The sequence below is a fragment of the Pinus tabuliformis genome, chromosome X (genome assembly GCF_031772625.1).
Source record: "Pinus tabuliformis cultivar Carrire ecotype Pingquan chromosome X, CPIR1, whole genome shotgun sequence".
Lineage (NCBI taxonomy): Eukaryota > Viridiplantae > Streptophyta > Pinopsida > Pinales > Pinaceae > Pinus > Pinus tabuliformis.
Window position 1 is genome coordinate 875,217,251 of NC_142308.1, and position 144,179 is coordinate 875,361,429.

General features: G+C 38.5%; 1 protein-coding gene and 2 pseudogenes across 1 annotated transcript; 2 read left to right on the top strand and 1 right to left on the bottom strand.

The window, feature by feature from the left end:
- The first annotated feature begins 14,770 nt into the window (after window positions 1-14,770).
- On the top strand, window positions 14,771-15,884 carry LOC149142497 (putative hexosyltransferase MUCI70). Its single transcript, XM_089449224.1, has 2 exons — window positions 14,771-15,208; window positions 15,325-15,884. Exons 1-2 carry the CDS (start codon window positions 15,169-15,171, stop codon window positions 15,816-15,818), a joined length of 534 nt encoding a protein of 177 aa, XP_089305350.1. The 5' UTR covers window positions 14,771-15,168; the 3' UTR covers window positions 15,819-15,884.
- Window positions 15,885-17,048: 1,164 nt separating this feature from the next.
- LOC149142498 (ABC transporter G family member 42-like) lies at window positions 17,049-84,939 on the bottom strand (annotated as a pseudogene).
- A 6,641-nt stretch (window positions 84,940-91,580) lies between these two features.
- LOC149142499 (uncharacterized) lies at window positions 91,581-111,724 on the top strand (annotated as a pseudogene).
- The last annotated feature ends 32,455 nt before the right edge of the window (window positions 111,725-144,179 follow it).

Here is a 144,179-nt window from a genome sequence, read left to right on the forward strand (position 1 = left end):
AAATAACTCATGTATTATTCACATATGATACTACAGTATAACATATTTTGCCATATACCATGCATGTCTTTTGACTTTCATTTAAAATGTATTCACTTCCTGACTTCTATTCCATTGATTATATTGACATATAAAAATAAAATAGATTTATAATATCTTAATTTCTATCAGAAGTAAAATCATTTAACTGCTTTAAACTTTACTTTGACAATTATAATTTAGTAAAATCAATAACATATATCGTTTTGGTATCCATGTACCAGCAGAGGTTAAACATATATATTATGTCACAAAATTTCACGTTTATCTATAATCATTCAAAATGTTTCTGAGTCTCTGATTGCAGTGAAGTAAATATATACTAAACATAGTTTAAAGTTCTTCAAAATTGACATAGATTAGGGTATCTTTGACATATGTCCTCTATATTTTCCAAAGTGGCTGATCCAGGACTATACTTGTCCCATTGGACCTTAACTTGGTCCACCAGACGGTTCCTCAACTATCGAACCCTATGTTCCAGTATACGTAATGGTTCAACCATTACGATTCCCTTGTCCCATACCCGAAGATCCTGCTATAATGGGTTGATATGCTGCTTGGTCGTTGCTGATTACTGCATGAATTTTATGATTACCTTGATTGTTTGATATTGGTCCCTCTCCAGTCCTATGCAATATATTCGACGAAGCTTCTGGGCAATCACGTTGAAAATGCGGTCCCCCACATCCCCAACAATTAAGCTGCATTGATCCTCTTGAATCAGGACGTGAATTTCTAGAGAACGAGCTTCATCTTCTCATGTTGATTCCTCTTGAATTTCTTCCTCTACTGGCAGTCCCTCAAGATGTCCATGGACTGGTGTTTGACGATTCCGTGGCTATAGTGTTTACTGCCATGGGAGCTCTTGTTCCTATATTTCTCGGGGTAAACCTGTTACCGTAAGGTGGCCTCGAGCTACCTCCGCTGAAGAAGTTTCGGGGAGTCTTTCCTGGAAATCCAGATTGTAAAGGTTCTGCTGGCCCTATATCTTTTTTGATTCCTAGGTGCTCTTCTGCATAACGACCACATTCAACCGCCTCAGCTATTGATGATGGTTTCCACATGCTTACCAAGGCTCTGATGTGAGGATTTAACCCAAATATAAAGCGTTCAACTTGACGTTCATCAGAATCTAAGTAGTGAATGTATTTTACAAGCTCCATAAACCTTATCTCGTACTCTTCCACCGTTTTATTTCCTTGAATTAATGTATGAAAGGCTCTGGCTTGTTATTTTTGAAAGTATGGAGGTAAATACTTTGTGTGGAACCTTTCCTCAAACAGTTCTCAAGGGACATTATCTGATGTAAGGTGCAGTTGCTTTTCCAGATTTCCCCACCAAATCAAGGCACTCTGCTTTAATTGAAACACAACAATTTTTGTTTTTGCCGAAAAAGAATAATCTCTTAACCTAAAGCATCTGTTCATTCCTTCTAACCATGCTTCAGCGCGTTCACCTGCTCGACCTCCTGAGAATTCTGGGAGTTTAATTTTCTGAAACTCCTTAGAAATGTCTTCTTTTGATCCTTTGGGCTCAAAATTCTTTGGTTCCGCTGAACTAGTAGCTAAAGGTTGAAATTCTTCTTTGGTCTACGCCTTAGTTGATTTTTTCAATGTCTCTAATAAGGCTTCCAATGAGTTCATTATCACGGTCAACTCTGGCGCTGGGGCGATGGATGTTGATAATGGTCTTGGTGGTGACAATGGTGATGGTGGTGGCGATGGGAATGATGATGGCGACGGTGGCAGAATTAATGGTGGTGATGTTGCCTAATCACGTCGTCGTCGCTCATAATTCCTTACCATTGTAATGGTTCCTAAACACATAATAAAATTCTATAAAAGTTTTGAGGTAGACAACCGAATTTAACACATAATTTTTTTTTGCAATTTCACATTCATAAACGGGTATAGTTTTGCTATTTTTATCCGCTAGGCAGATCTTACTGGTACCGAGGTCAAGGAGGGTGGTCTCGCGACCTCCTTGTCCTAATGCAGGGTATTCTATCCTAATATGAATAATGCAGAAGTGTATGGTCATTAGCTCCTAGGGTAAAACATCTAAATTTTATTTACTAAATAACATCCACAAAATGAAAATGTTAAAGGTATCGTTACAATGTACATCGGTAACATACCCGTCATACCTCAATCTAGCTATTACATTTAAAGAAGGTCATACATATTTATATTTTTTCAATATATCACTTAGATATGGATTAAACCTATAATAAAATGAAGGGTTGTTCTGGTTCCATATCAGTTTGACCTTTAGCCGGAAAATTTACTATAGACATGTCATGATTAAAATCTAGAAGAGATACAGTTCAGCAGTATACCATAAATGTAGATTGGGGTCAAACGGAGGAAATAAATTAGGATAAAATGTGATTATGATTGTTAGAACCAGTTTTGTTTAAGAATGACTCTATCGAAGGATACAATTAGTACAATTTTGTTCTCTGAAGGATGCTTTGAAAAGTAGTTTTTATAAATTGCACATAACACTTTAATGGTTGATGCAAATTGGCTACAATTGGATTCATAGAAAATTTTGTGCTATCATAAGTTCAAATTTCACAATATTTGGCAGAAAACTTGCATAGATATTATCTGAGAAAGTTCAGTGTGTAGACTGGCCCCAAAGAAGGATAAGAAAACATGAGTCAACTTAAATCTGGCATAAAATTTGACTGGTATCCAAATAAGGTGATTAAATATTTTTAGAAGAGGGCATAAACAAGAATAATCTATGAGAAATTTGGACCATTTCATTTGGTGGTTGAAGAAATATCTAGTTTTGATGTTAAAGGTCTTGGAAAATACTAGTTCGCTGAGTTTAATCATTATTGTATAACCTTCATAAATTTCAACATGGAACTTAGTTTTGAAGAATTATTGAAGTAGTATCAATGATAACAAGTATGGATTAAACTTTTTACTAGTCACTTCTAAAGATTGCACAAATGTTGCAAAAATTCATGATGATGGAGCAACTAATTCAAGAAAATGGTTGACCTCTTTCCAAATCTTTGCACTATTTTAAACTGATAACGCTGCCTTTTTCTCGATTCCTAATTAAAGGAATTGGTGCAATAGCAAGGTCTTGATGATTTCCTTATGGTTACAAAAGTGCCCATTGCAATAAATTACTATTGTTTTTATATTTATAGAAACAAGCAAAAATGGTCTCTTAGTTGCTTGCTTCTTGCAGACAACAACAATGGAAGGTGGGAAGAGTAGCCTTTAGACCGACCATATTTTCAAGGCAAATGAATTTGGAGGCAAACCTAGCTGTAATTCAAAGCTTTAATAAATATTATAGGTAGCAGATGAAACGCTAAAATTCATTGTTGTACAATCCTTGTGTCTAAACAGATGCTAGGCTTAGATGTTTGCGGAGATAGAATAGTTGGCAATGACATGTTGGGGAAATCTCTGGTGGGCAAAAGAAACGTGTCACAACCGGTATGGTCGATAATCATATTGACAATTCCTCTTCTCAAACTAGAGAGGTGTTATGTATTGGGTATGGTTGATTATTTATTTAATTAAATAAGAGAAATATTTTTCAATTTAAGAAAATGTCATTTAAAAAAAAATATTATTTTTTACAATTTATTTTATTAGCATTTATTTTTCATAGGATTAATTGTCAATTTAAACATGTTATTGCACAATGCTTCAAATAATTAGCCAAAAGTACATTAATCATATCATATTTTGTTTTTATTTTTATTGCATTCCATAATTGAGTGAGAGATCTCATAATTAAGTAATTGATACATTTCTTTATTCACAAGTGGCAAAATAATTTTATATTAATTAAAAATGCACGAGTACATGGGTCATATCATTTTTTGTTTTTGTTTTTATTGTATTCCATAATTGGGTGAGACATTTCATAATTAAGTAATTGATACATTTTTTTATTCAAATGTGGCAAATTCTATTTATATTAATTAAAAATCCAAGAGTACATAGGTCACATCAGATTTTGAATGAGATATCTCATTAATAAGTAATTGATACATTTCATTCAAAGGTGGCCAACTAATTTTTATATTAGTTAAAAAATTAATATTAGAATTAACATGAAAAATGTTCAATAATTTTGTGATTTCCATAATAAATAAATAAATTTAAAATTAACATTTTTATATTTTTATATTTATATACTTATAGTCATTAAATATGTTTACAATTCTATATTTATTTAATATAGTTATAATATTTAATATTTCAAGTAACTATTAATAAATAATACATTGTATTATTTTTTAATTTTTAAATTAAAAAATATATTAAAGAATATTTTTTAATATTTTGAAACAAATACTACCTTAAAAAACATTTTACAACCATGTTGCACAACATAATTACTAATTTTTTTAATATATCACAATAATGATCAAATAATTTCCCTATTATTTAAGAAAAAACAGCTATTACTAAATTTCATTTACTATTAAAAATTAAATATTAACCGGGAAGAAGTGATGGCACTTTGTTTGCAACAATATGAAATGATCCTCACTTCTCACTTCTCATTAACAAGCAAATTTTTTATTTCAATAACTTTGTTGGGAGAAATAGTTTAAATCAAAGGGATAAAGGGATCTTGAAGGGCAATAAAGGCTTCAAATGTGATCCTGCAGTCTTTACAAAAAAAAATGATGCTGTGCTAATTTCACCAAATTAGCAAAAATATCTCAACTAAAATCGGGTATGCAATCAGACTGACATAGGTGCGGTTAATTATTTGACTGTGCCATGTCTATAAAATTCCAGAATATTTAGAGAATCTACCATCCATATAAATTCAGGAGCTAAAATCAAGCCGGGGTATATGTAAGATGGGAAACTAGCCGATTTGAATTTATCTGTCTGGGTCATTTAAAAAAAAAAAAAAGTGGCAATTTTACCAAATTGGCAAAAACACCTCAGCCAAAATCAGGGCAGGGGAAAAGTAAGATGTGAAACTAGCCGATTTGAAGTTATCTGTCTTGCCCAGTTCATCACACCTATTTTCTTAACAGATGGATCTAGCAAAAGAAACGCTCAGGATTCAATTGGTTTTCAATAAAAATGGAGTTTTGTGAGAATTCACCAGTGGAATGCAATCAATCAGTCATGGATACCTTTTCCTACCAGGATCCCCTGCCCAATCTATAGCTACTTCTCATAAACGCTTTCCACCAGAAAAATGCGAGAATTGATGAACTAAAATGGAATGAAATGTAATAGCTTGTAATTACAGATTGAAAATGGAATGAAATGTAATACCTTGTAATTACAGATTGAAAATGGAATGAAATGTAATACCTTGTAATTACAGATTGAGTCGCTCGGTAGAGTAGTTGCTTTGGAATCCAGGGTCCAGTGCGCAACAACAAAATGATAGGCAATTATATACTACCGCTTACCTTCCATCTATCTTGATGGGACGATTAACGCTGTAAAGTCAAAAGAGGATGAAGATGGAACCATTTCCAGGCGTTTTAAGTAAAATGATATTTCACATTAAGAAATGCAAGGATGAAACTCGCAGAAATTCACGGCTATCATTTTTCATAACAGCTTTTTCATGATCTAACGCCGGAAACCACTGAGCCATTTACCTGAGTTTGTTATGCCGTTAGTTTTGGATAATCTCTATCTCTAGAATCTGTCTTTTAAAGATAATCTCTTTAGTAAGTATTCCCCTTTTCCTGGTCCATTATTTATTTATTTACAAATAATTTATAGTTTTTATGAAGGGAGATCAAATTTTCTTGGAGATAGGAATTCAATTAACAACCAGATTGAATACTTAATATTATAGCAAGAATTAGAATTAGCATTCAACAAAAAAAAATACAATCATTTGATAGTCTTCCACGACTGAATGATTATAATAAACTAAGTAAACAAAAAAAATAAAAAAGTTCCATACAAACTTTAACCCCAATCCTGCCTAGAATTAAACTTCTCTTTCAAAATTTTGAGAAAAATGAGCTATTTGATATAAAACGAAATCTCAATACGGTAGCTGATTTCTTAGCCAGAATTAAACTTCTCTTGGAAAATTTTGAGAATATTGAGCTGTTTCATATAAAGCGAAATCTCAATATAGTAGCTGATTCCTTAGCCAGTGAAGGAGTCCTCCTGAAACAAGGAGTATTGAAAGTGGACAATGAAGAATATATAAACAAACTAATTCCATAAAAGGCAAATTTAATGTCCATGACATCAAGGTGTTAAACAAAGGACAATATAGAAAATGGGGCAGAAGCAATTAATCTGTATTGACAATGCAATAGAAAATGGGGCAGAAGCAATTAATCTGTATTGACAATGCAATTACCATGCTGGTAATTTGCACGTGAGTGCATGATGTGTTGGTTGGGGCAGTTGGCTTTCGCACCTCCCAGCTATGTTCGATTCCTGCGGGAGCTGCGTGTTGCTGCAGCAGCGTTTGTTTTGATGGTGACGTATGTGATGACATATTGTGCTCGCTTAGGCCATAAATATTGTATGATGAAATCTGCTCGCTTCGGAGATATATGATGTATTATGATTCTTCAGCAAAGATTCTCTCCCAAAAAAACAAAACATCACCATTAAACCACCTTGAGGCAGACTCTTTCCACTAAAGGACACGACAACGTCAGCATTCAAAATATGGTCATCATGCAACTCTAGAGATTGGAGGACTGAGTACAATTTCAAGGGGGAATGCAAGGTGAGCAAATCATGCAATTTTTAGCTCTATCCAAGAAGTTGGCACCAAGCGTGTGCCCTTCACCATCTCCTTATTCTGTCATAGTAAATGTCCTTTGCAGCACTCCAACCACCAAGGGTTGAGACACCGGTCAACGAGCGTGACTCGAGCAAGCGTCGAACCTATCGGTTTCTTTAAAAAAAAATCGATCTTTATAAACCATATAGTAATTAAAAGCTAAATAGCATAATAACTACAATTTAATTAATTAATTAAATTATTAAAAATTGTGTCTACTAGGAAGAAGTCCAAAATGGGAACCGACGATAACAGTGACGAATAAAAAAAATTCAAGAGGACATCAATAAGTTAAACAAGCGCCTTGATAACGTAGAGAAGTCAATTAGTAGAGAGGATCAAGTGGCCGATGATATTTCATATTTAAAAAACGTGATAAGTCAGCATTTTGGGAACACTAATCCACCCTCAGCCACACAGAGTACCATTCTCCAGATCATGAGTTCCTAATATACGAAAAGCGCAAATACGCCAACTACTCTTCGAAGGAAGCCAATACTATACAAAGTCCACCGAAAAAACCACCTTAAACTTAAAAACGATTTGCCTAAGTATGATGGTAAGGAACATAAGGGCGTCATTGTACAGGTAAATAAAATGGACGCCATCTTTGGAGCAAATCCACCACTAAGTGAGCAAGAAAGTGTCATGACCGCATCCAACTACCTAAAAGCAAAAGCATATGATTGGTTCTTGTGTTGGTCTACTAAATGTGCAGCTCACTCGTTCAATTGGCAAAAGCTAAAAAATGCTTTACTAAAATGGTTTCATGACGAGGAAGAAGATGTTTATGAAAGATTCGTTCACCTTAGGCAGAAGGGATCAGTGAGTGAATATACACATGAATGGGAGGTGTTAGCAATAAGACAAGGGATTTTTAGACAAAAAACTATTAAAATTATATCATTGTGGCCTTAAAGATTACATTTGGGAAGAGTTCAAACTATATAAACCCAAACCATTGAAGAGGCCAGACACACAACCATAATTATTGAACGGAAATATAAACTCTATAGAGCACCATATGGCAATAATGAAAAATAAAACAGCTACTCCAAGGGAAAGAAAGGTAAACCATCGTCAGAGAACATTAGTAAGTACGTTTCACCACTAATGTGCAATGGAGGAAAACAACAATCTTGTGTTGAAAGAAAAAAGGATGGCAAGTGCTGGACATGCGAAGACAAGTATTTCGCAGGACACAAATGCATAACGCAAAAAATTTACAACTGCGAAGCAAAACAAGAAGAAGAATCTTCAGAGGACAACTTCGACGAAGAAAACAATGAATAAAATGAAAACCCTAATCCAAAATCAGAAGAGGATATGCCATGAATTTCTTTGGCAACCATCACAGGGATAACTCATCCACATACACTAAAGCTTAAAGGCCACATCAAGAAGCAAAACATTATCGTTCTAATAGACTCAAGGAGTACGCAAAACTTCGTAGATGCAATGTTGCAAAAAGATTGAACATTTTTTTTTATCCTATAGCAGATTTAAAAGTAATGGTAGCAGATGGGAAACGAATAGATCGCAATGGATCACAATGTTTGATCACTATATGGGGATCATTGCAGCATTAAAGGAGTGGTTACAATCCATAAATGGAGGAGAGTGGGCATCGGAATATATATAGAGACGAACAACGACCTTGTGAAACCAAAATCAGCGAACTGTGGCATATACTCTCAGAGCAAGGGGAAGGAATTATGCAGGGCAATCACCATGGATAACAGTGATAATATCAGTGAGGTGAACAATGTAGTAGAGCAACAGGAAAGTGCACTGGGATACACTACAAATTTGTCAATAATACGACTGACAAGAATGATTCTTGCAGAGATGTGTGCGCACAGTGAGTTAACAACCCAAAAACTGGGACTTCTGGAAACCAAAATGGACAAGCTCCAACTGGTGGTATACAGGTTGACATTTCGAATGGACGAGATGGCTCCAGAAGTGGAATTTGACCGGCAAATTTCACCTCGGTGATTTTCTCGTCGTGGAGTGGTGATTTGATTGTCATGGAGTGATTTGTTAGTGAAATACAATTTAAAAAATTACAAAAATTTCAAGATTCTGATTGAAATTATGAAAACAAATTAAATTACAAAATTTTCTAGATTTTGGCTTGAAATTATGAAAACAGATTAAAAACTGTGAAAAAAATCACGGACTGGTTTTTTTTGAAATTCCAACCCTGAATGACTCTAGTAGCGAATAGTCTGGTAGTTGAGGAACGCATCAATACTCCAGAAGACATGGTGCAGAGGCAGAATAACTTAGAAGTGCAGGATGGTGAGGTGCTAGGACCAGCATGGGTCATGTCACGCCCCTACACCTGCGGTAGTCTTCCAACCGCTTGTAGCAAGGTGCGGCACCACCGAACGCTTTCTTTTCACCAATACTAACATTCGTGGACTACGCCTACTTTCACATTAACATACTTAGCTTGTGTTTTGCAACTAAGTAAAAAGCAATTATCCTTTATACTTAATGAAACCCATACTCATTCATTATCATCATGCAATTATACCAAGAACAACCAATTGCAACAAGTATAAAGGGGAGGGGCAACTCCCCGTAATGTGAGTCTGCCCGACAATATATTAAGAATATCAGTTTTACAATGTACAAGTGTGCCTTGCCAAACCAAGTCTACACTTAGCCAAATATTACAACCGAGAGGCAACCCTGCCTTTTACAATACATGTGCACCCTTGCACAAAGAGAAGTGCTCACTCGAGCCACTTAATTCCTCTCCACCAAGTCCTGCACAATCAGCACATATACCAACTCCTCGGCACGCTTGCCTACACCTCAACCCAGCACAAGATACTCCAAAAACCGCACCTAGATAGTGCGCATGAGCTATGCGCAGCTCCTATCTTCCCTTGCGCAGTTTTACCCTTCTCCTTATGCGTAGAGATGATGTGTTGTTGAGTTGATGAAATGAGCTCTCAAAGCTCTCACATATATACCCATTCTTGTGTGGGTTTACAAGGGGTGTGCAACCCCTTGGCCGACCCCCAAAACCACCATACATGCGCCCAAAACCTTATTCACAAGTCGGCTTTACAAGTGTTTACACCATCGCATATATACATGCTCAACATTTAGTCGTATTTTAAGTGTTTTCCTTTCGTCGCATATTTTGTCACATTTCTTCCGCAGCTCGTCGCACGCCCGTGTCGCCACGCCCGCCCGTCGTGCAGCCCTCGCCCGCCCGTGTCGCCGCGCCCGCCCGTCGTGCAGCCCTCGCCCGCCCGTCGTGCAGCCCGCGCCCACTTGTGCGCCCGCGCCCACTTGTGCGCCCGCGCCCGCCCGTGCGCCCGTCGACCGCCCGTGCACCCGCGCGCCCGTCGACTTGCCCGGCGCCCAAACGCGCCCGCGCTCGGGTAGAACTCGAGGACCTTACATCTTCCTCCACCTGAAATCGTTGTCGTCCTCGACAACATACCATCCCGGTATCCATCCACCAAGATCATCATCGTCCATGATGTTGACTCCTCCACACAAAGCAAACATCCTTGCAACATATGTAGAGCCTCATCTCCATCATGCCTCGACTTAGTGACCAATTGCCACCAAGCTCACCATACCAAGGTATGCACCTCAACGGTATGCTCTCCATCAGATATCATCTCGATCCATGACCATCGACCCCTCTGCCACAATCTCCACTGCAACATCTCGTGTCGACCTCATCATGTGTCTCCATGTGAACCTCTGCCATGATACTCCAGCACGATGCCAACATATCCCTGCACACTTCCGGGCCTCATGTCTGAACTAGTTGGGTAGCTAATCCAACCATCACGCTCAATCCATGAGAGTGAACATCCTCATGCCATCATCAGTTGTTCCTCAAACATCTGCCACATCCTTGACTCCTCAAGAATCCATCTCCATAATCCATGCTCAGGTCCATGGAAACTCCATCCATCTCATCTGCAACATGTCATGATGCTTGATTCCAAGCCATCCCTGCACCATCAGTCATACTTGCTCAAACATGTTTAAGGACTCACTGCCATGAGCAACTAACAATGAGCCCCATCTTCTTCATCCATCTAAGAAGATGTAGAGGGAGTAGAGCCCGAAGGCTCTCCCTCACTAATCAATTCGATCCACCTATCAGGATCCTCAATCTCCATCCTTTGTAGATAAGCAACCCGGTCTTCCTTCTGGACATCTGGCCTCACATATACCTCCTCCTCATCATCATCATCCTCCACCAACTCTAGTCTTCTTGTCAAATCCAAGATGTTATCTGAAAGTGTCTTGATGACCAATGACTGCTCCACAAGCTTTGTCTCAACACTAGACAACCGCTTGTTCATCTTCTCCTTATCCTCCATTTGCATCACTCCCAATTTACAATCAAGCCTTGTCACACCAATGGTTGGCACACCAATGGGTACATCTTCCCTTCCATCATAAATGTAGAGCTTCTTCAAATGTGGAACGATCATAGCATCAAATTGTTTCATGAACTCCATCCCCAATACAGCTTCATAGTCATCAATCCGCACTATAGTGAAGTCCACCTTCCCGGTCCATTCACCAAGTGTAGTGTCCATCCTCTCAGCTATACCAAGAATCTCAATAGGAGGAGAATTCACTGTCTTCATTTGTGCCTTTGTCGGTACAAATTTCAGCCCAATTCTTCTCGCAGTATCTTCGCCCATGAAGTTGTGAGAAGCCCCACTATCCACCATAGTGAGCACATCAACACCTCCAACCTTCATTCGAACATACTCCAACTTGTTCCTTTCAGGATCCCTCCTAGAGGCCACCTCCGTAGTAGCAGAAGCACCAAGTATCTGCATCATCCCCACAGAAGCATCTTCATTCTTTCCATCAGACTCAACCTTCCTCTTCAAGGCTAAGAGATACCTCACTTCAAGAGCTAGGCAATCCCACTTCCTCTGATTCAATTTCTGTCTCATCTCAAGCTCCTTGAGTTCTGCTTCAATCAAGTCTGCTTCCTCTGCAAGTTGAAGGGCTTCTTCTCTATTCTCATCAGAAATCCCCTCCTTGACCAAGGCACGAAGAGCATCCCTTGTTTCAAACAACCTTTTGCCACATTCTGCAAATCCTTGTTTTACTTCCTCTGACTCTTCAAGTAGACTTCCTTCAAATTCTTCAAAGGTTGCATAACCCAATTTCTGCAAGATAGACATCTTTACCAAGTCCCCTGCAACCTGAACCAACCCTTGTTCCATTTCGTGTGAAACAGTTTCCTTCACCTGCAAGTACCTGTCACGAGCAACCTTGCTCAACAGCTTCAACACCAGCTTCTTGCAAGACTTCTCCAAGTCTTCAGACCTGCTCTGATACCACCTGTCACGCCCCTACACCTACGGTAGTCTTCCAACCGCTTGTAGCAAGGTGCGGCACCACCGAACGTTTTCTTTTCACCAATACTAACATTCGTCGACTACACCTACTTTCACATTAACATACTTAGCTTGTGTTTCGCAACTAAGTAAAAAGCAATTATCCTTTATACTTAATGAAGCCCATACTCATTCATTATCATCATGCAATTATACCAAGAACAACAACAATTGCAACAAGTATAAAGGGGAGGGGCAACTCCCTGTAATGTGAGTCTGCCCGACAATATATTAAGAATATCAGTTTTAAAATGTACAAGTGTGCCTTGCCAAACCAAGTCTACACTTAGCCAAATATTACAACCGAGAGGCAACCCTGCCTTTTACAATACATGTGCACCCTTGCACAAAGAGAAGTGCTCACCCGAGCCACTTAATTCCTCTCCACCAAGTCCTGCACAATCCGCACATATACCAACTCCTCGGCACGCTTGCCTACACCTCAACCCAGCACAAGATACTCCAAAAACCGCACCTAGATAGTGCGCATGAGCTATGTGCAGCTCCTATCTTCCCTTGCGCAGTTTTACCCTTCTCCTTATGCGTAGAGATGATGTGTTTTTGAGTTGATGAAATGAGCTCTCAAAGCTCTCACATATATACGCATTCTTGCGTGGCTTTACAAGGGGTGTGCAGCCCCTTGGCCGACCCCCAAAACCACCATACATGCGCCCAAAGCCTTATTCACAAGTCGGCTTTACAAGTGTTTACACCATCGCATATATACATGCTCAACACTTAGTCGTATTTTAAGTGTTTTCCTTTCGTCGCATATTTTGTCACATTTCTTCTGCACGTTTTGTCACATTTCTTGCGCAGCTCGTCGCACGCCCGTGTCGCCGCGCCCGCTCGTCGTGCAGCCCGCACCCACTTGTGCGCCCGTGCCTGCCCGTGCGCCCGTGCGCCCGCCCGCGCGCCCGTCGACCGCCCGTGCACCCGCGCACACCGTCGACTTGCCCGGCGCCCAACCGCGCCCGCGCTCTGGTAGAACTCGAGGACCTTACAGGTCGGGCCTCACCACCTCAGCCTAAGAGGAAGATGACGAATCCATGTCAATTCTGCAAATAGGAACGTGTAGCAAGGTCCAAGTCTAAAGTAGTTTTATATGCTTTGCAAGTATGTAGTGATCATAGGGTTTTTTTTTTAAGTTGTATAAAATAATATGTTTAGAATAGACAAATCTAAAGCAGTGTAATATGTAACAGATATTAGTGGAGTTTTTTGAAGATTGAAAAAAAATCACAAGTCCAATATGTAACAAGTTTTGGCTTGTATACCAGTAAATTTTAATAGCAATATATACTTGTTTTAAATAATAAATTATAGTTTTTTTAACCATTTAAAATAAACCCAATTGCTATATATATACGCATTTTATTTAAAAAATAATTCATATATTATATTTTTATTTCAACCATTTAAAATAAACCTATTGCTATAAACATAAACACATTTTTTTTAAATAACTCATATATTATATTATATTATTATTATTATTTCACATGTATACCATTATTTTAAAAACACCTAATAACAACAACAACGTTATGCTTTTAAAATATAATTTTATTTAAAATAGTTCTTCAGATATGGCATTATTGTTTGTTATAAAGATGTATATTTTGTAAAATATTTTATATTGTAGGTGTTGCGTTAAAGATATACATTATTTAATGAAATATGTCTTGTATATTGTATTATTCTTTTAAAAATATAAATTTATTTAGAAAATGTTTTATTATGCCGTAAGACGTTCTTACCCCTTAAGGTGTTCCATTATGAAAAGAACTCTCTAAACTTCCACGTACACCCTCTTGCGCCCTCCGATCACTTGTTAGACGATTAAAAAACTTTGTGCCATCTGATGATTCCCTTGCTGTTATGGTGTTCCCCTATGAAAAGAACTCTCTAAACTTCTAGATGTACCCTCCTGCACCCTCCGATCACTTGTTTGACGATTAAAAAACTCCGTGTCGTCGGATTATTCCCTTGGTGGTTAGGGTAACGAGGTAACCACTTACCTGTTACGGTTTCTTGCCCCGATCTCATAGCTGAGGCACAACCTTCATTTCTGCAATGCTTAACACAGAACTGCTCCATTTCTGCAACTTTCTCAACACTGAGCTAGATTTCCCAACTAGTGGTATCAAACTGGCAGTGAAATTTAATGCACAAGGAATGAATCTCCACACCCCAATCTCTCAGACCTGCAGCTCCACTTCAATATTATTCATTGATTATTGATATGGTGGTTTTCTCCTCACCTGGGATGCTCGTTTTTTCATTATTCCTTTTCAAAGTGCACTTTCTATAAATTGGTTATACGTGCATACTTTTCATAGATTAAATGCCCTGTTTTCTATGACTGGTATGACAATTCTCCTTCAGTGCCAGAACACACAAGACCTTTATTGCTTTGGCCAGGTAATTGGTTACATTTGGTATTCTTTATCGTTTCCCTGTGATTATACGTTTATGTTTTTTTAGAAACCCTCGGTTTCATTGACAGAGCCTTCGTATGCTTTGTTTTGTTCAGGTAAATCATCAGTGATGGGTGTCAAATCATCAGTGACTCGTCACAACTTTTTTCATAACCTCTGCCACATACAACTACTCAGTCATGTAATTTCTTTCTAGGTTCCTCTTTCTCCTTTGAACTGCTCGAAGAATTTAATGGGTTTACTCAGCATCGAAGAATTTAATGGGTTTACTCAACATCTGGGTTATCATTTGCTCTGCTTAATTGTATTCATGGTTGAATGGAGTTCCCCTAGGGTTATAGATTACGGCACTGTCCAAGTCTTAATTTTAAGCTTTGTATAATAGAAAATGGAGGGTAATCCTTTAGAGGGAAGGTATTTGATTTCAACTTCATTTCTGCAATGCTTACCCTTCAAATTATGGAGCGGAGAAGTATTTGCTCAGGAAAGCTACAGCCATGGCGAATCGGTCTTGCCACTTATATTCTCAGTTTTCAGGTAATCAGAGATCCTCATATTTAACAATTTGAGAGATCTATCAAGAAACATTACCTTATGGCATGCATGTTTGTAAAAGTAATCAGGCTAAAACTATGTTTCGTTGTTGATGGCAGTCTCGGCTATTGTTCATCATATTCAGAAAGAAGAGTTAATTGATAAATCTCAGCTATTGTACATGAAAGGACCTGAAAACCCCAATTCAGCAGTAGGTCCAGTGACCTTCGGTGGAAATCTGGATGTGAAGGAAAGAAAAAGGTATTTCAATTATTTTGAAGGGACCGATTTTCCTTGTGGTTTTGCCAATTACCGTACCCCATGGTTTTACCAATTAGCTTACCCTGGGTTCCTTGTGTCTGAAGAAGACAGGAAGGCCATGGAACAGTGCAAGGGGGTTGTGGTAATTTTAGCAATATTTGGAGCCTATGACAAGATTAAGCAACCCAAGAATGTTAGGAAAATCGCAACAGAAAATGTTTGTTTCTTCATGTTTATGGACAATGCAACTTTTACAGTTCTTGCCAAATACCAGATCAAGCCCCTGAGTCTCATAGAATTGGAATTTGGCACATTGTTTTGCTCAGGGAGTTTCCATACAAGGAATCTGTAATGAATGGCCTCATACCCAACTATCTTCCCCACAAGATTTTCTCAAATTGTTTTTGCAAGATTTGGATGGATGCCAAGCTACAACTTGTTGTTGATCCTTTGTTAATTTTGGAAAATCTCCTTATAACTCACAACATTGATATTGTTGTCTCAAATCATCCTTACAATACTCATACCATGGAGGAAGTCATTTTTACAGTCAGATGGAGAAAGTGGAGCAAAGAAGCTGTGAGATATCAAATGGACAGTTACTGTGTCGATGGCTTGCAACCTTGGAGCTCTGAAAAGCTTCCCTACAACAGTGGTATGAGAACTCAGCTTTGCTCGCATGTGCACCATCGTGACAGAGCTTTTATTAAAGGAGGTGCGACGTGGGGACAATATGTTGATTGAGACGGTACAAATATATGAGTCTAGCCACTAGCTTAGATGAACAAAGATGCTAATATTCCCTATTCTACATTTGTCATTTTTTTGGTTGTATTTGATTCATACAGAAATTTTGCTTGTCTACTCTTATTGTGTAATGGTTTATGTTGCCAATTTCAGTCTCCCTTCCCTACAACAGTGGTATGAGAACTCAGCTTTGCTCAATTATGGTGAAGTTTTAGTGTGATAGCATCTGAGAATTGTTTTGAGGTTGGTTCTCTCTTTAACTGATATTATGATTTTGTGTGTTGTTGTTGGCATTACAAATGTGCCTGATACTCACTGACATTGAGAAAGCAAACCCTTCTAACGAAGCTATTTTCTTGCTTGTTATTCAATGAATTAGAAATCTTCAATCCTTGGGATCAGTTTCCATTTGCATATGTAAGAGACATGATGACACCCAAATTGAGGATTGACATGTTCGAATCAGCCATTTTTAATACAATAACAAATGAATATCGACACTCTTACAAAGTCAATCGAAGCATTTTCCAAGAGCCTCCTTCGGACCTGCAAATTTCTTTGGGTTATGAATCTAGAGCCTGCAACTCATATTTGGACAATGTGGGCTGCATATTATGTTTGATTGTATTAATTCATTTCATTTTTTAATAATATATATTAATTACCACCTTACCATAACAATTTATGTTCCCTTCAACCCCAATCCTTCAAAACATAATACAGGCCACAATTGATGATATTTGACATGTGCCTTCCTCTACAAATTACTCGGACTCTTTCACATTCATGAAATGAAAATCGATCTTGAAGAGTCTAATTCTACACTCTGTACCATAACGAAAGGCATTATTACACATTGTATGATATCATAAAAGCCACGCAGTAAATGAAGACGCTTCAACTTTCCACAACCAAGCCACTACTACTTCACAATGTCGATAGGAGATACCATAGGGAGCTTGCCCTCAAGATAGTCAGGTTTCTCATGAATCCAATGAGAGGCAAACAACTCAAAACTCAAATGGCCCAATCCCAGGGTTCTGGATTTTGTAATGCCTCTGCCTTGCCTTTCACCTTCGTTGGAAGTTTAATACCTTGATGCCCAACACAAATATAAATGCAAAGAAAACTGAGAATCCGACCAGGGCTCCAGCTACTGCACCCAAGAAATCATGCCTGTATCCAAAGTAATCCTCCACGAACTTATTCAGTGGTTTCGTTCCCTCACCCAATACTTCCAGAGGGTCTGTAACGTCTCCATACTACGATACAATGAGACCATAGATGCTCCAGGAAAACGGGCATATCCAGTAGTACCAGATCCACCATTTTGGGATTCTCTGCATACATCCAGAAACCCATTATGACAAGATGATTACTAAGATGAACCAGTGATAGTAAGTTGTTCTATTAGCTTCACTTGCTCAAAATGAAAATAGATATATGTGATGTTCTTGCCTAGTTATATGGGATAATAAGGTTTAGTTGAAAGAAACAGGTTGCATACTGGTTTAGGAATGAAGAATCCTGAAAACAGATTGAAAACAGAGTAGAAAGCTGTAGCTACTATTGAAGCCACTTGTTGGTTTGGAGTTATGGAGACTGTCATCATCCCATAATAGGTGAAATAGAGAAATGTGAAGTAGTTCAGGAAGAAGAACCACGCAAACTTCTTAGTTGTCCAGTCGAAATGGACCATACTGTAGACAATAAGAGTGTACATAACTGTCTGGCCAAGTATGTATGGAAGCTCGATCACCACCTGTTAAAGTTTGTTTTTAATCAAAGAGTACATATGTAAATAGGAATCTGATCTGACTATGTGACTGCAAAAATGTGACAAATTCATAGGAATAGGAGAATTGAATAGTTGCCAGAATGCAGCTTGACGGTGTTAACACAGTGGACAACTCCAAACCTGGAATTGGCTCATACCCAAATCCAAAGGGTACCCTAAAATGTAGAAGCACCATGCCATCCTAATACGAGCTAGTGGAAAGATGTTGGCACATTGATCCCAAATCTTGCTCTTGAATTGGAAATGCCAGAGGCCCATATTGTGCTTTATGGGCAATCTTCAGAACATAAAGAGTTTGAATGTGGACAGTATGATAGAGAATAAAATGAAACAATGAAATATGACTAACCTGAGCCAGAGCATAAGGCAATGCAGAGTACATTCCTGTAGCCTTTTCTCTGTAGAACACAGTTCTCTCTACTGCAACGACAGGCTGCACAATTGAATAGTTGTTAACTCCCAAGAATAAAACTGCTCCATACAAGGTCCCCGCCACGATAAAAATATCATTGTTGTTGTCCCTGATATGCAGTCAAAGCTATTTATTAGTTTCGGAGAAGAGCAAGAGTATAACATACAAAATAAGAGCAGTAAACATTTTTGTGCTTTTTCAATCCAAACAACTTGATACTTTGGCCAGTAATCTATCTTGCGGAGTTAAATCTCAGGTACATATTGTTTTGTGCTGACCTTCCAGAAGATTGTTCCAAGGAGCAGAGCACAGACAAGTGTAAAGGAGTATCTAACATCATTATAGTCAGGGCTTCGCCAGTAAGTCCACCATTGCTTCCACAAACAACAATTGAATTGTCCAAAGAATGCTTGTGAATACTGGGTTGCAAAGTAAAGATCCATTGCTTCTGGAGACAGAGACTTCAGCTCTGTTACCAATGCTTTGTTCCGCCTTTATTGCCAAAAAGAGGAGAAAATGTTAGAAAGTGAGTAAGAAGCTGATAACCTTGTGTCCTGTAGACTTCTTGTAATGCTAGGTATCATATGCATAGAGAATCTGGGGGGTATATTAATAACTATAATGCTTACTTATAGAGGGAAGATTTCTTGTAATGCTCTGCAAAGTCTATCCCCAAACCATGTTCGGTAGCAACAGAGCTAACTTCCAACTTCCATGTGGCTGGGTTGTATTTATCTTTTATCTTTGGTACCCCTGGATTAGCCTGCAGTTTTTCGGGATGAAAATAAGAATATCAACTCACATTTGAGTTGTATAGAAGTAGTGCTCTATTCAAAAGTATTCCTTTACTAAGGACTACAACAATCTCCCAAGTTGTTATGTTAGGCCCCTATACTACTAGTGTAACCCCTTATTGTTATTAGTACAACCCACTTATTATATTGATGTACCCATGTAGTGCCCATATTGTTACTATTGTGCCCCATAGAAGCCCACTATTGTTATTATTGTGCCCTTACATTATTATTGTTATGTCGGCTCTGATTATGTTATGACCCCTTAGACTCCTATATATAGAAAGGAGGTCTTTTCATTTGTATCATGGAAGAATTGTTCATTTGTGTAATGTAAAGGAGTTTTCCCCCTTGAAGAGGCTAAATTCTAAGGCGTTGATCTCTCTTTTCTATCTTTTTGTGAGCTAGTTTCATAACATTTGGTATCAGAGCTTTGGATTCTAGGGTTTCGCTGCTCCAAACAGGTCATCGTGGCATTTTTGCTATAACCTTTTTTCTGTGATGTTTCAGAAGCTAAAAAAAACCCATTTGAGAAGAAATCGCGCTGAATCTCGGGTTCGAATTTCAGAGCTTTTCGCACTATATTTGAAGAGATATGATTTGCAGAAGTTGGTCTTTTTGCAGACTCCTGAATTACATTCCAAAGAGGTGACCTGGGGAAAATCGTCATAACTTTCTCTCTGAGAATCCGATTGAAATTTCGTAAGAAGGTATAGAAAGAGGACGAACTATAGTTTCTTTTATATATTTTTCAAATCCAAAGGTTGAAACAGTGACTCATGGCACGTCGTACAAGTTCGCTCTACTGAACTAGTCTATAATCAGGTCATCTTGGGATATTGTGCATAACTCTTCCTTGGAGAATCCAATTTGGATCAGACTAGTGGCATTGGAAAGAGGACACAGAGGGCTACTACAGGGCACAATTTCAGAACTTAAAGATCTGAAAGGACAGAGTTACAGTCATTTCAAGATCGAGCTCCTAAAATCAAGAAAAATCAAGATGAGGAAGTTTGATGGCAAGGATCCGGTAAATTGGATACTTTAGATGGAACAATATTTTGATCTACATGGGGTACCACTATTACAAAAGGTATGTATTGCATCTTCATATTTAGAACCGGATCAATTTTTATGGTATGAAGGGCTTTGTTCTCGTAAACAACTTGTTACGTGGTCAATTTTCACGGAGGAAATGATAGCACATTATGAGGATACAAAGAGAAACACCTTCTTTAGAACAACACCACAACAATTGGAAAGAGTAAAAGGGATTTGTGACATAGTGGAAAGAAAAATTCTGGAAACCAAGCAGCATACCCCTCACAACTATAAAGATGGAAGTGTTGTTTCTCCCAGCCTTCCACAACCTACAAGGGTTACACCACAGCAATTGGAAGAAAAAAGAGAAAAAGGGCTTTGTTACAATTGTGATAGCAAATGCACTAAAGGTCATAAGTGTGCTGAGAAGAAATTATTTTACATAGAATATGAAGAGGAGGAAGAAAAGGATCAAGAAACATCAAAAGAAGAGGATATACGCCAGGACCCCACCCCAGAGAAAGAAGAAATGAATTAGACCATATCTTGTAAAGCATTGACAAGAATTACCACTCCTCAAACTCTCATGATAGAAGGACATATCAAGAAGAAAAAGGTGCAAGAAGTGAAATATCACATTGAGAAAGAAGAAATGAATCCAACCATATCTTGTAATTCATTGGTCGAAATTACCACTCCTCAAACTATCAAGATAGAAGGACATATCAAGAAGAAAAATGTTCAAGAAGTGAAAGATCACATCGAGCATTGAGAAATGAATCCAACCATATCTTGTAAAGGATTGGAAGAAATTACCACTCCTCAAACGCTAGAGATAGAAGGACATATCAAGCAAAAAAAGGTTCAAGCATAGAAATATCACATCGAGCATCAACAACAAGTTCTCCAACTTTTAAAGGATAACGCCACTTTGGTGCAAAATCAAACGAAACAACAGGTAGATCAACATCGTAGTGAAAAATGTTTTGATGTAGGTGATTGGGTATTTTTACTGCTACATCTCAAGCAAGCTATTTATGAGAAGGAAATGTTGGCAATACTACATGCACTTAAAAAATGGCGACCTTACCGAATGGGAAGATTCTTCAAGGATGAGGATGTGGAAGCATTGTTTTGTGCTATTTCTATTATCCAATTAGATTGGATAAATGAAGCAAGGGATGAATGGAAGAAGGATGAAGAAGTATGGCCACTTATTCAAAAGTTTCAAAAGATCCCAATTCAAACAATATTGCCAGAAATTGAAGAGGAAGGAAAAATCATATTGGAACCTGGAGCAGTCACAGAAACAAGAACCGGACATCTACAAAATCGATCAATTTCAGAGTATCTCATCAAGTGGAAGAACTTACCCACTGAAGATTCCATATGGGAGGACAAGAATTATATAGAGAAGCATCAAGAACTACTCAAGCGTTGAGGACAACGCTTTTTGAAGGAGAGGGGCATGTTAGGCCCCTATACTACTAGTGTAACCCCTTATTGTTATTAGTACAACCCACTTATTATATTGATGTACCCATGTAGTGCCCATATTGTTACTATTGTGCCACATAGAAGCCCACTATTGTTATTATTTTGCCCTTACATTATTATTGTTATGTCGGCTCTGATTATGTTATGACCGCTTGGACTCCTATATATAGAAAGGAGGTCTTTTCATTTGTATCATCGAAGAATTATTCATTTGTGTAATGTAAAGGAGGTTTCCCCCTCGAAGAGGCTGAATTCTAAGGCGTTCAACTATCTTTTCTATCTTTTGTGAGCTGGTTTCATAACATGTTACCTCAAAGTATTCAACAACCTTGTGAGAATTCCGGCCTAGTGGCCCAAAGAAAATGACTTTCCCTCCTCTTTTCATCAACAATAGTTGAACCCATCATTGTAAGTCAGAAATCAATACTGAACTTTTAAACAAACGTTATAAGTTATTTAAGCACATAAACCTTGGTTTACCTCATCAAAAGCTTCAAATATGTCAATGCTAGGTTGATGAATGGTACACACAACAGTCCTTCCAGTGTCTACTATATTACGCACAGTTCGCATCACAATTGCAGCTGCTCTAGCATCTAAACCAGAGGTGGGCTCATCCATGAAAATTATAGAAGGATTTGCAACAAGCTCCACAACTATTGTTAACCTTTTCCTTTGTTCAGTTGACAATCCAGATATACCTAGCAAGCCTACCAGTGCATCCCTTAAATTGTCTAATTCCACAAGTTCGATGACCTCATCAACAAAGGCCTACAAATAGGAATTTATTGCAAATCAGTAATATGACAATTTTGCATAATGTCAAAACAAAACACTATTAGACAAGAGAAAATCATAGTTGTAGACTTACAATTCTGGTTTCTTTGTCAACATCCTTTGGAAGACGGAGAAATGTTGAATATAACAAGGATTCTCTAACAGTAATCTGTGGAGAATGTATATCATTCTGTTCACAATAACCAGAAATCCGAGCAAATGTTTCTTGCTTTTTGGGAAATCCAGAGATTCAGATATCACCCTCAATGTATCCTCCAGTCTTTCTTCCAGCTAAGACATCCATGAGAGTTGTCTTCCCAGCACCACTAACACCCATCAATGTTGTAAGAACACCAAGTCTGAATGCCCCTGTAACATCCCGGAGCAATTGAAGCCTATCCTCAATCACTCCTTGATCTTTCATTTCCTGCAGACAAAATCAGAATTTTTCAGCCAAACTTTTCAGGTAAGAGAAGCCACAAAAATTGGCAATAGCTGAATCACATAATAGACCAGTCTCAGGGCTCAAATTCATACAGGGGGCATATCAACAAAGTAATTGACATCTTCAAAAGACATGGCTAGTGCTTTGAATGGAAGAATCATTCCTCGCTTCGGAAGAACTCCTGTTGCAGCCTCCAAACCCAACTGATCATTGCCTTCTAGATTAGTTGATTGGTTGCTCATTCCTCTTATCTGCATATCATCTGCATAACGAAGCAATGAAGACTTTGTTATATAACTCAAAATCATGGAGTTCATGCTCCATCTATTCCCCTTAATCTGTTCATGAAACTCTGAACCAGACTAGGTTAACAGTTGTCTTACAGGCATTATTGTCATCTGCAGAAGATCCTCTCCTTGATCTCGATGACTTTCTATTATGTCCTTGCTTGGTACCATTCTCTTGGGCTTGCATTTTTCCAAGTTCTTCTTCAGATATGACAGCTTTAGGTTTCCCAAGAGCTATGCACAAACAAATTCCACATTATTTCATATATGAAAGAATTTGGTTAAAAAAGGATGAACACATAGAGAACAACATATATTGTTCTAGAGAAGCAACTCACGTTTTAGATATGCAAGAGCCAAAGTAAAAAAGCACATTGAAGAGGACTGAAAATCCCAATAGAGCAGCAACTCCTAGCCAATACCAATATGCTTGTGGAAAGATGTTACGACTCTTCAAGGTAGAAACACCCAAATTTGTGGTATTCTCTGCACTCTGAGAGGCCAACACGGTTCCATGACACTAGTCACTTTCATGAAAGGATTTGAAATACTCTTCATAGTTAAAAATCTTCTTCAAGGAAACTCAAGTTAGATTATTTCCATCTTTTCCACAATCTTTCATGGAATTCTTAAAGCATTAAAAGGTTAAAGCCTTACTATCATCCATCTAGGAGCAAGCATCTCATTCACTGAAATTGCATTTTCTGCATACATCAAAGGGGAACACCAGTAGCCCCATATCCACCATTTCGGGATGTTCTCTGGCATAAAAATCAATTGTCAATCTTACTGTAAACTTATACTTCATTGTTTAAAACTAGAAGCCTAGCATATTGATCCAAAATGGATCCTACAAAACCCTCTAAATCTTCAAAAATAAAAGAATAAAAACTATCGCAAAGGATGAACCCTTAAAAATGGCAGAAAACACTATCGGGAGAGAAAAACATGAAGAAAAAGAGAAAACAGTGTCTATAGAAGGCTTGAACGACTTTGCACAGTAGCTGTCAGATCTGGCCGATCAACGGTCCAGATCCGATCGGCATATTGCAATCGGCGGTGGCAAGCGGAGTCTATCGGGGGTGACCATATGATAACTGCGACAACGATTAGCCCAAGTCGACGAGGACCATCGATCAAGCGCGCAGATCGACGGCCCAGGTTAACTCGCGATATCGCATCAGCAAAATACAAAGGAGCGCTTACCAAGGGTCCGGGAAGTATGCGATATGCGATTGCGATATGTCGCATCGGGATATCGCATCGGAGCGATACAATGAAGCGGGGCCGATACACTTGCGACTTGCGATAGCCGAACCCGATGGGGTTTATAAATAAAAATATGTATATTTTGAGTTCCGTAAAAAGGAGTTTTCTATGTAAAGTCGCATTTTCGTTAAATAAACGAAAAACAAAGGAAATGCGAATGGAGCGATAAACCAAACCCGAAAGGGGTTTATATATGCAACAATATACACTTTGAGTTCTGTAACAAGCGGGATTTCGGGCGGGCCTCTGGCGATAGGTGGTATTGGACAGGCTCTACCCAAGCCCATACACTGGCTGCCACATGGCTCGGTGCCGGAGAAAGAAAACCATCTTTCCGGGTGGGTAATCTCTGTGCGCATAAGCCACCCGAAATCGATAGCAACCATTGGATCATAATCACTTGTGATAACGCCTGAAGACAGATCTGAAAGGATTATAGGGCAGGATTGATAATATTTCAGGTCTGATAAAAGGCCTTTGGGTAGATTTTTGCAGTGTTTTGTGTATTTCTCTGTGTAAACAGAGAACGACTGTTTTGGGATTTCTAATGCGCCGATGGTCCCTTCTGTTACAAAACAGGTGGCCACCATCCCTGAAGAGATTTAACAATGATTGTTTAACGCTCAAAGGAGATTTGAGCGGATAGAGGCTGGGAGCCATAGAGGCCAAATGGGAAACCGAACAAACAAGTGTCGATTGGCTTAAAAGCCACTAAATGACAAAGACAGGGGCAACCAGTGCTAAGACAGAGAGAAGATAGAGACAGAAAGTGAGAGGGAGAGTCTGTGTACTCGAAGAGACTTGAGGGATTCAAGTAAACTCCTACTATTTTGTATCTGTTGTGTTGAGAATCAACTTGATCTCACTTTTGTAAAACTCTGCTCTTGAAAGACATAATAGAGAGGTCACCACTGAAGGCTGGACCAGGAGACGCAACCCAAGAGTTTTGGGTGAACTCCTTGATTATTTGTTGTGTTATGCGTATATCTGTTGTGTTTTTCTAACTGCTTCATTGTCTATATTATTTGCAATCTTATCGATCCATTGCACTAAGTGATATAGGCAAATCCATGCACATGAGTCGGTAATACTTTTATATTAGTCTAAGATCTCATTTTTAGATCAAGTGGTATCAAAGCTTTAGGTTTGCTAAGGTTAGACAAGCTTGTGTTGGATTTTTGTATGTTAACTAGGTCAAAGCTCAAACTGGGAAAAGGAGAACTTCTTGAGGCTAATCCAGAGATTGGGATAGTCTATCCTCAAAAGAGAATGGCAGAAGAAACTCCACGAGAATCAGAAGCCCAATTCATGGAAATCTTTATGGCCATGCGAGCCATGGTGGAAGAGATGTATCAGGAGTTTAAGAAAGGTCGAGGTGAAAGCACTTCAGCACCTCAACCAGATAAAGGAGCAGAGGAACCTCTTCTAGTTGCCCATCCAGAAGGCAAAGGAAAAGAAGAGAGACTTTCTCCACCATCTACTCCATCATCACCATCCTCATCATCTTCTTCACATAAAACTAGCCCTAAAAAGAAAAAGAAGAAAACATCTTTGATTAAATTAGATGTGAAATTTGATTTGCCAATTTATGATGGAGAATTAAATGCAGAAAAACTAGATAACTGGATTAGATAGATTGATGTATATTGTAGGGTGCAGAACATTGATTTAGAAAGGAGAAAGATTCAGTTGGCTAGCCTTCGCCTTGGAGGAACTGCACTAGTGTAGTGGGAAGGCATGACACAAGCTTATCTGAAGAGACATGGTAAAATTCTTTCTACCTGGAATGAATTTGTTCCTTCCATTAAAAAAACAATTCTATCCACTAGCTTATATGCAACAAGTAATGATGAGTTGGCAAACTCTTCGCCAATTAAAGGGCCAAAGTGTACAAAGTTATACCCAGGAATTTAGAAAAAGAGTTTTAACTCTAGGCATTTCTCTAGACTCACCTGAAACGTTGTTGAAGTATATAGGTGGTCTGCATAGCTACTTGAAGCACACCATTCTCATGTTTAACCCCACTAGCCTAGATGATGTATCAGTTCAGGCTAGACATATAGAGGCTAGAGGCAAGAATGTGAACCCAAAGATTGGGGGATCATCAAAACCCTCTGCAAGAAAGAACAAGGAAAAGAAGAAGATGAAATGGAAGGAGAGGAAGACAAATGTTGTATAGAAAGACAAACCTTCATGCACTCACTGCAAGAAGGATGGACACGATGATGAACACTGCTGGTCTTTGCATCCAGAGCTGAAACCTAAGAGGTTCGGTGGTAAGAAGAAGAAGACTACTGCTGCTATTCCGAAATACTTGGGGTCAGACTCAAGTGATGAAACAACAGTCACAGCCACATGTATAAAAGGTAAAAATTCTGAAGCATCTACAAGTAATTCTGCACAATCTATTGATAATGAAGATAATGAGAGGAAAAGACATGAGCTTTTTCATATTAGAGTTATTTCCAAGCATCAAAAGATTGATACTTTATTTGATAGTGGATCACAAGTGAACTTGATTTCTGAAACAATTGTAAAGAATTTGGGATTGCTAACAACACCTCACAAGAAGCCATATCCATTAGGTTGGGTATGTGATAAGGCAAAGCTACAAGTGACAAGACAATGTAAACTTAGGTTTGCTATTGGGTCAACATTTGTAGATGAAGTTGAGTTAGATATAGTTCCCTTGGATATATGTGGTAGTGTTTTAGGAAGTCCTTACTTGTATGATAGAAAAGCCATTTTCTATAGAGATGAAAATAAGTATCAACTCACTAAAGATGGAATAGAATATATTGTAAGAGCTCATAAACTCAAAAATAACTATTCTCTCATAAACTCTGGGCAGATGAAAAGAATTGTAAATTCATGCAAGCAATTTTTACTAATGGTTGTAAAGGAAAAGACCCCTGATAGAACCAATGTATTTGAAGGCTGTGATGCTAAACAGAAATTTGATTTATATAAAGTTGTTTTAGAATATGATATCCTATTTCAAGAACCTAAAGGTATGCCACCCAAAAGGGAAATAGTACATTATATTCATTTGCGGCAAGATGCTCCATTATCTAACATCGGAATTTACAGGTTATCCGCTTTAGAGAATGCAGAGATCAAGAAGCAGGTACAGGAGCTGCTCGATAAAGGGTTCATAAGACCAAGCACATCACCATGTGGATCTCCAATCGTACTGGTGAGAAAGAAAGATGGTTCGTGGAGGATGTGCATTGATTACAGAGAACTGAATAAAATAACGATCAAGAATCGTTATCCTCTTCCTCGCATTGATGATCTATTAGATCAGTTGAAAGAAGCAGTTTACTTTTCCAAGTTAGACTTGCACAATGGCTATTATTAGGTCAGAGTTGCAAGACAAGATGCACGGAAGACTGCTTTCAAGACAAAGCAAGGGCTATATGAATGGCTGGTTATGCCTTTTGGTTTAACTAATGCTCCTGCCACTTTCATGAGAGTTATGAATGATGTACTCAGACCTTTTATTGATGATTTTGTAATTGTATATTTAGATGACATTCTTTTTTTCAGTAAAACATGGGAAGAACATTTGAAGCATGTAAAGCAGACTTTAGATGTTTTGAAAAGATAAAATCTCTATGTGAAGTTATCAAAATGTGATTTTGGCAAAACATCTTTAAATTATTTGGGTCATATTGTAGGGGGTGGTGAATTGAAGATAGATCCCTCTAAGGCCGAAGTCATTGTGAACTGGCCTAAACCCAAATCTGCTACAGAAGTTAGGAGTTTCCTAGGAGTAGCATAATATTAGAGAAAGTTTATTGCTAACTTTTCCTTGATTGCAGCTCCCTTACATGCTTTAACAAGATTGAACAAGGTGTTTCAGTGGGGAGGAAAACAACAGAAAACCTTCAACAACTTAAAGGAAAAAATTAGTACAACACCAGTACTAGCACTGCCAGATCTTCAACGGCCATTTGAGATTGAAACAGATGCCAGTGACTATGCCATGGGAGTAGTGTTGATGCAACATGGTAAACCCATATGCTACCATTCTGAGACATTTAATTCTGCAGTGGTTAATTATCCCACATATGATAAAGAATTGTATGCATTAGTGCAGAGTGTGAAAAAGTGGAAACATTACCTATTGGGCAAAGAAACAATTATACATACAGATCATCAACCACTTCAATATTTGCACTCACAAACTAAATTGTAGCAATCAAGACATTATAGGTGGATGGGTTTCCTACAGTAATTTCATCTTGTCATCATATATAAGAAAGGCATACACAATAAGGTTGCAGATATGATATCAAGACCAATCATAAATGCATCTACTATACTTAAGCATAACCCAGTAATGCATGAAAGCTACATTGAATAATATGCTCAAGATGTAGATTTTAAAGATGTATATGCAACCTTAAGTCATGGCAAACAAGTAGAAGAATTGGATTATTATGTTAAAGACCAAATCTTATATCATTTTCGAAAGTTATGCATTCCACAAACTGAAAGAGTTAACATAATCTGAGAAGCACATACTTCTCTTATATAATGTCATTTTGGTGTAACTAAAACAGTTGCACAATTGCAAAGGTTCTGTTATTAGCAAAGGATGCATGAGACAGTTTCTAGATATATTAAAGGGTGTACCATGTGTGCTAAAAGCAAGCCCAGCAATAGAAAAATAGGCTTTTACACTCCACTTCCAGTTCCTTCTCGTCCTTGGGAAAGTGTTTCCATGGATTTTGTTGGGGGATTGCCAAAATCTAGAAAAGGTCATGATTATTTATATGTTATTATGGATAGGTTCAACAAAATGAGTATTTTGATACCTTGTAACAAGCAGGTTACAACTGAACAAACAACAAAGTTGTTCTTTCAGCATGTATGGGTTCATTTTGGGTTACCCACTTCTATTGTATCTAATTGGGATTCCCTATTTGTTGGGAAGTTTTGGTCAAGTCTATGGGATTTGATGGACACTAGATTGAAGAAGAGCACAACATTTCATCCACAAATAGATGGTCAAACAGAGGTGGTCAACAGGATAGTGATCCAGTTGCTTAGAGGCTATTGCAGCAAGCATCCCAAGCTTTGGGTTGAAAATTTGTGTTATGTGCAACATGCTTACAACTGTGCCAAGCACTCTTCTACTCAGAGATCTCCTTTTGATACTTTTTTGGTTTTACACCAAATTCTCCCTTGGATTTTGTCTTTGGAAAAGACATAGCAGTTGATGGACACAGTGATGTGGACAAAGCAACCAAGTTCATTGAACAGATCCAAGAAATTCACCAGGCAGTGCAGGAACAACTGGAAAGAATCCAGGCCAAGTACAAGGCAAGGCATGACAAGCATCGAATTGAGCATAGCTTCCAAGTTGGTGATCAAGTCTGGTTGTACATCAACGAAGAAAAAATGCAAGGTGAAGGTAAGAAGCTGAAGCCAATACACTACAACAAAACCCTGTGATTAGCATCCCTTTTTTATTCCTTTTTTGCGTCTAGAGCCCATTTTTGGTGCTTTTTGTGTCCATTTATCAAATATGGTGCAAAACTTGATGCAAACTTTGCACCGAGTTTTGCACCAAGTCTTACATCAAGTTTAGCACCAGGTATTGTAATAGGCTTTGCACCAGATTTTACACCAAGTTTTATGCTAGGTTTTATGCCAAGTTTTGTGTCATCCTTTGCACCATGTGTTGCATCAAGTTTGGCACCTAATTTTGTTTCTCCAACTTTTGCATCATCTATTGCATCCACATTTTGCGCCTACAGTTGCATCAAATTTTGCATCATCTCTTGCATCCTCTTTTGCATCATTTTTTAAATCATTTTCTGCATCCATTTTTGCATATTTTTTGCATCCCCTTTGTGCCAAGTTTTGTATCGATCTTTGTGTCTAGTTTTCCATCTAATTTTACATCTACTTTTGTTGCATTGAATTTTACATCTTGTTTTTCATCCATATTTACATCCTCTTTTTCATCTATTATTGTGTCCACTATTGCATCCATTTTTCTTGTTCCATAATTTTCACTTGGTTTGACACCTGCCTTTGCACCCTTTCTTGTTTCTAAATTTGCATCCACGATTGCATCATCATATACATCTAGCTTTTCATCGAATTTTACATCTATTTTTATTCCCTTTTTATATCCACTTTTGCGTCAAGATTTGCATCAGGTTTTGTGTCTCATATTGCATCTACTTTTTCATAGAATTTTGTTGCATCAACTTTTGCATCCTATTTTACATCCATTGTTGCACCCATGTTTACACCCACTTTTGCATCCCTTTTTTCATCTTATTTTTCATCTTCATTTGCTCCTTTTTTTTTTCATCTATCATCACATCCACTTTTGTTCTGACACAATTTGTGCCATGTTTTGTACATTGTGCCATGTTTTGTACATACTGTTGTACTTATGTTTGCTTCCAATTTTGCATCCATCTTCACATCCTCTTTTGCATAAAATATTGTATCTATTTTTGCATCCACTTTTGTGTTGGGTATTGCGTCTCATTTTGTATCTTCTTTTGCATGTACTTCCATTGCATCCATATTTTGCATCCAATTTTGTTTCTCATGTTGCACCCATGTTTCAATCCACTTTTACATCCCTTACAACATCTTGTCTTGCATCTAAGTTTGCATCTTTTTTTGTGTCTATTATTACATCCACTTTTTTTGTGCTATGATTTGTGCCATACCTTATGCCTATCGTTGCAACCCACATTTTCTTCCACTATTGCATCCACATTTGCATTCTTTTTGTGTCCAAGTTTGCATCAAATATTTTTTTATGTTTTTTGCATCCCATTCTGAATCTACTTTTACATCCACTTTTGATTCATCCAATTTTGAAACTAATTTTGTGTCCACTATTGCACCCATGTTTACATCCCTTTTTTCATCCAAGTTTTCCTCCTTTTTGCATTCAAGTTTGTGTCCTTTTTTTTTACATTCATTGTTGTATCCATATTTGTTTCACCACAATTCATGTTAACTTTTATGCCTATTATTGTTCCCATGTTTTCTTGAACTTTTTCATCCATGTTTGAATGCTATTTTGTGTTCAAGTTTGCATCAACTATTGCATCTTCTTTTTCATCCACTTTTGTGTCAATTTTTCTGTCTTGTTTTGCATCTACTTATGTTGTGTCCACTTTTCATCCAAATTTATGTCTATTTTTACCCAACTTTTCTTTGTTCACTTTTGCAGCCCTTTTCCAACACACATCATATTTTTTACATTGATGATATTTCTTATGACATTGAAAATTATGAACAAATGATGACAATGTCAATAATTATAACAAAGATGATAATGAAGATGATGACGATGACATGAATTGCGATTGTTATGATAATGAAAATGATGATAAAGATGATGGGGGTTACAATGACAATGATGATGATGATGCTAATGATGTTGGCCATTCTTCCCAATTCTTAAATGTTGTCATGGTCATAATCATAATAATTATCTTTGGCATCATCTTCCAAGTCATCATCATCAACAACAATAATGGCATGAATGACGATTATGATGTTCATGATGAAGATGACAACAATTATGATAAAAATTATATTAGTTATGATGACGGGGATGACGACAATTATAATGATGATGATGATCATCGATCATCTCTAAAAAATAAAGTTGTTATTTCTCTTGCATATATCATGTGTCCAAACAACCCTTTTCGAGCACTCGTAACATTTTTTAGGTTGATGATATTTCTTATGATACCTATAATTATGAACAATTGACGACAATGTCCATAATCATGATGATGATGATGAAGACTTGAATGGGGATTATGATGATAATGAAATGATGACGATAATGATGATGGTGATGGTGGTGATGATGGCGATAATTAAGATGATGACCCTCCCTCTAAACTAGGGAAGTACTCATAATGAGACAAAAAAGTACTCTCAAATTGAAATATTCATATAAGAAGGGATCTGGATTAATAAGCATAAATGATGATTTACATCATCATAGCCAACATTGTCAAAATAGTAAGGCCTTGACTAACAAGTTTAACTTTCCATTAGATCATAGCACAATGTTGGGAGGCATAAATTTGGACACCATTACCTCTCTAGGAACTTCCCCTACCAGGATGTTCACCAGGTATGTCCTCACATGATCATTTCCTAATCTACTATCATAATATTTGACACCAGAAAATGTCAATCCTCATACTATTCTTATCTTGGATTAATGTACTTGACTTATGGCGATTAGTCCTAGTCAAAGTCCAAATTCTCAAATAATATTGGTCCCAGATGTTTATCCAATCCACCATTCTCCCTACTAGTGCCTTTACTAGGCTTATGATTCTTAGTCTTGGCCATAGTACATGACACATGGATAATATGGTGTCTACCCTCACTCCCTCTCAACCAAAAAGGAGACATCCACAAGCATAATATTTTCTCAAGAATACCCATCATTTTCATAGAGAATAACATCATTAATTTGTTTTCATCGCATGATGCCTTTATGATTAAGCATTCATAGATTTATGGTGAAATATTTCCCCTTTTGTCATTTGTGATGAAATAAAATCAAAAAGTGAAAGCAAAAATCATTAAAGATACACTATACTGATTTATCTAAGTCTAAACTCTAATGTTGAAGTGAAAATTCATGTAAATCTTATATCTATTAGTTGTGATGAACTTATGAAAACCTTATTCCCTAAGTCCTATATATAAGAAAAAGAAAAAGAAAGAAAAATAATGCCCAATGAATGGTAACTCATGTATTCACTTCCTCTTTGGAAAATATATGAATATATACACTCCTAGTCACACTTGATGACATGTTTGTGATGGTTAAATAATGAAGTCCTCTTTTCCCCTTGCATTTTCACTTCATCATTTAAGCACCTAATTAAGGATCTAGGGAATGTTTGTTGCCTAAAGGTTTCATGTCTACTCTTGGTTTACTTATGTCATGGTACTGTGAATTTATGTGGCAGAGTGAAATACATAAGTTTGTGGAGTTATTAGAACAGTGTATTAAGTTAGTCACCACACACACATGTATTACATCTCATTGATCCACATGTGTGGGTTGGAGACTGATTGCTTGAAAACTTTAATGGAGACTACTTTATGGCTTTAATGGTATAACTTACAAAATATCTTGTTAAACATTGTGATTCATCCTTTCTTTTCCTCGAGACACTTGATAATATTGATGTCACTCCCAATAATCCATGGAAATGGGGAGTATAAATTACTTGTGCTAGAAATAGAATTGAGAAATAGAGGTTTTCCATTTGCGATATTGGAGTCATGGACATTGGATACATGGTAGTAGTCCTCGATGTCAATTAACTAAAATTGTATTGTCATAATGCGAAAAGAGGTAAACATATTAGTAACCTTGATGTCTTGATCATTTCAAATAATAACCATTCCACCCAAGTATCTCTACGCATCAATCACTACTACTTGGAAATTCCTCCCCCATTTGATAATTATATGAGGTAGAACCTCACTTAATATTTTTGTTTCTTATATCAACATTATTGATGGGTGCTTTGCGTACCATTTTTCTTTTAGGAGTCTTTGTTTTCATTTACTATTGAGGCCACTCATGTTCCATGAGATTATTTTCATCTAGAATTTACACAAAAAGGAAGTATAATGTGACTAAAAGAAAAACATATCTCAAGATTTAAGTGCTTGGACAATTCCACTTCGTGACTCCTATATTTCCTTAACCTAGGACCAAATGGTGAACTTGATGGCCTCAAGGGAAATTGACCAATGAAAATCTAAAAAAGAGGTGACTTTTGACTTTATCACATACAATTTAATATACTAAAAAAAATATCCATAACAATTTCATCAATCAATGAATCATTAAAAAAAAAATCCAAAACAATTTCATCAAGCAATGAATCATTGCATTATAAAATACAATCTATAAACATTTTGGGAACGTTCTGCTAAACCATGCTAAAAAACCAACATATTTAATATTAATATTTAACAATAATATGGACCATAACACATTTTGATAAATTAAATAACATATTATCAAGCCTAAAAAATGTCACTAACAGAAAACTATAAAGCATGCAACTAATGGAAGTGACAACTCAAGGCCACCATAAGACAATTAATCTATTAATACCAAGATTAATGGGCACAAAGATCTGCAAAGGAAAAAGGCAAACATATTTTAACTTTATTGTTTTATTAGCCTGGTTCAAGATGAACATTTCAAGATATAATGAAGAACATAATTAATTTTATTACATTAAGAAAACTCAAGCACATTCTATAACTTAGCAAGGAAGAGATGTATAAAACCCATCTCAACGACACAACACATGGCATTAAGTTCCTTTTTTATATATAATTTAAACTCCTATCATAAAATCACAAATTTAGCATGAATGGAATGTTTAAAATCCATTTTTATAAAAATAAAATATAATTTTTCTTATAGAAAAGAAAAACACCAAAAACTAAATATATTTTTTTAGAAAATAAAAAAATTACTAAAACTAAATATATATTTAAAAGAAAAAACTAAAGCATAAGCAAACTAGAATTTGAATTTGCACTCTTGTTCATTTTCTAAACTCATATGGTGGAATGTGATCTCTTTATCCTCATCTTTAGCTTTTTCCTAAAAACTAAAAGCATATAAAAGCGGGAAAGAGCCATAAAGCATGGGGAAGATTTTTCCTAAGCACAAAAGCATCTAAAAAGTGGAAAAGACCATTTTTATATGAGGAAACATTATTCACCCAAAAGATTTTGCCCAAATTGAACTAATGATGAATTTGTGAAATCTTCATAGCCTTCACTTTTCTATATATTGGGGGCTTGGCCATTGAAAAAATGATGGGAATTCTTGTAATGTCACGCTGTTGAGATCTATCTTGAGAGGGAGAGTTTTGGAGCTAGGAGTTGGGGGAGGTGTTGTTGCAACTACATCTGATTGTTGTAACTTTCCTCCAACTCCTTTATTAATATAGATCAGTTGTTCTTCCTTCCATATGTTTCTATTCATTCTTTACTTATTCTATTTAACTACTGAATGTATGGGATTTTGGTTTATATTTATTTATTCAATAATATTTATATGTTTCTGATAGTTTCGATTATCAAGATATTATGTTGTGAAGGTTTGTTTATTCTCTATCTTATGTGTATGACCAAGCTTTGGAGCTAGCTAGGAGCGCTTCCTAGCTATACTAAAAACTCCAAGAAGACTTGCATGCAAGGACTCACAAGAATTCCTTCTCTTTTTCTTAATCTATACTCTACATCTTGATCTACTAAGAATCCTGAGCCTTAGAACAACCTTTCTCTTAATTGGTTTGTCCTAGGTTTCCAGGATAAACTGAGAGGGTTTTATGTTCATCTAACTGTGCATTAAATCCTACAGCAAAATGATATTTATAAACTTTAATATATTTCACTATGTAAATGAAATTAGTAAAATGAACCCATAGAGGGGGTCATAAATGCAAATAAAGGTAAAACTCTAAAGAAGAAGCCAAAAGTGGATTTAACCATGGATGCAAAATTGGGAGTAGAATTGGATGTTAAACTAGTCATCAAAACAAGATGAAAATAATTACACAAAAAGGGTTTTAAAGTAAAATTAAAAAAGGGTGCAACACTAGACACAAAGAAGGGAACAAAATAGGGCATATGAAAGGATACCAAATTGGGTGCAAACAAGGATGCAAAAATGGACACCAAAATGAGGATGCAAAGAATGATGTAAAATTAGGATGCAAAAAGGATGTAAGAAAAGACCAAAACAAGATGCAAAATGGGACTAAAAAAGGGTGAAACCAAGAATGTAAAAAATAATGCATAACTAGATGAAAATTCAAACTAAAATCTAGGTGAAAAATGAGATGGAAATGTGGACACAAAATGTGGCAGAAAAAGGATGCAAATTTGGATGCCAAAAAGGATGCAAAATTAGATACAAAAAAGGACGCAAATTTGGACATTAAAAATGGTGCAAGATTCGACACAAAAGAAGAAAAAATGGTGCAAAAATGGGCATAAAAATGGCTCAAATTTGGATGCAAATTGAGATGCAAAATTGGATGTAAAATGAGGTGCAACAAATCATTCAAAACTTGGTGCAAAAACAAATGCAAAAGTAGAAGAAAAAATGGCTCAAAATTGAAAGTAACAATAGACACAAAATGGGATGCAAAGGTGGATGCGACATATGGTTCAACATAGGATGAAAATTTAGATGCTCAAAGGATGCAAAATTGGATGCAAGAAATGGTGTTAAAAATGATGCTAAATTGGATGCAACAAATGATGAAAAATTAAATGAAAAATAAGGTGCAAAATAGGATGCAAAAAAGGGAGAGAAATAAAATGCAAAAGTGGATGCAAAAAATGGTGGAAAAATGCATGTAAAATTTGGCACTAAATCAGATTCAACATATGGTGCAAAATTGGATGGAAAAAATGGTGTAAAAAAGGCAGAAAAACTGGCACAAAAATAGATGTAAAAATAAGTACAAAAATAGAAGCAAAAAATGGCATAAGACCAGATGCAAAAATTGGCACAAACTGGATTTTAAAAAGGCACTAAATCAGATGTGAAAGATGGTGTAAAACTCGATGCAAATTACGACACAACTAGAAGAAAAGAATGCCACAAAAGAGGAAGCAAAAAATGATGCAAAAATAGATGCAAAAAATGGCACAAAACTAGAAGCAAAACCTGTTGTAAAACCAAATGAAAATCTTGGTGCAAAATATGATGCAAAAAATGATGGAAAAATTGGCATAAAAAAGATGCAAAATTTGGTGCAAAAAATGATGGGCAATTTGGCATAAAAAAGATGCAAAATTTGGTGCAAAAAAGGACGCTTTAAAAATTGTACAATAGAGCCAGATTTAGGGCCAGGCTGCTCATCCCAATTGAGAAAAAAATGCACTAAAATCTGGTGCTGGATCTGGTGCAAATTGCATATTTTGTTGTAGTGATAAGGTATGGGCCTTTCAAGATACTTGAGAAAATTGGTGAAAACGCTTTTTGCCTTGATTTTCCAACTTACATGCATATCTATTCAATCGTTAATGCAAAGAACTTGAGACTGTTTGAACCTTCACGGATTAAAGATCCCGAAGAGAAAATTCAGTTGCCTTCTATTGATGATTTGTTTCCTGAATATCTCAATGAGTTACAGGAAGATACAGTTCTGGACAGGAAGGTGAGAACTACGCACAAAGGATATGTTGAGTACCTGAGAATCAGACTCAAAGGTTCAAAACCAAGCAGTGCAAGATGGATAGAGATTGGACAAGTGAGGAAGCTATATCCTCACTTGATCAATGCTTAAAAACCAAATTTTGGTGGTCCAAAAGCTTTTTCAGTGGGAAGGTGTGATCCAAAATGGATCCTAAAAAACTCTCTAAGTCTTCAAAAATAAAATAAAAACTATCGCAAAGGATGAACCCTTAAAAATGGTGAAAAACACTATCAGGAGAAAAAAACATGAAGAAAAAGAGAAAACAGAATCTATCGGAGGCTTGAACGACTTTGCACAGGAGCCGTCGGATCTAGCCGATCAATAGTCCAGATTCGATCGGCATATCGCAATCGATGGTGGCAAGTGGAGTCTATCGGGGGCGACCATATGATAACTGCGACAATGATTAGCACAAGTCGACGAGGACTGTCGATCAAGCGTACAGATCGACAGCCCAGGTTAACTCGCGATATTGCATCGACAAAATACAAAGGAGTGCTTACCAAAGGCCCGGGGGCTATGCGATATGCGATTGCGATATGTCGCATCGCGATATCGCATCAGAGTGATACAATGGAGTAGTGCCGATACACTTGCGACTTGTGATAGCCGGAACCGATGGGGTTTATAAATAAAAATATATTTTTTTTAGTTCCGCAAAAAGGAGTTTTTCTATGTAAAGTCGCATTTTCGTTAAATGAACGAAAAACAAAGGAAATGCGAATGGAGCGATAAACCGGACCTGAAAGGGGTTTATATATGCAGCGATATACATTTTGAGTTCTGTAACGAGCAGTATTTCGGGCGAGACTCCGGCAGTAGGTGGTATTGGATGGGCTTCGCCCGAGACCATACACTGGCTGCCACGTGGCTCGGCGTCGGAGAAATAAAACCACCTTTTCGGGCGGGTAATATTCCTGCGCATAAGCCACCCAAAATCGATAGCAATCATTAGATCACGATCACTTGCGATAGCGCTCGAATATGGATCTGAAAGGATTATAGGGCAAGATTGATAATATTTCAAGTCCGATAAAAGGCGTTTGGGCGGATTTTTGCAATGTTTTTGTATTTCTCTATGTAAACAAAGAACGATTGTTTTGGGATTTCTAATGCGCCGATGGTCCCTTCCGTTACAAAACAGGTGGCCACCATCCCTGAAGACGTTTAATAATGATTGTTTAATGCTCAGAGGGGATTTGAGCGGACAGAGGCCGGGAGCCAGAGAGCCCAAATGGGAAGCCGAACAGACAAGCGCCAATTGGCTTAAAAGCCATTGAATGACAGAGACAGGGGCAAGCAATGCTAAGATAGAGAGAAGACAGAGACAGAAAGTGAGAGGGAGAGTTTGTGTACTCAAAGAGACTTGAGGGATTCGAGTAAACTCCTACTGTTTTGTATCTGTTGTGTTGAGACTCAAATTGAGCTCACTTTTGTAAAACTCTGCTCTTGAAAGACATAATAGAGAGGTCACCACTGAAGGTTGGACCAGGAGATGTAGCCCAGGAGTTTTGGGTGAACTCCTTGATTATTTGTTGTGTTATGCGTATATCTGTTGTGTTTTTCTAACTGCTTCATTGTCTATATTATTCGCAATCTTATCGATTCATTGCACTAAGTGATATAAGAAAATCCATGCACATGAGTCTGTAATACCTTAATATTAGTCTAAGATCTCATTTTTAGATCACATATGGTTATAGTGACAAGTAAAGCCTGTCTTGTTTAACAAGATTTTCTAGATTCCAGTCTTAAATATTTCTTGGAGAGATTAAATGCCCGTGAATTTGAAATAAATAAAAATGCTAACCTCTAGGGAGAATAAATCCTCCAAGCATGAATATAAGTAGAAGAGCTATAAAGCCTCCAGTATTAGCTAAGATCATTGTCCTGAAAATTCCTGCCATAAGACGGAACAGGGACGATGCCATCTGATGAACTAGGAAGATAACAAGAAATTGTCGAAAGAACCTGCCAGGGTAGAAAGATGCATGTCTTTTAAAAGGAGCAAATGCAATGAAAATATTAAGCTTCCATAACTAAAGGAGACAGTTTTGATAAATGATTGATTTGCAGATACTACCTGCTAGCTTCAGGGGCAAACCCAATGGTATAGTAAGTTATCAGCACCCAAACTCCAGCCTCCACCACTGACATTGGAATTCTGAGTAAAAAGGTAGGAATAGTGAAGGCCCATGCAAGATAGAACAGTAAATCTCGTTGCTTGAAGAACACGGGAAGCCTGACAATTGTCATGGCCAATTCTGCAAATCCATTGAACATGTTGGCAAGGAGGCTGAAAATAAGTGCTCCAAGGTATATATTTGCATCGTTTCGGGACTTATGATGCATTTTAGTCTTCAAGAATACAGTTGATGTAATAAAGGCTCCAACTATAATCTGCAAAGTGAAATAATTCTAGACAACAATTTTGCTTGTCTACTCTTATTGTGTAATGGTTTATGTTGCCAATTTCAGTCTCCCTTCCCTACAACAGTGGTATGAGAACTCAACTTTGCTCAATTATGGTGAAGTTTTAGTGTGATAGCATCTAAGATTTGTTTTGAGGTTGGTTCTCTCTTTAACTGATTTTTTGATTTTGTGTGTTGTTGTTGGCATTACAGATGTGCCTGATACTGCACTGATATTGAGAAAGCACACCCTTCCAACGAAGCTATTTTCTTGCCTGTTATTCAATGAATTAGAAATCTTCAATCCTTGGGATCAGTTGCCATTTGCATATGTAAGAGACATGATGACACCCAAAGTGAGGATTGACATGTTCGAATCAGCCATTTTTAATACAATAACAAATGAATATCGACACTCTTACAAAGTCAATCGAAGCATTTTCAAATAGCCTCCTTTGGACCTGCAAATTTAATCGAAGCATTTTCAAAGAGCCTCCTTTGGACCTACAGATTTCTTTGGGTTATGAATCCAGAGCCTGTAAATCATATTTGGATAGAATGTGGGCTGCATATTTTGTTTGATTGTATTAATTCATTTCAAATTTGATTGGCTGCTAAGATTACAGCTTGCAGAAGCTATCAATTTTTTAAACTGTGAAGGGTCATGAAATAACAGAATATGGGAGGATCCATACCTGCAAATTTAACCAATCCATGATGTTGATGGATGCCATGGGTGTTAATTTTGTGCTAGATTGGATTAGATGAGTGATTTACTTCTCAATAATTGAAATCATTTTTACTGCCTCTGCCAACATGAGATGATAGAGACTGTGCACCTATATCTAATATGTGTATTGCATTTAATGGAGTTGATAGAGACTGAATTCCTTTTCCATGTGAATTCCAGTGGTGATTCTGGTTATACCGGAAATGAAGGAAAATACAATGAAACGTGCTCTTCTAGACAGTTGGTATCCAAATTGGGTGTACGCCATGAAAACATTTTTAACTCAAACAGAAACAAAGAATTTTTCCAGGTGGCTCTTAGTTGTCAACGCAATCCTAAACTGAAATTTGGTACAAGTTGTATAGGCTTGCATGTGCACCATCATGATAGAGCTTTTATTAAAGGAGGTGCGACATGGGACAGATGTTGATTGTTACATTTCTCCATCTTATTTAGATTTTCCTATTTCTATGTCGCCATTGCTCCTCAATTTATGCCTTACAGCATTTCCTTTGCAACATTTGATGCAAATGCTAGTATATGTTACTATTACATTAAAAATGTACACATTTTGTTATAAAAATATCTCATAAATTATATATTCAAAGCTTTTAAGATTTATTATTTTATTTTATTTCTTAAACATGACATTGTTTTAAAGATTTTTCTTTTCAAAATTGGCTCATATGACATTTATCATTTTAAATTTAAAGAGAACACATGGTTTGAAAAATGCCTCTTGTATTACATTCTTGCTTTGAACTTTGTATCTACAAACACATTCCTAAAATAAATTGAATTTCTTCCCTTCATGCATTACATTCTTGTTTTAATTTTTGTAGAGAGAGACAAATTTCTAAAAGAAAGTGAATTGCTTCATATATCATTTTAAAAGGTAAAGATATAAATTATTTTTAAAATTTTCTAATACAGAGAAGTTTATTACTCTTTTTCACATACTTTTTACAAAATACTAGTTACCAAGTTCCATACTCCAACATATATTAGCGCTCACAAAAATCCCTTGGATATGCAAGGAAGCAAGGAGGAGAAAGGATATATGTATTGGCCCCAAGTTAAGGCCAATCTAATTTCATGAAAATTACAATCCTAACATATAACTTGATGACCATATCTAACTTACATGTAGACATTGCTTCTTAAAGGATTTTCATTTATCTTGTATGTAATGTAGACTTGTTCTAATTAACCTCCATGGAGTTGATACACCACCATTTTGTTGAGAAATCTAGGGGCAACTACATTAGATGATTTCTCTTACTTTGATAACTGCTTATGATGTATTTTTACTTTACTTGATTATCTTCTTCTTTCACTTGATTATAATTAGTGTTCTCATCATCAAACAACTACCAAAAAATAAAGAACAATGAGAAAAGAGGACATAAGATATAGGCGATCAGCTAGGGCCAAAACATTTCCTCTTGAGAGGAAAAGCCACAAGAATTATTCTCTTCTTATAGAACTTCAAATGATGAATTCCAAGACCTATGACCCTTGACCAAGACCAAGTCAAACTTCTCCGTTGAAGAATTTTCTTCTAGCAAAGTCAACCCAAGTTAAGTTAGTTTCATAGTTGTTGCAACTCTCTTCTTCGACCACAACTTTGGACCTGCAGTTATGACTGCAATTTTGGCTACTACAGAAACGTGTGAGAGAATATGGTGATTTTGCCCTTTCTCTCTCCTTCGCTTGAGATGGCTTCTTCTCCTAAGTAATTTGGCTTGCAAAGGTGTTATAGCTCCAAATCTCACTCTTATGGTTTGTGATGCTGCACTCATGGCCTAGGGCAACCCCTCCTTCCAGACCTGGTCCTAAAATTTAAAAAACAGTGTTTTATCCCTTATATGCGACATTTCCCTGAGTTAAAAGCGTGTATACGTGGGTCTGTGTATACCCAACCTGCGTATATGTATTAAAACACTTAAAAAAATATAAAACTCCTTATTTTCAGGCGGAGATCGCAGGTTTTACCTGCTGATCACCTGTTAGTGCCCGTGGCCCAACTGTTCCCAACCAACTCCCAACTAAAAAGCTACTTTGGGAGAGGTATAAAAAGACCTCAAAGGGAAGGCCTAAAGGAGGAGAGAAGAGATAGAAATGTTATTATGCTGAGATTTTTCACCTGACCAGGTCTGAAGTCCCTTGTGCCTTCTGCACTTCCCCCATTTGTACAGGAAACCCTTGTTTCCTTGTGTGTTGATGTTCATCCACCATTTATGACATCATGGAGTGAGTCATGGAAGGAGTTTGTTAAAGGCTTGAGGCTGGAACGGATCCGGAAGGAAGCTTTGCTTGGAGCCTGCTGAAGGTGACTCAGGTGAAATTATTCCTTTTTATGTACTTTATTTGTCTATAATAAAAGAAACACATGTCTTGGTTCCCGATATAAATCTTCTTTATGTTTATGATATTCATGTTTAGATATCATATGTAAACGCTTGTTTTGATTTCATAACTAACTACCTTTATTTATAACATGAAGATGGTTTCTTTATAAGGTTTTGTCCATATATATTGTGTTCTTTGGAATTGGTTGTTTTGCAGGACAAAAAAGAAGAAGGGAACTCCAAGAAGGGTTTGGACCCTAAGGACCTTCTCAAATGTAGGACCTAAGGTATGTACCCTTTATAATAGAATTTTCTTATAATAGCATAATGGCTGTGTGAATGTGTGTTTCTTTGAATAGACAACTTTCAGTCTGTTAGGGTTTCAACCCAAAAAGCCCTAGGGGAACATTTCCCTCCAACAAAATTGGCGACTCCACTGGGGACAACACTCTTGTTGTTCCTAGTTTGGGTGTTTTCAAGCCAATCAGGGCTCAGCTGCCTTGTCTGCTTGTTGTTACTGTCTGGTCTGTTCTTGAATTTGAAGTTTTGCCAGTTTCTTCAGTTTGTTTTTTATTTTTCTTGAAACCTTTTATATACGTTGTTTTTCTTAGTTACAGAGGCGTATGTACGCATGTTTCTTTAAGTGAACCCGCGTATACGCAATTTTCCTTAGTTACAGTAGCGTATACACGCAATTTGTACATAAGTACAGTCGCGTATATCTTGCAATTTTCAAGATTTGTAAATCTTTTTGTCTCTGAAGGTCTGTCTAGTAGTTTGAGTCAATCTGAAACAGTCATTTTCCAGTATCAGTTGTTCTTTTTACAGCGAGCATCTTGTTCCGAATTCTCTATGATTATAAGGAGTATTGGTCTTGTTTTTTGCTATTGCAAGCGTCGTCTTTTCTTGTTCAAGCACACAAGATTTCTTGTTTGGAATCTTGGCTGCTCTGATTCATCAGGGTAGGGAGATTGATCTCAATCTTCGTGTCAAATCTTGCTTTTGGTGACTTTTTGTTTGCTTGACAAAACCGCTTTTGTGACCATCCGCTTCTTTGTTTCATGAAAGTTGTTGATTGACACTTTCTTGAAATTTGTCTTTTTGATCTTTTTGGTTATTGTTGCCAAAGCTTTCATTGTTGCTTTTGATTGTTAAGAGCATTCTTAAACACATCTCTTTTTGTTGAGTTTTCATCCATTGTGTGGTGTCAATTTGCAAAAGTGTTTGTTGGCTATTCTTCAATCACAAGTTTCAGTGTTGTTGAGAGCATTTTTAAAAGACTTTTTTGTTGTTACTTTTGAAGAAAATCTTTTTGAAAATCTTAGTTTTGCTTTCTTGAACTTGGTTTTCATTTGGTTTCCTTTTAGTGAATGAAAGTGCTTTATGTTTGTCTTAGAACTTGTTTTTAGTGTTTAGACGAAATGAATGGTAGCATCCCATATTCCATCTAGACATTTTAAGTGGCAAGATAAAGATTGATAAGCAAGCAACTTTCATTTTTTGTTTTAGAGTAGTTTCGAATCTTGCATTGGCATATATTTGTTGCATTGGGATAGATTTGCATACCCTTTTAGGCATACATAGCTTTGTTAGCTTTTGTGAGTGTGAAGCGTGAATTAACAAAAAGAAAAGAAAATTTTGTTTTATTAGAAGTTCCTCTGAACCCTATAGAAATTGTTGTTCATCGAAAAACGAAAAAAAGTGCATGTGCATGTAGTTAAGTTTTTATTAATTTCTTTTGCGTTAAAAAACACCACTAGTTTCACTTCCGTTACCTTGTGACTTAAAAAATAGCCTATTTTAAAATCAAGCGCTAACTAAAATTCACTAGAACTTTTTGTTTAAGTCAGTTACACCAACAATTTTAGGATCTTAGGGCCTTGGATTAGGCGAGTGGAGAGTTAACTCTCCAAGGCCATTTAAACATCAAACGTAGGAGTCTGAATAACGAGTGAAAATCCAATAGCGTTAGGAAGACCAGGAAAGCTCCGGATCTGGGAGTTAAGCACGAGGGTCTGTGAAGACAGGGAAGAGAGATACCCCCTCTCCTACTTGTCCGAACTTACCTCATGACTGTTCCGCCTGGCTTCTGTGACGAGTTGGTATCCATAGTTGCTACTCCTAGGGATCTACACAGGTGGCTGCGGAGGGGAATCCCGTGGCACCTGAGGTTGACGTTGCATCACTCTTGACAGTACTACTGGAGGGCACCCTTGCGAAGCTTGGGGGCTTGCACCGGCGCAGGTTGTTGTTAGGAGGTCAGCGTAACTTCCTCTGATACCTTCGCTGATAGGACTGGGCCCTCATCATCCCAGACTATCTTCGGAAGGCCCCTTAATTCACTTTCTTGTATTTTGGTGTCCGGTCCTAATCACCCGGAGCGGAAATACTTGGAAGTTGTTTGACTGGCTGTTATCTTTAGGGACTTTATAGTGTGTGCTTTGTGCTCTTAGTTGGCCTAGCTTTCAATTTTTTGAGTCTTTAGTTAGATCATAACAAAAAATTCAAAGTGGCTGACCGATCTCCCAGACGGTCTCGAAGACTTCGTGGTCTTTCACCACCAAGTTTAGAGCCTTCTCCTAGAAGGCGCAGAGGTAATACTACTGGTGGGTTTCGTCCCATGGCAGTTGACACATCGGGGATTGATCCTCCTCTCGGGGGCATTAGTGTTCAAGCAAGGCCTGGCACTTCCGAACAAGAGAGGGACACTCCAGTCCTTTCTCGAGTTCTCTTTCAAGCGGAGAATAACATAGAGGTAGAAGAACTCTCAGAGTCGTTAGCGGCTCCGAATTCTCCACTACCATCTAGTCATCTAGACGTATTACAATACGTTGGGACTCCGACGCATAGACCGTCAAGTCCAGGTTACGCTACGCGCTTACCATTGATGACCACTACTGGAAGCATGGCTTCTACAAGTGCTACGACTATGCAAACTCCAACATCGGTGCAAGGGGGAGGAACGATTTCCATCTCCTCTGCTTCCTTGTTTGGATATTTTGCTAGCACATCTTTAGTTGGGTCTACCTCCATTCCGTCCACGAGTGGAAATGCCCAAACCAATGCTTTTGGTACTGGATTCTTCCCATTTGGCACCCACTCACAAGGTATTCCATCGGTTTCGTTTAGTGCCGCTACGTCCATGATGGGCGGATCGGCTTCATTCCAGGGTTTTCCTTTCGGAAGTGCTCATATACCACATTCCAACCCGACGATAGGATCCATGCCTTTTTCTTCTGTAGGACAAAGCAGTAATCCTTTCCAAGGTTGGACTAACCCTGGGGTTAGTGGCGCGGGAACTGGGAATCCGTTTATCAGCCAACAAGGGAATAGGCCGTACTCCACGGTTAGTTCGTTTCAAAGTATTCCTCCCTTAGCTTTGGCTTGGAATCCGTATCAGGGGTTATCAACTCCTTATAATCCTTTAGGAGGAAACTTTGCTGGTTATGGAGGCTTTGCGGCCGGAGTTGGTCAAACTCCGAATTTTGCTGGATCACAAGGCTTGCCTTTTGGTTCAACCAGTTCTACTGGTTACTTCGGGCAGCCTGGTGCCTTCCAAAATCCAGGCCAATCTTTTCAGAACTTTGGGAGTTCTGCCCAGTCTGGGTGGAATCCCCAAGGTCCTCCTAGGCTTCCGTTTCTGGCAACGTTGAACTTGCCAGATCTCTCTAAGTTAACAAACGATCCAATCAAGTACAATCCGGCCTGGCCTCCGGTCCCAAAAAAACTCCCTTCGGACATTCCAAAATTCGAAGGGAAGAGTGGTGAGGACCCAGGCGACCATGTAACCACATTCCATTTGTGGTGCTCATCTAACTCCCTTATCGATGACTCGATCAGGTTGAGACTTTTTCAACGCACCTTGACTCGTAATGCGGCCAAATGGTATATAGAGTTTCCAGGGGGCAGCTTTACATCTTTCGCTGACTTAGCCAATATTTTCTTAAATCATTTCCAGTTGCCTATCCGTTATGATGCCGGAACTGAACTTCTGGCCACTTTTCGTCAGGATAAGGCAACTCACATTTCTGACCATATTCAGGAATGGAGACGGAGAAAGAGGTTCATTAAAGTCGAAATCCCTCCGGAGTACTGTCTCGAATGGTTTTTGAAATCTTTACAACCCGAGATCTCCAAGGATGTCTCCATGTCTGGAGTCTATTCTAAGGAGCAAGCCATTTTTAGGGCCCAGCAATTAGAACTGATCTACTCTCAGTCTGGGATCCTACAAAGATACTTGCCAGATGCTCTTGGGTCTAAGGTTGATATAGCTAAGTCGAAGCTAGGTCCCCACACGGATGGTATCGTTGGGTCGGTAGACACAACTACTGTGAACTTGTTGAACCAATTGCAGCAATTGTCCTTACAAACTGCTTCTAACAACCAAGTCACATCGTCTAATCCCCCGGCTTCCCAAAATTCTTCAATTAATGCCGTCCAATCTGATAACCCCAAAGGAAATCAAAATTCCAATGGGAAAAAGAAAGGACGAGGTAAGAAAAAGAACCAGGATGGGAAGCCTGATGCAAATAAATCCGGCAACAATGCTGGTGGTGGTAGAAATGAGTCTAGAAAGAAAGTCAAGTTTCCATGCAAGTTGTGCAGCGGAGACCATTTAACTCATCTCTTCCCTAATATTGAAGACGCTCAGCGCTTGTTAGGACAGCAAGGGACTTCTAGTTCTCAGGCTGTGTTAACAAACCCTTTTCCCCAAGGGCAGCAACTTCTTGCTGGCACGAGTTCAAATCCTGGTACCTCCGCAGGGGGCATCAGGAAGGGGAAAAATCATCGAATGTTTTCATGATGGGTTCTAACATCCATGTGACTACTCGGTCACGTGATTACGGTGAAGCCGAAACTTCCAAGGACAAGACTGTTCCCGGAAGTACCGACCTTCATATTGAGCGACCGCCTGTCAAGACTATACCACGGATACCGAAAGGTTCCACTAAACACGCGACTATTAATCCAAATGCTAGGGCCACCCAGAATTACTCCATTGTGAAGGATTTGGCTCAGAGTCCATGTGCCATGTCCACTTTAGAGGTTCTCCAGTCATGTCCGGCTCAGTGAAGTGCTTTATTTTCCGCGATTGGAGCAGTGGATCCAACTAACTCTTTAGTGCTCACTTTTGACATGTTAAATGTCAAAAAGTGACTCCCTCATCATATGGCTTTCCAAATAAAGTCTACATACCAGAAAATCAACATTTTTCGTACCATTATAGATGAAGGAGCTTCCACGTGCGTCATGTCGATGTCATGCTGGAAGGCTATTGGATCACCTTCGGCTGTTCCTTCACCCACCGTCTTGACTGCATTTGATGGTCATTCTCATAAGCCGCATGGGATTATCCCGGCCTTTCCTATATGTGTTGGGGGGAAGGTCGTCAATATTGAAGTCGAAGTCATAGATGCTAACCTAGACTATAATCTCCTATTAGGAAGGAACTGGGTATACGAAATGGACGTCGTTGTTTCGACTCTGTTTCGTGTCATTTGCTTTCCTCATGAGGGGAAAATCGTTAAGGTTGATCAAATGGATTATTGTCCAGTCGATCCTCAAGCAAGCTCTGACTCTACTGTTCCTTTAGTGGATAACCCTCGCCCGCCTACTGAGAATTTAGGAGTGGGAATGTATTCCTCATTGATGGGTACCTTTGATCTTCCCTCTCCTTTCGCTAAAATCAATGCCATTTCATCATCTAAGGAGTCTCCTCGAGAAGAGTTCTTCCGAACTCGTTATTTTTCAGACCCTTGGACCTTGCCTTCACCTACGACCACATTAGTTGAAGGACAAGTGAATGGAATGGCATTCCCTATATCTGCAGCTGAGCTTAGATATCAGTCTATCGTAGACTCTACAGACAACCACTCTGCTCCTTTTTCCAAAGAGGAGTTAGATGGTGATGTGGCCCCGGTTTGGAGCCTTGATTCTACCTCTGATTTGGACTGCTTAGATTCAATTTTACCTTCTGAAGAAGCAATCCTCGAAGTAATGATGGGTATAGATCGACCTTGGGAAGACTTACACCATCGTTCATACTTTCTTCCTCCATTGCAGGAAGTAGAATCTAGATTCTCCGAGCTCTTAACTAGTGATGTTTGTACGGTGTCAAACCCTTTGGCTCCAACACACGTTCGTGCCGAAGGTAATATGTCGGTGATTTCAAAAACAATACCTATAAACATCTCTAGAGACCCTAACGTGATCGAGAATCTCTTCATCGGAATTGAATGTTCCCCTGAAGAAATTCAAATTTACACCGACCTATTTAAGGAATTTCGAGATGTATTTGCTTGGTCTTATGAGGAAATTCCTGGCATTGATCCTTCTATAGTTCAACATGAGATCAAGACGTATGAGAATGCCAAACCGGTTCGTCAAAGGCTTCGGCCGGTTAACCCTAGGAAAGCAGCAACTATCAAAGCTGAAGTTGAGAAGCTGCTAAAGGCGGGTTTCATATACCCTGTTCCTCTTACTGATTGGGTTTCTAATCCAATCCCTGTGGATAAAAAGCAAGGAACAATCCGAGTATGCATCGATTTTAGGGACTTAAACAAGGCTTGTCCGAAAGATAATTACCCCACGCCATTCATTGATCAGATTATCGACGAGTGTGCGGGTAATGAGATTTTTTCCTTCATGGATGGTTTTTCAGGTTATAATCAAATTTCTATCCATCCTGAAGATCAACATAAGACATCCTTTATATGTCCCTGGGGTACCTTTGCATATAGAAAGATGCCCTTTGGTCTTAAAAATGTTGGAGCCACTTTTCAGTGGGCCATGTCATATGCTTTCCACGACATCAAACATGTCATCGAGGCATACTTGGATGATCTCGCTGCTCGTTCTCGAAAGAGAACTGATCACCCTAGTCATCTTCGATTGGTTTTCGAACGATGTCGTTTTTATAAAATCCGGTTGAATCCCAACAAGTGCGTTTTCGCAGTTACGTTCGGTCGGTTGTTAGGGTTCATCATGTCCAATGAAGGGATTCGGGTTGATCCCTTCAAGGTTGAGGCAATAGTTCAGTTACCTACCCCGTCCTCGATTTGACAACTTCAAAGTCTTCAAGGGAAGGCTAATTTCTTAAGACAGTTTATAGCAAACTATGCCGAGATCACTAAAGGGTTCATGCGTTTGCTACGGAAAGGAGTTCCATTTGTATGGGACGACTTTGCACAGCGATCGTTTGATTCTTTGAAAAAGGTATTAGTCTCTGCCCCGCTTTTGAGTCCACCGGATTATGGTAGAGACTTCCTTTTATATCTCGCTACAGCAGAATCAACCATTGGTATGGTTCTCGTTCAGGAGGACGATGCTCTCACCAAGCATGTGATTTATTATTTGAGCTGAGGCTTAATAGGTCCTGAACTTCGCTATTCTTCGGTTGAGAAGTTGGCCTTGGCAGCTGTCCATGCTGTCCAGCGGCTCCGTCATTATATCCTGCTACGCAAAACTTTTGTCTTAGCGGCAGTCAATCCATTTCAATTTGTCCTCAGTAGGCGAGTGATTGGGGGCAAATATAATTCGATGGATAGTCATTTTGCAAGAATTTGATCTCGAGTTCTTGTCCGCAAAGTCTAATAAATCTATGGTTTTCGCGGAGCTAATTTCTAAGCTACCTTGTGAAGAGGATACTGTTTATGAGGAAAGTTTTCCCGACGAACATTTATTCCTCATCTCTTCACTCGACCCTTGGTATGGAGATAACATTGTCTATCTCCAGACTTCGAAGTTTCCCTCTACTTTCTCCAAGGATGAACGTCGAAAATTACGTCACCTGGCTAAAAACTATGTTATCATTGGTGACACATTATACCATCGAGGGGTTGATTCAATCCTTCGACGGTGTTTAACCTAGAGGAAGTAGAGTCAGTGCTCAATGACTGCCATAGTGGAGCTTGTGGTGGTCATCTATCAGGGCTTGCTACAGCCCAGCGCATCTTACATGCCGGCTATTTTTGGCCTTCACTCTTTAAAGACTGTGTGGAAGCGGTCAAACGTTGTCACCCGTGTCAAATTTTTACTCGGAATATGCGCGCGCATCCAGCTCCTCTTTTTCCCGTTGTCACCGTCGGTCCCTTTACTAAGTGGGGTATTGATTTTACGACTTGTAATCCGCCTTCAGAGGCGGATCACAGGTACATTATAGTGGCTGTAGACTACTTTACAAAGTGGGCTAAGGCCATGCCTACTTATAAGAACGATAGTGACACGGCAGCATTGTTTCTTTTCAATCAGGTTATCTCAAGATTCGGTATCCCGAGAGAGATTGTCACTGATCATGGCAGTCATTTCCAGAATCAAATGATGTATGAATTGGCTCTCAAATTAGGTTTCCGGCAGGAGCATTTGTCTCCTTATTATCCTCAGGCCAATGGACAGGTCGAGGCAGTCAATAAAACTCTTAAGACGATTCTCCAATGGACAATCGATCCAATTGGCACGTTATGTTGTATTCGGCTCTTTGGGCATACCGAACCTCCGTGAAAACGGTTACTGGTTTTACACCTTTTTAGTTGGTTTATGGGATGGAATCTATCTTTCCGGTTGAATGTGAAATTCCATCTCTTAAATTAGCTATTGAGCTCCTTCCAGAGACTTCGAGTCTCGAAGAGCGCCTACTTCACTTGGAACATCTCGATGAGCAGCGTCGAGATGCCGCCACGGTGAATGAGGCTCATAAGAAAAGGGTTAAAACGCAGTATGATAAATCTGTCCGTCCTCGAGTCTTTTCTGAAGGTGATCTTGTCCTGGTCTATGACCAAGATAAAGACACCTTGGGGGCAGGCAAGTTTAATCCTATGTGGTACGGTCCTTTCATTATTAAATGAGTTTTAGAAAAAGGGTTGTATGAGTTAATAGATTTTGAGGGAAACAAGCTGGCGGAGCCCCGAAACAGGCTCTACTTAAAGAAGTACTTTGCTTAGTTTTGGCCAGGTAATGGCTTCTTTGTACTTTATGTATATTTGTACATATATCATCGAGAGTTTTTTGATATCAGCACTTTTTGGTCTGCTGTGGCAGGTGTTGATGGATGACTTGGTCTATTTTGGGTTTGCCGATGGTGCTAGTCGGCACACTCAGAATCTCGCTTCCGCAGCTTGGGTACTCTATTATCCAACTGGTCAATTGATGGTATCAAGAGGCATATGCATCGGTCCTGCTTCAAACAATATGGCTGAGTATACTGCCGTTATCAATTTATTATCCGAGGCAATCTCTCATGGGATCGACTCGTTGGTAGTGTATCTTGATTCTCAATTGATAGTGTCTCAATTAAATAACATTTATCGGGTAAGGGATCCATCTTTATATCACCAGTATTTAAGGGTGAGGTTGTTGCAAAGATCATTTACTTATATTAATTATTTTCACATTCCAAGATCTCATAATTGGTTAGCTGATTCTATCGCTAATCAGGCATTAGACTGGCACATCAATCATTCATCACAATAAAATCAAGCATCAAAAAGTCAAACTGTATATATATATATATATATATATATATATATATATATAGATATATCATAAAGCGTCTCGAGTGTACATATGTGTGTCCAAAAATATACAAAATTGGGACTCAAATGCCCATAATCATGTCCGGCATATCTAATGCCCCGGCTCAGGATGAGCGGCCAAGTAGGTAACTATCGCATTGGCCACACGCCGAAAAGTGCGAACCCAGTCACGTGGCATGCCAACCACATGACGCTGCATATCCTCAGGAAGGTCCTCTATGGCGGCCATCGGTACTCGGCAGCTCAGTCTCGCCAAGTGTCGCTGGACGTTGTTTAGAGTCCGTTCTGTATCAGCAGCCGCCTCTTCGGCTCCTCGGTCGCGCCGTCCATGCCGCAGGAACCCATCTGGTCGTACTGGCCCAATGTCTGGAACATGATCATCATATCAGTCATTTGAATCTCATCAAAAATATTTTTCAAAATTCATCATTATATTTGAAAAATCCAAAAAAAAATCATAAAATTAAAAAATTCTTACCAATCTCGCCCCATGCTGCATTCGGTGGTAACGCTAGATTAGGATCTCCTCGGAAATCCAACCCAGCATAGGGGTAGTCATCCACGGCGATGATCTGCTGATCCCACTAGGTGAAGAAGTCATCGTCGAAGGCAGTCCTTGGGACCTCCCCACCCCCCAGATGTTTCATCAGATCAGCCCACCAGCCCATGCGTGGATCGCGTGGGGTGCTGACGGAAACTGATACCCTGGGGCGGAGTGCGGGAACCTTCTCGAAAAAGAAAGTGCACAGGATAGTCCCATATCCAAAGTTTTTGGTCTGTCCCCTCCTGATAGAAGTGAGCTGGCTCTTCATGTTGGCCAGAAGAGGAGTACACCAGTCGAACACAGTAGTGAGACAGTCAACTGCCACGCTCATGGTCAGCCGTGATGCCTGATGCAGAGAGGACGATCCATTCACTTGAGCTATGGTGAACAGGATTATCCTCAGCGATAAACTCGCCACATGTGTGATGGAAATCTGGCTCCCAACCTTCTTGGGATGTCCCAGGCAATATATCTGTACATAGTCCTCTATCGTGAGACTACTCCGTGTCCTGCCCCGGGAATGTACTACCTCTCCCCTTCGGGAAAGGCCCGTGATGAAATAGATATCCTCCACTTCTACCCTGAGTGGCATCTGATCAATCATAAAGGCTTCCTCCTCGACGTCCCAATAATCAATGAGCATCTCAAGCAGACGTGTGTTTGCTTTCATATTTGGAAATTTGAAGAATTTAAGCAAACCGCATCCCCGTAGGGCATCTAAAGCTTCTGGATTGTTCATAACTTCATTATCCACCGCTGCGTGCTCTCTTTCACGCCACGTGACAGGCATTCTGAGAAAAAAATGATTTGTAACCGTTAGTTTTTGTTTAAAAATTGTTCGCGGCGTATACGCGGGTCCCTGTGCACACAGTCACGTATAGGGCCCGCGTGTACGCGGGTTTCATATTACCAACCCGCGTATACGCCGCGGAGAAATTTTGGGCAAAAAATTCAACAGTGAAACATTAATCAAAAATCTTAAAACCAGTCACAATCAATTGCAAGCTAAGTATAAGAGTTACCTGGAGGTTTTTGACGAATTTGAACGGTTGAATCTGGCTATGGGAAGTTTGCTCCTTTTGCTCCAAATCCTTTGCTCTCAAACTCAAATGGTAAAAATGGTGAGTCCAAAATCTCTTTTATAAGTTTTGAAAATGCAAAATTTTTTCAAAATTTTATTTTGTTTGGCCTCATGTGACTTTTAACTTGGGAGCTTGGAATGTCGAGATTGGTTTGTTTTTCAGGACATTTTGGACGTTTTTCAGTTTCGAGACGGTTCCATGACTGCTGACCCGTCATGGCAGGTATCGTTTTCTCACTGGCATATAGGTTAGGGACACCATTTTTCCGTTGCATTATGCATACTAGCCTCCATTTGCTGATACATCTGCCATAGGGTCGACCCCATCGTGTTATGGTTTGTAAGCCATCTTCACTCACCGATTCTTTAAATCATGACACGATGGTAGAGCCATCCTTTACATGGGCATCGTAGTTAGCACCTCACTGACATTTGTTGCCCATGCTGCTCTGATTTGAGTAGGCTCGAGAGTCCTCTATAGTCCCGCCATGACTTATTCGTTGAAGACTCATTCCTCTTTACTTCTTCGCTTCGTTCTGGCCTTATACCCTAGAGGCTCCTTTGTGTTGAGTTGTACTACTGCATTGCATGTTGACCACTTGCACCTTTTGGCCTAGAGCCGGCTTCACTTGGACTCATGTTTAAGCCAACTTTTGACCATGACAACTACAAAATCAACCTTGCATACCTTTGACTTCTGCAACTTGACACACCTTGACCTGTGGAAGGAACACACCTTTGAGTGTCACTGACCAGTTTTCAACTCCCTGCATTGAGCATAGGAACGTTCCATTCCCAGGAACTAGATCATCTGTTTCACCGACACTCGTTCTTTCCACTATACCATAGCATTCTTTTATTCTTTTTCAAGCTTAACAGAGAAAGACAAAAAAATTAAATATTCCAAAAAAGAGCGAGAACGGGACATTATTTCCATCTATTGTTGGCAGCTAGAGTCAGTCGTGTCACCCTTGAACAAAGCACTCAAAACAAAGTCTCCTCCGTTTGGGCGGGATTTAGTTTGACTTAGGTACGCCTTAACCTTGTTATTGAGTCAGTTCTCCCCCGATTGGTTATCTCTTCCAATCATATGGAGGGTTCATTCGTGCCTCCTGCATGACGAACTTATACAGAGTCATCATATGCTGCCACATAATCACATTGAGTCGTGCTTTTGTTCAAGGGAAGTTAGCCTGAGTCGGCCTTTCTGCGGTGTCTCTTGACTCATTTTTCAGTCGGCCATCCCTGGTTGTCAGTATCATGTCTATCATCACATCAGCTATATTGGTCCTTTACTCGTGCCGGTTTGAGAAGGTCCCCATTGACTTCTTGCTAGCGGGTCTTGTCCTTATCGACGACGACACCTTGCTCTGAGGACAGGCCTAGAGCTGCACCCTGGCCCTATTTTCATTATTGATAGGTCACCTTGTGCTCAGCATTGATCAGTATCATGGGTCTTTGACTGAGTGGTTTCCCTTGTGTTCGACATCAGCTTACATTATCACACATTGGGATTTGTGCAGTACCTTGGTTTCCATTTGACCCTATTGGTGGATACATCGCCTCTGTGTCAACTTTCATTATTGGTTGGTTCAAAGGGTTTCTGTCGTGCGCTAGCCACATCTTGTGTACGCCGGAAACATACTTCGGTTCGGTTACTACATCTCTTTCGTCCGATTCCTTCCACATTATTGGACTACGGGTTACACTCGCGCTAGATTGATGAAGGATGCCTTGCCTTCCTTCTAGCAGATCTTTCCCTATCGACTCCGACTCATTGCTCTAGGGCAAAGATCTAGAGTCCATTTGGCAGTACCTTGGGGTTTGCAATCATTAGTGGCAGATCCTTCACTATCGACAGTGGGAAACCATCATTGTCTCCTGATCGATAGATTCTTACGGGTGTTCGACTCCAGCTCATCTATTCACACTTGTTAGATTGTACTGGGTACCTTGACGCTCATTATCATTATCGGTGAGTAGTCTCGCGTTTGTTAACGGTATACATCAATGGCCGGTAATCAAACGATTTCTCACATGGTCGACTTCAAATAATTTATTCCCATGGTGTAGAAATGTACCACGGCGATCGGTGAAGACCTCAAGTTGTATCAACATTCATTGGTTCACTTGACAGTTGCTTCTGTTGCTGCTAGTTGATACCACTCCACCTTATATGTTGCAGTCAGTCATGGCGACATTCTATATGCTGGCACCTGAGTTTGCAATGTAGTACCATCCTATTCCATCATGTTCAGTTGGTACCTTTTGGGATCAGTCTTTGATATCAGTGATCCATTGCATCTTTCAGCATCATTGACAGTCTTATACGTGATATTCAGACATGTACTTGTTCATCATGATCAGATGATCCATTATGTATCTTCCAGTCATTTATACTTGTATACTTAGTGGATCCGCTTGTACTTGATATGCGGACATGCTTTACTTTTTCTGAGCATGGGTATGCCCGCGTCAGACAGTGTTTCTTTCTGATCTCCTTTGGTGGCTTGGCAGGTTGAATTCTGATGAAGTCCTCCTCAGTTTTTGACAGATTTCCTTTCCATGTACTTGCATAATACATTTCGGCCATCATGTACCCCTTCTAACCTCATATATTAGGGGGCATCTGTTATAGCTCCAAATCTCACTCTTATGGTTTGTGATGCTGCACTCATGGCCTAGGGCAACCCCTCCTTCCAGACCTGGTCCTAAAATTTAAAAAATAGTGTTTTATCCCTTATACGCGACATTGCCCTGAGTTAAACGCGTGTATACGCGGGTCTGTGTATACCCAACCCGCGTATATGTATTAAAAAACTTTAAAAAATATAAAACTCCTTATTTTCGGGCGGAGATCGCGGGTTTTACCTGCTGATCACCTGTTATTTCCCATGGCCCAACTGTTCCCAACCAACTCCCAACTAAAAAACTACTTTGGGAGAGGTATAAAAAGACCTCAAAGGGAAGGCCTAAAGGAGGAGAGAAGAGAGAGAAAGGTTATTATGCTGAGATTTTTCCCCTGACCAGGTCTGAAGTCCCTTGTGCCTTCTGCACTTCCCCCATTTGTACAGGAAACCCTTGTTTCCTTGTGTGTTGATGTTCATCCACCATTTATGACATCATGGAGTGAGTCATGGAAGGAGTTTGTTAAAGGCTTGAGGCTGGAACGGATCCGGAAGGAAGCTTTGCTTGGAGTCTGCTGAAGGTGACTCAGGTGAAATTATTTCTTTTTATGTACTTTATTTGTCTATAATAAAAGAAACACATGTCTTGGTTCCCGATATAAATCTTCTTTATGTTTATGATATTCATGTTTAGAATTCATATGTAAATGGTTGTTTGGATTTCATAACTAACTACCTTTATTTATAACATGAAGATGGTTTCTTTATAAGGTTTTGTCCATATATTGTTGTGTTCTTTGGAATTGGTTGTTTTGCAGGACAAAAAAGAAGAAGGGAAATCTAAGAAGGGTTTGGACCCTAAGGGCCTTCTCAAACGTAGGACCTAAGGTACATACCCTTTACAATAGAATTTGCTTATAATAGCATAATGGCTGTGTGAATGTGTGTTTCTTTGAATAGATAACTTTCGGTCTGCTAGGGTTTCAACCCAAAAAGCCCTAGGGGAACATTTCCCTCCAACAAAAGGAGACTTCTTTTAGAGACAAATATCGGCTTCCTTGTGTGACTGCAATTTGATACTTGATGCAGCAAGATTGTTGCCCTAACTTCACACGTGTGAGAAAAGAACCCAAAACAACCCTTGAAATACTTTGATTTATCTCTCTTCTTGTCTCCTCCTCCTTCGCTTGATATGAGACTTCTTCTTATCTTGTGATCGAACTTCTTGATGAATGATGGATGGTCTCCAATGTGGTCAACTTCCCACTTATATATAGGCTTCTAGAGAGCCTCATTAGGCTGACATGGCATCTCTAAGAGGTAGACTTCACTATTTGATAGGCCGACTTGTTGCTTGCACATTGACAAGGCCTTGGAGGTTCTTTAACTGTAATTTTGACAAATATTTTTTTCTTCACAATATACAACATGCCCAAAAGAGTCTTCCATACATGACAATGACTCAATTTACTTATTGACTTAATGACAAGCCCAAGAAATACTCAATCGGTGCTTGACCTATATAAAGATAACCTTGAGCATGAAACCCATGCTTCAAGAATGACAATAATAATTTTATTTTTCTCTTTACATCAAATACATAAAATCATGATTACATATGTCATTATGAAGACCGAACCTATATACATATTTCAACACTCCCTCTTAACTAGGGAGGTATTCATAATCCATACAAGGTACTTGGACATTCTCATACTGAAGAATGCTCATAAGAAAAGTCAGATTGGTAAGCCATCTCATAAATATCTCATTGCATCTCATCATACCAACCAGTATTGTCATATAGCAAGACCTTAACTAACAACTCTGTCTCTCCACAAGATTAGAGCATAATGTTGGCGATACCAATGATTTATAAACACCTAAATCATTGTCTCTCAAGGCACATACCCCACCCGAGTGTTCACAGGGTATGTCCTTTTAGGAAAATTCTTGTCTTAGCATAACACATCCTCAAGGAATTTCCTCTTCGACTACTCTTGCTTATTGGATTCCCTACCACATCCTCAAATAGTATCAGAATCAATTTTAGATGCTTACCCAATCCTCCATTCTTTCTTCATAACATGAATACAAGAATGATGTGTCTATCTTTCCCTCTCAATTAGGGAGGATACACTCATTCCTATAAAAGGAATATACTCAAGCTCCCTCTTTAGCAGGGACTTGCCCAAACTCCCTCTCAACTAGGTCCTTGTTTCCAGTAGCAGCTTTCTTCTCTTTGGTGGAGATCATGGTACTATCAACTGCTTGTAGGTATCCTCCTTTTGATGTCATGAACTTCATCTTCTTCATTATGGAGCCTTCATCTTCTAGATCGTCTTTGTAGGGCATCGACCATCCATCTCTTTCCTTCAACGAGCCATACGGTTGAACCAATAGTCATGTCATCTTTCTCTTCATCTGAAAGTGATCTTTTAGTCCACATCTCGCTTTTCTTCATACAACTACATATTCCAAGTCATGTTTCTCTCAGGATATTCCATCCAATCACATGAGTGCTAGTTGTAGTTGACATCTACAATTCTCTTTTGGTAGCCCTGCAACAACCCAACTAGATGATTTCAAAAAGTTAAAATAAACATCAAACCAAAGTTACCTTTGTTAAGATGGCATTTTGTCATGACATCAGCTTTTCCTGGCATCAACATCCTGCACATGTATTAATCCATCTCCAAGATATTCAATATCAAGGATCTCCTTCTTTTTCAAACTTTATCAGGGTCTTCATACCTTCTCCATGGAGATGTCATAGATAATTCTTCTAGTTATCAGATGTTGATCACTTATCTTATCTTATGTGACAGTGGTTGCATTTTTCATGAACTCTTCTTCATTTCTTCACATATAGCTTCCCCGTGAACTTCTATACATAGTTCCTTCATCATAGGAGTCATGATTGTAACCCACCTCATATTCTATATGAGGTCATATTATGTTGATTTCATCTTATCAATATGAAGAAGAGTTCAAGGCACATTATCTACATGCCTTCATGCTTCATTCTAATGGAAGATATCCTTCTTCTTTGATCATGCTCATGAAATAGAGAATTCAACCTTTCTATATGCAACCATATGATGGCATGACTTTATCTATCAAATATACATACATACATTTTCCTTCTTTTGGTCATCTAGACTTCCTTCCAGCAAATTCATTTTCTTGCTTGAAGATGAAAGTAATTTAAACAACTTCAACATGTTGCACATATTCGTCATCATACCTTACTAGTGGATCCCACACAAGGTGGACCGTAGACTATCAGAGATACACTTGCTTCTTCCAAGTGAACCTTCTCATAAAGATTCCAATGGAGGATCTTGGTTATCCTCGTCATGCAAATTATCCTTCCTAATGATGATAATGTATGATGAATTATTTATCTTTTATTATGCTAGATGACATTTTCCAATCAAATATATTGCTACTTCATTTTCCCTTATATGCTTTCAATGGAGATGCTATGAGCTACTTTCTTTCTATGATGACTGGTATAACCATGTAGACTTTCTACTTCAACTATAATTCCATGCATCCTATCATTCTTGTGATGATTCTTATCATGATAGTTATCATGATAGTCATAGTAGAGATCTTTCCCTTCCTCCTTTGATTTATTATTTTCAAGTTCTTCCACTTCTTCGGTGATATGGGCTTCATTTATTTCCTTTCTCTTCTTGTTGTCCTTCTTAAGTTTGGGACAATTCCTTTTAAAGTGCCCATATTTGTTACATTCATAGCATTGTATCTTTGACATATCGATTTCTTCTTTTTCTGAGGACTAAAATTTCCAAACTTTCCTTTTCTCCTAGCCATGGTAGCATATGCTTGACCTGGTTCATTTGATCCAACATCACTTTTTTCCTTCAACATAGTTTCTTTAATCTTACATAATGACCAAAGTTCACTGAATCGAGTGGTTTCCTTCTTTCCATAGATACTTGATACAAGCTTGCCCCATTCATCAGGTAGTGCATTGAGCACAACGGTGGTCATTTCTCTATTGGATATTATTTCCCCTAACTCTTGAAGTTGGTCTCTTATTTATGAAATCTTCATAAGGCATAAGGCTATCCCTTCTTCCTTTGATACTTTCATCTTGTAAAGGTTTGTTCTCAATGATATGACTTCTCCTGCGGTGCTTATGGAGAACAATTCTACCAACTTATCATAGATTTATTTGATTTCTCCAACTTTGCTACATAAGGGATGAGGGAATCCCCGATTGACTCTATAAGGATTCTTTGAGCCCTTATTTCCCCTTTCATATAATTCAATAGTTCTTGATATTCCTCTTGTGATGGTTTAGAGATTGAACCCTTAACATGACCAATAACTTCATTCTCTATGAGGATGTTGGCTTGAGGGGGCTTGACCCAGGTTCAGCATTAGTTAGCCAAACAAATCCCTACACTACTGGCCCTTTCGGCATCAGCCCGCGGAGCCCGGACTGAAGTCTCACCCAAAGTAGTATGGAGGGATGTTGGAACCAAGTTTCTGCACCCTTGAGATGGTTGTGATGTCGCTTTATTCCAACTATACCTGCCTTCGTGCAGGTTGCTTATCCCTCTACTCTACCTTTCAGTACCTTCGCGAAATGTTACAATCGGCTTCTACGCAGCCCTAACCAGGGGCTGAAGTCCTTTCGCGTTGCTAGGGCAAACTAGGATAAGTATCTTACTTATCTTATTAATAGATATTTGTTAGCTTCACGAAAACAGATGTTATTACTTGCCTTCACTTAACCAATAAAGTTATACACATTCGCACATCATATAAGCATTAGAAGTGAAATTCATACCTAATATAACATATGCATAAACAGGAAATAAAGACGCAGAAATGATGTAATACTTCTCTTTATTAATACTTCCAGATAATTACAAACTCGACTCACCCTGTGCACTCAGCTGTAGGGGTCCACGCACTCAGCTGCAGACTTCTATGCCTCTACGAACTCAGTTGCAAAGCCTCTACCTACGCTACAACCCAAAACTTAGACTTCTACTTCAGAGCTATCTCTCATACATCATTGATATCCATATGCCTTTAAACTACTTAGAGCTTAGCTCTATTTATACAATCCCATGGTCTGTGGACCATGGGTAGATCTTTTATAGCCGACATTACATTATCAAAATAAGGGCAGACAACCCTATGACTCTTTAACATCTACACGCTCTGCGCCCACAAAATGTGGAGTCATTACATTGGATTTACAAAATTGGACCAAAATCTGGGCTCTAAGCCCCAAAACTACCCTTAGGAGATCTTGCACCCAACAGGCCCCCAACACAAACATCATGACTCTCCCTCGAGTCACTCTGCAGGTGCAAAGATCTTAGCGCGAAGACCTCCTAGCTCCGTTTGGATCGCCGCAACTTCCGCAACGCACTAAGCAGTCGCCTGCTGGACGTGTTCCACGCATTGTTTGATGATTGTTGCTATTGAACTGTTGCCCTGAATCCTCTGTTGAGTTGCTTACAGTTGCATGAGCTTTTCTTCAATGGAGGTTGTAATTGTATAAGCCTCGTGGATCCATGGTTGTAGGCCCGCTTTCAAGACCGCTTCTTTGTGCCAAGCGGCATCCACCTGTTCCTTGAGCGCCTTTTCCTGTTGCATCTGTGTAAGCCTTTGTGTAAGGGCAACCGTCTGCGCGGTCCCTTTTACCTCATCGTATTTCTGTTGCAGCTCGTGCGCCTCTATCTCTAGGTGCTCTATGTTTGGGTCCTCCTGCAGGGTGGTTAGGACCTCGAATGACTATTCAAATAGCTTCATGTAGTATGTCACTGCACTATTAACCGTCGCCATTGTTGTTGTGACCATGGTGGTACGTTGTTCTCTGACCTCTAAAGGAGCTGAAGGCTGAGACTTCAACTGCGGTTCTGCGATCTACAGGTTCAGATCCTGCTGAACCCTGGCCATCTCTGCTCTTGTGTCACGCACCACTGTGGCTAACTTACAGACGCACACCTCCACCGGTTCTTCTGCCTGAATGTCCAAATTCAGGACTATTCGGTAGGCTTCCTCCATAACCTGCGTTATCTATTTGTTATACTCCACTGCCTCGTCGCGTTGTAGGCCCAACTGCTCAATGTTGGTGCATTGCTCACTCATTACCTGGCCCTGAGTTCTGCGGTGACTCCATCCTGTAAGAGGTAGAGCGTCTCTCGAGGGAGCACAACCATGTTCAACCCTACCCCTTTCAAACTGCTCACCATGGGTCTGTCGACCTCCTGCTCTGTAGTAAGTGCCCCATCTGGTAGCACTATTATGTTGGTCACCCTTTGTGCGACATCTCTTCGGCAGCTAAAGTGTCGACTACGAGGCTAGTGGACAGTGTGCCAACCTGTGGAGTGCGAACATGCAACTCCTATATTTTTGTCCGGAGAGGCCCTAGTACCAGATGTTGTTGTTCTTAAAATTGTTGGAGGGCCTCCGTGGTGACATCCCTCACCGTTTCGTCGATATCATTCAGATCCCCATCAGTGAGGGTGATTGGGTCGAAAGATGTCTTCGATGCCTTTGTTTTCTTTCGCGGCACTATCTGCTCTCGTGGTTGCAGACTCTTGAGCTGGGTGGATGTTGTCTGTGGGTTCGTGCCACCTTGTCCTGTATCTATCTCTGGTTTGGGCGAAGGTGGCATTTGTCCTTCACGCTCTTCCTCTCCTATTTTCTGTTGTTTCGCCAACTTCGCAGCATCGCGCACTGCCTAGGCCTTAGCCGCTGCTTCTTCCTTTCTATGCTTCTCTGCCAGGTGTGCCATTCGAAGTTTTGTCTCTTCCTTCTTGCACTGTGCAACGGACTTGTCTATTTCCACCATGGAGCCAGCTGGAGCGCGCCACTTCGGCGGCCAAGACTCAAGGACTATGAATATTACATCGTCGGTCGCCAGGTATGGTAAATCATGCCACGTCTTCATAGGGTCCTTCCTCGCCCTAATGAAGACATGGTGGAAGTCTGCTTTCAACTCTGCAAAGCTCTACAAACTGTTGTAGACTGTGGGCGATAATCGCGGCTTGCAATTGATCCTCATTTGGATATTCATCTCCATTAGCACCCAAAAATCTTGCTTTCTCTGATACATTGCGCATCCTTGGTCACCCACAGTGAAGCCTACTTCGCTGCCTCTGGAAGGTCCGGCACAACCGAAGGGAACTGGATATCTTCGAGAAACTCCCATGCCACCAGTACTATCGACAACAGGACCCACATGTAGTGAAACATTTTTCCCTGCTCCTGTGCCTCGCGACAGTTCGCAAGGAACTCACAGCATAGATAGTTTTCCCAGTTGAACTGGACTCCTTCTGTGCATTGGGCTGCTAGTGCAACCACTAGTGCGGGAATCTCATCCCCGCGGCACTTCTGCATCAATTTCCCTGCTAATATTTGTGTCGTGACCTTGACTGCAGGGTTGTTAATGCTAGAGATGGCATACCCTCGCTTCTTCTTCTCCAGCTTGAACTTCTTCTTCATCGCTTCCGCGAGGGCCAACTCACCACATTTTCCCTCTAAAATGTTGGTTGGATCCTCCCCTGAGCAAGGTAGCCATGTAATCCGGTGAATCAGATGGTTTGTGATGGGGATGGGCTCCTCCAGCCACAAACACCCATCATGCACCAAGCAGAGCAGCTGCCTGATAAAGAAAATGGTCACTGGGGCACGATGGTAATGCGACACCCAAAGTAGGTTTAGCAACCCGGCTTTCTCTACACCTTTGAGCCATTTGCACGGCTCCAATTCAATCATTCCAGCCGTCACGTCCATCTTTTGGCGCATTAGCTTCGCAGTCGCTAAATGCGGGAACTTCTCGTGGTCTGTGAGGTCCCAATCTTCAAATTTCAACACAGGAACCCGCCCCAAGTGCGGTCCCTCAAAAATAATATCATCTGGGAGTAGCGGAGTTTGCAGAGAGCTCTTGCTCTCATCTATATCCTTCGACACCTTAGCTTTACCCTTGTGCGGAGGAACATATTCAGGTAACCAGGTAATAGGGTCCGCACCATGGGTTTCAACTTCTATCTCTACATCCTCCTCATCCAACATGATTTCTTCAAATTCTTCTTCCTCTTCGGCCACCAGATTAATGGCCTTCCCCTTTTCCTGCAAGGTGAGCTTGGTCCTCTGTGGGTTTCTAGGCAAGATGCGCACTGGGATCATGGCATGTTATCCTTCTTAGGTCTCGGTGTGCGAGATGATTTAGGGACCTCTATTATCGCTCCGACGCTCTCTGGGGCTTCTACTTCTGTAATTTCTTGTGCGGCTTCCATGGGTGTCGACATCAGTCTTGTTAGAAGGTCCCGCGTCTCCTTTGGAAATGTTTCAAACACTCAATTTGCTCTCAAACCCTCAAAGTTCAACACATCCATATACACTTGATAACGCAACAACTTAGTTCCCAAAATGCCAAGTGTTTTTTGCTAGATAGCCACTTGTAATTTATAGGGACTTTTGAATTTGAATTTGACCATTCCCCCTACATTTGGTCCATTAATGCTATATTGGCAGCATATTTTCAAGAATCTAGCCCATAAATATCACCTTAATTTCCTGTCACCCGCTCCATTTAACATGAAACCAACCATCAAATCATGAATAGTGACTTTAACAGTCATTTTCTAGCAGACCTGTGCGCCAGCACAGCTGTCTTCACGTTGTCACGGACCCTGTGACACTTCGTTGCTTCGCGCAGTCCTGATATCGAGAAGCTCCCGGGTAGTGTAGTTTATAGTCCCGCGCCTCCCTTTAGCTGCCTGGGGTGCTAAGAATGTGCCACTTTCATATAGTCACATTGTCGAATCGTCGATGTATGGCTTCAAACGACTGTCATTCACCTTTCTGGGAAGGGTTTTGCATTTAACTTGAACAACTGTACCGTGCCTCCATCGATAATCTCCTTCATAATATACGGCCCTAACCAGTGCATCCTGAACTTTCCAGGGAATTTATCAAACTTACTATCATACAACAAAACCAGATCGTTTACCTTGAATGTGTGCATCTTGATGTGTTGGTCGTGCCATGCCTTTTCACACTGCTTTTGGACCTGCTCGTGGAATCCAGCCAAAAATCATTCTTCTTCGAACTCATCTAGTTGCGTGAGCCTCTCCTCCAGGGCTTCGTGATCTGTCATACCTGTGAGCGTTGCTATGCACAAACTAGGCATGATGTATTCCATAGGCATTATAGCTTCCACTCCATAGACAAGTCTAAATGGTGTCTGTCCCGTCAACTTCTTGCATGTCATCCGATAAGCCCATAACATTGCAGGTATACGTAGGTCCCAATCACTTCACTAAGCATTGCATACCTTTGTCAGCATGTTTTCAAGCACTTTGTTGAACGCCTCCATGGTCTTGTTGGCCTGTGGGTGATAAGGTGTGCTCTTTTGGTGATACACCTAAAATTCCTCCGTTAGTGCACTGATCGTCTCATTCAGGAAGTGCATACCACGATCGCTCATCAAGATCTTTGGACAACCAAATCGCATCAGTACATGTTCAAATAGAAACTTCGCAGCAGTCACGCCCGTGCAATCCTTCACCGGTTGCGCTTCTGCCCAACGAGTCAAATACTCCATCGCAGTGATAATATACCTCGCGCCTATCTTTCCTTGAGGTTTAATGGGTCCTACAAAATATATTTCCCACTTTTCGAAAGGTTGCAACGTCATTTGTGGATTCAAAGACATTTCATACCTCGTGATGCCTTGCCTATTCTTTGACATACATCACATGCCTTGCAATAATCCTGATGAAGGGTTGGCCACCACAACCCTGCGCGTAGAATCTTCTGCGTGGTTGCTCTTCTTGCATAATGTCCTCCCGCGGCACCCCCATGCTGCTTCGTTCAAACTTAGTTACATATCTTCGCAGTATCTCATCATTCCCCATCTGGTATAGATGCCCAGAAATGACAAAGAAATCTGTCGCGCGCACCACTAATTCCTTATTTTGCTGGACAGAGTATCCTTCCGGTGCAGTTCCAGTTGTTAGGAAGTGTATTATATCCTTGAAATGTCCATCCGCAATGCGTACAAAAAAAGTTGTGCGTCGGGTAATACTTCCTCCAAATTAGTGGGTTCCTCCCCTGTCTCAGGTGGTCTAGTCCCGTGTTCAATCATCCAGGCTTCACAACAACTTCAAAATCGTATTCCTAGAACAATAACAACCATCTATAGATGCGCCCCCCCAATATAGGCTTATTGACTAAGTACTTTAGCACGGAGTACATGTGCATTTGCTCAGGTTGTGGCTTTTTCTCCGTAGGCCTGTGTCCACTTGGCCAGATGCACGCACGGATCGTCCTGCCCATCATACTTGTCTCATAGTCGCATCTTAGGCTTCCCAAATCGTGCTCGCATCATTCTCCTACATTCGCACCGACCATCAAAGCTTCCTTTGCGCGTACCCCACCATCTTGCGAGCGTAGAGTGTAGTGCCTAGTCCAAGGCTTGGAAGCATTTCTTTTATGGCACCTTCCTTTCAAATGCATCCAAGAAGGCATCTACCTCATTTAGACCAACATAAGTAGGCAGATTCCTTTCTTCTGATGACAAACAACGTAGCGACCGGGTCATCATATTGCAATTCAACGTAGTTACTTCATGTAACCGATTCTGTCATCATTTTATTTCTTCGTCGGAATCTGAAGTGCAGGAACTCTCACGCTCCCATGTAATCCGCCCATCCACGGTGGGATTCACTAGTCTTGGTCTCGCGTTGTTATCTCGTAGATGCAGTCCAGATCATCATCACTCTCATAATCGCGGACTGGTTCGGTATAGCGCGATCCTTCAATAGGATCTAGGGGTATTATTACGTGCAGTGACTTTTTCTCAAAGATCATCTTTCACTTCTTTAGATTAATTACCCCATTCATATCAGTAGCCCAGTCAATTCCTAGGAGCGCGGGGTAGGGATTGTTGTCATTAACAATCTCTATTACTTCAAAAGCTACCAACATGCTCACTCCCTCAATATCCACGGTTACTCCCTACAATCGCCCCATGGGTATGGTTTTCTGCTGATTCACCATCCAAAGTTGAATCGGAGACCATTGCAGCGCAAGTTGCCCCATTTGCTCCCATGTCTATTTCGGTAAAACATTCACATCTAATCCTAAACCCAGAATGACTTGATCCATCTCGTATTCTCTGATCTGCGTGGTGAGTCTCATTTCACATCCTGTCCTTGTTTTATGCTTTCTGATCTTTCAGACTACATGCGGTTCTCCTGACGCGGCCCCAGCACATCTGTTGATGAGTTCCTATAACCCTTTCACAACCTTACTGTCGCAGTAACTTCATACATGTTTCCAAGAAAGTCGTGAGCATAGATGGGTCCATCTTCGGCTCAAGCTTATCTTTGCTTCTTGAAGTGGAGGCCTCAGCAAAGCTCTTCTTAGCTTCCATGAAGGTTTCCCGAGCGCGCTCCAAATCAAACTCAGCTTCTTTCGTCGGGGTCTTGCAAACCCAGCTACTATCTTCTGGTTGTTTCCCTTTGTCATCTCCCATCACAATTCCACTTCGGAGCACTATATTTACGTTCAGATCTTCCTCGCGCGGCTCAGACCTCATCATCTGCAGGTTCTAAGTCAGGGGAGGTGGTAGCACTCCTTTGTCACGTATCCTAGCTATCAACATAGGACAATCTTCTATCTCATGATCAAACAATGTGAAATACTTGCATGATGGGCGCGTTGGATTAGTGTAATCGCGGGCATAGTGTCCTGTCCCTCCAAAATTGTAGCAAATTAACTGTCCTCGACCTCTACTAGGTCCTCCTTTTCCTCGGCCTCATTCGCACTCCTAAAATCCTTTCTGCGCCATCCCTACATTCTAGTGAAGAGGTCGCGTTTCGACCTAAACTCTGTAGGCGGGCATTCTATCCATCATCAATTCATAGCTCTTGCAAGTACGCTCGTCATGTACCACCAATCTACAAAAGTTACAGAACAATTGTTGCGGAGTTTGTGTGTACTTTTGTAACAAGTGGCAGATATCCATGGCATGTTTTCCGGCTATTTGACAGATAGCGCACCACAAAGCAGGCACCGCTCTAGGTCCTGCTTTAGCTTCCGACCTTAAAGGCATCGGTCCTCCTCCTGCAAGGTAATTTGTAAAGATTGGAGAGTGGTCCTTGTCATGACCCTCACTCTTGCATTTCAAGCACCATACTTCCTTGCGCACTTCTGGTCGAACCGTCTTGTCCTGCTTCAAGCTTTGCATCTCAAGGCACAGATTCTTCAGCTGCACGTGGATGTGCTGAACTCCTAGATTAGGATCTTGCATAAGGGTCTCATGTAGTCTCATGGAAATCTCCAAGGCCTCTGCCTGAGTTGTTATCTTCTACTACGACAACGCACTCCTTAAATGTGGTAGTAGTGAGGCTACAAACCACTTAGGATGCTATCCATATATCAAGTTCATGTTGGCTTCGTGGATCGTACATCTCAGCCTCTAATTTAGTTCCCAAGGTGTCTCGCCTGGTAGCATCGTGATCTCTTTGAATCCAACAATTCACTGCGCTTCAGATTTAGGCCTACTAAATTCCCTATTAAGTTCTGCTTCGATGTCTGCTACTCTCGCATTCGGGTTATTGTTGGAGTACTTAATATACCAGGTCAGCGCGCCATCCTGCATGGTGCTAACCAGTGTTTTTTTCTTTATGTGGTCATCTGTAGCACCTTGAGCTTCCCATACAACCCTCACAATGAACCAGAATTGGTCCAGGTCCCCATTTCCCAAGCCTTTGAACAAAGGAAACTTCACTATGTTTTCCATACTGAATCGCGGTGGTGGTGGAGGTGGTACAGGCGAAGATGGAGGTGATGGCGGTGAAGCTAGTGGTGGTGTGGGCAGAGGTGGTATTCGCATAATTCCTTGCCTTATCAGATGAATAGCACTTCACGGAGAGACCTTCGTGATCCATTCCTCATCCCCTCGCAGAGGTGAACTCAAGGGGTTGTTCTCTGGACCCTTATTCCCTTCATTTCTGTAAACCTTTCCGCTTCACGTAGCCCCGAACATCAAGGTAACTACATAACTCGCTTTTCACACAACAACATTTTAATCCAAGTATTCAAAGATTTTACGTACTTAGGACCACACAATAGGACCTTCCACCTTCCTTGGCTATCTGCTAGCTTCATGATCCACTCGTATAGCTCAGTAGGGAAGAACGCGAAAAAGATTTCGTGGATCTCCATGTACAGGTAGTTGTCTAACCATTGTTCTTTGAACAGTCGTGGGTTTTTGTTTTCCTGTGTCGTGAACTCGTGAATCCTTCTGTCGAACCATCCTTTGATTTCTTTCTTTGTCGGATTCCAATGGTATGACATCACACATCTCTCATGCAGATTCTAGTCCTAGCAACAGAACCATTTGTTGGCTTGAGGAGACCTGACCCAGGTTCAACGTTAGTTAGCCAAACAAATCCCTACACTACTGGCCCTGTTGGCATCAGCCCGCGAAGCGCAGACTGAAGTCTCACCCGAAGTAGTATGGGGGGATGTTGGAACCAAGTTTCTGCACCCTTGAGATGGTTGTGATATCGGTTTATTCCAACTATACCTACCTTTGCGTTGGTTGCTTATCCCTCTGCTCTACCCTTCAGTACCTCAGCGAAATGTTACAATCGACTTCCATGCAACCCTAACTAGGGGCTGAAGTCCTTTCACATTGCTAGGGCAGCGAACTACGTTATCTCCCAACTACGCTAAGTATGTTACTTATCTTATTAATAGATCTTAGTTAGCTTCGTGAAAACAGATGTTCTTACTTGCGTTCACTTAACCAATACAGTTATACACATTCACACATCATATCAGCATTAGAAGTGAAATTCATAGCCAATATAACAAATTCATAAATAGGAAATAAATACATAGAAATGATAGAATACTTCTCTTTATTAATACTTCCAGATAATTACAGACTCGACTCACCCTGCACACTCAGTTGTAGGGGTCCGCGCACTCAGCTGCAGACTTCTAGGCCTGTGCACACTTAGTTATAGAGCCTCTACATACGCTACGACCCAAAACTTAGACTTCTACTTTAGATTTATCTCTCATACATAATTTTTATCCATATGCCTTTAAAATAATTAGAACTTAGCTCTATTTATACAATCCCATGGTCCGTGGACCATGGGTAGATCTTTTACAATCGACATTACATTATCAAAATAAGGGCAAACAACCCTATGACTCTTTAACATCTACGTGCTTTGCACCCACAAAATGCAGAGTCTTTACATTGGATTTACAAAGTTGGACCAAAATCTGGGCTCTAAGCCCCAAAACTGCCCTTGGGGGATCCTACGCCCAACAGAGGATCAAATCTATCCTCTTCTTCCATGCAAGGAAATTTGATGACCCAACCAATTTATTGCTTTCCTTGCAAAATGAAGTCATTTTGATAATAGATTCAGACATAGATATAAAGATACTTACTTGTCAAGTGAAGATGCTCCTTTGATGATGATATCTTCAACTTGAAACCTTCTTGATTTTGATGATGATTGATAATGTTTGAAGATAATACTTCTTCTTCCATAGATGTATTTCTTCAAATATGCTTGAGATGTGATCCTTTCTTCAAAGAGAGGAAGATCATATAGATTTCTTTGATGATGATGGAAATTCTTGTTCTTTCTTCCTTGGGATGTATAAGTGTAGAATATGGAGACTTCAACATGCTTAAATGTGTATTCCTTACTTCTTTGAGTGAAGGTATGGTCATTGAGGTCTTCTTCTCCTTGTGATGATGTGATCTTTTGAGATGATTACTCCTCCTTGGCGCTTCTTAGTCCTCTTTAATGATTTCCATGTGTTCGGCCCTTACGTATCCTTCTTCAATGATGTGATCTTAAATCTGCCTCTTCTTGACTTCTCACCTTAGCTCTTATACCATGTTGAGAAATCTAGGGGTAACTAGATTAGGTGATTTCTCTTTCTTCGATAACTGCTTGTTGATGTATTTTTATGTAACTTGATTAGCTTATTATTTCACTTGATTATAATTAGTGTTCTTATCATAAAACAATAAAGAATAATGAGACAAGAGGACACTAGCTATAGGTGATCATCTAGGGCCAAAACCTCTCCTCTTGAGAGGAAAACCCACAAGAATTATTTTCTTATAGAACTTCAAATGACAAATTCCAAGACCTATGACCCTTGACCAAGGCCCCTCCAAGACCAAGTGAAACCTCTCCTTTGAAGAACTTTCTTCTAGTAAAGTCAACCAAAGTTAAGTCAGCTCCACAATTGTTGCAACTCTCTTCTTCAACCTCAACTTTAGACTTGCAATTATGATTGCAGTTTCGGCTACTACAAAAACCCTAGTTCCTACACATGTGAGAGAATACAGTGATTTTACCCTTTCTCTCTCCTTCGCTTGAGATGGCTTCTTCTCCTAGGTAATTTGGCTTACAAAGGAGACTTCTTTTAGAGACAAATTTCAACTTCCTTGCGTGACTGCAATTATGTACTTGATGCGGCAAGATTGATGCCCTAACTTCGCACGTGTGAGGAAAGAAATCCCAAAACAGTGCTTGAAATACTTTGTTTTATCTCTCTTCTTGTCTCCTCCTTCTTCGCTTGATATGAGACATCTTCTTATCTTGTGATCGAACTTCTTGATGAATGATGGTTGGTCTCCAATGTGGTCAACTTCCCACTTATATATAGGCTTCTAGAAAGCCTCATTAGGCCAACATGTCATCTCTAGGAGGTCAACTTCATTGTTTGATAGGCTGACTTGTTTCTTGCACGTTGGCAAGGTCTTGGAGGGTCTTTGACTCAAATAAATTCTTCTTTACAATATACAACAAAGGGTCTTCCATACATGACAATGACTCAATTGACTTGTTGACTTAATGACAAGCCCTAGAAGCACTCAATGGGTGCTTGACCTATATAAAGATAACCTTGAGCATGGAACTCATTCCTCAAGAACGACAATAATAATAATAAAATCTCTTTACATCAAATACATAAAATCATGATTACATATGTTATATTAAGATTGAACCTAGTTACACATTTCAACACATTTAATTTGTAGGTAATGAAGCAATGGTTTCGTAAGTTAAGTATCATTATCAAGAGAAGAGAAAATATTTAAAATAATTTATATAAATAGAGATTTGCTTCAATTAAAGACTATCAATGACACAAATTAAATAACCTTCCTCAATGTACTATGGATTTTAAAGAGAATAATAGTTGTGTGTATATAGGTGGTTGAAATAAATTAAAAACAATGTGTTTTTAAGGGTTTGATTAAAATTGAAGAAGAAATAATAATAACAAGTAAATAAAGGCACTTATTAAAGTGATTTTATACATTATGGTTGTACATTTGTTTGACTAGTGACGTTGAAATAGAAATGCAGTTTTTCCACTTCATATATCAATTTGCAATTTTTCTTAAAACATGTTTTCTATTTGAATGGCAAGGACTACGTTGCCTTGCGGCGCTTGTTTTTATAGCTCATTTCTCAACTCCATATTAAGTAGTGAAGGCATTATATATCTCCCTCATACTAAAAAGTAAATTACTTTTTCTTTTTACTTTCAATTACTTTATGTTTATATATATAATTGATGTGAAATTAAAGTGTGAACTGAAATATTTTATTTATGACCAACATTGATTTTATTTGTTATTATTATTTTTAAATTTCTTATTGTAAGTATTATTTTACAGGGGAGCCTAGAGCGGGAGGTGTAATTTTTTTTTTCTTTTTACTTTCAATTACTTTATATTTATATATAAAATTGATGTGAAATTAAAGTGGGAACCGAAATATTTCATTTATGACCAACATTGATTTTATTTGTTATTATTAATTTTAAATTTGTTAATGTAAGTGTTATTTTATTGAAGAACCCAGAGCGAGAGATGTTATTTTTCACCCCTATGAAAATCCAAAGATTAAATACCCATGAGGCTTAAGGATTTCAACCAACAATCAAGTTGAATTCTTAACCCTATAGCAGGGATTAGAATTGGAATTAACAAAAAAAATCTGGAAACTAATGGTGTTTGGCGATTTGATGTTATTTATTCAACAAGTGTGTAAAATTAGAGAGGGTCCATTTTCATTACAATCTCCTATGCTCCATAAAATAAGTTTACAAATTTCGAAGTTTGAGGTCATTGAGTTTTTTCATGTCAAGAAGAATCTTAGCATTGTTGCAAACTCGTTGGAAAATCGTGAAGTCGGTCTTGAGCAAGGGGTGGTCGAAAAGGATGGTTCAAGTTGGGTAATCCAATACATCCCATGAACAAAAAAAATTCCAAAACTGTGGACAGGGTTTTTAGCTCTAATAAAGAGGATTAAAAGATTCATGATATGGAAGGAATCCAAAAGGAAAATTGCCAAATCCCAAAGTGGTATATTGATACTCCTAATCTCAATTTAGCAATCAGAAATTAAACTTAATCGTTGGATTCGTGTGATTGCAAGAAGGGAACATGTGTCCAACTCTTGGATTCTAGCCAGGTGGAAGTAGAGTTTTAGATGTGTTAAATATGAAGGCATGTGAATATCTGATAATCGTATTTCGGGATTCGTAACACGTTGTGTCGAGCTCTATTCATTAATGAAATTGGCCTTTTATTGCATAAGATTTAAGTTCAGAAGGAATAATCTGACGTGGAGATTATAAAGAGATGAAGGCAGCCTTGAAGTTTATGGGAATTACATGAATCCAACAAGAAATTGCAACTCTATTAAATATGGAGGATTGTGGAGAATCACCACTCCTATTTATGAGATGCTACAATCCACAATGCAACCTCTAGATTTAATGAAGATGGGTAATTATGGAAGAGGAATTAAATCAGGAAATGATGGTTTGACGAGGAGTATGTACAAGGAATGTAGTCAAAATCCATTTGATGAGAGAAGTATGTGTTCAACAAGGTTAGTTTTGAATCGTTATAAAAAGGAATTGGGCAGCAATGTAACTCTGGAATTGCGGGTTAGGATTTTTTGTAAGTGCAGAAGGTAGAGAGGAATGTTGTGTTGGTTCCAAGATGGATTTCTCGCCGCGTGTAGAAAACAACGATCTTGCTCAACATTTGGTTCACATGATGATAATAATGCGAAATGAAGAAGGTTGAAGAGCAAGTCCAACTCGCTCTGTTGCACCAAAAAATTACTTTGCTTCAAACTAAATTGGGTCGACTACGAGCTTCTTTTGACTGTATGATCTTAAACTTGACCAAGATATCCCTTTTTCAAGGAGCTTCAGCGACTGAAGATAATGAAGCAACGACTGCAGAGTGTGAGGCACCCTTGTTGGAGGCTCCAGAGCAACATGCAATAAGGATTTATGAAATGAACAAGGTGTGAAAATTTACATTGATTGCAATAACTGGAATTTAATCTCCAAACTTATATAAGTTTAATTGTCTTCGGAAAATTATGACAAATAACAATAAATTCACTACTGCAATCTTCACAAGTTAAATATAGGAACTGAGAAAATAATGCACACACAAGATAGATGACACAAATATTTTTGGACAAATGTTCTTGGAAAAACCCCAATGTGGAGAAAACGAGTGCAACAGATAAAGGTTTATATTATTAATTCTTAAGCAATTTGAGAGTACATCAACCACTTGCCTAATATTTGAAAATCTCCGACAAATAATAATCTCCACTAGCAAAATAATTTGGAGACAAAAATTCTCCTTTGCAAATCGATCTGGGCTCTTCTAGCAAACTCGCACTCCTACTTGACACTCACACTACCGCTTAGAAATGTGCATTGCTTGCTCTGGAAATTTGCACTATCTCTGGGAATAATTCCCTGCAAATAAAATTGCCTCCCTTTGTGTATGGACCTGCAGTCCGGGTCACCTTCACCGTGCGAAGGACGGGCGAGGAACTCGTGCAAAATGCAAATTGAACGAGCCAAGGGCGAGTTTATACGATGTTGGGCGAGTTGAGAGGGCGGTCCCACAAGTTGGGCGAGCCGACCCTCCACTCGGGCGAAGGCAACATGTTGAATGAGTCGGGTTGGGCGTTGGGCGTGGGTCGACCGGGTGACATAACCCGCCACCTGCCTATATATATTAGTGGACGGTTTGTGAAGGCAAATCATTATTCAATCAACACGAGTTCGAACAAAGAGTTCTGCGGTGCGTGGATGAGCCCGCACAACAGGCGAAACTCGGGTGGAAAACTCGTTTAGAAAAGTCGGGGGTGAGAAACTCGGGTGAAAAACTCGTGCAGAAAACTCAGGCGAGATACTCATGCAGAAAACTCGGGCAAGGTCGTCGGCAGAACTCGGGCGAGGTAATTCAGGCAGAACTCGGGCGAGGTCATTCAGGCAGAACTCGGGCAAGGTCGTCGGGCAGAAAATTTGGGCGAGCTCATTCTGGCGAACCAGGTGAGGTCGTTCGGGCAAGCCGAGTGAGGTCGTCGGGCGACCCGGGTGAAGTCGTTCAGGCGACCCGGGTGAGGTCATTGGGCGACCCGGGTGAAGTCGTTCGGGCGAGCTGGGTGAAGTCGTGTGGCGACCCGGGTGAGGTCGTTCGGGCAAACCGGGTGAAGTCGTGTGGCGACCCGGGTGAAGTCGTGTGGCGACTCGGGTGAAGTTGTTCGGGTGAATGAGTTTGGGTGAACGGGTGGACGTGCGGACGGGCGGCCAGGTGAGGGCGCATCATGCACGACGAAACGAAGAATTGTGCAGACGGGCGACTTGGGTAGGGCGCGCCGTGCATGACGAAACGGTGGAAATGGTGAAGTGTTGGGGTTGTGAACAGAGGTGTGACTCATGCGAAGGCGCTCGTGTGTGGTGACTTGGTTACGACGAGGCACGCCCAAGTTGGGCAAACAACACGATCGTGTGATGAGGTGAACGAAGGGTTGGTGAGTCATGCAGCGACCGTGTGGAGGCGTCGACGAGCTAGGCAACCGAGTTTGCCGAAGTTGGAAATTTGGCTAAGTGTAAATTTGGGGTTTCCCAAGATTTAACTTGTACTTATAAAAGAAGATTATATATATTGATTCGGGCAAACTCATATTGCAGGGAGTTGCCCCTCCCTTTATACTGTTGTGCATTTCTATTGTATAATGTTGTTTATGTGAATGTTATGGGCTTTCACTGTATAAAGAACAAAGATAATACTTGGTAATGAAAAAAATAAACTAAGTATGGAATGTTAGACGTAGTCTACAATCGTAAGTATTGGTGAAAAGAAAACGGTTGGTAGTGCCGCACCTCGCTATAGTGCGGTTGGAAGAGTACCGCCAGTGTAGGGGTGTGACAGGTGGTATAAGAGCTAGTGCCGAGGAGCTGGTGCTGGTGTTGAAGCATTGATACACATTTGCACTTCGTGATAGGTGGTATCAGAGCTGGTCCAAGTTTTGCAGGAAACTTGGTGAACTGAATCAAGGAGCTGATTCTACAAAGACCGAAGACTTGAAAGGAAGTTCAAGTTTTGCAGGTGACAGGTGGAATATCAGGGTGATTCAGGTGAATGGTGAAACAGGTTTAGCAGAGGAGAAGCTTTGTGCTTGGGCCAAGCTGAACGACAAGGCATGGCAGGTTTGGAAGAATGCAAAGGGAAGCTCTTGCTTACCTTATACAGGTTGAAGCGGTTGAAAGAAGAGAATCCCTGGATTCGAAAAGAACTTGAAGTCTTGGAAAAGAATATTGAAGACGAACTTCTTCAATTTGGTTGGACAATGGAGTAGGATGAAGTTGTAGATTCTGCTAACAAGGAAGAGGAAGCCGTGATGATTGAGGAAGTTGCAGATGTGACAACGATGGAGGATGAACTTGAGATTGATCAAGTTGAACCAGGATCGTGCAGTTTGCAGACATGGATGGATGAGGATATTCACATGGAGGAGCCTCATGATGATGATGTAAGTACTATTGACACTTGTGTTTCATTTGAGCATTTGGTAGATGACCCATATGCAGGGAAGGGAAAAAGCAGTTTGTCGATGCTAGGGAGGATCTTACCATGGATGTCTACGATGAGACCTTGTATGGAAAAGCAAGGATTGTTGACTGTTGCAGGACTTGTTGGGGTTGTTTGTGACCTTGTGATAGAAGGTACAAAGGCCCGTGACAAGGGAGGAACATGATGATCATTGCGGAAGAATGGGTCATGCTTTAGCCATATGGAGAATTGGCTAAGTGCCCGGCATGACTCATGGACATGTTGGAGAAGGGCACACACTTGAGTTGCTTGGGTGGACTTCTCATGGCTGAGACCAAGAGATATTCTTGGTGGAACCTTTAGTTGGGGAGCTATGATGAAGGGACTCATGATGATGATATGGTTGGGTGACCGAGTTCACTAGACCGAAGATTACAGACTTGGATGAGGATGACCAATTGTTGTGATGGGTCTACTTGGTTGACTACATGGGCAACTTAGTCATGGACATCAGGTGGGAGACATGGAGCATGGCAGTCTATGCAGGGACATTATGCAGGAGCACTTGTAGAGGTGTCATATGGGCATCCAATGAGGAGTGCCAAGGCAGGGATGTTGTGCAGGTGGATTTTCTGGTGTGACATGGAGATGTTTTACTTATGAGTCGATGGAGAGGTTGTGCACTCTTGTACAACAAGGCCATGGACTTGGATGGAGTTGTGAGCAGACTATGGAGCATTCCTACTACATGGAGAGCTGAGGCATCTTGCAGAGACCTTTGGGCCGAGATTTGTATGCTTGCTAGAGTGTTGGTTGGAGATGACTCATGGAGCTCATGATGACATGAGGTTATGACTTTTAGGGACTTCATATATGGTGGAGTTGGAGGATCTGAAGCATTGAGGAGATGAGGTCAGGGACTTTGATGCAGAATGGGATGCATACTTTCGAGTACATGTATGGGTGTAGCTTGAAAGAGTGACTTGATGTGGAGGATCGATATGAGACACTTTGGAGTGATGGAGTTACAACGATGATGATGCCTTGGTGGCAACACTTGGGCATGGGTTAAGCTAAGACTTAACCACTTTTGACACATGGGAGCTAATTGATCTATGATCATGGGTAGCACATGGATAGATGAGACAGGTGTATACTTGTTTCTATGGCAGACTTGAGGGATGGCACATACAGATATGATGGAGGTTGCTTCATGGACCTGGATGTGGCACATCGAGAGTCAGAGTTTGAGGAGATGGATGTTTTACAGATGGATGATGATGTTGGATAGAAAACATCATGGACAGCATGTTGCAGATGAGATGGAGACTACTTTATGGACCTGAGCATGGCTTACTTATATGGAGATGGAATTTTGATCGAGTTGAGGATGTGACGGGATGTTCTGAGAAACGACTGATGGTGACATGAGGATGTGCATTCTCATGGTTTGAGCGTGGTAGTTGGACTAATCACCCGACTAGTTCAAGCATGGGGGGTACCAGTGTGCAGAGATGTGTTAGCATTTGTTGGAGTATCATGGCAGCAGTTCACATGAGAACGATACATGATTAGGTCGACACGATATGTTGCAGGAACCATGTAGCTTGAGATGGAGGGACCAACCTTCCATGATGGAGAACAACATGTGGAGATTGTGACGGGGTGGTTGATGATCATGGATTGAGATGATTTCCGATATATGACATACCGATGAGGTGTATGCCTTGGTATGGTGATCTTGGTTACAGATGGTTGTCGGGATGAGATATTGTCGAGGACGACACTGACTTCAAGTGGGGGAGGATGTATGGACCTGCAGTCCGGGTCACCTTCACCGTGCGAAGGACGGGCGAGGAGCTCATGATAAATACGAATTGAATGAGCCAAGGGCAAGTTTATACGATGTTGGGCGAGTTGAGAGGGCGGTCCCACAAGTTGGGCGGGTCGACCCTCCACTCGGGCGAAGGCAACATGTTGAACGAGTCGACTTGGGCGTTGGGCATGGGTCGACCAGGTGACATAACCCGCCACCTGCCCGTATATATTAGTGGACGGTTTGTGGAGGCAAATCATCATTCGATTAACACGAGTTTGAACAAGGAGTTCTGCAATGCATGGATGAGCCCGCACGACGGGTGGAAATCGGGTGGAAAACTTGTTCAAAAATGTCAGGTGAAAAACTCGGGTGAGAAACTTGAGCAAAAAACTCGTGCAGAAAACTCGGGTGAAAAACTCGTGCAGGAAACTCGTGCAGAAAACTCGGGCGAGGTCATCGGGCAGAACTCGGGCGAGGTCGTTCAGGAAGAACTTGGGCGAGGTCGTTCAGGCAGAACTCGGGCGAGGTCGTCAGGCAGGAAACTTGGGCGAGGTCATTCAAGCGAACCAGGTGAGGTTGTTCAGGCGAGCCGGGTGAGGTCGTCGGGCGACCCGGGTGAAGTCGTTCAGGCGACCCGGGTGAGGTCGTTGGGCAACCCGGGTAAAGTCGTTTGGGTGAGCCGGGTGAAGTCATGTGGCGACCCAGGTGAGGACATTCGGGCAAACCGGGTGAGGTCATTCAGGCGAACCAGGTGAAGTCGTGTGGTGACCTGAGTGAAGTCATGTGGCGACTCGGGTGGAGTTGTTCGGGTGAACGAGTTTGGGTGAACGGGTGGACGTGCGGACGGGTGGCCAGGTGAGGGCGCATCATGCACGACGAAACGAAGAATCGTGCAGACAGGCGACTTGGGCAGGGTGCACCGTGCACGACGAAACGGTGGAAATGGTGAAGTGTTGGGGTTGTGAAGGGAGGTGTGACTCGTGCGGAGGCGCTCGTGTGTGGCGACTTGGTTACGACGAGGCACGCCCAAGTTGGGCAAACAACACGATCGTGCGACGAGGTGAACGAAGGGTTGGTGAGTCATGCGGCGACCGTGTGGATGCGTCGACGAGCTGGGCAACCGAGTTTGCCGAAGTTGGAAATTTGGCTAACTGTAAATTTGGGGTTTCACAAGATTTAGCTTGTACTTATAAAAGAAGATTATATATATTGATTCGAGCAGACTCATATTGTAGGGAGTTGCCCCTCCCTTTATACTATTGTGCATTTCTATTGTATAATGATGTTTATATGAATGTTATGGGCTTTTATTATATAAAGGACAAAGATAATACTTGGTAATGAAAAAAATAAACTAAGTATGGAATGTTAGGCGTAGTCTACAATCGTAAGTATTGGTGAAAAGAAAACGATTGGTAGTGCTGCACCTCGCTATAGTGCGGTTGGAAGAGTACCACCAGTGTAGGGGTGTGACACTTTGCCTCCTTAAGCTACTCGCACCTCCTCCATTAATTATTTCAGCTACTCGAAATGGAATTATTGCTCCAACTATGCACACTTGGTAAACTAGCTAACTCTCGCTAGTTGAATCAGCCTCCTCTTCTGTAGCTAAATAAACCTCCTTTCTTGTCAATGGAACACCGAAAAGTTTTTGTAATCCTCTCTGGAATTATCCTCCCAAAATTTATGTTGAAACCCTTGCTATCGATGTCTCCCTCTACTTCAACTACGCCCTTGTTATCTTTGTAATTGGGTTAGTCGAACTACTCAAGTGTGTCTCTCCAACCCCATTGAGTTGTTATTATAATCTCTTGTTGAGCAATCAACGACCATGATCTAATCACAATTGATGACTAAGATCATCTTGACTCCATCAAGTGACTTTTCCAGAAGTCTTTAGAGCCAAATCGATTTTCCCCAATTATTATTGATTAATTAAGTTGTTTCCCTAAGTTAGCCTTAGGAAAATTTAATTAACTGCTTAATTAAATATAATCAAGGCTTTTTCTCATGAAACCAATTCTAGGTATTGGAGAAAATATGTTCCCTAGCCTCATAGACACCATAGAGACTAGAACACATATCTGAGCTACACAAATTAACACTCCCTTTTAGCGAAGAAAGTGTTATACATAATACCCAACTTGTCTCCAAAGAATATGAACCTAGCCTTCCACAATGGCTTTTTCAGAATATCTGCTACCTGCTCATTTGTAGTAGCTAGACAATATTGCTACACACAATCCCTGAAGAAATGGTACCTAGTGTTTATATGTTTTGACTTGTTGTCAAACACCAGATTCTCTGACAACCTAATGCAACTCTAATTATCGTGGTGTATTTCCATAGTCTCTATCCTCTGATCAAACAAGGCTACTAGAAACTTCTAAATCCATATGGTCTCGCACATAGCCATGCTCACTATTATGTGCTCTACCTCGACTGAACTTAGTGCCACACACTTCTGCTTCCCTTTGTACCAAGAGACAACTCCTTATCCCATGTTGAAGCAACACCCTAAAGTTCTCTTCCGATCTATTGTGTTCATTGCACATTCTACATCAGTATATCCGAATAATTTGACACCATCACCTCGATCATATTTAATCCCATACTCGATTGTGCCACACAAATACCTCAACACATGTTTAGCTACTACCCAATGCACTCTCTTTGGCTCCACCATGAACTAACTAATAGATTTAATTGCATAGAATATGTTTGGCTTGGTGTTCACCAGATACATGAGAGAGCCTATCAACTGCTTGTACAAGGTGGGGTCCACATCCTTCTCCTTGGATGTTATATCTTCCTCCAGTTAGTGATCATGGGAGTAGAAATGGCTTTATAATCCTCCATCCTATATCTCCTTGGGATCTCGATACAATATCTCCCTTGACCAAGGAAGATCTCGCCATATGTCTTCCATACCTCCATTCCTAGAAAAAAGTGCACTAACCCCAAGTCATTCATCTCAAACTCTGTTGCAAGGTCCCTCTTCCACTCCTCGATGAGCCGTAGTGAAGTTATTAAGAACAATTTTTCCACATAATAGGACAAGAATGAGTACATCTCCTCCAACCACCAAGTAGTAGAGGTTGTTTTTTGCCTCACTCTTCACAAAGCCCATGCCTTGTGAGTATCTATCGATGCACTCATACCACGCCCTAGGAGCCTACTTGATCTCGTACAATGCTCTCTTCAATCTACAAACATGGGTCTCTTTGTTGTGTGCTACAAATCCCTCTGATTGTTCTATGTACACCTCCACCTTCAGTTCACCATTCAAGAACGTCGTCTTTGACATCCATCTGATGGATCTGCCATCCCATATATGTTGCTAATGATATCGCGGCTCATAGACATGTGTTCCTGGACACAAGAGAAAATGTCTCCTCTTAATTTATTCCCTCTTTCTGAGAGAACCCCTTATCCATGAACCTCACTTTGTACTTCTTGATGCTACCATCTACATTATTCTTGATCTTGTAAATCCAGAATGATCCAACTACTACTTTGTCTGTCGGTCTTGGTACAACCTCCCAAACATCATTATGCATGATTAAGAAGTACTCCGCGACCATTGCATCCTACCACACATGTTGCTATGCAACATCTTGATAGCTGGAAGGCTCGCTATCCACCAACTGACTGACTAATTCCTTGCAGCCAATGTACCACTCTAGTTGTCTTTGGTCTCCCCTTCCCATCCTAGGAGATCCCAAAAACTCCTGAGCATCAATGAGTGTAGCTTGAACTCCTCTGTTCCTCCTGCCAATACTATAGTTAAGAATGTCCACCTCCATTTCCTCCTGATGCATGTCCCTAATTTTTTACATCTAATGCTCCATACTCTATGAAGCTTCAGGAGCATTCGCACCCGAACCTAAGCTTGTACTAGTCATTATACTCATGTTCTGTTGCTTCCCCTGATTTTGTTGCTCACTATGATCTTAAGTTGTTGGAAACTCTCTGGAACTTCTATACACCTTTTCCTCCACGAACTTGACATCCCACCTGACTATAATCCTCCTGGCCCTTGAGATGAAGATATTGTATGCCTTTGAGGTTTTGAAACCTCACTTTGTAGTTTGATCCATATTTGAACATGTCGCTCCTGGAATATGATAGTATGCTAGGCAACCAAATATCCTGAAATGACTGACATCTGGCTTCTTCTCGGTGAAAGCCTCCTATGGAGTCATCTTTCCAACCGCTTTATGTGAGACCTTGTTCTTACTATAAATTTATGTATTGCATGCCTCTACCCATAGATAGCGTGGGAGATCCTCATCATACAGCATATATCACATTGCCTCTTAAATCAATCGATTCTTCCTCCCAGCAAACCCCATTCTATTGTGGGTTGTAAGGAACTTTCCACTCTCTCCTGATTCTTGCCCCAGTACAAAACTCCTATAATTCCTTGTTGGTGTACTCCATGGAAAATTTCAGGGGCTAATATTCGCAGGTGGGCTAATTTTCCATGTTTTTTCAAAAAAAAAATCGCCAATTTCCATTTTTCTTAAAAATGATTTGCCAAAATTTTTTAGTATAAAATTATTTTACCTTATAAATCGCAAAATTTGTATAGAGAATATATAAAGAAACATTAGAAATTTGAATATTTTTACAAAAATATCAATAAACATTATATAATTTTCATTTTGGGGACTAGTAAGATTTGTCATCCTTAAAATTTTCCTTGGTGTACTCTCCTCCATTGTCTGACCGTAGAGTCCGGATTTTTCTTCCTGTCACATTCTTGACTAGAGCCTTATACTCCTAAAAGTGACTAAACACGCCATCCTTGGTCTTCAAGAAATAGATCTAAGTCTTCCTAGAGAAATCGTCGATAAAAGTACAAAAGTACTTTTACCCTTTTGAGAGATTTCGTTGACATCAACCCACATGTGTCTAAGTGTGCAAGGTCTAAAGTACCCTACAATCCACTGCCACTTCTTGGAAAATATTCCTTGGCAAACTTCCCCAAAGCACATCCTCTGCATGCATCGTCATGCTTTGGGCTCACCTTGGGAACACCTTTCACCGTCTCACGAAGTAATCTCAGTTCTCTATGATGAATATGGCCCATCCACCTATGTCATAGCTCCCCCTAATCTATCAGACTCTTGTTGCTAACTAGTTCCTTGGGCATGTATAACTACAAAATGTACAACCGACCTCTCCTCGCCCCAACTACTATAGGAGACCTCCAACCTTTGTGTTGAAGCGCCAGGACTCTAACCCCTCTAAGGAGAACATTGTACCCTTTTTCTTGAACGACTAATACAGAGATCAAATTGATCCCCAAGCCTGGCACATGCAATGCATTATGGATAGGTAGTTTCTTATTGTTATCCCTTTGAAATAGAACAATCCCTTGTGTTACAAAAGTGCACTTGGACTTGTTCCCCATCTGAATTTGGAACCTGATGTCCTCCTCCTTGTACTGAAGAAGTACTCCCTAATTCTTGTCATATGAAATGACGCTCCACTATTTATGTATTAGACAACCTGTTAAGTCGATTTATTTAGGCAAGCAATCAATGCGGACTCCTACTCCATCTTACTAGAGAGCTCATCGGCATTTGTTGAAACTGCAACATGTTTCTTGCCCTTGTTCTTCCTTTGTGGGCAATCATTGACATAGTGGACAAACTCGTGACAGCCATAGCACTTGACGTTTGATAGGTCCTTCTTATTTCTCTTCTCTCCTTTTGATCTTTGTTCCTTACTGGGACCCTTCTTCACTTTGCCTTTTCCTGTCAGAGCTACATTCCCCTGCTCCTCCTTCACCTTCAGTACCTTTCCACTGCTAGTGGTGTCATTGACTAATATGAGCCTCATCTCCTCCTCGATGAAATCACTCCATAATTGATCCCAATCTAGAAGCTTGTCCCACCCAGAGATTAATTTTACAAACATATATCATTCCTTGGTGAACACGTTGAGTCTTATATGCACTAGCTCATCATCACTCAGTTTCTCCCCATTTGCAACTTTCTCATCTTTGACAAACTGAATTCTGGTGAGGTAGGTGGTTACATCTTCGCCCCTATGCATCTTGATGGTTCTCAGCTTTTCTTTAAGGATCATTTTTTGATTCTCTAATGGATCTTAGTACAATTTGATGATGGTATCCCACATCTCCTTTTTAGTATTCTTCTCTGCGATGTGTGGAACAATATGATATCTCACTCCATCGATAATCATCCTCCTGGCTTTGACATTGTCCCTCTTGTACTCATGAAGCTAGATATGATATGTTGGTACATAACTATTATTGTAATGAACTCCTTCAAACCATACTCTTCCAATAGGAACAACATCTTGGCCTTCTAGACTCCAAAGTTAGAGGTTCCATCCAACCTATCATGATCTCTCAATCCTGCTACGACCATCTCTGAAAAACTACGAACTAAAATAAATTATAGAATAAAACTGAAGAACTCAAACTAAGTATTAACCCTCTTATGCTTTCCCTTCATGTACCTGTGTTGGTTTCTTCAAACCCTCTACGACTAGATTTGTGTAGTTCCTCTTGTTGCCCTAAGATCCACTCTAATACCATTTGAAAAGTTACACTAATTGTAATAACTTGAATTTAATCTCCTAACTTATACAGTTTATTTGTATTCAAAAAATTACAGTAAATAACAATAAATTCACTACTGAGGAGTTGAGAAAATAATACACACACACAATAGATGACACCAATATTTTTGGACAAATGTCCCTAGAAAAACCCTAATGTGGGGAAAACCAATGTAGCAGATAAGGTGTATATTATTAGTTCTTCAACAATTTGAGAGTACATCAACTACTTGCATGATATTGGCAAAGCGAAAAATAATAATCTCCAATGGAAATATAATCTGAAGACAAAAATTATCCTCTACAAATCAATTTGGCCTCTTCTAGCAAACTCGTACTCCTCCCTAGCACTTGCACTGCTGCCCAAAAATGTGCACTACTTGCTTTGAAAAATTTGCACAACCTCTAGGAATCACTCCTTGCAAGAAAAATTGCCTGCCTCTGCCTCGTGAAGCTACTCACACCTCCTTTGAAAATTCTTCTCGCTACTGGAAATGGAACTATTGCTCAACTATGTGCAATGGGTAAACTTGCTAACTCACACTAGCTGAATCAACCTCCTCTTTTACAGATAAATCAGCCTCCTTTCCTGTCACTAGAACATTGTAACGTTTGCAGAAATATCCTCCCAAATGTCTGTTGAAACCCTTTTTTTTCGGTGTCTCCCTCTACTTCAATTGTTCCCTTCCTATATCCACAACTAGGTGAGTTGAATTGCTTAAGTGTGTCTCTCCAACCCCATCAATTTTCTCTTATAATCTCTCGTTGAGCAATCAATGCCCATGATCTAATCACAATCGATTGCTAAGATCATCTTGACTCCATCAAGTGACTTTTCTGGAAGTCTCTAGAGAAAAATATATTTTCCCCGTTTAATATTGATTAGTTAAGCTATTTCCCTTAGTTGGAATTTAGAAAATTTAATTAACTGCTTAATTAAATCTAATCAAGGCTTTTTCTCATGAAACTAATTCTGGGTATTGGAGAAAATGTGTTCCCTAGCCTCATAGACACCATAGAGACTAGAACATTTCTCCAAGATACACAAACTAAAACAAGGACTTGGCTAAGGATATGTGCTTCCCATGACAAGATGAAAATGTTGTCATCGTTGCCTATGGGGCAATGGTCGAAGACTAATCTTTTCTCTTAGTATTAACACACGCTATGTAAATTTGCAAAAATATTAGGGGTCTTCTAGTGGGTTTATAAGAGTAGGTATATTAGAATAGCACTATGTAACCAGAATTCTGGAGCCTCAAGACTTTTTGGCCTTTTTTGAGCTTAGAAGAAGAAGATTTTGTATCAATTATAAAAAGTTCTCGCTTTCAAACTAAATTTACTTAATAGAAAGAACCTATTTGTTTCATAAAAAAATTTATAATATATATATATATATAGATAGATAGATATATATTATTTTTAAATATGACGTTTCCTAACAACATCTCCCTTATACTAGGTTGTAGAGAACCTCTTGGTTGTTATTTTCAATTTGTTAATATAAATAGTATTTTATTATTTTTAAATGTAATGTTACGTAACAACATCTCCCTTGTGCTAGACTGTAAAACATCTCTCAGTGCAACAATAATGTATTGTAAAGACCAACCTAGATCCAACTTAACTCTGGATCTACCAAGCACCGAGAGGGATCAAATATCTTGAGATGCAAACCTCTTTTAGAGTGAAAAAATATTTGATCCCTCTCGGTCCTTGGTAGATCCAAATTTAAGATGGATCTACGTTAGTTTAATTATTAACTATAAATATAATTATTACTTTTAAGCTATTTTATTTTATTTTTATCAAATCCCTTTTCACTTTGAAAGAGGTTTGCATCTCAAGGGATTTGGTCCCTCTTATCACTTGGTAGATCTGGAGTTGAGATGGATTTAGGCTAGTTTAATTATTATTATTACTATTACTCTTATTTTTATTATTATTTGTGTAATTTGACAAAGTCAAAATGTTAAAAAGAACATTACATTGCAAAATATCAATAATACCGAGTTGGAGAGCGCCTTTGACGCAATAATTTTTTTTTATTAAATAATTTAAATTTTAAATTATTTTTTATTTTTTTTAAAACAAAGTTTTAATTAATTAAATTCAATTTAAGTTATACTCTAAAATTAAAGAGGTGGTTTTAGCATTGTTTTATATTTCAGAGAAGTTGAATTTTGTATTCATCATTTTCATAGTTTAGCTTTATGTAAACACTTTAATCCTATAAATACATGGGTTGGGAAAGCCATACTGCTCTAGTTCTATTACTTGGCATTATTCTAACAAGGTGGTTGGACTTGAATATCACAAAGTTGTGTTGTTAAAGTTTCATTAATTGGAATTATTTTAACAAGATGGTTGGATTATGATAGTTTAACAGTGTTTTAGAGTTGTTATCTAATAACAAATTATTAATGAAGTTACTCATGAGGTGTGGATCAATTGGTTTGTGTGGAATTTAGTCTCCATTAGATCACATGTTTAAATTTCATGGGGAGGGGTTGAGGATGGGAACCATCTTTTGGAGAATTTAACTATCCCAAAAAGACATCCAAGCTGGACCAGGCAAAAATTAAGGCTAGCCCTAGTTAGTTTGAAAAAGAAATTATTAATGAAATTAAACTTATAAAAAAAACTTGTACTAAAACATAAAATCTTAATTATAAATATAACATTTAAATTGTTTATCTTAAATAAATAAATAAATAATTTATTTTAAATTTTAATTAATTAATTAAAATATAAAACACCAATTATAAATATAATATTCAAATTATATATCTTCCAAAATAAATTAAATTTTAAATTTAAATTTTTAAGAAAATACAATAGATAAATATGTTCATATATGTCTAAATCTTTTCATATTTTATTAATACACATATAACTTTTAAATTATCTCACTTTAAAAAATATAACAAAATATTTATAAATATTTAATATTTATTTTTAAAACCCGATTGAGTAGGGGTGGAGGAAGGAGTTGTCTTTAGTGTGACTCTTTGGAAGCTTTTACGGTAGGTTTTTCCGATCAAATTTCTCTAAAATCCGGTAGGAAATTACTGAAATCACAAGTTTGATGGGTAATCCTATGCAATCGAAGTGCCATAGGGGTTTTCGAGGGTATTGAATCCATATATACAATCAAAAAACTAGTTTAAATAACACAAATCAAGATTTCACCTTAAATTTTTCCACCGGATTCCGACACCGAAAATTCCAAAAAATAAATAATATAACAAAATATCTATAAATATTTAATTACAGGGGCTGAAGATCCAGAGAGGCGGACGATCTGCATTAGCTATGGCTCCCACATGTGCCGACAAACCCTCTAGAGAGCCCAAGAAGCAGGAAACGCGAACAGTCGGGGTCATCTCCGGGGTACAGAGCGGAAGTATCAAATGTATTACACAGCAAACAGGGCGTATAGGGGAGATTGAGGCGCGAATCTGCCAAGATCTGGCAAATACGGGTTACACCCAGAAGGCGAAGATAGCCGACAATCCTCGGATCGGTACAAGCGGGTTGAACGGCCATTCGACAGTCTGCCACCAGGCCGTAGTTGCCAACGAGATCAACCTTGACGGGGGAGATGTCTTCAGCAATAATGGAGCCCTCAGGATGGAAAAACGCAGACTCTGTTTAAGGTATGGAGGAAAAACCCTTTTCATTGAATATCAGAATGCTGATCTGTTTATTTATGGCGTAGATCTGGCTACCCACCTACCAGGGAGCTCTGATTGGGAGTCATTCCAATCGCTCCGCGGCACCCAGCTCAGATCGTGCCCCGGGCTATCAGATCTAGACCATTTGGTGGTAAACCGACCCTTTTTTATCCCGATCCATGGGATTATGCACAGATCGAGACTTGGGCCCTTCGAACTAGAACCCCGCATGGTAGATCGGTCCCATCTCATGTCAGATCTGGACACCCAACCACTGATATGGGGCATGCAAAAGCCACAGAACAAAATTTCTGCATTAGATCCATCGAACACAAGAGTTGGATCTCCGGCAAGAGGATTCCAAGTATTTATAAAACTCCCTGAAGGAAAATCGAAATTTATCTGGGTAAAAGAAACTGATATTGTTAAGCAAGTGCAGGAAATGATTATGCAACAGTTGGGATTCCCCATCAGATCACAAAATCTGATATATGAGGGCAGAGCGCTTCAAGATACAAAATATCTCTGGGAATACCAAATTGAACCCCTGTCAACAATCATACTCAATCTGAGAATAAGAGGGGGAGCATCCGTCAATGGCAGGAATAATAACAGAGCTGAAGGGAGTGGTACAGGTGCAGGGAAAAAACCAGGTAACATTTCCTTCAAAAACATCCTACAAGGGAAAAACACAGAAGGAACAACACCAAATCAAACAGGTATGGATGCCAGACCATATATTGTGGAACAGCTGGATCATACCCCAGAATATAACATAGACACACCAGAAATAGAGGAGCACTGTACTACTTACGAAAGGCAAGCAATAATATGCAGATTTAACATCTTTTGGCCCAAACCAATGGATTTATTCCAGTGGATCTTCACGAACTGGACCATGCAATGCGAAATACACCTCTGCTCCAAAGGATTTTTCATAGTAAAATTCTTATCAGCAATTGACAGGGACACAGTAATACAGGAAGGACCTTGGTTCTGGGGATCCACAGGACTTTTCATCACACCTTGGTTTCAGGAATTTGACACAAATACAATGGTTGTTACCAAAATGCCAGTTTGGGTGCGACTACACAACCTCCCAATACATCTCTGGACTGATCAAGTACTAGCTGGAATTGGAAATACCATTGGACACTACATCAAATGGGATACCCAGCGAGTGGAGGAACGAATTTACACTTTTGCACGGATATGTGTGGAAGTAGACCTCAACAAAGGCCTGCCAGACCAGATTCAACTGAAGCATAGATAGAGGAGCTGGACACAGGATCTAGACTTCGAAAATACTGCTTTCAGATGTCGAATATGTAGACAAACAGGACACCTACAAAGCACGTGTCCAGCAGCGAAAAAAGACAATCGAAGAAAGAAGAAAACAGAAAAACAAGTGAAGGGATGGCAATTTCCCCCACCTGCTTCAGATGACGAGGAGGAAGAAGAGATGGAGTTTACAAACCCCAACCAGCCCAATCAGATGAAAAAAGAACCAACAGCGGAAGACAAAATACCACAGGAGCAGATAGATACAACACTGGAAAGTTTAACAGATACTATGAACATGGGCAGAAACAAAAGACAACACATATCAGACTCGTCAGACTCTAATAAAGACAATCCACAACCTGTGGTTGAATCTGCACTTGCACTCATAAGTCCAACAGAGTCACAGGGGATTTGGAAAAAAGTTGAGAAGAAAAAGGGGTGAAAACTCTGACTTTCCCCCACATGTACATAATCATATCTGCATAACATGCTTATTTCTTGATTTCGTACACCCTGCGTGGTGATGACGGATCATTGCATCTTTTTTAAGCACCATTTTTTACATTTGTTTACAGCATATGCCAGAAGGCATCTACAACATGTAATTTTTCAATATTAATGAAAGATTACGATTTTTCCAGGGGAAAAAAAAATCTATAAATATTTAATATTTATTTTTAAAACCCAATTGAGTAGGGGTGGAAGAACTAACGAAAATGGAGATCGGGGCACCCGCCACCCCACTAACTCCCAAAAATAATGAAGGGGTGGTGTGGCATGCCCCCCATGCACCATACATGAGATCTCATTGGAATTTATGATGCCTCGACCATTTAAATTTCTCTCAATCCTTCTTCAAGGTGTTTGCTTATGAAATTTGTGTGAGTTATCCAAGGGCCGCAAGGGGTTTTACAAGCAACCCTACAAGCCTCTTTCTCAGTTATTCTATTGAAAATTGCTAGAATGAGTGACAATTTATAGTGGGCATCATTAGCTAGGGAAAGCAAGCTAGAAGCTATCTATCAGAGAAGCCTCACAAAAGAAAAACCCTTCCCTTTTTGGAAGCTCAAGGCCCAAACTTTTACAATGAGGAAGACCGACAAGCCAAGGCTTCTACCTTGGAGAAGATAAATAACTCTTACACATCACTTAGCTTGGATTGGATTAATTCGAAGGCACTCCAATCAAGTGTTGGTTTGTGGTAGGGCGCCTTCAATTCCTCTAGGTCGATAGATGAGGTAATTATGTGCTTCTGGCTTTGTCTGCTCTAGTTTTTCATTTTGGTTGGTTGTGGTGTGATTCTTGGTTTTCATCTCCTCTCTTGGATTAACCTTGGGAGGATTTATTGGCCCTGGGGTATTATGGAAAGGGGGGGGGGGTGCAAGTTCCCTGTATGTAGTCGGACTACTTTGTTATTCCCCGTGGAGTTTGTTAGGTCTAGGTTATGGGGGAATTACACTCACGGTCTTCTTGGGGACTATATCGTTTTGTGGACTAGCTTGCTCACCATGCCTCGATAGTGTTGTCGTAACCGATGAAGTGTTGGGGAGCATGGCCAAACTAGTAGGCCTCACTCTAAAGCTCATGACCATTGCTTACCAAGCTACAAACTCTCCCAACACTCAAGCTGACATCCATCAGCTTGAAACGAATGTTAGCAGGAAAAGAAAATCATCTTTCAAATTTGAAGCTCATGGATGAAGTTTCTCATTAGCTCCTGGAACCTAGGCACACTAGGGGGAGGCGAAATAAGTATATGCATTTGGTCACCCTTCAATGGTAGTTGACGTCTCTATTGGGACAAGTTCTCATGGAAAAACATGATGATAGAAATGAAATCATGTGTTTTCTGAATGATCTACATCAGAACTAGTCGAGAATGCAAGACATCCTTGATCGCATGGATGCTCGCCTAGCACACATGGAGAAGCACATACAGTGTGAATTCAAGCTTTTAATTCTCCCTGGCACTAGACTAGAGAACCCTACTCCAATAACCTCATCTGACTCTTAGATGGCTACCTGTTGTTTTATGAATCTACTATTTTTTTTGTCATTCATAGATCTTTTGTTTTGGATGGCACAGTTAATTTTGTCTAATGTGAAAACTCTGGTAAATCACATACTCGCCAACAAATTTGGTAAGAGTTAGGTTGGTATAATCTTTTGAAAGTTGTGGACAGTGATGTAATCTTTCTCTTATTAGAAAACTTTTGACTTACCAAAAAATGTTTTGAAATTTTAATTGATTAAATAAAAAATAATAAAGATAAATCTTTTCATTATATCAAGATCCATTTGAATATATAAATTAAAATAATGATTCATTTTCAGAACTCAAATTCAATATAACAAAATTTATAGGTACTACGTCATTACAACAATATTTATCGAGGTAGTATAGTTTATAATGTCACTAACAAGGATTTGAACCTAGGTGGAGAAGATAACAATCATTTGTCACCTGAGATAACTCCAATCAACACACACACACACACACATATATATCATCAATGTTCTTTTTCTTTTTTTACCCATGGAAAATTCGAGCAGATCAACCCGAAGGGATCACATCCTATTGGCCAAGCTAGTAGGAGGCTAACCACGAGGGTGTCGAGGAGAATTGACTTCGTGACCTCCCATTGGCAAGGTACTTTAGTAACGGGAACTTGACCAAATAAGCTAACCCTTGGGACTATAGACCATCAATGCTATGCATATCATCAAAATATTAAATTTAAAAAAATTATAAAACATATTAAAAAAAATGCCTCGTATATATGTATTATCATGGTTTTAGTAAAATTAAAAATAGAAATGATATGAAATTCTTATAAATATAAATAATATTATTAAAAACCAGGGTAGATTCATCTTAACTTCTAATTTATAAATGTCAAGAGGGATCAAATTCCTCAAGTTACAAATATTTCCTCAAGTTTTGTAATAAAAAAGAGGTTTGCATCTTGAAAGATTTGATCCTTGTTTATTATTATTATCTAGTAAAATAAATCTTTTCCAAATTAATTAATTATAAGAATACAGTTTAATTATTTGTTTACCATTATGAATTGGTTGGAGTAATCAAACCTAGCCACTATAACATCAAGAGTATACCCAACACTATAACACCAAGAGGATAGCCCATAACTCAGATATACCAGAATTTATGACTTAGCAAGAGCCAAGACTTCGTGGGTGGGGGAGCTGACTCCTTGAGCCTTATCACAATGAGTCAAATATGTCTCCCCACAAACCCGGTAGAGGGGGTAATATTCCAATGTACCAACAACTCAGTCCTCCCACTACAAAACCAAGAAATACAAAATTATTATCAATAACAATAATATATTTTTAAATTCACTATCAACCAGACATTATATGAGACCTTGTTATTTGTGGGATAAAGAACTGTCAAAGTTTATGAAAATGTACCAACAACTCAGTCCTCCCACTACAAAACCAAGAAATACAAAATTATTATCAATAACAATAATATATTTTTAAATTCACTATCAACCAGACATTATATGAGACCTTGTTATTTGTGGGATAAAGAACTGTCAAAGTTTATGAAAATGTACTCCTTGGTTAGTAGCTCCCACCTCCGTAAACTAATGTGACTATTAAAATTTACAAAAGCTCACTCCAGTGTTAGTAAATGGAATGGTTGAGAACACCATTTGAATTAATTCATAAACACATTTTATTTATTTATTTTATATTAAAAAAAATCAATTTATTATTGGAAAAATATATATAAATAAAATTATAAGTAAAATAATTATGTAAAGTAATTATTAAAGGGTAAAGTTATTCAATAAAAGAGCAAGTGGATTGTAAGATTTGGATCTATTATATAAAAAATATAATAAATGTGCTTGATAAATGTCCTGAGTAAATGTTCCACAAAATTAAACAAGCCATGTATGCACCAAATGTCCTTGAGGTTTGCAAATATTGCAATTTAAAATATGATAGCCATGCACTCTATTAACATATTCTTCCTGGATGAATGTATGATAGTCATGTAGTCTAGAGAAAAAAAAAAAAAAAATATATATATATATATATATATATATAAGAAAATATATGAATTAATGAAATTTTAACTTCCACGAAAGTAGAAATAGCCTATGGGACCACAGGCTTCAAGTTTTTTACCTTTTTCTATTTAATCTTTTTATTATTCAAATTAATGATGAGTTTACCTAGCTTTCTATCAATTCCATCACTAAAAAGACAATGTCAAGGACCCAATGTTAACATATTGTTGTAACCATCTCTGATAAGCATCACATTCCAAAATGAAATGTTTTTCCAATTCCACTGCCCCAAAGGTGCAAAAAGCACACACCCATTATTCCCAAGCTTCTTTAGGTCTTTTCCACCAACCTGTTTTGTATAGTAGTTTATGCGAGTTAGTTCTTAATTGAGCAATAAGAATCTTTTCTTTCCATGGAATGCTAGCTCCAATGTACTCTTTTTGTTGGAGATCACAAGTGGGGTTGAATTCCTAAACATAGTACTTCTTTCTACCCAACTATTTTCCCCATAGAGGCTTATGAAACTTCTCCATAACAAAACTCTTTAACTCCTTGTTATTTGTGGGACATGCATTGAGGTAAATATTTCATTTTTGCATCCATTTATTGTTTTGTCTCATCCATGATTTTCTTCTTTCACTCATTCCTATTTGCTCAATTCTTTGTAGGTACCGTATGAGACGCACCATAGCAATTGCTTCGATGGGAGTTGCTCATGTTTCACTCAACATTATCTCATAAGGAATGAACTTGCTCATGATCAAACGTTTTTGGATTTTCTCAATTTGCTTCCACTTTGAGACAGGGATGTTGCTAACCCACAGTTCAAACCTATATATATCACTAGACAAACTAGGAGCCCAAAAAGCACTTTAATCATTTTCCAATCCCACAACTCTACCTCTCTTCATCTGTTTTGAAGAGCATATAATACTTTCCACCCTCCTAAAATTTTCCTCTCTTCATCTGTTTTGAAGAGCATATAATACTTTCCACCCTCCTAAAATTTTCTTCTTTCTACCCCTTGTTGTTGAAATCAATCCTAAGATACTTGTATTCATTTACTTTTTCAAAAATATTACCTTCAAAGAAGAACTTATACTAACTGTGCTTCTTTTTAAATAAAATCTATCTGTTAATTACTATCTGCAAATTCATTATTCAGAATTAAAAATTTCTCTGAAATCTTATAGCTTTGGTTGTTAATTTATTTTTCCATAGCTTTCATTGTTATTGAATGCCATATGGAATATAAACCTCCGCAAATCCAAGAATTCCGATCGTTGTGTTACAAATTGGAAGAACTTCGATGATTAGCAAATCCAAAGTCTTTGTATTACAAATTGCGAAGAATTTGAAGCAAATCTTTTTAGTTGAGATTTCCCTAATGTGTATATTGCATTTACTTTAAAACATTTGAGTTCTACCATATCACTATATCAAGAAGGAAATATCTAAGGATAGCAAGATTACATAGGTAAATTATTAAAAAAAAATTGAATTCCATTTAGATTATAGATTAAATTTGAATTCCATTTCCAATTTAGATTATAGATTATGTTCTTCTGGATAATAAAATAAAGCATGTACTTTTAAGTTGACTTCTAATTCCAAGGTTTTGGAAATTACAAATAAACAAGACCATAAACTTCTTTTCATGCCTCCCTGCATTTCAAATCAGGCGCTTTAAATAGTTTGAAAAGCATTTTTTTTATGTTGTTTTATAATTCCAACATTATAATTCGAGACAAAACCTGGATAACGAGTATATCTACTTCAGGAAGACCATACCTTGTTTCGGTTGTGACTTTATGCACTGTGTTTTAGGTTGTGAGTGGTTGCAAAGCCTGTCTCTCTTGAATGTTAAATTTCGCAATGAGAAATGGACGAAACATCTAGGAGAAGTCCGTAGTGGGGGCCAGTAGGTCAGCGGTATTCCTGATTGCACGTGATGCATTAATTCCACGAGGTCAGCGGTATTCCACAGCGTCAGAACGTGCCGGTATATGCTCTCCGAAGTGTCCTCAGACGGCGGTTCCTATTTCGTATCCTATAGCATAGTAAATGCCTTCTGATATGGGGTCGATATAACACTATATAACATGTCACGCGTATTTTTCCTCTCTCATCACCGCGCGGCGTGTTATATGGTGTTATATCGGCCCCATTTCAGGGGGCATTTACTATGTTATAGGATACGAAATAGGAACTTCCATCGTCAGACCCTTCACCCACCCATGGCGATGCCAGACGTAGAATATTCAGAAAAATGTCGACGACACGACGGAAACCAAAAACCTCAAAAGCCCTAGCCATTGCGTGGTGTATATATATATATATATATATATTACACTGAGAGGGGGTGAGTCCCTTTAGAAGAAGCTGTATTAACCCCAAATTCACAATTTACATATATTTATAGAAGTGAGATTGAATTCGCAATGAATACATATTTACAGAAGCGTGATTGTACAATACATGCAGCGGAGCAAGATGATCAACATATAAACTGCTGGAGCATCTGGAAACATGCATCGAGGGGTTTGAACCTGGGTGGGGAGGCGGCAAGCCGTCCGACCGCGGGGTAAGTTGTTAATAATAATAATAATAATACATTTTTCCATAGAAACCAAACTAAGTGATAATTTATATATATATATATATATAAATTATTATTGTTATAAAGAATAATAATAGAAAATTATAATTTAATGAAATTTTATATATTTTTTAAAATTTAGTAATTTGAGATGTCTAAATGTTTTAATGTTTATTATGAATTGATTTATATCAACATTTATGAGTTATTTAATATATATTGTTGCTTTAATATTATTATTAAGTATGAAAAAAATTAATATATGCTAAACAATATATATATATATATTATTAGGAAATCTTTTGTGAAGGTTAAATCTACTAATTTTCTAATAATTATTGATAATTAAACTAAAAATACTAAAAGTCTTATGGACATGGCATAAATTAATTGAAATTTTAACCTTTTTTTAGTTTTTTTAGTTTTTAGTTTAAATTTGTTTTTAAAATGGTTATCTTGGTCTTACCTTTTAAACTAAATTGATTAATTTAAAGAATGTCATAGATTATTGAGAAGAGTTTTCCGCTAAAATTACATCATAATCCATTTGTCAACGAGTTTCGAACCAACAAGTGTGGTTCATAGTCAGGACAAGTTGAAGAACCAGATCATGGTTGGAGGTTAAATAGAGAGAGCAGAATATTCCATGGCTATATTGGACCAGGAAACAACCAATGTAGCCGTTTCCTGGTCAAATATTGTCGTTGAATTATTTGCGCTCTCTATTTTACCTGCACCATGATCTGGTTCTTCAACTTGTCCTGAACGACACTTGTGCATCGACAAATAAATTATGATGTGATTTACGCCAAAAACTCTTCTTAATAAACTTGATATGGATCAGCCTAAATTCAGCGATGTCATAAATATAAGTTATGGTTTTTTGAATATGCGGTATTGATAAGCTATGATATTGACCGATAACATGATAACAAAGCCTATTATAAATTAGAGTAAAACAAATTTCTATAAATAAAAAAACCTATTAAAAAAACAAATTTCCATAGATAAAAATATTATTCATAATTTAAAATAAAATTATAACTTAGTTAATTTTTATGAATTTTAAAATTTTAAACACCATTCACCTACACTAATTTTTGTATTTCTGGTAGTAAATTTTGAAAAATGTTACAGCGTTTCTTGAATTATTCCAGAGTTGTTTATTTAATAATACGTATTTATTGATTGGTCTGGTTTTACACAAAAATCGAGAAATCCAGCCGGGTAGATAGCACCGACACGAAACTATTTAAATCTAACATTATTCCTTTTGGATAGTATTTATATTTACTGCTGTAAATAAGTGGACTGACAATGCAGGGTGAAGAGCTTTAATATTGCCTTTTCACGGGATGAATACATATATATGTCAGCTGACAAGAAATAAGAGGAGGCCGTAGACATGGAGGGAGTTAATGATTTTTTGGAGATTTCGGTGACGGAATCCGGGGAAAAAATTGAGGTTAAATCTTGATTTGTTAAAGTTAAAATTGTTTTTTAACTGCATATTTGGATTCAGCACCCTGAAAAACCCCTGGGACTCTTTCATTGTGCAGAAACTAGATATCAAACCTGCGATTCCAATAAATTCCTGCCGGATTTCGACCGGAAAAACCCTCCGAAAAAGCTTTCAAAAAGTCACGTTATACAACTGCGACATGGAGCCAGTGGTTATTAAAAAAAATAAGAGAAAGCCGAGGGAAGAAAAGGAGCCCGTGAAGTTGTTGTAAGTGGGTGACGTACACATGTTGCTGCAACTTCAACCATCTGAAACATTTCACCGTTTAGGACGCTTTTGAGGACTCCCCTTGGTCCATTCACGGCGGCAGTCCTTTAGAAATGGCGGGTCTGTGACAGATCCTACTTTTCAGATTTAGTAACGGATCGGCTTGGAATGAACGATATCATGAAGATGGAGCATGGTCAACGCATACTGGTGGAAAACAATGACAGTTGTTTGATCGAACAAATGGAGGAAAATAAATAATGATAGGTGTTGGTTGAAAATAAAATGTAGATAAAAGTGGATGTTAAAGAATTTCAAAACAGAATATTATTTTGGTGTAAATATATATTAGTATAGATCTATTTTAACCAAGGATCTAACATGAGTTTAAATGGATCAAATTTTTTCACGTGTAAAAAATGTGTAATTTTTTATTGTTTAAATTGTATTTTTGAATGGTATAGAGATTAAATGTGTATTGAGTCATTTTATTAGTGCGTATTAAACTATTGTTTTGTTATATATGAAGTTGATATCATGTGTTAAAATATTTTTGAAAAGTATAAGGTCTAAATATCTTACTAATATATTTTTACTTTACATGAAATTATATTAGGTCATATAGAGACGTTGCTTTTCTATATTAAGAATATTTTATTTTTATTTTAAGAGGTATGGACATACTTACACATTGCCTTCACACTGCACAGTGATACTTACGTTGTCCCATGTAGGGCTCAAATGGTGATTCTAACATTTCTTCTCAACCATCTAATAAGATTCAAAAAAAGCATTATTCAAAAAAATAAAAAATCTCTATATATAAAGTTAACATCAAAAACAAATTTCAATTGGGTATTCTCAAAATAGATCATATATGTCCCCCCACAGACATAATAAATTAAAAACGTCAATGTAGATATATGAATATGATGTGTGTACATAAAAGAAAAGTGAATAAGATTAATTGTGCAAGTCATAGCAAAGGTGTGTTAGCCGTGAAAGAAGCAAAGGTGTGTTAGCCAGGAAAGAGTCAAAGTTAACAAAATTGAAGATTGATTATTTATTGTGTCAAATGAGAAGACAAGAGAGGCTATGACTAGGATTTGCATCAGATGCTGCAAAGGAAACGTCGTAAGTATTTCTAATGACACTTGCATATGTGTTTGGATTTTGTACAAATTTGCGCCATTAAGTTCAGATTGTCTTTACAGAAGATAGCATATGCATTGGGTTCCTAACTGAAAACATTATGAGATTTAGCCCCGCCTTGAAGGTACGAACATAAGCCATGTGTCTTTCATCATCCTAAAATCTTATTAATATTATTAAAGCAAGGCAGGATAGAGACCATAATAATGCAGATTAAAGAAAGCAGGTTGACTTAGCATGCTCCTGCTTCAATTCCTCTTTCAAGTCTTTAGTGGCATTCAGATTCTAGGTGCAAATGAAATTGCTAACCTTCATGGCCATGATGTCATGGTCCACACCCTACAGTTTTTGGTCCTAGTTGATTTTTTGTTGCCCTTCCACCAAATCCTCTGCCCACTAGTCTCGTATTTTCTGATGTTGCTTGAATTGTGCTGCTAACCATGTTTCTAAAATTTCATTAGTCATTATTTGTATCACTCTTACAAATGTTTTTGTGCAGTTTATCCCTTGTTCGCTAATTTGTTTTATCCATAAGATTTCCTTTGCTGCTAATCTTGGGTTTTGAATTTTCAGATGGCGTACTTCATCTACCTTTTCTACATCTGCAAACTTTTTGAGCTCATTGACATTGTGAGATTATTGTGCACCGTGGATCTTTCTAATTTGGATTGTTGTCCTTTGTCCTCGAATTAGCTTGGCTATTCTTGTTCTCCATTTTTTTCTTTAGGACTTTCTAGATAGATTTTTTTTCTTTAAGACTTTCTAGGTAGATTTAATTTCAATAGAATATCTAAAACATTCTCAGTGTCTCAAATATTTAAATGCACTGGTTATGGATTGAGTTTTTTGTTTCCAGATAATAATGGTCTTAAAGCGAAATGTTCATCAAATCACTGTTCTTCATGTGTAACACCATGTTTCTAGAGCTATTATTTGGTGGATCATTGCCCATCATGCACTGGGAGGGGATGGTAATTTCTCGACACTTGCCACTATCACCATTTAATATTTTTCTCTTAATTTTTGTTGGAAGATGATCATGTTTCATCTAAAGACTCCAACTATTGTTAACCGATTTAACATCCATGACACCCTGTTATTTCATGGCATGAAACATACCACCCTCTTGGGGGAATTGGCACGAATGTCATTACACCCTCTTTACTTAGAGACTGCTCTAATACCAACTTAGATATAACTCTGATACCATGACAGAGAGAGCAAAGACTTATCAAACAGAACACACAACTTAGAACTGAACAACTTCATAACTTGGTTTAATTCATTATTTAATCATGTATTTATACACATCAAGAGAAAGCTCTGGAGATTGGGGCGGTGGCTTCCTGAAGAAGCTTGCCCCTTTCTCAACAGTTTCTAGAAGCCGCATTTAAAATCTTTGTTGAATGTAGGTTCCAGGTAGTTGGAATTAACTCTAGTTTCTTCCAACACTCCCCCTTAATTCCAACTATATAACAAACATACTCTTAGTACAATAAACAAGACACTATACTCTTAATTGTTGTGTCTGCTGGTCTAAGTCTTAGCTAGGCTTACAACAAAACATTTCATTTTTGCCTTCTTATTAAAGGGTCCACGCTTGTTCCTTTTCCTTTGTTGATGCAGTTTCATCTTCACCTTTATTGTCATAAGATGGTGATTGAATTTCTCCTTTCTTGATTGCGGATTAACATTCTTTGCATTCAATATTGCTGCAGGGTCTTGGGACTTATGCTTGTCCTTAATGCTTGCAATTTCTTCAAGTTTTGTTGCTTCTTCCTAATTGTCAATATCTGCAAACTTAAAAACAATGTTAGATTCATAAACAAAACCATATTGATTTTTAACATCATGCTCTTTGGAAAGAGCTTTGCTTCCTTCATTTTTCTTTGCTGACATAGTTGGTTGATTAATGTCTTCAACCTCTTTCGCCAATTCTATTGCTGCAAACATGTTATCCTGCATTTGATTTGTATATGGAGGTAGGCAACTCTTCTCACCAAACAACAACTGTTGGGTCCCTATAATACTAGTGATTACCCCATTACTATTGTAGTTATACCCCTTATTTATATTGTTGTGCCCCTATTACCCCCATATTGTTATTTCTATGCCCCATAGAATCCCTCTATTGTTATTTTTGTGGCTTTATATTATTATTGTTAGGTCGGCTGGATTATATTGTGACTCCTTAGACTCCTATATATAGAAAGGAGGTTTTGTCATTTGTATCATCCAAGAATTGTTCATTTATGTAATGTAAAGGAGGTTTCCCCCTCGAAGAGGCTGAATTCTAAGGCATTGATCTTTCTTTTCTATCTTTTCTTGAGCTGGTTTCATAACATTTGGTATCAGAGCTTTGGATTCTAGGGTTTTGCTGCTCCAAACAGGTCATCGTGGCATTTTCGCTATAACTTTTTTTTTTGTGACGTTTCAGAAGTCGCAAAAAAAAACCCATTTGAGAAGAAATCGCGCTGAATCTTGGGTCTGAATTTCAGAGCTTTTCGCGCGATATTTGCGGAGATATGATCTGAGGAAGTTGGTCTTTTTGCAGACTCCTGAATTACATTCAAAATAGGTGACCTGAGGAAAATCGTCATAACTTTCTCTCTGGGGATCGGATTGAAGTTTCGTAAGAAGGTACAGAAAGAGGACGGACTGTAGTTTCTTGTGGGTGTTTTTCAGATCCAAAGGTCGAAACAGTGACTCGCGGCACGTCGTACAAGTTAGCTCTACTGAACTAGTCTATAATCAAGTCACTGTGGGAGATTTCGCATAACTCTTCCTTGGAGAATCCAATTTGGGTCAGACTTGTGGCATTGGAAAGAGGACACAGAGAGCTACTACAGGTCATAATTTCAGAACTAGATGATTGGAAAGTACAGAGATACATCAGAGGCAATATCGAGCTCCTACAAAGTGAAAAAAGGTGTGTAGATTTTTTTTAAATTTTTGTTTAAGCTTGGTTTGAAAATTTATTTTGAAGGAATTCAAAGGGCATAATAGAGCATTATTATCGGTAACTGATGCCCCGAGGAAAAAAAATGCAAACACCTAGTAAGGTACCTGAAAGCTCTAGCATGACTCATGAAGAAGAGGAAGAAATGCTACATGATATATCAAAATTACAAGAACAAGTGCAACAAATGTCACGCTCACAAAAGTTAACAGATACTAAGATAAATGGCGTGGAAGCTAAGATAAATGGCGTGGAAGCTAAGATGAATGGCATGGAAGCTAAGATGGACAATTTGAAGATAGATTTGAACACAAATTTGAAGACAGGCATGGCAGATTTGAAGACAGATTTGACTAATTTTCTACAAGAAATACTTACTAATGGTGAAAAGGTAGTAAAGGAAACTCATGATGAGAACAAAAGAAATGTTAATCATGATTCCATAGACTCTAATGTTGGATCGAAGAATCACCACATTCCAAAAATCGATATGAGGAAGTTTGATGGCAGGGATCCCGCCACATGGATATTACAGATGGAGCAATTCTTCGATCTCAATAATGTGCAAAACACACAAAAGGTACGTATGGCAACTTTATATTTGGAACCAAATCAGTTTGTATGGTATCAATGGCTTTGTTCTCGTAAACAATTTATCACTTGGGCAATTTTTACGGAAGAATCGATAGCACATTATGAGGATACAAAAAGCAACACTTTTTTTAGCCAATTGATAGGTCTCAAACAAAAGGGTTCAATAATGGAGCACATTGAGGAGTTCCAAAAATTGAACATAAGGGTAAAAGATATTCCAGAGGAGTATAGGATTGATGTGTTCATAGGGTCTTTAAAGGATAATATCCAACATGATGTGCGTCTTTGGGAACCTGATTCAATAGAGAAGGCATTCAGGTTAGCAAGAAAAATGGAAAGCAAAATTATGGCAACTAGGAAGCATACCATTCACAACTATAAAGACGGAAGTGTTGTTGCCCATAGTCTTCCACAACCTACAAGGTTGACACCACAACAATTGGAAGAAAAAAGAGCAAAAGGGCTTTGTTACAATTGTGATAGAAAATACACAAAAGGTCATAAGTGTGCTGAGAAGAAATTATTCTACATAGATTGTGAAGAGGAAGAAGAAAAGGAGCAAGAAAGGTCAAAAGAAGAGGATATATTCCAGGAACAAAGCCTAGATGAAAAACAAATAAATCCGATCATATCTTGTAATGCATTGGCGGGAATTACCACTCCTCAAACCATCAAGATAGAAGGACAAATCAAGAAGAAAAAGGTAATAGTGTTGATTGATTCAGGAAGCACCCACAATTTTATTCATTGTAGGGTAGCAAAAGAATTGAATTGCTTCTTATATCCAGCACCAGAGTGTCAAGTGATGATTGCAAATGGAGGAACAATAAATTGTTCTGGAAAGTGCCATAATATCAAGCTATCCATGGGAGAATATGTATTGACTAGCCCAATGCTTTCCATTCCAATGGGAGGTGCTGATGTTGTACTAGGAGTCCAATAGCTACAATCCTTGGGTACAATAGCTTTTAATTTTCAAGAACTTTTCATGAAATTTTCTGTGGAAGGAAAGGAAGTTGAATTAATGGGTATTGTAGGGAAACCAGGAAAGATAATCAGCTCTAATGGCATGACAAAGCTTCTAAAAAAGGAGCAAAGAGGTGTAATTGCACAATTATGTTCGCTAGATGTTTCCACATTGGAATCATCTATTTCTCCAGATCTCCAAAAAGTCCTGGACAATCATTCCAAGGTATTTGAGACTCCCAAAGGTCTCCCACCTATGCGTGATCATGATCATGCTATTCATCTGATTCCAAGAAGTGTTCCTCCAAACATCAGGCCGTACAGATATCCATATGTCCAAAAAAGTGAAATTGAACGTATGGTTGCAGAAATGCTAGAGGCTGGTATAATTCAACCGAGTCAAAGTTCTTTCTCAGCTCCAGTAGTATTGGTGCACAAGAAGGATGGATCATGACGCATGTGTCCAGATTATAGAGAGCTCAACAAGCTCACTGTTAAAGATAAGTTCCCCATTCCTGTCATTGATGAATTACTGGATGAATTGCATGGATCAATTTACTTCACCAAGTTGGATCTTCGTTCGGGATATCATCAAATCAGAATGAAGATTGAAGACATTCCGAAAACGGCATTTAGAACTCATGAGGGTCATTATGAATTTTTGGTCATGCCTTTTGGCCTTACCAATGCACCTTCAACATTTCAAGGTTTGATGAATTCAATTTTCAAACCATTCCTTAGAAAATTTGTGTTGGTATTTTTTGATGATATACTAATCTACAGCAAGTCTTGGAAGGATCATGTTGAACATGTTGACAAGGTGCTACAACTATTGGAGGAGAAACAATTATATGCAAAAAGATCCAAATGTTTCTTTGGAGTCCAGGAGGTGGAATATTTGGGTCATATAGTATCTCATGAAGGAGTTAAGGTAGACCCTAGCAAAATTAAAGCTATTAAGGAATGGAAAATTCCCACATCCATAAAGCATCTGCGAGGATTTCTTGGGTTGACAGGGTATTATCGCAAGTTCGTTAAGAATTATGGGAGAATAGCAACACCTCTAACAACATTATTGAAGAAAGATTCATTTTCATGGACTCCGGAAGCAACAAAGGCCTTTAAACATCTTAAAGAGGCAATGTGCCAAGCACCAGTCTTAGCTACACCGGACTTCACAAAAACCTTTATTGTGGAATGTGATGCTTCAGGAAATGGAATTGGTGCTGTTCTAATGCAAGATGAAAGACCCATTGCTTTTGAAAGTCGTCCAATCAAGGGAAAGTTTTTAAGCAAAGCTATTTATGAGAAGAAATGTTGGCAATACTCCATGCACTTAAGAAATGGCGACCCTACCTAATGGGAAGACACTTCAAGGTAAAAACGGATCATGATAGCCTTAAATACTTTTTAGAACAAAGATTATCCTCTGAAGAGCAACAAAAGTGGGTCACAAAGATGTTGGGTTATGACTTTGAAATCATCTACAAAAAAGGGAAGCAAAATGTGGTGGCAGATGCACTCTCAAGAAAGGATGAGGATATGGAAGCATTGTTGTGTGCCATTTCTATTATCCAACCAGATTGGATAAACGAAGCAAAGGAGGAATGGAAGAATGACGAAGAAGTGTGGGCACTTATTCAAAAGCTACAACAAGATTCCAGTACTTCTGATACATTTAGCTGGAAAAGTGATTCGTTATGGTACAAAGATCGCTTATACCTCTGTAAGAATTCCCAGCTAAAACAAAAGATTCTTATGGAATTGCACACTTCTCCCTTAGGAGGGCACTCAGGATTTTTAAAAACTTACCACAGGGTTAAGAAGGAATTTTTTTGGGATGGCCTTAAATCAGATATTCAAAAGTTTGTGGTGAAATGTTTGGTTTGCCAACAAAATAAAGTTGAAACAATTAAGACACCGGGTCTATTACAACCTTTATCCATTCCAAGCGAACGTTGGGAGGAGGTTTCAATGGATTTTATCACAGGTTTACCCAAGTCTGAAGGAAAGAGTGTCATCATGGTGGTAGTTGACAGACTTACCAAGTATGCACACTTTTGTGCATTATCACATCCATTTAAAGCCAGTACAGTTTCTACTGCATTTATGGAAACAGTTCAAAAGCTACATGGAAACCCAAAGATTATTGTAAGTGACAGAGATCCCATTTTCACTGGAAATTTTTGGACAGAATTATTTTCTTGTCTTGGTACTCAGTTAGCTCATAGGTCATCTTATCATCCTCAATCTGATGGGCAAACTGAGATAGTAAACAAATGTTTGGAAGGATATCTTCGTTGCTTTGTATCTGATAAACAGACACAATGGGTCAAATGGTTGCCTCTGGCTGAATGGTGGTATAACACTTCCTTCCATACAGCAACAAAAATGACCCCATTTATGGCACTTTATGGGTACCAACCACCATCAATCACATCATATTTAAGAGAAAATTCTAAGGTTCAGGCAGTGGAACATCACATTGAACATCAACAACAAGTCCTCCAAGTCTTAAAGGATAACCTCGTGTTGGCACAAAATAGAATGAAACAACAGGCATATCAACATCGTAGTGAAAGAAGTTTTGATGTAGGTGATTGGGTATTCCTACGGCTACAACCATATAAGCAAATGTCCCTAAAGAAAGCTAAGAAGGATAATAAATTATCACCAAAGTATTATGGTCCGTACAAGGTGTTGGAAAAGATTGGTACTATGGCATACAAATTGGAGCTTCCTGCAGCTTCTCGATTGCACCCAGTTTTCCATGTTTCATGTTTAAAGAAGGTTATAGGCGACAAGCTCCCAATTCAAACAATATTGCTAGAACTTGACGAGGAAGGAAAAATTATATTGGAACCGGAAGCAGTCACAGAAACAAGAACTCGACAGCTACGAAATCGATCAATTTCAGAGTATCTTATCAAGTGGAAGAACTTATCCGCTGAAGATTCCACATGGGAGGATGAGAATTTTATGCAGAAGTATCCAAAACTGCTCAAGCGTTGAGGACAACACTTTTTTGAAGGAGAGGGGCATGTTGGGTCCCTATAATACTAGTGATTACCCCATTACTATTGTAGTTATACCCCTTATTTATATTGTTGTGCCCCTATTACCCCCATATTGTTATTTTTGTGCCCCATAGAATCCCTCTATTGTTATTTTTGTGGCTTTATATTATTATTGTTAGGTCGGCTGGATTATATTGTGACTCCTTAGACTCCTATATATAGAAAGGAGGTTTTGTCATTTGTATCATCCAAGAATTGTTCATTTATGTAATGTAAAGGAGGTTGCCCCCTCGAAGAGGCTGAATTCTAAGGCGTTGATCTTTCTTTTCTATCTTTTCTTGAGTTGGTTTCATAACAACAACTCATCAATAAGATGCTTTTCTTGCATCATATTTAACCACTCAGCATGGGATACATAATTGTCATCAAATTTGATTTCATATGTTTCTGCATCACAGGTAATTTCCTCACTATCACATGCTACGCTATTGTCAGTTAAAGACATACTTTCAACCTTAATCCCAACTATGATGCTTTCAACACAATCACTTTTAACAACAACACCTTCATCAACTTCAGCTTTCTCACTACCCTCCATATTGTATTTCATTTCAAGAACATTCCAAAATATTTTTGCATTATGCATTTCACCAAATTCGTACAAAATATTAGACAAAATATTTTCATCTAAAGCTGATATGATGAGAAACAATGCTACTGCATTTCTACACTTATCATTCAAATTCATAGAAGTTTCTTGGACAAATTTCCATAAATCTACTGAACCAAGCAATCCTTCCATTTTAATTGCCCAAAGCTTAAAATTTTTACCTGAGAAAATTGGCAAAACTGGCATTAATCGTTTCAGTATTGCATCAGTGTCTTCAAATTCTTCTATCTGATTCAGATCTTCTTCTGCCACTATTGCCATTTGAGAAAATTCAACTGCCACGCTATGCCAAGCCACAAGCTTTTACTCCACAGTCAACACCAACTAGTTCCACACAATAGGCCATACCAACAACATATCAGAAGGCACAATACAACATGCAAGGCAGGATTTCAAAATATACTTTGTGACTCTACACGCAGCAGATCAATTTCTTCCAACAGTGAGATCGGCAACCCTCACAAATCTTAGCCCTCTCGGATGCTTACAAGCCTCAACGGCTCCTACACACCACTAAATCACACAGGCTCCAATCGCTAGACAGAGCCACTGCTATTCTCGTCCAGGCGGCACACAATCCACCACTTCACACACGGAGACCACGCTGGCTGCAACAAGCTTTTCTTCTCCAGTTTCGAGATGGAGCAGATCTCCTTTCGATGGCCTTCAATGACGAAGATTCACACGCTGACAGACACACTCCACACCAGATTCCTTCCCTATTATATCTGCCGTCAATTAAGGCAACCTGCGTGCCAGCGCTCCGAGCAGGCACCCGCCTTGGGCACGTGCACTACACAAGAACTCAGCAGATTCCCAGATCTTAACATGCACAACGAAGGCCGCCCCGCGAACAATGAACACAAATCCCTCACCTCGTCCCTTGAACACAAATTACGCCACGACAGCTCCAACTCTGGCCAAGTTGCCAAGTGGATGCAATCCGTGGCCATGTGCAGCCACCAAAAACAGTCCCAGATTCACACAAAGAAAACCAAATCTCTCGCTCCTTGAGATCTTCACACCACCAAGACCTCCCCTAAGTAGCTCACCTCAGTTCTCTAACAGCCCGGCAACACAGGACTCAATGCGTCCTCAACACACAGCTTCACACAAGTTTCAGAAAACAATAAAGACTCACGCATATTCAAAACACAACAGATAATCAATACAACACTCACAGCACTCATCGGCACTCAGCACACTTGCGCCGACCTCGGCTCTCCTCAGCCCTCTAGGCTCCACACACTCCCACAGCACTCAAATAGTATTCAGCGCTCCTACTGTCAACAACAGCGCTTCAACTTGCGCTCCACACAGAGACTTCACAACATATACCAGAGCTACCACAACTCCAATAGCACAACGGGCTTTCCACATAGTTCTTCAAAAACGCACAAAACAGGCTCTCTCACCTAGTGGCACACGCACAACAGTTCTTTAAGCCACACTAGATCCTCATACGGTGGCGCTTCCACAACGCTCGCTCTTCCTCACACACTAGACACAGCGGAAACCCTCACTACAAGCTCACGGCTCACTAACACTCACTGAGCTCACAGCTCTTTACCAACCCTTACTCCTGAGCTCTGCACTCTGCCGCAACCCTCGGCTCTGATACCAAATTAGAGACTGCTCTGATACCAACTTAGATATAGCTCTGATACCATGACAGAGATAGCAGAGACTTATCAAACAGAACACACAACTTAGAACTGAATAACTTCATAACTTGATTTCATTCGTTTTTAATCATGTATTTATACACATCAAGAGAAAGCTCTGGAAATTGGGGCGGTGGCTTCCTGAAGAAGCTTGCCCCTTTGTCAACAGTTTCTAGAAGCCACATTTAAAATCTCTGTTGAATGTAGGTTCCAGGTAGTTGGAATTAACTCTAGTTTCTTCCAACATCTTTACCAACCAGTGAAATCTTTAGCGGTGATTATTTTTTTTATAGATACAAAAGCAATATTGTTTTAGCTTCCTTTAACTCCTGGTTTTCATTTTGGCCTGTGTAGCATACTTCTATGCAGCAATGAACTCAGCGGTTCATGTAATTATGTACTTCTATTATTTGATTTCCTCAATTCTAAGGGGCATAGAGAAACTACGAAGAAAATACCTCTTTTGGGGAAAGTAAGTTCTGAAATGTAAACTTTTTTCTATTACTTTTTTGAATAACTGACAATAGTCTTGTAAGAGTTATGGCAATCAGCTTACTGTCAATAGAGTATATTGGGTTTGCACCATTTCGTACACTAAAATTAATATAAAAAATATATATATATTTCCTGTTTTGTCTTAGGTATCTTACACAAATACAAATGCTACAATTTGGTTTGAAAATGGTTCAAGTTTACTATTGTATTAAAAGATATGCTCCATATCCAAGATTTCTCTGCAAGGTATCTTCTTTTCTGTTGTGGAACTCTGTTTCTGCAGACTGGACATAGATGGACTAACCAGTTAACTGTTTTTTCTTTTGCATACACGTTTCTACTACATGATCGCGTTGTTGTTGTTGTTCTCCAACTTCTATGTGCACAAGTACTCCAAGTCATCTCCTACCAAAGAGAAGAAATTGGAGTGATTAACACAAGCTCAAGATATAATGATATAATATTCTTCTTCCATGTCCTTACGAAAGATCAACTTTAGATAAAGAATAACTATTTCAGGAAAAATCAATAGGCTGATTAGTCATGTTGGAGTGTAATTGTCCTCCCAGAGTCCATTCATAACGGCCCCAAATGTCGGTTGATCACGGCCTCAGATATCGGTCCCCAAATGTCGATGGAGAGAATGTGTCAGATTTTGGAAAAGCTCAAAGCAGTTGAGAGTTGTTAGAAAACCTAAGGGAAGATGTGAGTTCAATGGCCCAGCACTAACTCCATGGATTTCGTACAACAGCATGACATTGTGGTGTAAATATATCAGGAATATGCATGAGATTTGAAACAATTACAATTCACGTGTCACCAATTGTGTGTACATCTTTTTGAAGTGGCATAACTAAATGTAGAAATAAAAATAAAAACAAGTGAAAATGGGAAAACGAGCTCCAAGAATACTTGTATAAGAGAAAGAAAACTTTGTCAGCGATTTTCCCAAAAAAATCCACAAACTCCCCATTATCAGCAAGTCCTACAACGATGATCTGTACAACAATTCAAAACCCACCAAGGATGGAACTTGGGTATGCAACAAGCCCACAACAAGCCTTGTTAATAACACTAGTGTTTCAGAATAAAGCAATCTCTCATTAGAAATATATGTTTCTAAGGCGAAGATATTTTGAATTGAGGAGTTACTCTACTAGCGATTTTCCCGAAAAATATCCACAAACTCCCCATTATCAGCAAGTCCTACAACGATGATCTGTACAACAATTCAAAACCCACCAAGGATGGACCTTGGGTATGGGTATGCAACAAGCCTCGTTAATAACATTGTTGCTTGAGAATAAAGCAATCTCTCATTAGAAATATATGTTTCTGAGGCAAAGAGATTTTGAATTGAGGAGTTACTCTGCTTAAATAAGGGTTTATGATTTCCAAAGGTTTTCTTGAAGACATACGCAAGGTCGATGATGACAAGTCAAGATACAAACTATTTAAAACACTCAAGTCCCAATCAATAACAAAATCAAAGAACTCCAACAAGTAATTGTCAATCAAAATTCTACTTATGTTGTTTATTATCTCAACTATTTCTGACTTATTTGACAAACTCCATGTTGAAACATTTTCAGTAAGGAGTTATCTCATCAATGTTTTGGGTGTCAAAATTGGACAACATAGATCAAAACACTTTTTATGAAGTAGCTTAACTTGCAATTTATCTGTGAAGATAAAGTTTACATTGTTTGTATTATAAAAGGTCGTGTGACATCCTTAAGAATTTGTTTTCCATCACAATTTTGCAGTTCTTTTCTACTTTGATGAGTTGGTAAGACTCAAGCATAAGGCATGCCTATTTGCAATACATTCCCATACTCTAGAACAGGACTAAAGGACATGCAACTGACACCTTCCCTACATCTCAGGAAAAACTATCATTGTCAGCTAACGAATACATTTCAAGCACTAGTTAAGAACCCTATAATAACCTTCAATTCATAATGAAGTCAAACTACCTGGATGATCAGAGAGTCCATAGCCTCAAAAGTCGAGCAATTGCGTGAAACCCTGCCTCTGCCAATGCTATCATCTGATGAAGCCATAAATACCATATCTTTGGAAATCCATGCAATAATAACACAGTCGGACCTAAAGATAAATTTGACAACAAAAGTGGTTTAATTTTTTTATTCATAATAGAAAAAAATTACAAAACCCATTATGTTAGATTTTTTCAATCAATTTTAAAGATTAGTTTAATTAGTTTAACTGTATAACTAAAAACATATATACAAATATTAAAAATACAAGTTAAACCCCAGGCATATTGTTATGAATCTATCCCACTTGAAAAATACAGGTATTGAAATACCATTCCAGGGAGATCCACACTTGTGATAAACATCTTCCCTCTATGACTGTATCTGTAAAGCACCTGGCCTTTTCAGTGGTACAAAGGAAAATACTTGAAGATAGCAGTTTGTTTGGGATGAGAATTAGTACCTGATCCAATCTCTGCAACGTGTAAATTAAGCTCTCCAACTTGAACTAGCTTGTGTTGTATTTTGTCCATTGTTGAATATTAGATGATACTGCGCAAGAATAAGGGGTTAGGAGAATAGATAAAGAACTTGCCTTGAGAACAGTTTATATAATTTTCTCACTACCATCAATGCACTCGAAAAGGGTTTGGATGAGAAATGAGAACAACAGGCAATGAAGAGGAGAGGGTTTTATAGGTAGTTTAGCCCACACCAAGATGCCTAGCTCAAATTTCAAAAGTTTGTTTAATCGTCAGTTTGACGTTTTCACCGCAATACCTAAAAATATCCCAAATCAGTTAAGTTGCATAAATAGAAAGGAAAATTATTTCAATTCCAGTTGCAGGTTCGATTCTTACTTGAAATGAAAACCTAAACTGAAAGATCAAAATCCTCAGCGGTATCTATTTCTTGATCTTCTCCAGTAATATTGGTGCTAGGTGACATTCTATTTTACAACTATGGTTTGTCCATGGGTCTATTAACCACAAGACATTCATAGACTCGGCCTTTTATGTTGACTTTTCTGTATTGCGCACCCTACCTAGCTAAACTACACACAGAACGAAGGGTTTTTCTTACTAAATTCAACAATATTTAAAAAAAAAAAAAAAGGAAATTATTTCAATTACAGTTGCAGGTTCAATTCTTACTTGAAATGAAAACTTAAATTGAAAGATCAACATCCTTAGCGACATCTATTTCTCGATCTTATCCAAGAGTTTGAAGTACCCAACTCAATAATAGCATAGGCAGATAAACCTAGCTTTGTAACTAAATAATACCAGACATAGTAAATCAAGCTCATCTCACCATCGTGGAGGGGCTTATCGTGCTCAGAACGGGGGAAAATACACCACGCAGAACTAAACGGGGGTTTATCATACTTAGAACTGGGGCATAGGCTTATCCCTCGAGTTTTTAACATCAATGCTCGGTAGCGTCGTAACGGTGGTGATGGAGGGTTGTGCCATGCGAACAGTTCTCGTTGGTTCAGTAGTGTTCTTCGTGATGATGGGTTTCATATCGACAGTTTATAACAATCCATTCGTCTAACGTTGATGGGTCGAAGCTACACTGGGAGCAGAGTTCGTGGAAGAGGGTATCATGATCTGCAAAGGTGCCCTCAAATCGAAATGGCCAGACATCTTTGAAACCCTTTAGATCTTCGTTCCGCTTTGGTGAATCTAGTGTGAGTGGTGGTTCTCCGCTTTTAGTTGTAAGGAAAGAGTATCCTAATCTGCATAGGTGCCATGAAATCAAAATAGCTAGATCCTTGAAAATGCTTCCCTAATAGAGGTCATTGCTACAGGACGTAGGCAACCAATGGCATCTATATTCAAGAGACATTTCCAAGAGTAGTTTGCAAAGTCGTTTGTGCAGTTGGTAACTGGATGGACAGGAAATTTGGAATCTTGAGAGTGAGTTGCAATTGCCACCTGTCAGCGCATTTCAAATCTCAAATCAATGTGTGAGAATGATCCAATCGTCTAACGAAGGATCGAATGACATAGATTAGGATAGGAAGGCAGCAGAGGGTGTTCTTTTCAAAGGAAAACGCCTTACGGCATAATTAATGAAGTTAGTCATGACATCACAAAAGTTAAGTGGGAGACTAACCTAAATTTATGTTGTGTACCTCTTGTAAAGTGGTCAACACATCACCACCATCTTCCTTATTGTTTTCGCTAACTCCCATTCATGTCTTTGTCTTTTCATGTTTGTAGAGGTTTATTTTTTTAATGGGAATGATGGAAATACACTGGCTACATTGGAATTAGTGTTAATTAGATATTTTAATCATTTATTATTAAATTATTGATATAGTGGTTATAACGGTTTTTATTAAATTTTGTTAATATGGTTGTTATAGGATGGTTTAGGGTAAGTTTTATTTTAAACGACGAGAATTGGTAATTTATTGGAGTGATTTAGGTGAGGGCTATCATTAAAATTTCTAGCCACCATTATAGACCATGAGTGTATCCAATAGGTTGCAAGTTAGTTGTACCAATAACTTGTGACTTAGTAAGGGTTGAGGTTTTCTAAGGCATATTTGAGTGGACCTTTATCCCAGAGGTTGTTTACCCTTTTAGCCTTACTACAACATGTTTAAGTCTTTGTGTCATTAGTGTTATATCATACAATCATGTAATGAAAACATTTTTTTAGATTGGAGTTTTCTAATTCATGAGGGTTTTCCAATGATCTGAAAGTGGAATAGGTGATCTCTACCTCTCTTTCCAAAATCAGATGAAAGAAAAACTATTAGGATCGTGTTGACACTTTGCAAGCATGAAAATGGGTCGTCATAAACAACATGATTGTTTAGTGTCTCTTCATGCATGAATTAGTTCTCATGTGAAATTTCATCATAATGAACATAACACATATAATTCAAGCATAGAGAAGAGCAACACAAGGTTTGATGTCGAAGTTCACCCCTCTTGGGCTACATCTTCGGGTTTGTCAATATGACTAGACCACTCATATTTTAGTGTAAAAATGAAGTACATAAAGTATGTTGATGACCATGTGGTTATTTCCCTTTCAAGGAAATGTTCTCTTGTAGAGAACTCTCACATAAAATCAACATGAATACCTGCAGTCACCATGTAAATTACAACAATACAAGGAGTCTTCTACAAAGACACTAGACCTCATCTGAAAATGAGCATACATGCAAAAAGAAGGACATAATCTAAGCTTCCCTCATATTGACATAGAAAGAAAAATGACCAAGAGCTGAACCTTGCAAGTATCAGTTGTGTCAAATGAATTCTGAAGGTGAAGAAACCCCTATAAGTTCTTCTTCATGCTCAATACCCTAAAGATCTGCTATCGATCCTTATTTGATCCATACATCCCTTCGCATTAAACTTGCGAAAAGGCCATCTAGATGTGCTCAAAACATAAAACATAGGTCACCAATGGATTCAAGGCATCCAAAAACCCCTAGGTAGCCTCTTTCTGAGCCCAAATTGGTGAAAAACTCAAAACGTTATGAGCTACAAGCTCATCCATGAACTTGACTATTAACCATCCTACAATTTCGCCCTTATGGCTACTGATCCTACAATTCCGACTAGAAAATCACTAACTGAGCGGAAAATTCGCCCTCCGCAGGTGCAATTTGTTGGGCCATTAAATTTTCATCTAACCTCTGAGAGAGAAAATCATGGCCATATGACCACATAGGGCCGAGAGCTGGGCCTTAATGTCTACCCTCGATGGCTTAACCCTTAAATTTAGGGCGAACGGCTACATGGGGTTATGGGTCCATGGGTTGTGCCTTAATGCGCGCCCTACGCATCGGAGCTCCTTTCCTCTTAGCGCACGGTCATGTGTGGGTGCATGTGCCTTGGGGCTGGCCCCCTCCAAACTCTCGCTTGTGGTCATGTGTTGTAGCATGTGACTGTGACTTGGGGCTGGGGTTAGGCCCCGAGCCCTTGGCTCCCTCCACCGGTCCTATGGTGTGGGGTGTGGTCATGGGCTAGGGTTTAGCCCTGGCCCCTTCCCCCATATACAATGTGTGCCCATTCAAATATATGTTGGCCACTATGATTAACAAGGACCAAAGCGCGACATAATGGTAGGTCATTGGACTTGTGGGTACGAGGTCTCGTGTTCGAATCCTGTGGGGTGTTGTTCGACCCAAACCAATATTTTGCATGACACTGGGGTGTCACGTGGCAGCATGTGATTGGGCCACATGGCACCATTTCATTGTTCAACGTAGAAACACCTCAACCAATCAGATCTCACCACATGCCAATGAACTGGAGGATGACACTTGGTAGCTTGTGATTGGGTCATACCCTGCACAGTCACCCTGTTGAATCAGCAGTAAGGAATCCCAGTCATTTGTCCAGTCAATTACTCTACTCAAATTTTAGTTGTTTCACCAAACGGTCAACACGCGATAACTTGAGCATACGGTGTCAGACTGAGGTGAAATGAACGTCGTTGGATTCAGAACGACGAGAACTTAGATTTGGCGCTAGTTTCAACAAGTTCTAGGCACTTTAATTTTTGAGCATAAATTGGATCACCTGATCACTCCTCCCTCCTAGGAACTTTTGGACTCCAAAAGTTTACTTCCATAGTTCATATAAAGAGTTTGCAACTTAAAAATACTCAACAACTCAATCTGAATTGCAAATTTTTTAATTGACAACTTTGTCCTTACCTATAATCACAGTCATCTTATACAATCTTGAAAACAAATATTTGATTCACACAAGTTTCATCTTGAATACTATATCAGCGAACATGTGACGATTTGTAGACAAACTTGAACGACAAATTTTGTACATTCACTAAAAAGTTATTGAACATGTGGACTTATAAAAAGCCAATACATACATCAATGAAAACACCTACTTGTTGAACATAGTGACAATGATGTTCACTTTACAAAAGTACCTAAATAGGTAATGAAAACAAGTATTTACAAACAATTTACAAAACATATTTACAACAAGTCTACCCAAATCTTGCCTCTCCTAGGCTTTTAGGTTCTCTTCTTGCAAAAGAAATTCGTTATGTTTGATGCCTAGAATTTCATTCATTCTCTTAACCATTACTATGTGTTTCTTGCACACAGCTATGCAGTGGTCAGAAGCATCACAAAATGTATAAGGGTAATGATTCCACAAGTATTTGGAAAACACTCTTGAGATTTATACATGTCTCTAGAGTTTCAACTTCGACATTTGTCACAAGGTGGTGACATCTCATGGCCAAATGTTTGATGTACCTCAAGCCTTTTGGAGCATTCTCCAAACTCCCTTTGGCTATATCCCAATCCCTAGTACTTTGGTCTTTCCTCAACCATAATCAGATTGGTAATGCCTTGACCATTTTTTCCAAGACCTCCACCTTCATATCCCATCTTAGAGAGAAACCTCATACCTATACCCTTGGTATGCTGCTCAAATGCCGCAAAAGAGTTATTATGCAAATGAATGGAAGGAGTAGTACTTGAGATACTGATTACCTCTTTAAACTTGTCATGCATCCTTTCTGCTTTTGATGATGACGATGACAGCCAACTTGTAGATGAATCTAACCATCCACTCTTGTCCACTGCCATAGGGTGTGCTTCTTGGAGATGCTTGCAAAACTCACATGCATCATCTTCTACATATGGTCCAAAACCACTATTTGAACCATGAGCACATACTAGCTTCATCTTAGAGGTCTCTTTTGCTGGTGCAAGAGTAGCACTTTCTACAACTTTCTCATCAAGCACTTGCTGCAACACAAAGTGCATGTGCCTCTTCTCCTCTTTAGTTATCTCCAACATCCTTCTCAACTCTATATTCTCCATCCGAAGAGCCAAATTTCGCTCTTCAAGCTCTTGGATACTCTTTTTTCTACCCATCTTGTAACTTTGTCAACTTGTGCTCTGATACCAATCTAATCTAAAACTAGAATAGGTGATCTCTGCCTCTCTTTTCAAAATTAGATGAAACAAAAACTATTAGGACCATTTTGACACTTTGCAAGCATGAAAATGGGTCTTCATAAGCAACATGTTTGTTTAGTGTCATTTCAGGCATGAATTAGTTCTCATGTGCAAGTTAATCTTAATTAACATAACACATATAATTCCTGTAAGCATAGAGAACAAAAACACAAGGTTTGATGTTGGATTTCACCCCTCCTAGGCTACATCTATGGGTCTGTCAACATGACTAGACCACTCATATTTCAGTGTAAAAATGAAGTACATAAAGTATGTTGATGACCATGTGGCTATTTCCCTTTCAAGGAAATGTTATCCTGCAGAGAACTCTCACATAAAAACAACATCACAACCTACAATCACTATGTAAAATACAACAATACAAGGAGCCTTCTACAAAGACGTTAGACCTCATTTGAAAATGAACATACATGCAAAAAGAAGGACATAATCCAAGATTTTCTTATCTTTACATAGAGAGAAAAATGTCCAGGAGCTTAACCTTGCAAGTATCAGTTGTTGCAAATGAATTATGAAGGTGAAGAAACCCCTACAAGGTCTTCTTCATGCTCAATACCATCAAGATTTGCTACCAATCCTTGTTTGATCCATACATCCCTTAGCCTTAAACCTATAAAAAGGCCATCTATATGTGATCAAAACTTTAAACAGAGGTCAATAATGGATTCAGAGCATCCAAAAACCCCCAGGTATCCTCTTTCCCAGCTCAAATTGGTGAAAAATGCAAAAAAAAATTCAGCTACAAGCTCATCCATGAACTTGACTGTTAACCATCCTACAATTTCACCCTTATGGCTAATGATCCTACAAGTCTGCCCTGAAAATCACTAACTAACCGATAAATTTTCGCTCCGCATGTGCAATTTTTTGGGCCATTAAATTGTCCTCTAACCCCTTGAGAGTGAAAATCGTGGCCATATGGCCAAATAGGGCTGAGGGTTGGGTCTTAATGCCCGCCCTCGATGACCTAGCCCTTAAATTTTGGGTGAACAGTTACATGGGGTCATGGTTCCATAGGTTGGGCCTTAACACCTGCCCTACCCGTCGGAGCTCCTTTCCTCTTGGCACGCAGTCATGTGTGGGCGCATGTACCCTGAGGCTAGCCCCCACTCTGCTCCCTAGGGGATGGCCCCCTCTATACTCCCACTTGTGGTCATGTGTTGTAGCATGTGACTGTGGCTTGGGGCTTGGGCTAGGTCCTGAGCCAATGGCTCCCTCTGCCAGTCTTGTGGTGTGGGGTGTGGTTGTGGGCTAGGGCTCAGCCCTTGCCCCTTCCCCCATATACAATGTGCACCCATTCAAATATATGTTCCCCACTATGATTAACAAGGACCAAAGCGCAGCATAGTGGTGGGTCATTGGACTTGTGGGCACGAGGTCTCGTGTTCAAATGTTGTGGGGTGTTGTTCAACCTAAACTAATATTTTTCATGACATTGGGGTGCCACGTGGCACCATTTCATTGGTCCACGCAGAAACACCTCAACCAATCAGATTTCACCACATGCCAACAAACTAGAGGATGTCACTTGGAAGCCTGTGATTGGATCGTACCCTACACAGTCACCTTGTTGAATCAGTAGTACGAAATCCCAGTCAGTTGTCCAGTCAACTGCTTTACTCAAATTTTAGTTGTTTCACCAAATGGTCAGCACATGATAACTTGAGCATACGGTGTCAGATTGCGGTGAAACGAACGTCATTGGATTCAAAGCGACGAGCACTTCGATTTGGCATTGGTTTTAACAAGTTTTGGGCACTTTCATTTTTTAGCATAAATTTGATCACCTGATCATCCAAGATAATTTTGGTATTGATATTTATGTCATTAACATGGAGAAAGAAAAACTTTGAAATAAATCCATCAGAGACTCTCAAGCACTCCCTTACATATTGAGGATGGCACCCAATGGTATCACCTTAACCGCAGTTGCGCGCAGAGGCAAGTAAGATGTCCCTATTGGTAGCAAGGGTGTGACATGCACAGTAATCCAAGGAAGGTGCATAAACGGTTCCAACACGCGGAAAGTGAGGTGAGTGCGCCCCTTGGAAACCTATGAAAGCACGCAGCTAAGAAGGGAACACACAAGCGAAGATGCATCACCAACTAGAAAGAAAGTAAGCTAACAATCCAAAGTGATGGTTAAACCAACAGCACATTTCAGTAAGACTCATACATACATATACAGAAAGAGTCTATACACACATGTGTAAGCAAACAGATACATATATCATTAGAGTAAACATGATAACTGAAATACAATAACAACATATGCATGAAACATGTTGGCTCTGTGATATTAAGAAGTTAGAGTTAGAGAAAGACAACGACCTCATGCCTTACCACCAAGAGGTTGACCCAAGACCTGCTCCTGTGAGGTCGATGTCTTGCTCTAACGAGTGCTCATTCAATCTCTTGAGTGAAGTCCTGCTCCTGTGATGGCTCACCCTGTCTGCTTTGTGCCAACTACTCGGATGAGTCTCCCACCTATATGGGCACAGCTTCATCAATCTATGTATGTTGCACCCCCTGTTGTATCTATCCTTGTTGCACTTCCTTCTCTTGTTTGCGCAACTCCTATTCCTTTCGGAGTTGCTCCTTCAACTCATGCAACTCCTTCACTGTTTCCTCCATCCTCTGTTTTTCTCTCTGCCTTTACGCAGTCCTCCTATCGCGTTGTTGCCTCCTCGCCTCTATTGCCAAAGCTACTTTCTGAACAAGTGGGTTTGCTCTAAACTTGCAGCTTTGCTCTGCCTCTACGCTGTCGACAATCTTTCTCTTGCCTTTTTTAGGTGTTGGTATGTTTACCTCTGCTACTGGTGTTGCTGGTGCTCTCCTAGATGTTTCTTCGCTAACTATTCCACAACGATGCTCACCGGTTCATTGGGCCTAGAGAAGTCGTGACAATATCTCCATGGGTCTTCCTCAGCACAATGACATGCCCCGTGGATCCATGGAAATTGTACTCTCGCACAGTGATCCTTCACAAAACAATGCGGGTCATACGAATTATAGCTTCTGGTGCCGAAAGGATATTTGTTGAACTCTTTTGTTTCAGCATCTGCATGCTTGAAATTATGTATCTCGTACAACCCGATCCGCAACGGAAGAGTGGGCCAAGGTGCTTTCTTCTTCTGGTGCAGCCTAGCTAACAATTCTGTCAAGATGTGGTATGATACTTCTTGCATGACGAGCTTGTCCATGGCAAACTTCGACAAAACATGTAGAGGTTTCTCCACGTTGTACATCTGTATGAAGGTGCCAAGAGGTGAGGCATACCAATCTGTTATGTCGATCACTGCCTCCATTACTACCTTTGATATGCAAGGTCAATCCTGCTCAAATATCATCTTGTACATCGGGGTGACAAAATGATTTGACAGCTGTGTGATGACTCCACGGAAGTTGCGTTATGGAAACAATTTACAACAAGTATTGACAGAGGTTTCTGCTGGTGTCCATGCCCACTTCAAGCCCATGAATTCCTGATGGGCACAGATTGCATCCACGAAGTATGTGGACATGTAGATTTCCACTTACTAACCTTTGGTGGTTGTTGAGCTCATGTTAATTGTTCCTTCAACTTGTGAGCCAACATGTCGGACCAGTTGCATGCCTTGCCTTCACTGGCCAGTTGGTCCAACGTGATCACCCAAGTCTGTGGGAAGGTCTTCGTGCTCTCTTGGTCATACAAGTGACATGCAAAGATGACCAAGTACTGATATGCCTTTTGCAGTACCTTCGTCTTGTAAATCTATTTGGGTGTCATCCTGAATTTGGCTGGCTCCTTCACCCAATTCTTCAAGATATCCCTGGAGTTAGTATTGCTACTAGGTATGTTGAAGGGTGTCTCCATGGTGATCACTGGTTTTGGCAAGTGGTACATCTGCAGATAATATTGTGCCCCGAAGGTAGAACTGCTCTTGTGCCCCGAAGGTAGAACTGCTCAATGTCATCGTCTTAGGATCAGTGTGTGAGACAATCCAATGTATCATGTTCGCGCATGCAATCTGATACAAGTCGGACTTGTGAATAATCACATAGACTTGGTGGTGTTCAAGATCTTCCCCAAATGTGCTCGAGAATGCATCATTTACCTCTTTCCATTTCAGCTTGATATCTTTGTCTATGATTAGCTTGGTGCCTTCGTATATCGGCAAACTCATAGACACTCGCTCAACTGCTGCTCCAGTTGCGCTTCCGTGGGTGTCCTTTGACCATGCTCTCTTGGAGGCCATTGATTCTGAACTGCTGAGAGACAGACGAAAACCTACTATATCTGGAGACATGGCGACATGCATGGCAAGAAATTTGTCAGTTAAAACCAAAGAAAACTTGAGGGCTGAAATGCAACATACCTGGGGAACTACTGGCAAGGATTACGCAATTTTCACTGGGAGGCCAGGAGAATGACTGTCGAAACTGCGCAAAAGGCAGCTCGGACTGTGGGGAGGTTGGTTGACTGTTGGAATTGTGCAATGCGTAATCCAGACTGACCTGTTGGGTGCTGATATTTCACAATGCGCAATTTCAGCTGGCAAGTGATACAGGCCCAGGGACTACATTGCGCAATTTTCTGCACCAGCAGTCACTACCTCTCAGAATTGCGCAAATCAAGACTAGAGGGAACTGACTGGCCAGATTTGCGCATTTTCTGGGAGGAAGGCAAAGCCTTCCCTCTCAAAATTGCGCAATGATGTTCGGGTAAGGCAGAGTCCGGGCCAAGATTGCCCAGACTAGCCGATGGGAAATTGAAAACATATGAAGATGTGAATGCATGGCGATACTGAGTGTAAGCAGGAGTGAATGATTGTGCATGCAAACAGGGAATGCCAGATTCAAAAATTGGAACAACATGCATGTGTGTGAAACAAGTCGCCAAGTCGGCGACCGTTCGCGCAAAATAGTGTCATGCATGCGACAACAATGAGATGCTAACGAAAAGTAAAACGGTGCTTGTACAGGCTAACATGCATGCAAACGACAACAAGCGTTCACAGAAATCAAGCAAACAACACTCACACAAGCCAAAACACAAAAAGCGACAGAATTGTTGTAAAAGACAAGTAAAGCAGAATTACCTAGAAATAGCTAAGATGGATGTGCCGAAGACTCCTGGATGTACTGTGGGATGTCAAAGCTCCAAGATCAATGTGAATAATGAGCTTTAAAGGGTTGAATAAATAAGTTTGAGGCTGATGATGCGCATGCCACAAATCTAGAAAAAATGACACTTGGAGGAAAGTTTCTAAAACGATCTTTGCATGTAACTTCCAACTGCTAAAAATAGCTTCCTAAAATCTAGGGATATTTTTTGCATGTTTCTTTTAGCTATTTTTAAGAAAACACAGCCCGTGCATGCAAGTCAAGTTTTCTCAATCCCGGAGGGAATCGGTCAACCTGAAGGCACATGCAACAGTCTACTTGACTAAGAGGGATTTTTGCGCAAATAATAATACTAACTTTTTTCTCAACCATCTAATAAAATTTAAGAAAAATGTTATTTAGAAAAACCAAAAATCTCTATACCTAAAAGTTAATATCAAAAACAAATTTCAATTAGGTATTCCCAAAATAGATCATATATGTTCCCCACGGAGATAATAAATTTAAAAAGTCATTGTAAATATGAATATGATGTGTGTACATAAAAATAAAGTGAATAAGATTAAAGATTGATTGGTTAACTTTGCAAGTCATAGCAAAGGTGTGTTAGCCATAAAAGAAGCAAAGGTAAAAGAGTCATTGTAGATATGAATATGATGTGTGTACATAAAAGGAAAAGTGAATAAGATTCAAGATTGATTGGTTAACTTTGCAAGTCATAGCAAAGGTGTGTTAGCCACGAAAGAGTCAAAGTTCACAAAATTGAAGATTGATTATTTATGGTGTCAAATGAGAAGACACGAGAGACCATGATTAATGATGTTAGTCATGATATCACAAAAGTTAAGTGGTAGACTAACCTAAGTTTATGTTGTGTACCTCTCCTAAAGTGCTCAACACGTGACCACCATCTTCCTTATTGTTATTGCTAACTCCCATTCATGTCTTTGTTTTTTCATGTTTGTAGAGGTTTATTTTTTTAATGGGAATGATGGAAATGCGCTAGTTACACTCAAATTAGTGTTAATTAGATATTTTAATGATTTATTATTAAATTATGATATAGTAGTTATAATGGTTTTTATTAAATTTTGTTAATATGGTTGTTAGAAGATGGTTTAGGGTATGTTTTTCTTTTAACGATGAGAATTGGTAATTTATTGGAGTGATTTAAGTGAAGACTATCATTAAACTTTTTAGCTACCATTATAGACCATGAGTATATCCAATAGGTTACAAGTTAGATGTATCAATAACTTGTGATTTAGTAAGGGTTGAGTTGTTCTAAGGCACATTTGAGTGGACCTTTATCCCAGAGGGTGTTTACCCTTTTAGCCTTACTACAACATGTTTAAGTCTTTGTGTCATTAGTGCTATATCATACAATCATGTAATGAAAGCAATTTTTTAGATTATAGTTTTCTACTTCATGAGGGTTTTCCAAGATAATTTTGGTATTGATATTTATGTCATTAATATGAAAAACAAACAAACAAACATTGAAATAAATCCACGTGAGACTCTCAAGCACTCCCATACATATTAAGGATGGTACCCAATGTAAATTGGATGACATAGACTTAACGTGCTTAACCATATGGAAATTGTACCAAGGACCTACTAGAAACATCTTGTCAACAATAACACCAATGAACTAAGCTAACCTTCAAAACTATGTGATTATATGAAATATATGTGAAGTCTCTACTTTCCTCTCGTTGCTTTATGCATTGAATTTTAACAAGAGAGTTGATGCACTATGCTCCTTTATGAACTTTGAGATATTGCTTTTTTCATGTCTAATATTTTTTATCTTGGTTATTTGCAATATTGTTTTATTGTTGTTGGGTTATTTTTTTGTTTATAAAACTTCTTGTGCATATTAAGCAAATCATATTTCTTATTATTTTTTCCAAAGCAATGTTCCCTAACTTGCCATGGGTTTTTTTAGATTTACTTAGGGAGACTATCGATGAGAGCATGTTTGCTTTGTGACCTTGTGGAATGTGTGCATTATGATGCTATGATTTGGAACAAATCATGCATTATATGAAAGAATCAAGGGCATAGTTATTCACTTTCTTTTGTGTAATGCATTATTTCATTATGGGTCATAAGATGTTAGAATGTATAAATGTATAATGCACTACTATAATGCAAACCTAGTTATTTGAATGTTTTCGAGTGTTCAAGATGGAAAATTTGATGCAATTGCCGGCATCTTAATTTGTGTCATGTTACAGTCATATTGCATCATTTTTTTGTCATTCTTATTTGCACAAAAAGAATCAATGCCTTATGTTAATGGTGTGATTACATTGTAATGTGTACATATTTTGTGTTGTATGAAAAATGTTTTAGCACCATGTTAAGTCAAATTATTATTAATTATTTATTTTGTATTAACTATTATAATTATTAGCTCAATTAATATCATTAATGAATTAATTCTAATTATAAAATTTTCTTATTATTGGTGATGATTATTATTATTAGCATCCACCGAGACCACTTTTTGTTTATCACGCCTTAAGAAAATTGATAGCCAATTAATTTGATGTAACATTATGTTTATATGATCAAAAAGATTACATAGAAACTTTCCTAACCTTTTTTTATGTTCATAAGTCAACAAGCTATGAAGATCACTAGTGTTACAAATATTGTAGGATCGAACCTTAATGTGCATGTAGGAAGGGAATGCTAAGAGAAACCTATGCTTTTCATCGTCCATTATCTTAGTACACGTATTTACATTGGACCCCTCATTTTGATTTTTGGAGATGACTAATTGTAATAGTGGGAAGGGATAAACTGGTGCAGATTTAGCAAAATGAACAAATGGGACTTATGCCATGTAGAGTAGAGAACACTAGATGCATAAAGGAGTCTCAATATTAAAGGGTGATTAGAACCAAGATAATAGCTAGGGTTCCAGGTGATCAAAGAATCAAGTTGAATATTAATGACGACACCTAGTTGTAGTAGAAGTAAGCAATGGCTAGTTCATTTAGCTCAAACTAAAAGTAGGCCAATGACACTACACATTTTGAATGCAATTTTCCACCTTCTAACACAACATTATAAATGTAAAGGCTTGTTCCTAAGAAAAGTTTGGCCTTTATTATGGTTAAGTTGTTGTTATTGTTACCACTATTGTAATTAGTGTTGCATTAGTTATATATTCCTAAAGGTATTATGTATTGGTGTATCTTAAGGTATTATGTATTAGTTTACATTGGAGATAAATGGAATGAGGTCGCCATCAAAATAATTGTTGTGTTTCTCTTATATAGTGATAATGTATTTTACCATTATCTTTGTATATAATGCAAATAACTATTATTTGCTTGAATCTATGTTGTGCTCTTAAGTAAGATTATGGTTTTGGTTGTTATGGTACTTTAATCACTATTTATAAAAATAATGGTTGTGAAATGATGACTTAACACTTGAATTAAAGTTAGGGTGAATATATGGGTAATGGATTAGGTGTTATTTTGCAATATTCGTACTCTGTGGGCAATATACAAGCTATAATATTGACATAATTCTTTAAGTGAGACCTTGGCCCCCATGGGCATTGAAAATTCTAGCATTTAGACCCCTCTTATTGGACATCAACGCAGACAATAATCTAAAGTTGAGTTGGAAAATGGTTTTATCGTTAAGACTCTTCATAATGTGTATAGCATTCTAATTGCATGATTAATAAGTTGACCAAGAACTATGTGGAAGATTTGTTATTCAAGCAAACTAATCTCTTTGAGAAGTAGTGCATTGTGAGTTGTAAATCACTTTGGATGCATAATGACCATAATAGTTTTGAACTATTTTGGCTAAATTTCCCAATAGTATTATTTAGATATTTAAAAATATTAGGAGAACATCAACAACCTACCTAGAAAAGGAGAAGAGAGATCCAGTGGATCATCCTAAATTTCATTGCACTCCAAATATTTGATCATGAAGTTGCAAGGGGTATCAATTTCTGGGTTAATACCATAACAGAAGGTTACATCATTGAGTTTGCAATGAAGATGAACTAATATTTCTAAAAAGGGAGCTTGTGAGAAATTGGTAAAGGAGAAGTAACCTAGATAAAGATGTTCTTGGTAGAGCAGGATTATCTGCCCTTTAAACCATTGGACATAACAATATAATAACTCATGGTTAGGGGTGACCCGAGATGGAGATGCAAAAAGTGAATAATAAAAGGAGGACGATGCCATTTATGAACCATGTGCTCCAGGAAGAGTGGAGTGAGACGTAATAACCAAAATATGGTGGATAAACACAATGAAATAGGTTCAACAAAGAGAGGAAGTAATGAAAATAATGATGGGTATTGAAGGTAGTATCAAACTCCGTATTTAAAAGTTGGAATAGTTGCAAAAACCAAAAGGGAAGGTTGATCGATGGTTGAAAGAATAGCAATTGGTAGCAAATGAGAATCAATGGGGGAGTGATGTTTGGAGATTCAATGGGGTTGATGAAGGGACTGAAGTAATTTAGTAAGCATAATCAATTAAACACATTAGGGATGGTATAATGGGAAGTTTCATCCCAAGGGGATGCATATCAAATCATAGAGAATAGCACAATAATCGAGCCATAATGAGGAAAAGCACTTGACAACATGTGCTAGTGTTTGAAATAGAAGAAGGGTGAAGAAGAAACATGATATGGCGAAAGGATAGTGGAGCTAGCCCAAAAGAGTCACCACTTCCCATGGATATCAAGTAAATTGAGGCAATCATTAATCTCTTTTCTATTTCTAGTTTAAAATCACCTTCCCAAAGTGGGACAAATAGTAGTAGTGGCAAGTGTAGGCGGAAATATTGGTAATAGTAGCAATGCAATAGCGAGTAATTCTAATTTAGGAAGAGGGAGTTGTTTAATTAGTCAATTAGGTCCACAAGGATTCCTTTTAGTGATAAATTAGACCAACCGTGTGATTGGAACAACAACCAGTATCACAACGTCCCTCATTGAGTTCTTAGGAAAAGGTGACAACAACGTAAAGCAACATTATTTCCTTTGCGGATCAATATGGAGCAAAAAAAGGTCACAATACTAAAGGACACACTAGTAAAGTTCCAAAACACTTTGGAAAGGAGGGCTCTATAGTGGTATATGAAGTTCATATAGACTGATATTAGATATACCACGAAATTGAAAATAGATGAGGTAAAAGAAAGATTCATGGTTGAATTTTAGGAGCCAAAATTAGAGCAAAATATTGTAGAAAACACAATTCATGGTTGTCCTTAAAGGGATGGAGTCTCAAAAATTCTCGTTTATGAGCTTGGTTCAAGTGTTTAACTCAAATTTTCTCCCATCCATGTGTGCATAATCAAGGTTATATTGGCATCAATGGAAATAAGGATCTCACACCTTGCTCATGATTTCTACACTAGGTGAGTTCAATCTATTGAAAGGTGAGCACTTATTCCAATGACAAGGTATTAAGTTCATTCTTGTGTCTTTAACGAATAATGATTCCTCTGTGACTTGTTTTGTAAAAATTTCATATCTCTCCAAAATATATTATTCTGCAGCATAAAGAAATCATCTCCTTTTTTTGGCACTATAAAATTTTGTTTCTCCATGACATATCACCATCAAAATAATATTCTTGCATAATATGGAAACCAACCTTCCACGTATTTCTAGAAAACAAAAAAACAAAAAACAAAAAAATTGTGCAATGAGAATAGGATCCCTCTTTATATCCTATATATTGTTAGAAAAATTGTGCAATGAGAATAGAAGCCCTCTTTATATCCTATATATTGCTAGAAAAAACACATTTTCATGCGACAAGGAGAGGAGCCTCCTTTGTATCACTCGTAGAAGTAGATTTTCCAGGAACAAAGCAATCAATTGTTGAGGCTGAATTTCGTTTCACTAACATAACTAAATATTTGTCATGGTAAAATCCATTTTCCTAAACCTTGTATCACTCGATGAAGATCATTCTATGGAAATGCATAAATCCCTTATGAAACATATCATGTAAAAATATGGATTTTTTTCATGATATAGCACTAGCCTTATTAATGACAAATCTAGATCTTAGAGCATTATGGTGGTGGCCTTGCCTCATTACATTAGCATTACATTGCAAGCTTAAATCTATTTATTACCTTAGAATACCAAATTAATTAAGATTAGGGTCCAATAGTTATTGGTTTTATCAGAGTGAATCTCATCCTACCAATTTAGAATATAAATATGCAATTGCTCCTAGGTTCAACCAATTAAGTGGAAAGGGCCTATACTTAACTCAATTTCAAGTATTTGCACTAGATATGTGCATAATCAACTTCTAGAAAATATGGGGAAACACTTACATGGATTCACCAACCCTCAATTGCTCAAGGAAAGTCAAACATGGCTTGGGGTCTAGGTTAAGGCCTACTAGCCCAAGTTCAAATACTTGACCTTGCATCGTCTATGATTCGCCTATATACACTACTTATGGATGGATTATGACCACAATATCCATGTTGTATAATCATTTAGGTGTGAGGGTGAAAGTCTTATGTAAACCCAATAAGTGAATTGTTTGTATTAGTCCATACACAATAATTCCTTGTCAATTTCCAAGAGGATTCTCATTCCTAATCTCGCGCTTAGAGGTTTTTTTTAATAAGATTTTCCTTATCAAGCTACTATGAAAAGGGCTCTATGTACAAGAAACATGCCTATACTAATTTCTACAAGTAAGGAGCTAAATGTGTAATTTCCCTATTAGGGTTTTCATGTTTCCTAAATCAACCTAGATCTATCTAAACCCAAGGAGGAACATATTCTCCCAAACATAAACTTTATAAATATTATGGAGAACTAAATATCCATTCAAATAAACAATTAGAAGAAGTCTGTCCATTTCCCCTCAATAATGTATGAACCATGTATGAGGATGATAGCATGTATGAACCATGTGCTCCAAGAAGAGTGGAGAAGGCTTTGAAGTGAGACGTAATAACCAAAAAATGTTGGATAAACACAATGAAATAGGTTCACCAAAGAGATGAATGAAAAGAATGATGGGTATTAAAGGTAGTATCAAATTCCATCTTTAAAAGTTGGAATAGTTGCAAAAACCAGGAGGGAAGGTTTATTGATGGTTGAAAGAATAGTGATTAGTAGCAAATGAGAATCCAAAGAATGGACTATATGGGGGACTGATGTTTGGAGATTCAATGGGTTTTATGAAAGGATTGAAGTAAGTTAGTAAGCATAATAAATTAAACACATTTGGGATGGTATAATGGGAAGTTGCATCCCAAGGGAATGCATATCAAATCATAGAGAATAACACAATAATCGAGCCATAATGAGGAAAAGCACTTGACAACATGTGCTAGTGTTTGAAGTAGAAGAAGGGTGAACAGGAAACATGATATGACCAAAGGATAGTGTAGCTATCCCAAAAGAGTCACCACTCCCCATGGATATCAAGTAAATTGAGGCAATCATTAATCTCTTTTTTATTTCTAGTTTAAAAACACCTTCCCAAAGTGGGACAGATAGTAGCAGTGGCAAGTGTAGGTGGAAATATTGGTAATAGTAGCAATGCAATAGTGAGTAATTCTCGTTTATGAAAAGGGAGTTTCTTAATTATTCATTTAGGTCCACAAGGATTCCTTTTACTAAGAAATTAGACCAACAATGTGATTGGAACAACAACCAGTATCACAACGTCCCTCATTGAGTTCTTAGGAAAAGGCGACAACAATGTAAAGAAACATTATTTCCTTTGCATATCAATATGGAGCAACAAAAGGGTCACAATACTAAAGGCCACACTAGTAAAGTTCAAAAACACTTTGGAAACGAGGGCTCTACAGTGGTATGAAGTTCATATTGACTGATGTTAGATATACCACGAAATTGAAAATAGATGAGGTAAAAGCAAGATTCGTGGTTGAATTTTAGGAGCAAAACTTAGAGCAAAATATTGTAGCAAACACAATCCATGGGTGTCCTTCAAGGGATGGAGTCTCAAACATTCTCATTTATGAGCTCGGTTCAAGTGTTTAACTCAAATTTTCTCCCATCCATGTGTGTATAATCAAGGTTATATTGGCATCAATGGAAATAAGGATCTCACACCTTGCTCCTGATTTCTAGACTAGGTGACTTCAATCTATTGAAAGGTGGGCACTTATTCCAATGACAAGGTATTAAGTTCATTCTTGTGTCTTTAACGAATAATGATTCCTCTGTGACTTGTTTTGTAAAAATTTCATATCTCTCCAAAAGATCATTCTTCTGCAGCATAGAGAAATCATCTCCTTTTTTTAGCGCTATAAAATTTTGTTTCTCCATGACATATCACCATCAAAAGAATATTCTTGCATAATATGGAAACCAACCTTCCACGTATTTCTGGAAAACAAAAAAACAAAAAAAATTGTGCAATGAGAAGCCCTCTTCATATCCTATATATTGCTAGAAAAAACACATTTTCATGTGACAAGGAGAGGAGCCTCCTTTGTATCACTCGTAGAAGTAGATTTTTTAGGAACAAAGCAATCAATTGCTGAGGCTGAATTTCGTTTCACTAACATAACTAAATATTTGTCATGGTCAAATCCATTTTCCTAAGCCTTGTATCACTCGGTGAAGGTCATCCTATGGAAATGCATAAATCCATTATGAAACATATCGTGAAAAAATATGGATTTTTTCATGATATGGCACTAGCCTTATTAATGAAAAATCTAAATCTTAGAGCAATATGGTGGTGGCCTTGCCTCATTACATTAGAATTACATTGCAAGCTTAAATCTATTTATTACCTCAGAATACCAAATTAATTAAGAATAGGGTCCAATAGTTATTGGTTTTATCAGAGTGAATCACATCCTACCAATTTAGAATATAAATATGCAATTGCTCCTAGGTTCAACCATCTAAGTGGAAAGGTCCTATACTTTACTCAATTTCAAGTATTTGCACTAGATCTGTGCATAATCAACTTCTAGAAAATATGGCGAAACACTTACATGGATTCACCAACCCTCAATTGCTCAAGGAAATTCAAACATGGCTTGGGGTCTAGGTTAAGGCCTACTAGCCCAAGTTCAAATACTTGACCTTGCATCGTCTATGATTCACCTATATACACTACTTGTCGGGTTGTCACTATAGGCTCAATTTATGGATGGATTATGACCACAATATCCATGTTGTATAATCATTTAGGTGTGAGGGTGAAAATCGCATGTAAACCCAATGAGGAAATTGTTTGTATCAGTCCATACACAATAATTCCTTGTCAATTTCCAAGAGGATTCTCATTCCTACTCTTACGCTTAGAGGTTTTTTTTAAATAAGATTTTCCTTATCAAGCTACTATGCAAAGGGCTCTATGTACAAGAAACATGCCTATATTGATTTATACAAGTAAGGTGCTAAATGTTTAATTTCCCTTTAGGGTTTTCATATTTCCTAAATCAACCTAGGTCTCTCTAAACCCAAGGAGGATCATATTCTCCCAAACATAAACTTTTTAAATATTATGGAGAACTAAATATCCATTCAAATAAACAATTAGAATAAGTTCGTCCATTTCCCTTCAATAATGTATAGATTCAAAGATAATAAGATTACCTAATAGGCACTTCAACAATTCTTCTATTTTGACATGTTAACTTGAGAGTGTATGGGGGGGTGATTGCATCACTCTTAGAATCCATTAATTACCCAAAGCCACACACTAGGGGTACAAGAGACTACTTATAGAACCTTTGGCATTCAAAGATCCTAAATATATAATTAGTGGCATTGTGGCTATTGATATATATATTTTTCCCCATGAGTCCATTTAACTCCATTGGTTACATAATAAATAACCCAATACAAGTTTGTTGATCCTTAAATATCAACATATAATAATAGCATTGTTATTCCTCCTCATCATTCTTTTAACTAGGTTTCCAATACCATAAAAGAAATCCCCAACAAAATTTAAGAGAGAATATTTTGCATAGTTGTATTCTAAGAATTACAAGAGATCATGAGTGAGTTTATAAAGAACTAGCATCTACTTACTATCTAAATGGTATGATGCTCAGGTTCCTAGGGGTATAAGGTTCTAGTAGAAGGCTCTGACATATTTCTCTCATTATAAAATCAAGATCTAGTGAGGTTCAATTTTCAACCAAAATAATAATCCATTAACACTAAGTCCCTTTAATCTCCCTGAGTTGATTTAGTTTAGGGAATTCCTTTGTGAGTGGGGAATAACATGATAGGGTTGCTTTCTTGTAGATATGAGTACCTAAATGTAGCTAATATGTAGGAACACTAATAGAGGTATTTAATGGCCATCGTATTTTCCTTTATTTGAACAATGATCTAAGAAGGAAAAAATGGTTTAAGGATTTTCAAATCTTGAGAGCATGATGAGGATCTTGGGATTGACCCTCCCCCTCACAACACTTACAGTGACTAATATGTGACTTGCCCATAGCCCGTTGCCCAAGAGCATAAGATTGGAGTACATAAACATATATATATTCTTCTTTTTTAACATAAATGCTTTAATAATTTAATCCACAAGGCACGCAAGAGACTATACCCACAATAAGTACACCTTGACTCCTAGATGGAAAGGAAATTCTTCAAAATTTAATATGTAATACCCTCATTTTGACCCTAGATTAATAATGTATGTTGTACACGAGGAAAGGCTAGGGAGCTAGCTATGTAATACTTTTTAATGTTAATAATAAAATCATCAATGACTGCAAACAAATAATGACAAGAGTAGTATGGGAGCTTATGATGGTGGGGGGTGGTAGTTAGAGAGGCTAGACTTTTTTATTTATATTTTTATATAACCATTTTATAAATTAAGGGAAAAGATGGTTATGTGAGCCTCTTAGGTGAGGCCATGTGGAATTTTGAGAGTGCATATTTAACCATACATTTTTGGGTTGCTTGGAGACTTCACTCATTCTTCACTTTCATGGTGATGCTCCTACTTCTTTGAGAGAAGAATATTTTTATGGAAAAGAGGCATTGTGTGCACGAGGGTTAAAACTTGTTATCCTATGGCTAAGAAATGCCTAATTTCTTGATTGTTGTGTTATTACTTGAGATCTTCTCCATAGGTTGAGAGTATTTTGAGCTTCTAACATTGAGATTTTTTGACCGATGGCATTGGAGCCCTAAAGGGAAATGGAATAGCCTAAGGATAGTATAGAAACTTCCATGTATATTCCATTGGAAAGTTATTCACAATATTTCTGATAAAAAATTACTAAATTTGGAAATCTATACTATGAGGATTAATTTTTTCCTATATTTATGGAATTGTTAAGTTACTATTTATTGCATATGCATGCAAAATATAAAAATGCATATTATAGAGAACAAATATAACAATCAAATATAAAGCCACAATAACACAAGATATGATATGGGAAACCCTTTCAAAAGAAAACCCATCTAGAAGGTGAAGTTTCTCTACTCTTTGTTTATCTAAATGGAAATAGTGAAAATACAAAGGAGTAAGACATGTGGCTTATGGGTTGCTATAGAATAAAAAACCTCTCGTTTTTCTCTCTCTATATCCACTTGTAGCTACTCTTCTCATCTATGGAAAAAATTCACTCGAATAGAATGGAACCCATTTTCCTCCTAGTAGCCCAATTGTAACACAACTTGATAACCTATTAAATGGTTAAGTTTCACAACTTCAACTCTTAACTAAAGTTACAACATTGACCCTTCTAAAGTCTTCATCATCATGTTCATATGGATAACCCCTTTTCCATGATCAATGGGGTTAATGTGGTATCCTCTCAAATCATGGTGGTGAAAATAGGAAGGTCAATTTTTAGGTGGCATGACTTTTGTATATAGACTCCATTTGAAGTCTTTCTTGCATCGTTGGAAAGGTATCTGAGTGTAGAACAACAATAGGCGTCTAGGGTTAGTGAGAGTTTTTACACCCCAAAAGACATTAGGAAATGCCTCAAATTTCCTCTAGAAGGTTTAAAACTTCAATTCACGAAACTAGGGTTCGCCAATAAAAATGGTCCTATGAGTTGATTCCTCCAAATTTTCCACTCTTAAAGCATCAAGATGGAAGGAAAATAATATAATGATTTAATCCATATCATACCACCCCATTTTTGGAGACTTTTGGTTCCCAAAAGCTTTTATCAAAAGAGGTGAGGAAATTTTCCCTCTACCTTCTCCCTATAGTACCATTTAGCCTTGCTTAAATATTTGTAACACACCCTCCCACTTGATTATTCTGGTGCAGTGGAAGGAGTTACATGATTCTAACACAAATTCCATGGTCTCGTTATAGAAATGGGGTCTCAAAAATCCTCAATTTTCAACTTTCTAGAAATCCAAAAAAAAAATACCATCATCGCAACTGCCTCGTTAATAACTTTCTAACGATATAATTTTTATTAAAATATGTTACATGGATCAAAAGTTATGAGCTTTTAAAGTTCACCATTTAATTACCTGCCATGTAGTAAAAGCCCTATTGTGTGGTATCCACATGGCAACCACATGGTGCCCACGTGGTAATCATGTAGTGCTCCACATGGCAACTTCAACTAGGCCCTGAACTCAAACGCCATCCCCCAACCCCCACCCCCACCCCTGTCGAACTCATTCGATGCCTCAAACTCAATCAGCCCCTTAAATCCATTCGAGCCCTTGACCTACATTACAATTTCAAAAGGTCATTAGGGCCCAAACCCCCAAACGCTAATCACTTAATTTTTTCTTAAAATAAGATAAACCCCGAAAGGCCCTGTGCTTTGAAAAATTAATAAATAAATAACTATAGATATATATATAGATAGATAGATAGGTCTTAACTGGTTTGGCTCAACTAATAAGAACACATTATATTTATAAGGAAATATAGTGTTTTAGGGCTTCTCCCCTATTTCACCCAACTCAAGAATTGCACCTTTACATCACAAACAAGATATTGCACCAATTTAACACTTAGCAAGGTTTCAACTTGAAAACAATGAGAAATGGGTTCCTCTCAACGAGCTCAGAACGACATGATGCTCACCCCCTTTCTTAGATATATTTATTTAGGGAACTCAATAAAACAACATACATAAATGGTGCTTAACATTTTAATAGAATAATATAAAACAAGCCTCAACATACATTGAACCATTCTTGTAGCATCACAATAATCTTTAAACCCATTTGTTCTTTGCATAAGTAACATACTTTTACAACATTTAAACAAGACCGAAAATGTTCAAATATGAAATAAAACCAAGCACAAGAACAAATATAATTACAAATCCCTACATGATCACATGCAATATATTATCTTACACAACATAATCATGGCATATTTCTTACAACTTCAAGGTAGGAAAAAATCAATTTAATACATAGGACATTCCATGAAGCTGTTAATTAATTTCATGTATCAATACATACATCCATGCAAGATCATTATCAAGCTACACATATTTTCTATAAAGAATCAGTCTTCATATTCACAGCTCGGAGCTTGGTAACACTTATCTGAGGAAAAAAAATCAAGGTAGGAAAAATGCAATTTAATACACAAATCATTCTAGACATATGTTAATTAATTTTGTGCATCAATTAACTATTCCATGTAATATTATTACCAAGCTATACATATTTTCTATAAAGGACCAATCTTCATATTCATGAGACTGAATGTGGGACTTCAATTTTCCACTCAACCATAGACTAACTATAACCATTATCACTTGCAACTATCACCCCCAACCCAAATCCAAGATCCAAGGGAATTTCTTTGACAAATTTAGTTTGAAATCATGCTCAACTCTAGGTATATATATATATATATATATATATATATATATATATATATATATATATATATATATATATATATATATATATATATATATATATATATATATATATATATATATATATAGGTGGTTTATAAAATATGGCAAGCACTCTAGGAGTGGTTTATTAGCCAGCAACAAGCACCCTGGGTGGTTTATTAACTCTCTTAGCAAGGACCCTCCTTTTGGTTTATTAGACCCTCAACAAGCACCTGGGCTAGTTTATCGGCCCTATAAGCAAGCACCCTAAGTGGTTTATCAGCCATTCTAAGAGAGCACTCATCACCCATCTCCTCGGAACTTTATTGAGCTCCTCCAAGCTTGGACACTCACAGTCCACACTTTGCAACAAAATGAATCCCATTCCCTTAGCCTCAGTAGGCCACACCAATGCTCAATGAGAGCTCAAAATTTTATTTGCTCAATGAAAATTCAAATTCCCTTTAGAAAAGGACCATCAAGAGACCAACTTTTCAGCCAACCCCCTTGTGTGGTTCAAATTCCTTTTTATTATTTTTCTTGTGTGTCTCTTTGTGTTCCTCTGAGAACGCTTTCTTTCTTTTTCTTGATATTTCTTGTTGGTTGAATATTTAAAAACACAGTGTGCCAACTATCATCACTCATAATTATCCTCCCCTTCCCTCTTATATCGTGGATCTATGGTCCCACTCTTTGGTCCATTCAAAAAAATAAATTTATCATAATTGATAATCAGAGTACGATTACATTACAAAAATCAGAGGGAGTATACTAGTGGCATTACAATGTTTTCCTTTCAACCCAACCTACCAAAGGTCATGCTGCCCTTGTGTTGTAGTTCTAGAAATCTTCTGCAAAATTGTATCCTTTGTCAAATCTACTTGAGCATCTGGTGATAAGTCCTCTACAAAAGGTAGGACATGTTCCTCTTCTTGATCCAACATTGAAGGCTCATAGAGTTTCATATTTTCTACATTCACCACTATGTAAATGCACATTTAAGGGGGTAGACTGAATCTATAGGTATTATCTCCCACCTTTTATAGTATCTAAAAGGGACCATATCAAAAAGCCTTGATTTGTTACTAGGAGCTTGTAGCCTCTCCTTGTTCAACTGTAACCATATTCTATCTTCCACTCTGAATAATTTTCTACTCTATGTTAATAATGCCTAGCCTTGTATTTTCTCTTGTACATGCAAATGGATATTCCTGGTCCCCTCAACAAATTTATCCACCCTTAAGGCATCCCTTGTAACTTCCTCCCACTCCTCTTTGTTTTCCATATGCAATATCCAAAGGTGAAGGTGGAAAATATCTAAAACAATTTTCAAACAGGGACTTACTAGTAGAAGTGTATACTATTCTATTATAAGTGTGTTGGAAATATGTTAGATTTTCATTGCAAGACTTTGGATGTTTCTAATTGTAATCCCTCAAAATCAACACCAAAGTCTTGTTGATTGTTGGAATGTTGTATACCTCTTCAACGTCATGTCCATCTTCTCCTATAATGTAGTCCAAAATGCACTAAGAAACATGGTGTCCCTATCTGAAAGGATTCTTCTTGGGATTCCAATATGCACCCAAACCTGTCAAAGAACTAGTTTGTTGCTTCTTGGTCGATGGTTGTCTTTTTAAAGGGCATAAGAATGCACATCTTGTTGAACCTGTCAATTTCCACAAATGTGCACTTATGTCTCTTCTTTGTTGTTCGTAAACCTCCCATAAAGTTCATGGAAATGCTTTCTCAATTATGAGTAGGTACATGTAAGGGATGATATATACCTTGTTTCCTTTTATTAGGCTTGTTTTTATAGAAAATCACACATCCTCTTATGAACCTAGTTACATCTTCTTGCATCCTGGGTTAGTACAGATACCTCTGTAAGTTAGTCATTGTCTCTCGTACACCAAAATTCCCTTCAAACATAGAGTTGTGAACCTCACTCATTAATTACTGGCACTCACCTTCAAGAACTCATAATTTGTTTAACCTATAGAGTAACCCATCATGGAGATGGTAGTCAACTGTGTTATCACCTTCATGCAAATGATTCTGGTTTCAACTATTTAACTCATTGGGCAGGTAAGAGAATATACTCATAATAGCTACTCCTTGATGCCATGATGGAATGGAAATTATTCAAAATCTAATATGTAATACTCCAATTTTGACCCCAAATTAATAATGTATGGTGTACGTGAGGAAAGGCTGGAGAGATGTGTGATGGCTTTGAATATAAATAATAAAATCATCGCCAATTGCACAAACACCAGGACAAGAGTAGAGGATCCTATGATTCGACGAGGGGGTGCAAGGTAGCTAGAAAGTATAGAACTTTTTGTTTATATTTTTATATAGTTATTTTAGAAATCAAGGGAAAAGATAATCATGTGAGACTCTTGGGTGAGGCCATGTGGAATTTTGAGAGCATGCATATTTAACCATATGTTTTTGGGTTGCTTGGAGACTTCATGCATTCTTCACTTTCATGGTGATGTTCTTGCTTCTTGGAGAGAAGAAGATTTTTATGGAAAAGAGTCATTGTGTGGATGGGGGTTAATACTTGTTATGTTTTGGTCGAGAACTATTTGAATGCTTGATTGGAATGTTATTTCTTGTGGACTTCTTCATAGATTGAGAATATATTGAGCTCCTAACATTGAGATTTACTTACCAATAGAAATGGAAGCTTGAGGGGAAATGGAATAGCCTAAGGGTGATACTTAAATTGTTGTTGATATTCCACTCGATAGTGTGTCACAATAGTTCTTATAAATATTTACTTGTCTTTGAAATCTATATTATGAGGTTTAATTTTTCCTTAGATTTATGGAACTATTAAGTTATTGTTTAATGCACATACAGACAAAATATAAGAATGCATAACATATAGAATAAATAGAATAATCACTCACAAAACCATAATACCACAGTAAATGATATGTGTCAAATTCTTTGCATGACTAGTATTAGGGGATGTTATGTTGCATTGGGTGCAGCGGGGGGTCACAAGGGGTGACAACCCCATGCATTATGTTCAGGGCAGCACCCAATTAAAATATATATATATATATATATATATGTATGTATATATATATATATATATATATATATATATATATATATATATATATAGGCCCAATGATGGTTGGGCAGAACCACCCATGATTTTGTGCATGGTTTTGGGCATGATGGTTTTTCCCATGGTATTTTGTAGATCCAGCCAAGGGAACTATGGTTATGTTCTCATCGGAGTTTAATGCATTGGGGGTTTATGAATGCTTCGACATGTATATAATGTATTGTAACATTGAAAGAAATATAATGAAAAATCAATCTGGTTTTCCCAGTTTTGGGTTCCAGGAGACAAATATTTGTGTATATTTTATGTTCTCGTCATTGTATATTTTTCTCTTTTTTTAAGAATTCATATTCAGGCAATTTATGTTCACAGTTAAAACCTTGAATATGGGAAATACTTAGGTAGAAACGTAGTTGGAAGGTCAAACTGCTCTGCTCTCTCTTTCTTTGGATGGAAATGGTGAAAATATAAAGGAGTGAGACTTATGGCCTATGGGTTGCTACATAACACAAATCGTCTATATTTTCTTTCTCTCTATCCATGCATAGCTACTCTTCTCATATATGGAAGTAAATGCACTCAAATAGAATGGAACCCCTTTTCCTCCTAGTGGCTCAGTTATAACACAACTTGATAGCCTACTAGTGGTTAATTTTTACAACTTAAACACCTAACTAAAGTTATAATATTGACCCTTCCATAGTTTGCTTCATCATGTTCACATGACTAGCCCTTTTTCCATGAGTAATGGGGTTGACATGGTATCCACTTGAATCGATGTGGTCAAAATAGGAAGGTTGACTTCTGGGTGGCATAAATTTTGCATACTGGTTGCATTTCAGGTCCTTCCTTTCTTATGCCATTGGAAAGGTATCTGGGTGTAGAACAACACAAAGGTTTCTAGTGCAATAGAGAGCCTCAAATTGCCTCCAAAAGGTTTAACCTCAATTCGCTAAACTAACACCTCTTGATAAAAATGGTCCTATGAGCCTATTCTTCTAATTTTTCCACTCTAAAATCATAAAAATGGATAAAAAAATAATATAATGATCCATTTTGGATCATACCTCCCCATTTTGGGAGGTCTTTGTTCCCCAAAAGTATTTATTGAAAACCTTCCCCCTCGAGTATTATTTAGCCTTACTTATAAGTTGTCCTTTCAACCCAACCTTCCAAAGGTTGTGTTGCCCCTATCTTATAGTTCTTGAATTGTTCTACAAAATTGTATCCTCCAACTCTACCTAAGACTTTGGTGCTAAATCTTTTGTAAAAGGTAGGACTTGTTCCTCTTACTGATCCAACATTGAAGGCTCGTAGAGTTTTAGATTTTATGTATCCATTGTTGAGTAAATTCCCATGTATGGGGATAAATTGAGTATATAAAAATTATCTTCCGCCTTTTCCAATATCTCAAAGGGATCATGTCACAAAGATATGATTTTGCTAACGAGACCATAAAACCTCTCTTTGTTTAAGTGTAACTATACTTTGTCTCCCATTCTGAATGATTTCTATGTTCTGTGCAGATCATGCTTGGCCTTGTATTTTTCCTATGACTTATATGGCATCTCATGTATGTATAAGTGGATCTACTTGATCTTCTCAACAAAATTTCTTTCTCTCAAGGAATCACCTGTAATATCCTCCCTTGCTTCTCCTCGTTGTCCATTTTCAATATAAGGTGGAGATGGAAAATATCCAAAACATGTTTCAAATGGGGACTTACCAATAGAATTTTGAACTATTCTATTATAAGAGTATTGTATATATACCATATTTTCACCCAAAGTATTTGGATGATTCATATTTTAGCCCCTTAAAATTTGCACTAGATTCATGTTAATCATTATTTTCCCATCTATATATGGATGGAATGTTGTAGACATCTTCAACTTTGTGTCCATATTCTCCCATAATGTAGTCCAAAATGCACTAAGAAATATTGTGACCCTTTTTGAAACAATGCTCCTTGGGATTCCATGTTGTTACAGGTCTATTTGGGCACATCACTCCCGACATTCAGATCAGTATAATTAGGGCTCATCAAACCCTAATTCAGTTGTTACATTCCCTAGACAAATCATCACATTGAATGCTTCCTTTTATGAAAGTTTCCTGGCCTGAAGCCTTGTTAAAATACCTCCTTAGGACACTAGTGCAACCTTGGTCAGGGGTAACTGCTCTGCAGAGCAGGCAAGCCCACTGTGGCCTGCACTGTAGTGCACTTAGGCCCTCTTTGACCTGCACTGGGCGAGATTGAGCGAAATTTGCATAGGGTTCTGGGAATATTCCTTGATTCTAGATGATTCTAGAAGGATCCCACCTCGTATCTCCTCCTATGAGCTCGAAATTGGATAGCCCAAGGATCCATTAACCTCCTATCCTCTCATCCCTTACTCCATGGAAACTAACTCCAAGTTTGGAACGCCATTCAATACCCTCATTTATGACAAAACCACCTCCATTTCCTATAAATTGAGCACTCATCATAGTGATAAGGGGGATAGAATCTGAAGTTTGTAAGGAAATTATATTGGTTTGAGAATTGAGTTTATGTTAAGCAATGTTATGCTGCTACTCATCATAGTGATCAGGGGGTTAGAATCTGAAGTTTGTAAGGAAATTATGTTGGTTTGAGAATTGAGTTTATGTTAAGCAATGTTATGCTGCTGGAGTAGTGCGCTTTTGATGTGACGAGGGATGGATTGAAGCTGGAGGAGTGGCACAGGATCGAACTATATTGGGTGATACTCTTCCTTCTATATTAATAGAGAGATTATTCATTTTCTCATATGATTGTTCATATATGTGATGATTATGCGTTTCAATGTCTTCGACTCCATTGTTTTATAG

What these genes read in the sequence shown, in the direction of transcription:
- LOC149142497 (XM_089449224.1), top strand. Translation starts at nt 15,169, where the DNA reads ATGGCGAATCGGTCTTGCCACTTATATTCTCAGTTTTCAG. An exon ending in CTTATATTCTCAGTTTTCAG is followed by an intron (nt 15,209 to 15,324) that starts GTAATCAGAGAT and finishes TGTTGATGGCAG; the next exon opens with TCTCGGCTATTGTTCATCAT.